General features: G+C 40.5%; 2 protein-coding genes and 1 pseudogene across 7 annotated transcripts; all 3 read left to right on the top strand.

Moving 5' to 3' along the window:
• The first annotated feature begins 10,893 nt into the window (after positions 1-10,893).
• On the top strand, positions 10,894-118,415 carry ECPAS (Ecm29 proteasome adaptor and scaffold). Of its 5 annotated transcripts, XM_080667175.1 has the most exons (50): positions 11,796-11,911; positions 22,380-22,483; positions 35,973-36,103; positions 41,557-41,673; positions 44,674-44,792; positions 45,734-45,883; positions 49,456-49,624; positions 52,234-52,373; positions 55,714-55,795; positions 58,328-58,447; positions 67,674-67,759; positions 68,640-68,718; positions 70,537-70,586; positions 71,616-71,682; positions 71,773-71,895; positions 72,994-73,097; positions 73,509-73,632; positions 74,636-74,716; positions 75,715-75,940; positions 76,346-76,437; positions 78,078-78,212; positions 78,959-79,121; positions 79,803-79,975; positions 81,483-81,584; positions 84,297-84,420; positions 86,438-86,583; positions 87,028-87,082; positions 87,752-87,866; positions 88,822-88,890; positions 90,122-90,239; positions 90,530-90,697; positions 93,245-93,324; positions 93,934-94,039; positions 94,879-94,926; positions 95,629-95,750; positions 97,230-97,380; positions 99,364-99,429; positions 100,626-100,715; positions 102,049-102,115; positions 102,658-102,749; positions 102,829-102,895; positions 103,085-103,276; positions 103,906-104,114; positions 104,852-104,895; positions 104,992-105,184; positions 106,881-107,019; positions 109,273-109,378; positions 109,582-109,670; positions 113,022-113,093; positions 115,128-118,415. In XM_080667175.1, exons 2-50 carry the CDS (start codon positions 22,462-22,464, stop codon positions 115,265-115,267), a joined length of 5,523 nt encoding a protein of 1,840 aa, XP_080523301.1. In that variant the 5' UTR covers positions 11,796-11,911; positions 22,380-22,461; the 3' UTR covers positions 115,268-118,415. The 5 variants fall into 5 exon arrangements, with proteins under 5 accessions (XP_080523300.1, XP_080523303.1, XP_080523302.1 ...); XM_080667174.1 differs by lacking the exons at positions 11,796-11,911; positions 22,380-22,483 and adding an exon at positions 10,894-11,299; XM_080667177.1 differs by lacking the exon at positions 22,380-22,483 and having other exon boundaries at positions 11,557-11,911.
• LOC308249563 (phosphatidylinositol-glycan biosynthesis class W protein-like) lies at positions 33,029-35,765 on the top strand (annotated as a pseudogene). The gene is made up of 4 exons: positions 33,029-33,581; positions 34,003-34,192; positions 34,350-34,974; positions 35,755-35,765. The product of its transcript is annotated as a phosphatidylinositol-glycan biosynthesis class W protein-like (transcript).
• A 7,760-nt stretch (positions 118,416-126,175) lies between the features above and the next one.
• Positions 126,176-127,126, top strand: OR2K2 (olfactory receptor family 2 subfamily K member 2; the record flags this gene model as incomplete). The annotated part of the gene is made up of 1 exon (XM_080669455.1): positions 126,176-127,126. One exon carries the CDS (start codon positions 126,176-126,178, stop codon positions 127,124-127,126), a length of 951 nt encoding a protein of 316 aa, XP_080525581.1.
• Between the last annotated feature and the right edge of the window lie 5,462 nt (positions 127,127-132,588).

Raw genomic sequence — 132,588 nt, 5'->3', positions numbered from 1 at the left:
CATGCTGCAACTTGAATTAAACATTAATTTTATGACTTTTAACCTGCCACCATGGTCCAAAACACCATCATGCTTCGCCTGAATTATTGCAATAGCTTCTTGATATCACTCTTCTTCACAACACAGCCAAAGAGATGCTAAAAAAAACACAAAACAAATAGGTACCTGTAGCATCCCTCCTCCCCAGTCGCGCCAACCAAAAACGTAACACAGAGTATGCCCCTCCTCTTCCTGAAACCCTGCAAAGGCTTCCCATTTCACTCAGAGTAAAAAACCATATTTTTACAGAGGCATATGAAGCCCATGGAATCCGGCCACCCATGACTTCCCTGACATCTTCCCCCACCTCCCCGCTCCAGTCACAATGGCCTCCTCACTCTCCTCTCCCTCCAACCTGGCTGGCACTCCTGGCTGACATATGTTTCACTCTGCCGATTCTTCATTTCTTCTCAGGGACGCTCTCCCACCACTATCCTTATATTGGAACCCCACCCCTTCCCACTCCTGTTTCCCCTTCTAACAGATCATGTAACTGTCTTGTTTATTACTCATTATCTGTCTTCTTCACTAGAATATCAGTTCCACAAGATAAGGATTTTTATCTGGTTTGTTCCATGGACGTACAATCCCCCAAGTCCTAGAACAGTGCCTGACACATAGTAGGTGATGAATAAATATTTGGTGACTTTCTGGGCACTTGTATGAATTACTAAGGAAATAACGCAAAGGGCTGAGGAACTCTACAGGATTATTTGGAGCGTCCTAATATTAGATGGCTTTTGGAGGGGTGGAATGAGGAGAAAACGATTGAAGGAGCAGGATGGGGCAGACAAGCTCCACTAAATGAAGCTGCTGGGTTTGTCTCAAAGGCCACAAGGCAAGCTGCCTCAGTCAAGAAGCAGCTACACCAGTCCCAGGTCTGAATGCACATTCTTCTCCGCCTACCTCTGCTTGGGTGGCTGAAAATGGAGCGATATCAACGAGTAGCTGGGGAAAGTAGAGGAACATGAAATGAAATTGACTCATTAGTTTAACTGGGCAGGTCTGACAAACATTAGTGGTTCTCAAACTTTAGTGTACCTTACAATTACATGGTATTCTTCATTTGAATACAAATTTTGAGACTCACCCCCATACAACCTGTTGCAGGTGATCCTTGACTACACTTTGAGACACTCTGCATTAATGGAAATATTCTGTAATTAAATGACGTGCTACATATGAATAAATTACCAGGAAAGAATGAACCCTTCTTGGAACTGGTGGCCAAACTGTACGTTTTTATTCAAAGCAACCATCTTGGTAAAGAGTGCTGGATTGTGCACCAGTAAAGAAAGAGCAAACGACAAACAAATTAATAAGCTGGTGGGATCTCTAACCAGGATAAATAGACTTAGGAATACTTAAAGCAAATAATTGGGCTTCTTGCTTGTTTGTTGTTGGGTGTTTTTTTGTTTTGTTTTGTTGTTTTTTTTTGTGGGTTTTTTTTTTTTTTTTTTTTTTTTAGCTGTTTTGGCTTCAGTATGGAAAATAGATTGGAAAGAGGTAAGGCTGGAGACAAAGTTGATGCACTATGTGGCAAATTATATTTTGTAAAGATAGCTGCACCGATATATACATATCCCATCTGAGTATATATTCTTACAATGTGATGTTAAAGTCCTTCCATTGAGAGGAGGTATCAATGTTTCCTCCCCCTTGATCCTGGGCTGACCTTTTTTTAAAATATATTTTATTGATTTTTTACAGAGAGGAAGGGGGAGGGATAGAGAGTTAGAAACATCGATGAGAGAGAAACATCGATCAGCTGCCTCCTGCACACCCCCTACGGGGGATGTGCCCACAACCAAGGTACATGCCCTTGACCAGAATTGAACCTGGAACCTTTCAGTCCAAAGGTCAACGCTCTATCCACTGAGCATAACCAGTTAGGACCTGGGCTGACCTTTGTAACTACCTGAGCCAATAGAATACAGTAGAAGTGACACTGCCTGGCTTCTAAGATTGGGTACATCAGTGTAACTAGCATCCAGCATCCCAGAAGCCCCACTTGCTCTTTCCTCTCTTTCAGTCACCTTCCCAAGGGTGACTGAAACAGAGTAGAATAGTTTTATTTGTTTTCATACCCTAGAATCTAGAGTCTATATAACGTGAATCATATATCTACTCTTTGTTTATAGCTTCTTTCATTCACATTATATCTGTGAGATTTAAGAGTATTGTTGCATGTGGTTATAAATCAATGAAAATAATTTTTTGTTTTCATTGCTGCATAGTATTCCCCTGTGGCCTGTTATTTATATTAAAATTTCTTATATTTCACAATCCCTTGCCCAGCCTCTGTTCCCTTATACCAGTGGTCGGCAAACTGCGGCTCTGTTGACTAATGAGTTTGCCGACCACTGCCCTATATACAGGTGGGGAGGAAGTGTGTGTGTGTGTGAGTGTGTGTGTGTGTGTGTGTGTGTGTGTGTGTGTGTGTGAGAGAGAGAGAGAGAGAGAGAGAGAGAGAGAGAGAGAGAGAGAGAAGGGGCCAATCTGTCCGGTTTTCCTGCCTTTCTTCAAGAATCACCCGCTTTAAAACAAACTGAAGAGCCAAGGTCCTGGCTGCTCCTCCTCACCCATGTTGTACAGAAATGACACTCAGGGCAGGGAAGGGTCCTGCCCAAGGTCACTCAGCTGGAAAATTGGCAGCGAACCAGCTTTGAGGAGAAGCCTTCTTGGAGGAGGAAGCACGCCTTCCCCCATAGTTGGAGGGAGGAGGACAGCCTAGGAGTTCAGGAGAGGCGTTTTAAAAGTTGTTGTTTAAATGCCAAACTCTATCCAAAGGAAATATTACAGATGAAAGAGGAGGTTTCCTGACTGAAGCCCTGTGTTTCCCACCAGGCAGCCTTGGAGAAGTCTCCTTAGGACCCTGAAGGCTTCTGAACTCCTACAGTTTGAGATGCCTCAAGGTCACCAAGTCCCCACCTCCTAGTGCCTCTGGCCCTGGCTCAGCTGAGACCACCAAGTATACAATGAGGGGGTAGGGATAGGCAAAAATGGGTGAAGGTGGTCAAAAGGCACAAACTCCCATTTATAAGATATTACAGTCCTGGGGATGTAATGGACATGGTGACGATAGTATAGTTAATACTGGATTATATGGAAGTTGCTAATGTTACTGGAAAGGGGACCTGGCCCTTAGCGGGTCTGCCTAGGGCCAGCTGGTAGTGTGTGGGTTCTGGATTTCATGCAGGGAACATTTCACAACACAAGTGCAGGTGAATTTTAGAGGACGTTTTTAAAGCTGAGACAGTAAAACAAGAAAGGGCTGGGGAAATGAGCCTCGCTGGTCTGCCTTGGCTCACTGAGTCAGAGAAAAGGGGCCTTGGGGACAGGTTCAGGGGGCTTGTCTGGAACGAACTGTCACTGCCCATTGCTGCCCTGGCTGCAAGCCTGGTTGGCAAATGGCACTAATTGAATTTCTGCAATCTGTCTCCCTGAGTAGGGCGATTTAAGCTATTACCCGTTGGATGGGGAGAAGTGCAAACCATTTACTCTGAAATGTCCCTGGTTTAGGGAAGATAGGATTTACGAGGTGGCTGCAAACTGCTTGGCATTTAGATTCTCTAGATGGCTGCAAACTGCTGTTTAACTGTGTATCTTAGTTTCTGTATTCTGCTTGTCCTGGCTTACATCACAAGAAAAAGAATTGTTAACTATGTGGTGATGGATGTTAATTAAACTTATTGTAACTATTCTGTAATATATATATATATATATATATATATATATATATATATATATATATATATATATATTATACCTAAAACTTATACAATAGTATACATCAATTATGTTTCCATAAAAACACACACACACACACACACACACACATATATATATGTGTGTGTGTGTGTGTGTGTATATATATATATATATATATATATATATATATATATATAATCTCACTGGTAAACTTTGAGAGTAACACTTGAGCTTTATCAGGATAAAGTGAGAAGCCAGAATGCAAAGAATTAAGGACTGTTTACCATAAGATTCCTTAAAGAAAATAGACTAAGGCAAGGTAAGAGGGGAAGTGACAGAATAGAGCCATTTTAAGGAGAATAAACATTTGCTATTTAGACTAGTGGGATGGGGTTGCCATTGTCTTATTGTCCAACTTTCCCTTCCCCCCATTTCTATTAATAGTCCCAAATCCCCACTGCAAGGTGAACAAGTGATCCAAAGTAAATCAATCAACTCTTCAGTCCCAGGATTTTAATCTTGACACTGTCGAAGAAATCAAACCTGGTTTTGTGTTTGGATCAGGGATTTCAGAGGTGACTTTAATTTCTACAGCTATGAGAGAGTCATTCCAAATACTCTTGATCTGACAAAGGAACTGTGGAGGAGGCGGGCGGGGGAGGGGAGGAGAACAAACTTTCCTCTACCCTTCTTCTGGCTGGTCTAATAATCATATAGATGTGAGGCAGATTAGCAAGAGAAAAGAACCAAATTTAATACCTGTACATATGGGAACCTCGAATATATGAGAGAGTCAGAGACTCCTCGTGCAGAAGAGGCTCAGAGACAGAAAGGGAACACGGGTACATAAGACGTTGTGAGCTAGGGATGAGGTGAGGTGCCTTGGGGGTTTCAAAAGGTCATTGTAATGCAGGGTGATAAGAAGAGCAGACCTTTACTCAATAGAAATTTGCCCTGCCCTATACATAGATCAAAAGAAGTTACCTCTGATAATCTCTTATGGACAAGGCCTCTAATTAAAATTCTTCTAGGTAGTTAAAGGGGTGGGCTGAGATGGACTCAGAAGCTTCTTTTGAGCCTGCAGTTAAGTTACCTTTAGCTCAAAACAATCTGCATACCACAGAGGCACATCTTGGGGTGACTCCTGGTCCCTCACAGAACCCATACACTATGTATTGTGAATTCATTTATTGTATAAATAAGATAATTTAATTACTTAAGACAGGAGTCTCTTATTCCTTATTAAAATTAAATAAGCTATAATTTTAATCACAAGAAATAGAACATGCAAACATTTGAGATTTAAGCGTGACCTTTGCCCCTTAAGAATTAATTGATTCATTATGCTCCTCTGGTCATCAGAATGTAAAATTTTTTTCATCATCTCTTTTTGTTGTTGTTGAGAATGGTAGACCAACAGAGTACTTTGGATTTCCAGAGAATTTGTGTTGACAAGATTATTTACCTCTCATCTATCATTTCAACCTATAGTTTCTTTTAATCTTAACCAAGTATAAATCAGAGTTTGGGGCTTATAATTCTTATTCTACAACATTCAGAAATGAAAGACTGTGTTGTTGCTGAATCATTTGTTGCAGTTCCCTGGGGAATCTTTAAGTTCCTGGTGCAGAGTTCTTGGAATCTGCTCGCTTCCTATCCTTCCAGAAACCCACTTGTTTCATTTTTCTTGTTTCTGTGAACTACTCCAGTACTCTTCTATAAATATTTTTGCACTTACATGAGTCGGTTTCTGTGCTAGGAACCCTAACTGATACAACTTAGTGAGTAAAAGTGAGAGAGAAAGAAGATAGAATTACAGGCTACTCCCAGGTCTCTAATTTGGTCAACTGGATGTTGGTTCACATACTCTGAGGGATGCAGGAAGTAGATTGGAGAAGGAAGATAAGTTCAGTTGGGGATACATTGAGCTTGAAGCCCATGTAGAACGTCTAGGTGGAGATATCCAAGAGACTAGACTGGAGAGAGAAATTACAGTCATTTAGTAACTGAAGATGAAGGAGTGGGATTGCAAAGCAAGAACAGGTAGAGTGAGAAGTGGTGTGAGGCTAAAAAACCCAAAGGGATTTAAAGGGGTGGCAGAAAAAGACAAAGCAGTGAAGGTAACTTAAGATAAGCAGAAAAGAATTAGGAGAAAGTGGCGTAGGGAAAACCAACGGAAAAGAGAGTTTTGAAAGGGAGGATTGAGTCAATTGTTCAAACAAGACTGAGATGAAAAAGTATTTACCAGAGTTTGCAGTTGGTTGTTCCTCAACCGATTAGTTTCAGGGAAGTCCAGTATGTTGAGGAAAGAATCAAGGTGCCCCTTAAATATGAGAGTAAAAGAGGACTTAGGAAGGTTTTTTTTGTTGTTTTTGTTTTTTTAGTGAGAGACTAGGGTACAGAATAGGATAAGGAGGAAGAACACTGAAGATGGACTGTTCTGGAGCAAGGGTCCTCTGGGATACATGGAAATTTTTTAGGATACACGGGCATGGATAGTATTATTAAGAGAATCAATCTCTAGATCATTCATATTCTTTCTTCAAATTGCTTTGGCTAAGAACACCTCCTATTTCACAATGGTCCTCTCACTTTATGAAAGCAAGCCATATCTCTCAGCCATCTCCAGTCTAACTGTGGTTGATTGCCTCCAATGGAAGAATTCCAGGACAAAGGGACAATTTGATATGTTAAATTAGGTAACAAGAAAGTGAATTTCAATTGGGTATCTTTTTTATTTTTACGAAAAAAAAAAAACCCCTGTCCTTTTCATTAGGAGATACATTGCCAATAAAATTTTACTTTTTATGTTAATACCTCTCAAAAATTGTAACATAAAAATATGCTAATCATTAATAGTTGAAGCCTTCAAAGAAGTTGTAATATATTTATGTTGTTTTGATAAATTGTGTACTTTTAATTATGATTACTCAATCATAATAATTTTAAAAGAACCATGGAAAATTTTATAAATATTCTAATATGTATACATATATTTTGAAGAAAAGAATGAAGTGAACAGTAAGACTTTCAAGGTAAAACTATATTGCACTGGTATAAAATTATTGTGGGGGATGGAAAGGTTGCCTCATCCTCTGAAATGCAAGGTGGAGTAATACATTGTACCAGGTCAGCTTTTTGCTTTTTTCCCAGTGATATCTGGGAGTAAAAAATAAAGTGAATGGTGAGGTTTGCCTAAGGTTGGGAATTGATTGGCACTGTCTGTGAGATAGAAACCAAGGAAAGAAGGTGCCAGTAAGAATTCATTGCCACCCTGGCCTGTTTGGCTCAGTGGATGGAGCATCGGCCTGCAGACTGAAGGGTCCTGGGTTTGATTCTGGCCAAGGGCACGTGCCCAGGTTGTGGGCTCAATCTCCAGTGGGGGTCATGCAGGAGGCAGCCAATCAATGATTCTCTCTCATCATTGATGTTTCTATCTCTCTCTCCCTCTCCCTTCCTCTCTGAAATCCATCCATCTATGTATCTATGTATCTATCTATCATCTATCTATATAAAGAATTCATTACCATCTTTGGGATTTCAGCTAAAAATGGAGTAAGTGGTATCAGAAGAGGACACACAGACCAGGAAGCAGTCAAATGGTTGAGGTGATGATGATGATCTAAAATGTACTCTAAATCCACAAGAATGAGAGCACAATGGAAGGATTCTATAGTATTGTGATTAGAGATTGATGTTTCTGAGTCTGATTTTTAGAATGTTTTGAGTCATAATATGATTTTACTAGAGACCCAGTGCACAGATTCGTGTACTTGTGGGGTTCCTTGGCCTGGCCTGCGGGGAATAAGGCCGAAACCAGCTCTCCAACATCACCCGAGGGGTCCGGATTGAGAGAGGGCAGCTCTCAGGTGATGCACCCCGGAATCAGGCTCCCTCTTTTCTGGTTCCTCGTACATCACCTGAGAACCACAGCTGCCAAGTCACTGCAGCTTGGTAGCTCCTGCGTTGAGCATCTGCCCCCTGGTGGTCATTGTGCATCATAGCTACGGGTTGGACAGTTGCTTAGGCTTTTATATGGATAGATATGCAGTGATATATTCTTTCATTAATAACTGACTGAAAAGAGCAAAGAGGAACCATTAGTGTTGTGAACTCTGTTGGTAGATTGGACCCAGCCCCTACTCTTTCAGCAACCAAAAGAAATACCATATGAGGCTTGTTTATATAGAATTTTGGCTTGTTTGGAACTTTTTGGGAATGGATAATTGAATCATTTGGGATAGCTGAATTTTCTAGATAGTTTAGAATTGCTTATTATAACCATTGTAGATGAAAAGCTTGGTGAAATATACTTCATACTCCCTTGTTTTCTGATACTGATATACTAAACATAATTTTACTATTTCTTGATGTCAGGACTAAAGCCATGAACATCAATTATTCAAGTGAAATAATTTCAGTGCCTATGGGGTGGACAGTGCTTTTTGTATTTTATAAATAACGCCAGCATGCTTTGCTTTTTGAATTCTTATAGCTTCTTTTCATAGTTTTCCTGTTTCTTATTTCTTAGGGTGTCTATTAGCACTTCTGTCATCCATGTACCTGCCCAGAAGAGCACTCTTTGATATTCTGCTTCTAATCTCCTTTGACTATAGAAAGGAGATTAGTTACCTTATTAGAACTGTGCATACATTTAATGTGACTAGGCCTACAAAAGGAGAGAGGGGACTTTTAAGGAGTAAGAGGCACATTTTTAGTTCTTTGATTTTGTGATATCTTACTTTCATTTCTCAGTGGTCTCTTCTCTGTCCCCTGTTCATCCCCTCCCTTCCTCCAATGCCTTCTTGTCTGTTTTTAAACGTTGAACTAAATTCTAGATAGGATCTCAAGGCCACTACTCAAAACAAAAGTGTGTAGTAAGAAGATGAAGCTATGCCCAGCTGGTGTGACTCAGTGGTTGAGTGTTGACCTATGAACCAGGAGGTCATGGTTTGATTCCCAGTCAGGGCATATCCTGGGTTGTGGGCTCAATCCCCAGGGTGGGCCATGTAGGGGGCAGCTGATCAATGATTCTCTCTCATCACTGATGTTTCTATCTCTCTCTCCCTCTCCCTTCTTCTCTGAAATCAATAAAAATAAAACAATAAAAAAAGAAGAAGCTATGTAATGGGAAAAATAAACTATAGTTTGAAGGGAGAAGCAACTATTAAAAAAAGCTAGAAGTATAATAAAGCCACTGGAATTGTAAGCACCATTGTAAGCGGCTATTAACTACTATCTGTAATAAGTTGTTTTTGCCTGACAATTTCACATATACATATAGAAATGTGTGACTTCATAAAGATATATGTATAAGAAAGTTTTACAGTAGTCTTGTTTGCAATAGTAAAAAATTGTAGACAACCTAAATACTCATTTGTAGGGGAACGATTGAATAAATGTTGTCATGTATTTAGTATGCAGCCATTTAAAAGAAGGAGGTAGTTCTGACATACAGGTCATAGTGGTTAAGAGTGGACTCTGGATCCACACTGCCAGGGTTCAAATTCTCTCTCCACCACTTTCTAGTTGTGGCACTTTTTTTAAAAAAACAGATTTCAGAGTGGAAGAGAGAGACATTAATGATGAGAATCATTAATCGGCTGCCTCCTGCAGACCCCTTACTGGGGACTAAGCAAGCAACCTGGCAACCCAGGCTTGACTGGGAATCTAAATGAACTGTGACCTTCTGGTTCATAGGTTGACACTCAACCACTGAGCCACACCAGCCGGGCATCCAGTTGTGGCACTTTCGATACATTCTTCAACCAGCTGTGTCATAAAAATCTCTACTTCATAAGATTGTTATGAAGATTAAATTAATTCATCCAAGTAAAACACTTTAAACAGCGCCTGGCTCATTATTAGCTACTGTTATCATTACTGATAGGAAAGTACAACTGTGATATATCGTTTGGTGAAAAGATAAAGTTTCATAATATGTGTAGTATGATTTCATTTTTGTCAAAACAAAAATCTGTGTACACACATATATAGTTTGCATACACATGGACTCTAGAATTTCTATGTAGGAGGAACTTATGAGTTGCTAGCTGGTTTTGTCTGGAAGTAAACTTGCCTAACTTTTTTTTAAAACTTAGGTTCTCTATTTTTTAAAAAATGACTTTAGAAGGGTCTATTTGAGGTTATGGAAAGTCAGTCTCCCCAAACCAGTCAGTCCTTGGTGCAGGCACTTTATATATTCATAGAAATAGTCAGAAAAGGTTGTGTACACCCCTTTTAATAGGAATTATTTCTAGGGATGAGGGGATGGTGGGCAGGGAGGTAGGGGACAACCTTTACTTTATACACTTCAATATTGTATTCTTTGAAAATAGTTTATTGTGTATTGACTGTGTCAACAACAAACGAAAGAGCCAAAATATCCTCCAAAAAAGGGATTGGTTAATTTAACGTAGTATGAAGTCATGACCAAAAAGTGTGGTGGTGTACAGCTCTTGGAATTAACATGGAAGAATGTTTATGGGGGAAACTATTGACCAGAACTTTATAGTGATTGTGAATCCCCTCCCCATCCAAGTCGTATTTGGAGCTGCACATACGTGTGCCCAGAGACAAGCCCTTGCAGGATGTGCACTCAACTGTACCTGTTAACTATAGTTTTCTCTGCGAAGTGGGGTGAGGGAAAGAAAGAGCTTTCACGTTTTTTTATGATATTCCAATTTTCTGGACATTAACTAGAACTTTATAGATGTCCACTTTTAGGAACAAAGGCAATTTTACCCCATTTACAATCTTGATTTCCTCCTCTTATTAAAAAAAAATGTATCTGATCTTGTACCTAATTTGTTACGACAGTACCATCACTTAAAGCACTGCAATTATGCAACCCCTTAATTTGAATTCCATTTTGCAAGCGTTTTTTTTTTCAAGTACATGACCTCACAGACAAACTGAAGGTATAGTGAAAATCGGTAGATCGAAAGTAAATCACTCGGGTCACCAAAAGGAACGTAGGTATTACAATATACACATTTTAAAACATAGCTCAGAGAAGCATATATATACTTGAATTTGAACTTTAAAAAATCGGTTCATTTAACTCTTAGTAGGGCTTAGTGATTTTCCCTCACTCGGTGGTCCTCGTTCCTAAGAGCACCAGAAACCTACACTTGAGAGCGTCTCAGTGAGAAAAGGGGCCCAGGGAGCCCGGTCCGGGACGGCTCGCGGGGCCGGGCTCGCTGGGGACTGAGTCAGCGCCCAGCGCCGGGGCCGAGAAGTTCGGCGGGAGGCGCAGGGCGGGGCTTCCTCCCGCCGACTCCGAACCCGGCTCCACTTTCCCGAGTCCACGTCTCTTCTTCGGACAGGCGTGTTTCTTCAGGTCGGGGCCAGCAACGTGACAGCCACGGCGCTTTCGAAAGGCAGCTTCGGCCCCGCTTCGAAGATCTCCCCCTGCCCGAGCACTGGGCCCGCGCTCGGAGGAGCCCCTCGCGGGTTGCAGCGAGCGGTCCTCGGGCAGAGTCCGCCGAACGCCTCGCTTCGGGGGCCGAGCGCCGCATCCCCGGCATGGAGACCGGCTCGGACTCAGGTCAGAGGCCCGCGCGTCCGGCCCGCTGCAGGCTGCGCGGGCGCGGCGGGACGGCTAGGACAGGCCGCTGTGCAGGCCGCCGCGTGCCGGGTCCGCGCGGGGAGCGCTCCCGGGCCGGCTCCGGCGCGCGGGGCGGGCGGCGGCAGGTGGGCAGGACGAGCCGCGAGCGAGCAAGCGAGGGCGGGCGGCGCGCGGCGGGCCCGGCGGGGGGGCCGCTGGGAGGATGGCTCAGCTCTTTCTAAATATAAAACCGGCGTGAGTTGGGCGAGCGCGGCGCGAGCCTCAGAGCCGCCGCGCGGGCCGGGCGCACCGAACTCGGCCGACTGACGGTGGCGGCTCCGCAGAGGCGCGAGGCTGCGAGAGCGCCCGAGTCGCGACCTCGCGGGGGACGGCGAGAGCGCCGCGCGCAGGGAGGAGGACGCAGGCGGCGGGCGGGCCTCGTGGGCGCCGCGCGGCCCGCACCGAACGACCAGAGGCGGCTCCGGGTCGCTGCAGCCCCGCGAGCCGCGAGCCCCCCGCGCCGCCCGGCCGCGCGCTCCCCCTCCGGCCCCTCCCTCCCGCCGCGGCGCAACATGGCTGCGGCCGCCGCCTCCGCCTCCCAGGACGAGCTGAGTAAGTGCCACGGCGAGCTTGCGGCCGCGAGCCGGGGCCGGGGCCGCGCGGGGCCGGAGGGCGGAGGGCGGGCGGGCTAGGGCCGGGGCTCGGGCCGGTGGGCAGGCGGCGGCCCGGCGTGCAGGGGGCTGGGGCGCCCGGGCCTGGCGGGCGGGGCGCCGGACGCGGCCGCCGGCGTTTGTAGGCCTCAGGTTTGCACCGTCACGTTGCGAAATTGAAACCGGAGCCCCAGGCGGAGCCACCTCTGCCCGCGATCCGCCCCGGCTCGGGGGTGGGGGAGCCAGCCCCCTGCCCGCGGTGCCGGGCGGGCGGACCGGCCCGAGCCCCAGGGTGACGGGTAGTGTCAGCCCGTCCCGTCTGACCCCGCTGTGCCCCGCTCCCCGACCCCAACTGTTGAGCGAGTTTTAGAAATAGCGCTTTCAGGGAGGGGGAGAAGATGCCTTTCTGTGAAACCTCAGAAACCCGCGGAGAGGCCAAGAACTGGCGGTGACCCTCAGGTGGAGCAGGAAGGACGGGAGAGCAGAGAGGGTGGCGGCGCCGGCCGCCGGAGAAACCGCGGGGTGACAGCGCTTTCAGAGGGGAGAGCCAGTGCACACTCGACCTTAAACGTTGCAATTTTCCAGGGGACGGCGATCCTGGATCCGGAGAGCGGTGGTCACCCTGAATTCCAGGCCGCCACGCCCGCCGCCCTGGCTCGCCTCGCTGCTTTGTGGGAAGTGTAGTCCCGGGGCGTGCAGGCCCACGCGGGGGTCATAAAAATTGAATTTGTCTAGGACGTGTAAGATAATTTCTGATTGCATGTGGGGCGGTGAGATGAATGCTTTCGGTTTGTTTGTTTCCTCAGTGCCGCCCTTCAGTTAATGACAAAAAGGAGGTGTTATTGAGGGGTGCCTGAGAGTTTGACGTGGAATGAAGCCTGGGTGAGGTGTCCCAAGCTTTGTGAAGTTTCTGCTCTTTTAGCCCCTTCTGAATTTTCCATATGAAAGTAGTTATAAACATAATTTCTGTTCCTCTGGTGCTTGGCAGTTTAAAGGTACTTTTATGTGCATGATCTCATTTCTGCCCTCATAACAACCTTATGAAGCAGGTAGGTAGGAATTATCCTCGTTTTAAAGAGGAGGCAGGTTTAGAGAGATTAAGTTCCTTGCTGTCTTAACACAAAACTGGTGTAGCAGGAGTAGTGTTTGCTCATTCTGAAGCTGAAATAAACGATCGGTGTGACCCTGGGCAGGACGGAGAGGTTAGAGGTAGACCAGGGGCTGAGAGCCACTGAGTTGCTTGCTTGTCTGTCAGTTCAGTTCCAAGCTGGAGCACCACCAGGCCTTCTGGGGAGACTAGTTCCCTGATTTTTTCCTTCCATTTTTTGTTATTGTGGTAAAATACACATAACAAAATTTACATTCGTAACCATTAAGTATACAATTCAGTAATATTATGTACATTCATATCGTTCTGCAATCATCACCAGACTCTTCAGAACTCTCTTTATCTTGCAAAACTGAAATTCCATATACATTGAACCCTAACTCCTCTCAGCCCCTGGCAACCACCATTCTACTTTTTGTCTCTGATTTTGACTACCCTGTGTATCTCATGTAAGTGGAGTCATACAGGATTTGCCTTTTTGTGACTTGCTTATTTCACTTAGCATCAAGTCCTCAAGGTTCATCCATGTTCTGGCATGTGACAGAATTTTCTTCCCTTTTAAGGCTGAATGATATTCCACTGTATGTATACGTCACATTCTCTCATCCATTTCATGTCAATGGAAACTTGGGTTGCTTGTATGTTTTAGTGATTATGAATAATGCTGCTATGAACATAGGTATACAAATAACTCTTGAGATCCTGTTTTCAATTCTTTTGGGTATTTCAACCCCAAAAGTGGGGTTGTTGGGTCATATGGTAATTATATTTTTATTTAAAAAAATACATATATATATATTTTATTTCAGAGAGGAATGGAGAGACAGAGACATAGAAACAGCAATGATGAGAGAGAATCATTGATCAGCTGCCTCCTGCAGGCCCCACATTGGGGAATGAACCCGCAACCTGGGCATGTGCCCTGACCTGGAATCAACGGTAACCTCCTGGTTCATCCTAGTTCGTAGGTTGATGCTCAACCACTGGGCCACAATGGCTGGCCAGGCATATTTTTAATTTTTTGAGGAACCATCATACTGTTTTCCACAGTGGCTGTACCATTTTATGTTCCCACCATCAGTACACAAGGGTTCCAGTTTTGCATGTCCTTACGAACACTTTATTTCTGTATTTTTTAAAAAAATCCTCACCTGAGGATATGTCTTTTTATTGATTTTGAGAGAGAGAGAGAGAGAGAGAAATATCTATTGGTTGCCTATCATAAGCAATCCCTGACCAGGGATCGAACCTGCATCCTGGGTATGTGCCCTGACTGGGAAACAAATCGGAGACCTTGCTGTGCATGGGACAGTGCTCAATCAGCCACCGAGCCACATAGGCCAGGGCAGGTCTCTGTATTTTTTATGGGTATGAGGTGGTCTGGCATTAAAAATTTTGATATTGCATGGTATTTATTCCTATCGTACCAATAAACACGTTAAAATCTGGAGTACTAGTTGGAATGGGGAACAAAACTAGAAGAAGTGGATATCATTTTAGTCTTTTTTAAAATTTTTTATTTTAAAGAGAAGAAGGGGGAGAAAGAGAGAGAAACATCAATGTGAGAAACATCTGCACACGCCTCGACCAGGGATCAAACCCGCAACCTGGGTATGTGCCCTGACTGGTAGTAGAAACTTCCACCTTTCGGTGTACCAGACGATGCTCTCCAACAAACTGAACCACACTGGCCAGGGCAGAAGTGGATAACATTTTAAAGTGGCTGATGTATTTGTACTTTAGGTACCCGTTAAAGTGCTGATAGTACTACTACTTCTAGTTAAGGAATTTTTTGGCTTTATCAGCAGCTACTGGAAAAGTTAAGAACAAATAGTTCCAATCTTGCTTTTCCAGTGTTTTGTTTGGTTGAATTATCAATCATCGACCACAGATGTCTGTTGACTGGATTTCTGTATTTCTTTAGGAAAGATTAAACACTTAGCAGTTGGCACCTTAGAATAATTTAACTTGAAGTCACAGACATATATACTGTTTAAGAAGTTTCAAATAAACTACTTTTAGTTCCAGAATGGCTATAATAAAAGAATAGATGGTTGGCACAAAGGTACTTTTTAAAATTCTGCCATAAAAAAGGAGCTAAATCCCTGGCCGGTTTGGCTCAGTGGATAGAGTGTCGGCCTGCGGACTGAGGGGTCCTGGGTTCGATTCTGGTCAAGGGCATGTACCTTGGGTGCGGGCACATCCCCGGTAGGGGGTGTGCAGGAGGCAGCTGATCGATGTTTCTCTATCATAGATGTTTCTAACTCTATCCCTCTCCCTTCCTCTCTGTAAAAAATCAATAAAATATATTTTTTAAAAAAAGGAGCTAAGTATCTGAATATTTACTGGCTATTGTTTCTGACTAGTAGATGATGATAAAAGCAAACTACAACATGCTAGCATTGTTTTTCCCTAATAGCTTATTGTAAAAATCTTCAAATATACAGAAAAGTTGAAAATAAGTATTTATATACCCCTACTTAGATTCTACATTTGATACTCTACTAGCCCTATCACATGTCTGTCCATCTTTCAATCTATGTTTTACAATTTTAATTATTTTTTTTATTAAAAAAGATTGTGGTAAGATACACATACCATAAAATTAATCATTTAACTATGTTTTTTAAAATATATTTTATTGATTTTTTACAGAGAGGAAGGGAGAGGGATAGTCAGAAACATCGATGAGAGAGAAACATCGATCAGCTGCCTCCTGCACACCTCCTACTGGGGATGTGCCGGCAACCAAGGTACATGCCCTTGACCGGAATCGAACCTGGGACCTTTCAGTCCGCAGGCTGACGCTCTATCCACTGAGCCAAACCGGGTAGGGCTTAACTATGTTTTTAGTGTACAGTTCAGTGGCATTATGAATCCACTTTTTGATGCAGTTCAATGTAAATTGGAGGCATCAGTACACTTCCTCCTAAATATTTCAGCACTAACATTGTTGTGCTTTGTATATATTCTATCAGTTGTCAAAATAATCCTAAGAGGTAGGTAAAAATTATCGCTGTTTTATGGAATGGAAAACAGACTTTAGGCTCCCAAGCTCCCGCAGCTAGTCAGTGGTAGAGTTGGATCCCAGGTGTCTCAGACGCCAGTGTGCGCTCATAACCAGCCTTTAGGCTGAATTACTTCTGTGCACTGCAGTTAGAGTGTTCGTGCTGATGAAAAGATCAAGTCAGATGCTTTGCTAAATTCTCTGGAAAATGTTACTTTAATTCAACTATTTGACGGCTATTTAACATTGCTGTAGGGATACAAAAGAATTATAATACTGTTGAGAAGAAAGAGGAGGAATCCATATAAATGATATAACTAAGTGCCAAAATGTATTATAATGCTAAAGCAATATTATCATCTGTAGTTCCCAGGTCTGTTATTTAGAGATGTACAGCTGTGATAACACAGTTTCCATTTTTTACCTTTACATTTGAAGTGATATACATATCATAAGTTTAAATTAAATCTATCCCTGCTTTCAAATGTATTTGCCACCACACTTTTCAGGAGCTCCTGAGAAGCAGAATTAGGGTTGTCTTATTTTATTTTTTTGGAGTAGTATCACTGATGTTATGAGGGTTAGCAAAAGGTATGATCCTGAGTTGGGATTTGTTAGAATTTGTTTTCACAAATGTCATTGTCACTTCGAGTCAGGTATTGTAATAGAATCATAGCAAAGCTGATGTTTCAAGGCTTAACCACGTGTTCTGATCACTTTGTACATGTTAACTGATAGAGCCGGGCGCAGTGTTCCCTGTGAATTTGGTGCTGCTCTTTTCTCAGTGGTGGAGCTTCCCTCGTTTTACAGAGTCATGGCTTGAACTCAGATTCTCCGATTCCTGCGTTTGTTATTTCTGCTCTACCACTGTATTTACTCTATCCAAAAGGGAAAATATACAGTTTATAACAAGGTCAACATGGCTTTCCCTTCCATATCTTGCTAGCTTCTGGAATAAATCTGTAGTGTGTAAAATGTGGCAACATTCTGATATATATTGAATAAAACATAGATTTTTGAGGTAAGATGCCAAAATAAAGAGAACAGTTAGTTCTGACAAAGGCAGTTCTGAAATCTAGTTTGTGAATTACTTAAGATTATTGTCTGTAGTTTTCTTTCTTTATATAACTATTTGGAATAAAATAAATTTCAGTGCAGGGCATGTGGGTTAGTTATTCTCACAAAATCCTCTGCCAGTTCATGGAAAAGTTAACCGTATAGTTATGTTTTAGCAGTGGGTATGGAAATTTCAGACAGAAAGAAGGAAGCACTTGAGACTTTTCACCTGGTCAGCTGTTTAGTGATTTCATATACTGGACTTTAATTATAAGGCCTCAGTATCTGATCTTCATTGGGATAAAGACAATGCATGGAGGAGTAACAACCTGTAATCTTAAGGCACACTGATACTATTCAATTTGACCATTTGACACAGCCTTGGGAAACTTCAGTTGCAAAAGTTGGTCAGATAATCAGCATGTCAAATACCTTCTGAGAGAGTCTCTCTGCCAGTGCCAGGAATCCTAGTGACTTTTAGAGGATGAGCCATGGTAAGCTGTGTAGGTGAATGGGATTCTGTGGGCATACTGAGATGGTACCTTTAATGACAGCCATACATGTAATTGCACCGATCTTTGGCAAAAAGCTAAAGCAAGCCTGTATCATTTAAATTTTGGTTATTTAATCAAATAGAAATGTTAAAATGGAAAATAATATTTCTGTGGGTTTTTTTTTTTTTTCACCAACTTCTAATCTTTAAGTTTCATCCTATTGTTTTTCATTATGCTTTCAGTAAAATGTAATCCTATATAATAAAAGGCTAATATGCAAATTATCCCCTTGACTGGGAGTTCGATCAAGGGGCAGGCTGGCCAGCCAACCACCCGCAGCTGCTCCTCCCGGCCAGCCCGGCTCGATCACCCTTATTGGGTGGGCCAGCCGGACCCCACCCATGCAGGAATTCATGCACCAGGCCTCTAGTCCTAGCTAATAAGAGTAATATGCAAATTAACCATCACTCCACCACACCTACAAGCCACACCCACCAGCCAATCAGGAGCAAGTATGCAAATTAACCCAACCAAGGTGGCTGCGGCCACGGAGTGAGCAGGAGGTTTTGGTTTCTCCAGTAATGGAGGAAGCCAAGCTTTCCACACACCCTGGCAGGCCCAGGCCTCCACTCAAGGCTACAAAGTTTCAATTATAGAAGATAAATAAATCCCAACAAAAATGGCTGCAGCCACAGAGCAAGCAGGAGGCTTGGCTCCGCTCAAGGCTACAAAGTTTCAGTTATAGAAGATAAATAAATCCCAGACACCAGGGCCTCTGCTTGGGTCGCCAGGGGCATGCCCAGCCTGCAAACCACCACAGGCCCCTCGCCCAGGCCACCCCACGCCCCAAGGGAACCCTCACCCTGATCTGGGACACCCTTTAGGGCAAACCAGCTGGCCCCCACCCATGCACTAGGCCTCTATCCTATCTAATAAAAGAGCAATATGCAAATTGACCATCACTCCAATACACAAGATGGCTGCCCCCATGTGGTCAAAGATCCTGCCCCCATGTGGACACAAGATGGCCACCACAAGATGGCCAGCAAGGGAGGGCAGTTGGGAGGGACCAGGCCTGCAAGGGAGGGCAGTTAGGGGTGACCAGGCCTGCAGGGGAGGGCAGTTAGGGGCAAACAGGTTGGCAGGGGAGCAGTTAGGCATCAGTCAGGCTGGCAGGGGAGTGGTTAGGGGGTGATCAGGCTGGCAGGCAGAAGTGGTTAAGGGCAATCAGGAAGGCAGGCAGGCGAGCATTTGGGAGCCAGCAGTCCTGGATTGTGAGAGGGATGTCCGACTGCCCGTTTAGACCCGATCCTTGAGGGGTCCCAGATTGGAGAGGGTGCAGGCTGGGCTGAGGGACACACACACCCGTGTACGAATTTTGTGCACTGGGCCTCTAGTATTTAATAAAGGCCAGTGTCTGTGAGAATTGTTGGCACTAGGGAATTCGGCTTTGTTCAGAAGATGTTAAAATTGTAGTCACTGCCAGTAGCTCAGATGGTCTGATCCATTTTGCTCCAGATTAGCGGTTACCAACCTTTCGGACCTCATGGACCACCAGTGGTCCACGGACCACTGGTTGGTGACCACTGTTCCAGATGGTCTAATCCAATCTCTGGTTTCAGGTCTGACCAGTCTTTGCCTTGATACTTGCCATCTTAAATGGCTTGTTTTTCCCACATGTTTATCAGTTCAGTAAGCAGACTTTAAAACTGAGTGACTAACTTAATGGCACTGTCCTTGGAGGCCTTAGAATTCAATGTAGAGATAGATTTAATGTAAATACTAGTGGCCCGGTGCACGAAATTCGTGCACATTAAAAGGGAATTAATTAGAGGATATATTTTAATATTGCTATTTGCCCTTTCTCTATAATAGAAATGTCAGAGATGAAAGAAAATTAGTAAAATGTATATGAAAACCTTCCTCCTGTCAGAGTCTGGGGCTTGCCGCCGGACCCAGAGTCAAGTTCCCGCCCACCTGCGCACATCTCGAAATTGCACGAGACCCAGACCCAGCCGGCCCCACCCCCATTGGGCGAGATCCAGACCCAGCCGGTCCCATCCCCATCAAGCCCTGCCAGGCGGGGGGGCGCAGCCTCAGGTCCCCTGGCCCGGTGCCAGGCACAGCCTCAGGTCCCCCGTCAAGCCCCGCCAGGCAGGGGGTACAGCCTCAGGTCCCCTGGCACACCCTCAGGTCCCCCGGCCCAGTGCCATGGCGGGGGGCACAGCCTCAGGTCCCCCATTAAGCCCTGCTGGGGCGGGGGGTGTGGCCTCAGGTCCCCTGGCCCAGTGCTGGGGTGGAGGGCGCGGCCTGAGGTCCCCTGTCAAACCCCACCAGGCGGAGGCGCGCAGCCTCAGGTCCCTGCTAATTGCCCGTTAAGGCTCATTACGGGAACTTAGCCTCCGCTGTGGGTGCAGCCATCTTGTGTTACGAAAAACCCGCCTCCACTGTGGCGCAGCCATCTTATGTTACAGTAACCCCGCCTCCACTGTGGGCTCTGCCATCTTTGTGATGGTGTGACAGTCAATTTGCATATTCCCTCTTTATTAGATTCCTTCTTTATTAGATAGGATAAATAACTAATGTGAAGTATGATATGAAAAATGCCTGACAGTTCTTTGGAAACGGCAAAAAGTGATACTAGTATTCCATCCTAAGGGAACAGTAGCTTGAGCTAAGACAGAGGTTGGAAAGTAATGTGTCTTTTCGAGAAAGTTTGAGTAAGTCTGATGTGCTGGAATGGGGGTGCTATGGCTGCATGAAGTACTAGGGAAGGAGATAAGATTTGGAATTTGAGACTTGGCCTTTTCTGCCTTTTATTATTTGGGATGTTGGGCAAATTATCTTACCTTTGTAAGTCTCAGTTTCTTTATAATAAAATTGGGATAATAAGAAATACTCATAGTGCTATTAGGATTAATGTACATGAAAATGCACTGTATAAACAATTAAGCTCTGTGTAAATTATTGCTATTTTTAGGGGGGAGCAATAGGAGATGAAGCTGGGAAGATAGGTTGAGGCCAGTTCATATAGGAATGTCAACGCAACTAGTTTGGACTTTGTTCTGTAGACAGTGGAGAACCATCAAAGGCTTTTAAGCAGGGGTTGTAACATGAGTAGATTTGTTTTATAAGGATAACAGGTGGCAGTGGTGTAACATTGATTACAAAGATCCGGAGAACATGAGCAGCAAAGACTAATTAGGAGGGTATCACAGTGGCCAGGGAAAGGAAATTTATGGTCTGAATTGGCAAGGAGGTAATATAATCTATAATCTCTAAAATAGGCAGAAATTACTGGCTAAGTAGATGAGGGTTATTCAGGAGAGGAAGGAGTTAGAGATAATTCCAAGAATCTACCTGAGAGGTGAGAGGGATGGGGAGAGTGTAGTCTCTAGACCAGCTGTGGGCAAACTACGGCCCGCGGGCCGGATCCGGCTGTTCTATCCGGTTCTCTTGCTCTCCCCTCCGCTCCTTTACTTTGAATTTATATTAGTTCACACAAACACTCCATCCATGCTTTTGTTCCGGCCCTCCGGTCCAGTTTAAGAACCCATTGTGGCCCTTGAGTCAAAAAGTTTGCCCACCCCTGCTCTAGACAGATGTAGGAAGGTGGAAGTAGAAAATAGAGAGAACAGATTTGTGTTCAACAAATAAATTATTTGTTAAATGAATGATTGAATAATTGAGGCACCCATGTTGAGTTGTTTAGGGAGACTGTTTTGGATAGAGGCTAAAACTGTCTGGCATTGAAGTCAGAGCTGGCTTTGAATTCTGGCTCTGCCACTTGTAGTTAATGTTCTAAATAAGGGACTTAACTTCTGGGTCTTGGTTTTCTCATCTGTAAAATGGGAAAATAAAACCTATTTTACAGGGTTGTTTTAAGAATGGTTAAGAGAATGCATGCTAAGAACTTGGCACAGTGCTAGGCAAGTGGGTTGTAGGTGTGTGAGAACTTCAGTTTTGAAGCTTGGGGAAGAGTAGGGATGATGGTGGAGCCATGGGAAAGGACAGATTGTCCAAAGGACAGCTGTTTGGGGGCTGTGTATATGTAGGGGTGAGAAAAAGACAAAGAAGAATCAGGGAAGGGGATTAGGAGTGCTGAGAGAGGGCAAAGGTTCCCAGAGTTACAACTGTTACGTTCTCAGTTAAAATGTGCTAATAACATGTGCCTACATACTAATATTTTTCTTATAAAATTATTGTATATTTCAGATACTTTCTTTTAATTTTAATGCAAGATTTTGTATGTTTATGATATATACATATGCACATATATGGTAAAATATATGTTGTATTGGTATTAGAGTTTTTTAGTCTTCAGTGAATAATTAACAGTGTATTTTTAAATTATTAGCATATTCTACATAGTAAATTTTATTTATAGAGTACATTTCTTATTCTTTCTCCAATTTGGTAATCACTATGGGGCATCAGTTAGGGGATCTTAGCATAGAAATGAAAAGTGCTTTAAAAAAAAATGGTATCTATGGTCCTGGTTGGGTAGCTTAGAGCATCATCCTGATATGCCAAGGTTGCCGGTTCATTCCCAGGTTAGGGCACATAAAAAAATCAACCAATGAATGCATAACATAAAAAAGTGGAACAACAAATCTGTGTTTCTCTTTCTCTCTTCCCCTCCCTCCCTTTCTCCTTTCCTCTCTCTCTAAAATCGATAAATAAAAATCAAAATAATAAAAAATATGGTAGCTGTAAGTATAAATCTTTTAATTGTTTTTTTTTTTTCCGGTGTTCTAAATAATAGATTCTTTATACAATTGCATATGTACGAGTGGATGAACATACCCTTGGTGATCCAGAGGATTTTTGTCAAGACTGGATAAACCATGTATCACATTGATTGTAGAGGTTAGTAGATTTAGTTCTTTAGGATGTATGCATTTTTTTTTGTAGCAGAATTTAAAAATGCATTGGTTATCAAGCAACAGTTACCCTTCTAGGTCTTCATGGGCTTTTCTCCTTTTCTAGCTATCCTGAGAGAATCAGTTTAGTTCATGTTAGTTTCTATGGACCTGAAGCTCTATTCTCTGTCTTCACGTAAACATAAGTTCGAAAAGTTAGTAAGAAAGAGAAAAAGATGAAACTTCAAGATGTTACTTTGTAGTGTGCACAAGGAAAAGACTGAGTGTTAAGTTTACAAGTAGCATTGTCTGCCACAACCACAAAAAATGATTTTACTTGCTCCAGGAATGTCATCATGGAATTAATTGTTTTGTTTGTGAAAAGAGGTATTGACAGAGGTATTATTCTGGTAATTGGATAGTGCTAATTCTGCCATTTTGACATGCACTGTGATGGAAAAGCCACTCGCTTCTACTTCATTCTGAGACTGAACAAGCGTATGGTGTCAGTTTCACTCTTGGATGATATTGGATGGTCCTTTGATTGAAACTCTGTAAGTTCAGATTGTAATTCTCAGATGTCATGGGCTGAATATACTATGAGTGTCTGGGATTTTGTAGCTTCAATCCAAAGGTGCATTTTGTTGCTATCTTCTAATTTAACTATTGGGTTCCTCCTCCCCCAGTGCATTCTGTTTTTCAGTATGTATATTGCTGATGGTGATGTATGATGCCTTAATTCATTTAGGTGGAATTTGAGGGATGCAACGAATGGAATATTTTATAAACCAAAGTTCAGCATTGGAACAACTTTTGTTATTTTACATATCTTCATTCCATCACAGAGAAATGGAAAATTGGGCGGTTGAAGGAATTATTTAGAATTGAATTGTTTAGAAGATAAATGAGGAGGACATTGTTTATTCACTCTTAGATTCTTCCTTTCTTAAAGGTTTTGGGCCTGTAATAGATGTGTTCATGTCATTATGATATAGTGAAGGCAAGCAGGTCAAACCACAAATGCTGGGATTTAAATAAAGAACATTCTAGAGTTTATACATCAAAATAAGCATTGTCCTAAGTAATTAGCTGGATCTTAACTATCATATTTGACTTTTATGCAGTCTGAACTCTTGTATAGTATATATTACCTCCTCTGAGCCAGCTTTCATAAGCTAATCTCTCTGCTCATCAGTTTACTAACACTGATTTCTAACTGGATATCTGCCAGCTACTGTCTCTGAGGGAAAGGGCCTCCTTGGGAGGTGGGAATGTTTGTGGACCTCAGTGCATCTGGGGTCTGGCACTTATTTATTAAATTTAGGATACAGATGTGGGTTGCTGTCTCCTCACTTGGCCCAACTCTGCCTAGCTAGCCCTCTGACTTCTTCCCTTACTCTGTGTGTGTGTGTGTGTTAGGGGAGGGGGCAGTACGGGATGGGGTGTGTGAGCAGGGAGGAGTGGCCTTGCTATGGGCTATCCTGGGTTGGTTGGAAGGGAACTTAAAGTAGCCTGACATCATATGTAGATGGCTAGGATTTCTGAAGTGGCAGGAGAAGAAAGACTCCCCTTCCTTGCTTAGAATCTAGTCACTAGTGTATCCTGATGCAGGGGTTTCCATATAGGAGTATCTGCTTGGGCCCTGGGAATATCTGCCTAAGACTGGTAGGCTAGGGCACAGGAAGATGGTCTGTCGATTGCCATATTTCTGGATGGGAGGGGTGCAAGCAGGGACTGTGTTAGTAGGAATCTCTTGCTCAGGACCTCATAGCCTGCAAGGGTTATTTGCCACCCCCTTGGACTGCCCTGGCTAGAAGGAGGCAACTCCTGCAGGAACTGTGATGGGTTGTCTCTTTCTTGGAATGGATCCTCTCCCCACCTCCAATTTAATATATTTGTTAGTGATATATTTCCTGACATTCCCCTTTTTAAGTTCATTTGCATTTACGGAGTTCCTTTTAAAAAGGTGGGGAGGGAGCAATCCTGTATTTAAAAAGGAAGGAGTAGCCCTGGCTGGTAGGGCTCAATTGCGTGCCAACTGTATACCACCAAAACGGGTAGTGGTTTCAGGGCACATACCCAGATTGTGGGTTTGATTTCTGGTTGGGGTGTGTAAAGGAGGCAACCGACAGATGTTTCTTTCTCCTCTCTCTCCCTCTAAAATCAATAAAAATATATTCCTAGTGAAGATTAAAGACAGACAAACAAACAAAAATCTTTAAAAAAACAACAACAAAACTAAGGAGTAGAGATTATAATTCTAAGCATTAATTCCTCAAGAAGTATCCTGTTGACCTCATTAGGATTTTTCCAAGTATTAGAGTGGCATTTAGTACATTGAAATGGTATAGAGCAGTGGTCGGCAAACTGCGGCTCGCGAGCCACATGCAGCTCTTTGGCCCCTTGAGTGTGGCTCTTCCGCAAAATACCACGGCCTGGGCAAGTCTGTTTTGAAGAAGTGGCGTTAGAAGAAGTTTAAGTTTAAAAAATTTGGCTCTCAAAAGAAATTTCAATCGTTGTACTGTTGGTATTTGGCTCTGTTGACTAATGAGTTTGCCGACCACTGGTATAGAGGAGTCAATAGATATGTGGATTTTAACTTTCAGTTAGTACCTAGTTAGGTTTATAATTCACAGGATTTATTTACCAGAAAAGTGTGAGTATTACATACAAAATCTAGTTGCCAGCTAGAGCTTCCTTATTCATAGTTTCAGCCTCAAACTCATAATTGCAGATTATTGTCAAAATTCAGAGGTATTTATCCTCCCTCCATCACATCTAGTTTTTATGAATTTCCTATAATTTACTTTACTTATACTTTTCTTACCTTCTGGGCTTCCTTCTAAAAATGGTGTTTTGGTTCCACCCAGGTCAGCTTGGACATGAAACTCCCTGTCTCACTGGTATGCACACACGATCCCCGTTTCCAAGCATTTCAGGAATTTAGTTAACTCTTAGAGATGCGGTGAATCATGGGGCAAGGCCTTGCTGTGGAGTCTTGATTTCCCTCCCATTGACTGATCCGTCCTCCCTTTATCTCTTTTTCTTTTCTCATCTCCGCTGTGCAGTAACTATGCACCCTTCCTGATTTGGAGCAGAACAGTTCTGCCACACAATTGAACCTTCTGGAATTTTTCTCATTATCCTCTTTCTCCTTCTCTTCATCTTCTTTCTCTAAAAAAGAATCCTAAGCACTTGTCATAGGAGTGAAAAATATACAGTCCCTTTTCTAAGAGGTTTTGATGTCAGGTATAATAAATTGTGTCAATGTAAGAAACATTCAAACCAGTAGAGAATTTTTGTGAGTTTGAGCTAAACTGATGACAATTGCCAGGAAGAAAATCTCAACAGATTGAGAAAATGCTCCAGAGAATGGCAGTTTTGCATCTTATTTTATATATTACAATTAAAAGAGAAGATGTTAGTGGGTTACATAAAATTCATTGGTGATTCGCCCAGTCCCTCCCTGCCGGCCACCTTCTAATTAATTACTTTCAATGTGCACGAATCAGTGCACCGGGTCTCTAGTGTTATGGGCAAAAAGACAATAAACAGGCTTAAATAAGGTGAAAGTTGACCTTTGTCAGGGAAGATTCTAGCCTAGGACATTAACTACCCACCATAAATTGCTTTAAGTTAAGAAGTTTTAATTTCAGATTATGCTAAGTTATTTTAGGTCTCTTGAGTTTGTAAGTCTGCCATACAGGCCTTCCCTGAGCTTTTCAGGTTTAGTATGTGGCCCCTTTTCATCCAATTGCCTTGCTGTAGATGTTAACTGTATAAACTTATTTTTTTCCTTTATGCCTGTATAAACTTCTAAGTAGCTTTTCTAATGCAGAGGAAATAAGATTTCATATATTCAATAAGTAGTTGAGCAACTACTCTCTGCAAGGCACTGAGTTAAATGCTGGGATACCAAGAGATTTAGGTCACTGTTTCTCAACCTGGGGAGATGGATGGAGGGAGTCAGGTGGAGTCAGATTCAAGTCATACCTCAAAGAGTTGTTATGGCTAGTGAAGGGAAAATTGGGCAGTTACATAATGTACACGTAAGTGGCAGGAGAGATGTAGAAAGGTCTGTGGGAGTTTATAGTGCCAGAATAGGATGTGTAAGTGTGGAGCATTTTGGATTTGAGATGGACTTTGAATAGGGAGGATTTGGATGTGTGGAGATGAAGAGATGGTTGGGAGAGTATTCCCGGTAGAGGGACTGGTTAACAAAAATAATTGGGCTGGGAGAACATACAATACACTTAATAAGCTGTTGCAATTTGGATGGCAGTTGGGGAATGAATGGGATGAATGGTTGAGAAAGTCCCTTGAAGCTAGAATCTTAGAAAGGACTTCCTCTCTGATCTGATATTCATCCTAGGCATGTGTTGACTGCTTAATTTTTAATGTATTTTTATAGAAGTACATTTCTTGCCTAGCTGATGTGGATCAGTGGTTGGTCCACGAACCAGGAGGTCATGGTTAGATTCCTATACAGGGCACATGCCCAGGTTGCGGGCTCCATCCCTAGTAGGGGGTGTGCAGGAGGCAGGTGATTGATGATTCTCGCTCATCATTGATGTTTCTATCTATCTCTCCCTCTCCCTTCCTCTCTCTGAAATCAATTTTTTAAAAAATTTGTTTTTCTTCCTGTCAAGACTGTCCATTTGTACTTGGACCCAGTTGTGAGCTAGCTTAAGCAAAAATGGGGCACTTACTATAAAGGAATCAAGGAGTCTATGGAAACAGAGGGGCCTGTTCCAAACAAAAGGTTTGGAACGAAGGACTGGAAGTCATCTGGTTCTGCCAACTTCTCTCTGCGCCTCCATGCTATTATTTCTGCAGACCAGCTTCTCCGATTTTGTGCTCCATAGGGTAGGCTGCAGATGCCCATGTCATTTCTCTCCTGGCATACTCTTATTAAGTACAGGCACTCAGGGAGGCTTGACTCTTTGGTCTCAATTCTGAACCTGAGGAATGGATGAATTGAGTGGCCACATTGGCTGTGGCCAGGGTACAAAGTCATGTGGTACATACTTGTCTAGTAAAGCTTAGAATCTCTCCCATATTCTCTGCCTCAACCTTACTATAATCAGCCTACCAGAAAGAACATTGGGTTTGGAGTTGGACTGCCTGAAGTTTGTATCCTAGCCCTGCACTTACTACCTTTGTAATCTTGGTCAACATTCTTAACGAATCCTAAGCTCTCTTTCCTCAAGTGTTAAGTTGGAGCTAGTATTACCTACTTTAAAAAATAATACTTTAGAGGTAGGTAGGTACTGTGTATTTGGAGGGTAAAGACCTTTCTAAGTTGAACTTACAAGTCTGTGTCTTGTTAGCTTGGACACCTTTGCCAAGTCAGATCCAGAGCCCCAGTTTTTCATGCATAAATACAGACAATAGCTGCCCACCTCACAACGTTTTTTTTGAGACTTAAAAGGCCATGTGAAACTGCCTTGTGAGCATAATGTATTTACATATATGTGTGAATCAGAGGAAAGTAAATACCATTGGGGAGAATATTTCTTTGTGAAATTGTTCTATTATAGTTTAGTGTATTTCTGTGGTAACTTGACAGATCTTTCTCAAAATAACCCTGTAGCTTTAGGCTATTAATTGCTTTATGATGCATTATGCAGTGCTCTAGGCATTTTCAGCTTTCCCTTTTAATCTCAGCTTACAGTTAAGGCTTCTAACTTGATTTGTAATTTAAAATTTATTTTCATAATTCAGAAAAAATATTCTTTGTAGAAGATTTAAAAAAAAATCTGAAACCTGTTGTTATCAGTGGAAGTGGAGTTCTTGGGGTGCTGTGAGGATAAGAATTTCCTGAGGCCCCCACGAGAGGATGGGGTTTCATGGAAAGCTTTATTGATGATGTAAAATTAAAGGGGTTCCCCTAAGGTCCTGTCTCTGTCCATCTTGCCATGGAAGAAGTCCAATCCTGTCTTCAGCAGGGCCAGAATTAAGGCCACTGCCATAGTTTCTGCTCCATGTTCAAGTCTAATCGAGTTCAGCATCCTGTGTATGAAGTTCCCATGTCCCATGGTCCATGGCCATGCGACTGCTTAAGGCCACATGACTATACGCCTGTGTGCTTGCCTCTTCTCTCTCCATAGCCATGTGGCCTTAAGCAGCAAGAGAGAGCAAGAACAAGAGTGCAAACAAGAGCAAGAGAGAGCACAGGAAAGATGTAACTCTTGGGGGTTTTTAACCAGGAGTTTAGATTTTGTGCCCTTCTGATGGATCCACCCTCTAGCCAATTCATTGTTTCCGAGACTAGACTGACAGACAAGCACCTACCCTACATCACCTTGACTTCACTGCACATGCATCCACCTCCCCTTTTGTTCAATCCCTTCTTCCAGTGATTTGCAGGGAATGGACCAGTGGTTGGTTCCCTGGGGAGTGTGAAGCTGTAGCTTTCTGATGAAACTTCTGAGATGACCATCTATATCCTATCTAATAAAAGAGTAATATGCAAATTGACTGTACCTCCGCTACACCCACCAGCCATGCCCACCAGCCAATCAGGAGCGAATATGCAAATAAATCAAACCAAGATGGCTGCGGCCACAGAGAGAAGAAGGGAGGCTTGGGTTTCCCTGGCAATGGAGGAAGCCAAGCTTTCTGCCTGCCCTTGCCGGCCCAGGCCTCCACTCAAGGCTACAAAGTTTCAATGATAGAAGATAAATAAATCCCAACAAAAATGGCGACAGCCACGGAGCTGGAGAGAGCAGGAGGCTAGGGTTGCCCCCGGCGATGGAGGAAGCCAAGCTTCTGCAGCCCTGGCCTGCCTTGGCCACTGCTTAAAGCTACAAAGTTTCAAATATAGAAGATAAATAAATCCCAACAGAAATGGCTGCTGCCACGGAGCGAGCAGGAGCCTTGGCTCTACTCAAGGCTACAAAGTTTCAGATGTAGAAGATAAATAAATCCCAGATACCAGGGCCTCCACTTGGGTCGCTGGGGGGTGTGGTCGGCCTGCAAACCACCATAGGCCCCTTGCCCAGGCCGCCCCACGCCCCAAGGGAACCCCCACCCTGATCTAGGACACCCTTCAGGGCAAACCAGTTGGCCCCCACCCGTGCACCAGACCTCTATCCTCCTATCTAATAAAAGAGTAATTTGCAGATTGACCATCACTCCAACACACAAGATGGCTGCCCCCATGTGGTCAAAGATCCTGCCCCCATGTGGACACAAGATGGCCACCACAAGATGGCCAGCAGGGGAGGGCAGTTGGGAGGGACCAGGCCTGCAGGGGAGGGCAGTTAGGGGTGACCAGGCTGGCAGAGGAGGGAAGTTGGTGGAGACCAGGCCTGCAGGGAAGGGCAGTTGGGGGGGACCCAGGCCTGCAGGGGAGAGCAGTTGGGGGGGACCAGGCCTGCAGGGGAGGGCAGTTAGGGGTGACCAGGCCTGCAGGGAGGGCAGTTAGGGGTGATCAGGCCTGCAGGGGAGGGCAGTTAGGGGCAAACAGGCTGGCAGGGGAGCAATGAGGCATCAATCAGGCTGGCAGGGGAGTGGTTAGGGGGTGATCAGGCTGGCAGGCAGAAGCGGTTAGGGGCAATCAGGAAGGCAGGGAGGTGAGCAGTTGGGAGCCAGCAGTCCTGGATTGTGAGAGGGATCCCAGATTGGAGAGGGTGCAGGCTGGGCTGAGGGACCTCCCCCCCCCCATGCACGAATTTCGTGCACCGGGCCTCTAGTGTATATAAAAGCCTAAGTGACCATTATGACTGGAACAACTGGTCAAACAGTCACTATGACGCACACTGACCAACAGGGGGCAGATGCTCACGCAGGAACTGCCCCCTGATGGTCAGGGCACTCCCACAGCCAACCTCCCACGGCCCCTCCCCCAGGGCCCTGATCGGGGACAGCGGCAGGCCCACCTCCCGCAGTCCCTCTCCCTGGCCAGCTGCCCCTCCTCCCCCCATGGCCCCGATCACCAGCCAGGCTGAGGGACCCCACCCGTGCATGAATTCGTGCACCGGGCCTCTAGTGCTTATAATGTTTGGCTTCCCCTTTGCTCTCTTTCTATTATTAATATTTACTGGCTAATTAGGACAATAACACTGTCACCTTGAAATATAACTGTTTTCTCTTTTTAAATTACACAAGTTATTTATGTTCATGAAGTAAATTAGTGATGACATAGAATAAAACAAATAAGCAAAAGAAAAAAAATAAGAATTCTGAAATTCCTCCATATGGGGATATTCAATACCTGATAGTCCTTTTCCTATTCTTTTTGACAGTCTATGCTTTTCTTGCATACTTCCCAAGGAGTGTTTTGATGTTCTAGTTGTCATGAAAAGGTGACATCTCTTAAGGAAACTGATTTATTGCTTTTATTTTATGGGTGTGTTTTTTTTCCTTAAGTGATGATGTGAGTGAAATACTAGTATTTGCCTTTTATAATCCTGTGAGAAAATAGCCTTTCCTCCTTAACTTGGAAGTCAAAGTTATATGTTTTTTGGAGAGATCTGGAGAGAGAGCGATTTCTGTGGATAGTTTTAATTATCAGGAATGATTACATATTTTCAGAAAAATCAGTGGCTAATCCTTAACCTTGGTTGGTTGGTTGTTTCTTCCTCGGGAGGGTAGAAGGAGGAAGGTTTCTTCTTTCACTTTAGATAGAGAAACTAAAGAGGTGAACAATATGAGTTAGAGAATTATGTAATGAAATTAAATGAGTATATTTATTTTTAGTTTTTTTGCTACATGAATGTAATAGTTGACATAATCTAATCTAGACTTTGTTGTTTTGGAATTTAAGAATCTCAGTGGTTTAAAAAAATTTTTTTTTAATTGACTTTGGAGAGAGAGGGAGAGAGAGAAACATAAATGATGAGAGAGAATCATTGATTGGCTGCCTCCTGCATGCCCCCCATAGGGGATTGAGCCCGCCACCCGAGGCATGTGCCCTGACTGAGAATAGAACTGTGATCTCCTGGTTCATGGGTTGATGCTCAATCACTGGGCTGAACTGGCCGGGTAGAAATCTTTTTTTTGTACAAGTTTCAAAATAAATGTTTTTACTTGAGTTGGGTGATAGTTACATAGTAGGTGTTTATAATAATTCATTAAACTATATGTTTTGTACATTTTTCTAAATTTTTAATTTCACAATGAAAAGGATTAGAAAACCCCCACAAAAAGAATAGGTTTCGGCCGAAACCGGTTTGGCTCAGTGGATAGAGCGTCGGCCTGTGGACTGAAGGGTCCCAGGTTCGATTCCGGTCAAGGGCATGTACCTTGGTTGCGGGCACATCCCCAGTAGGGGGTGTGCAGGAGGCAGCTGACCGATGTCTCTCTCTCATCGATATTTCTAACTCTCTATCCTTCTCCCTTCTTCTCTGTAAAAAATCAATAAAATATATTAAAAAAAATAATAGGTTTCCTATATCCCTCCATGTGCCTCCTCCCAATAAAAAATTCCAGCTGGATTAAGAGTTTGAATGCAGAAAGGAAAATCCTAAGAGCTAGAAGAAAAACATAGATAAATAAATGTATGTGTCAGAGTCTCCAAGACCACCCCAAGGCTCAGTGATTTGCTAGGAGGATTCACGGCACTCACCATATAGTTGTACTCCTGGCTAAGATTTATTATAGGGAAAGGACACAAAGCAAAGGAAGAGGTACATGGGGGTGAAGTCCAGAGGAAACCAGGTGCAAGCTTTTCAGAGTCCTCTCCCAGTGGAGTCACACAGGCCACACATTAATTCCTCTAGCAACGAGTCATGACAACGCGTTTGAAATGTCTGCAGACACTCAGTAGAGACTCAGTGCTGAGGGGTTTATTCGGTGCTCGTCACATTGGCACTTTCTGCCTAACACATACCAAAATTCCAGTTTCCCAAAAGGAAAGCAGGTGTTCAGCATAAACCATATTGTTTGTATAAACAGTTTAGACACAGTGAGTCACTCTTATCAGTTCTGGAAATGATCAGAACCGTTCTGAAATCCAAGTTTCCAGATGCCAGCTGAGGGCCAGCCTTGGCAAGCGAAGACTTCAATAGCAGTCTCATGCTTGCTATGTTAATTCCTTTCTGCAGAATATAACATTTTTTATAATCCTGGAGTGAAAAGGGCATTAAATTTTTTTAAAAATATGTTTTTATTGATTTTTAGAGTGGGGAGGAGATAGATAGAAACATTGATAAAAGAGAAACATCAAGGATCAACTGCCTCCTGCATGTCCTGCACTGGGAATCAAGGCCACACAACCTGGGCATGTGCCCTGAATGGGAATCAAACTGGTGGCCTCCTGGTTCATGGGTTGACACTCAATCACAGCCACACCGTCCAGGCGAAAAAGACATTTTTAAGCATGACTAGAAACTCAGAAGCCATAAAAGGAAGGAGTGGTAAATTTGTATTTTAAGAACTTAGATATGAAAAGAAAGTGCTGTGGAGTCAAAAGGCATTGTAGGAGAAAAGAATTTGTAATGTATGGGATAAAAGGGGGAGATTTTCCAATATACAGTGCAGTGGGATCTGGGAGGCCTGATCAATGTAGTCAGCTCTCTGCTGGTGGGGGCACTGAGGCCAGCCAGACATGGCAGGAAGAAGAAAAAAAAAGTCTCAAAAGCAGATGAAGGAAGCTTTTGTCAGTAACCACAATGGAACCAGCATGCTGGAAGCTGCCCTGGGCTTGTGCTTGCCTGTGCTCTGTATCCTGTGCAGAGGGCTCCTGCTCTTTCTCTCACAGCACTGTGGTCTTCTTCGCTTACCTGGAGAGCTCGGTTCTTCAGTGACTTTGTTTTCCTAATAGTTTCCCAGTGACAACTTTGACCATTTGTCTCCATTTATCTTCCTTGAGCACCTTGCTGTAATTATCTTTGGGATAGAGCTATTCTATCAAATATACTGCTGGAGAACTTGCTATGCCAGAATGCCTGTCCAGAAAAATCTTTAAAAAATTCTTAAAAATTAGTCTAGAAGCAGAATACATTTCAGCCACCACTTATTTCTGCGTAATTAACAGTGCATTTACTGCTGTTGCCATTTTGGTTGTGGACTTTCCACTTTTTCCCAGAAGATTTGCCAAAACTGAGCTCTCTGGGACAGGAACAATGGATTTTAGAGTAGGAGGCTTTGTTTTGGGGACTGCAATGGATTTTCCAGAGATTAGGAGAAAATGTATGGAAGGATCCAGATTTTCTTTATTTACAAAGTGATTGTACTCTAGTCACTAGTCTTCCTAGGAATATAAAATCTACTAGGGGCCTGGTGCATGATATTCATGCACTGGGCGGGGGTCCCTCAGCCTGGCCTGCGCCCTCTCACAGTCTGGGACCCCTCGCTCCTTACTGCCCACCAGCTCGCTGCTCCTTACTGCTAAGTTCACTGCTCCTTAGTGCTGCCATGGAGGCAGGAGTCAGACAGTGGTGCTCCCCCTGTGGGAGCACACTGACCACCAGGGGGCAGCTCCTGCATTGAGCGTCTGCCCCCTGGTGGTCAGTGCACATCATAGCAACCTGTTGTTCTGGTCATTCTGCCATAACGGTCACTTAGGCTTTTATTATATAGAAGAAGATAGGCTACCAGGAACATTTAACTGAGTATGGAGTTCACTGGAACTTTTTCTTTACCTTATTAGTTGTGAAATTGATAACATCACTGCTTTTGATCCTGCCCCCCCAAAAAATAAATCTTGGAGTGTGGACATCAACATTACTGTATTACATCAGCTAGCCCTTGAGTGTGCCCCATTGAAAAGGTTAATTAAAAAAAATCTTTATTGTTGAAAGTATTGCATGTGTCCCATTTTTTTCCCAGTGACCTCTTCTAACCTGCCTCCACCTCCCACCCCAGGCCTTCACCACCTTATAGTCTGTGTCCATGGGTTATGCATATATGCATACAAGTTCAAAAAGGTTAATTTTGTATGAAACTGATGGCAGTGGCACAAGAGTTGGTTTATTAAATGCCAACCGAGAGTGAATAATGTTTACCTTGGGATGTGACAGTACACATAGCTGGTGTGCAAACAGGGTCATGTGTGCTTAAAAAAGATCACATGTCAAAAACTGGATAAAAGTAGCATACTTTATTCTACTGACAGCTGTTGACCTTTTTGTATCTCTTTAAAATTTTCAGGTATATATATAAAAGTAGCATCTTGAAGAATGGCCTTTTGTATTTTGATAGTTGCTTCTAGCCTGGTCCTTCTTAGTAGTTTATTACTGGGTGATATAATTTTGAGTTTTGTCAAATTTTAATTCAAGGGGCTCTAGTACGGTGTGATTAGAAATATATTTAGTCTCCTGCTACAAATATAAAGCTTTTAGAATCTCTACTCTCTGAAGCTGAAAGAAACAAACCCAGTCTTTAATTACAATTATAAACAGAAACCAGTTGATTTTTTTTTTTTTGCTATCGAATATAACAACTGGCCAAATTAACCTGTTGGTAGATACATTGCACAGCAGTACCTCTGGGCCTTATTTGTGCTCAATCTCTGTGTGTTTACCAACTGTTTAATCATATATATATATATATGTATATATATATATACACACACACACACACACACACACACACACACATATATATATGCATACATATATATATACACACACACACACATATACACACATACACATATACACATACACACACACACACATACACACTACATTTGCAAGGTAAGTCTAAAATGGTGGTGATCAGTAGGAGTTGAATGTGTGTGTTTGAACTATTAATGAGGAAGAATAAACATTAAATGTGAAGAAAATGGGCTTTTGGCAATCCAGTGTTAACTCTATTTTATTATAAAATTAAGAGTTTCAACTTTTCTATAACTAGTGGGGCTTCATATTTTAATGTATCTCTGCACTTTGTAAAACAAAGCAATGGAAAAGAAACAAAGCCTTGTGACTTGTTAGAATATTAAATTTCAGTATTTTAAAGAAACTTGTGTTTATAGTTGTGACACTGGAAGATCGGAGGGTGGGGAGGAGGTTTTTTACTTTCTATTTTATATCACCTTATACCATTCTCTATTTTTTATTGTATATATTTTATAATATTACATTAAAACATAATGTGAATTGTAGGGAAAAAAATGTTATCACCCAATATATATTGTGCCTGGTATCTGATTAAAGTTCTGCCTTGCCTGCTAGATTTCTTTAAAAATTTTCAAAATTTTGATTAGGCCAGTTATTATATTTGATGGCAAAAAAATTCTTTCTATATTGAAATTCTTTAGGAAAATGGAATAACTTTGTATGTAGGAGAGAATTTTGTTATTCCTGGCTTTGCTTTCCTTTCTTCTAGATGTTAAATGACTGGGATAGTTGTAAGAGTGTAACTAGCTAGTATCCCTTTTCAGTGTCATTCCATAGCTGTGTCAAAATCATCTACTTATAAGGCTAGCTATGTTAAAGTTCTGACTGAAGGATCTGCAGTACAATAAGTGATTGAGCCATAAAAACAATTATTCTTGGTTGTGTTTGACTTGCTAAATTCTCCTTTTTTTACTTTTTATATTATAGATCAGCTTGAACGGGTCTTTTTACGACTTGGCCATGCTGAAACAGATGAACAGTTACAGAATATTATATCTAAATTCCTTCCTCCTGTTTTGCTCAAGCTGTCTAGCACCCAAGAAGGAGTACGCAAAAAGGTAAGCATGTTGGGACAGTTGGGGGAATTAAATGGTGAATAAATGGATATATATTATGAAGTAAATTTTCTTTTCCCATTATTGAAATCTAGGTTCATGATCCTGATTATGGTCTTTCAAAATGGAGACCACCTTACATGATTTAAAAATAGCTTTTGTATGCTTAGCACAGCTGCATTTAGCACCAACTATATACAGTTGGCATCAGTGCCAGATGATATAATTGAGATAATTATTCTGAAATGTATGGAGGCTTAATTTAAAATTCATGCCTTTTTTTTTTAAATCCTTACCCGAGGATATTTTTCCATTGATTTTTAGAGAGAGTGGAGGCGAGAGGGAAAGACAGAAATATTGATGTGAGAGAAACACATTGATTGGTTGCCTCCTGCATGAGCTGCACTCAGGGCCCAGCTGGGAGGAGCCTGCAACTGAGGTACGAGGTATGTGCCCTTGACCAGAATCAAACCTGGGACCCTTCCAACTGCAGGCCGATGCTTTATCCACTAAGCCAAACTAGCTAGGGCTCATGCCTTTGATTCCAATATGAAAGTTGGTGGTCGCAGGGCAAAAATATTTTTTAATCATTGGCTGACTATGAATATAATCTTAATTAAAAATTAGCAAAATAAAAATTTTTGAAAGCACAATGTTGTATAGCTCCTGTTTTAAGATTCTGTAAAGTCCTGTTACCAAAAGTTGGATAACTGTCACACCAAGATTTTCTTTTTTTTAAAAAATACTTGCCTGAGGATATGTTTATTTGTTTTGAGAGAGAGAGAGAGAGAGAGAGAGAGAGAGAGAAAACAATCTGTTGCCACCTGTACATGCCCTGACAGGGAATTGAATCTTCAACTTTTTGATGTAGGACGACACTTCAATCAACTGAGCCACCTGGCCAGGGCCAGAATTTTCTTTTTTAACCTAAATGTTTTCATGGAACATTTACCCACTTGGTTTTTAAATAGTTCATTAGTCTTCTGATTGTACTAGATCTTTGAGCCTTTGATCTGGTTTCATCTTGGGCTAGTCTGATTGATTGGCAATGGCAATTGGCAATGCCTGCCCTGAGAGGGAATCTGAGATCTGTCCTGACTTGGGTTCATTGGAGAAAGAGTATCTTTAAGAATGTCTGTTATGTTTGCAGGAAGGAGTAGGGCATTCTTGTTATATATTTGACATGCCTGTTGTTAATAGGGCCTTGCTGAGATAAATATGTATTTGATAATGTCACTATTCTATTTAAAACTCTTCTATGGCATTCTATTACACTCAGGATAGCAAAGTATAAAAAGACCTACCTGAATTGGTTTGTGCTTATTTATTTAGCCTTATTAGTTTTGTCATTCATTTGGCAGATATTTACTGAGTGCCTTCTGTATGCCAGGTGGTAAGGATATATTAGTGAGTGAAAGAAACATCTAATTGGGGGATACTGGTATTAAATATCAGGCATAGAGGATCTAGTTGTAAACTGTCGTAAATGTTAAGATGGAATAGGTTTTTGTGCTAGAAAATATTTGGGGCATAAGGTACACCTCTGTAGGTGTGAATGTGGGCAGTAGCCAGGCAGAGAGATGAGGGAGACCATTAAAGACAGAGATGGCCCTGTGCAGAGGCTCTGAGCTGAAGCAGAGTGTGAAGCCTTCAGGGAGCTGAAGAAGGCCACACCGATGCACCCAGTGCACAAGAGGGCAGGCACCAGGGAAAGGAAACAGGGATTCCAGTGGGCAGCGATTTGAAAGGTCATGGATAAATAATTTTAATATGTGAAATTTTGAAATCAGTGAAACTAAGAATTTGTATTGCCTCTCAATTATGTAATTTTGGGGTTGTTATCAATTGCATAATGCATATTAGATTTAACCAGGATATCCTGTAAGGTAGCTGGGAATGTGGATAAATTGAGTGAAAGAGAAATAGAAGTTTTAGATTTCTACTGACATATCATTAGAGTACATTTCCTATTTTAAGGAAAATGAAGTTTGTTATGTAGAATTCTACTTTACACCTGACTTTGTATATTCAGACTCATCGGAATAGCTAAAAATTAAAGACTGACTATAGCAAGTATTGACAAGAATGTGAGCAACTGGGAATCTTAGACTGTTGGTAGGAGTGTAAATTAATATTATTACCACTTCGGAAAATTGTTTGGAGTATTCTAAAGTTTATCATATGCATATTCCATGACCAAACATTTTCAAGCCTGAAACATGTGTGTACATATGTGTACCAAAAGGCATATGTAACAATGTTCATAGCAGCATTATTCATGATAGGCCAAACTGGAAAATAATCTAATGTCAATCAATAGGAGAATAGATAAATATTTTTCCACTAGAGTGAACTAATGATATAAGCAACATCATGGATGAATCTCAAATACAAGGTAGAATGAAAAATGTTCAGACATGTGAGTTCATCTTATATGTTTCATTTATATATAGTAAATTAAGAAATGGTGGTAGAATGGTGTTGTGGTTCTGGTAGTTACATAGGTGTGTTTATTTTGTGAAAATTTATTGAGCCATATATTGGCAGTTGTGTACTTTAGCTATATGTTATACTTCAATTAAAAAGTTGGCCCCTGGCCCTGGTTGGGTGGCTCAGTTGCTGGGAGCATTGTCCGTACACCAAGTGTTGCAGGTTCAATTCCTGGTCAGGGCACATACCTATGCTGAGGGTTTGATCACTGGTCGGGGAGTGTGTGGAAGGCAACTGATTGACATTTCTCTCCCTCTCTTCTTTCCTCTCTCTCAAAAAAAAAAAAAAATCAATAAAAACAAGTTGGCCTTGGCAGAATAGTTCAGTGGGTAGTTAGAGCTTCGTCCTGATACGCCAAAATTATGGGTTCGATCCCCCAATCAGGGCATTTACAGAAATCAACCAATGAATGCATAAATCAGTGTAACATCAAATCGATGTCCCTCCCTCCCTCCCTTCCTCCCCCCTCCCTCCCTCCCCACAGCCCCCTCCTTCCCTCCTTCCCTCCCTCCCTCTCTTCCCACTGCCCCCTCCTCAAAAAAACAAGTTCATTAATAAATAAAAAAATAAAAATTAATGTGTAGTAAGGAGAACTGATATGGCCAAAATAATATATACTTGAGGTTGGTAATTTTATAGGCTTACTGCAGAAGTTAATTTTTATCTATTTAGCCCAAACTGGTTCAGCTGATTCCTTGATTTTTTTATGGGTTTATAGAGAACTCTAGACTGTAGACAACCAAATTATGAAATTAATATTTAAGGTGATAAAATTGGTTGAAGAAAAATAAGTAGTTAATTCATTTAAAACAAAAAGTCCTGCCCCAGCTGGTTTGGCTCAGTGGATAGAACTGAAGGGTCCCAGGTTAGATTCCAGTCAAGGGCACATGCCCGGGTTGTGGGCTCGATCCCCAGTAGGGGACTTGCAGGAGGCAGCCAATCCATGATTCTCTCTCATCATGGATGTTTCTATCTCTCTCTCCCTCTTCCTTCCTCTCTGAAATCAATAAAAATATATTTTAAAAAAGTCCTTAAAAATAAAGCATGTAATTGTGCACACAATTGTTTATCACTATCAATAATAATTTTCCAGTCTTTCTAGGAATCAACTTAGATTCATTAGATTGTCAGAAGAGGGCTATTTCCTTTGTATGCTTCCTTATGATTCTTTTCCCTGTCATCAGCTGTATCCATAGATCTGGACTAGGTAAGAAGTTTGGAGGAAGTGTGCATGGTAATGCAAACTTCTGGGTTTCTTTAAGGTATCAGCAGTCCTAAGGATGTTTCATCCTGACAGGCTCTTTAGTTTAGATGTATTGAACTCAGCTATCAGCATTTGAAGAAGTTAAATATATGGACCTTGGAGTCAAATCTTGACTATTCCACTTGCTGGTTCATATCCTTGGATAAGTTACTTCTTCCCTGAGCTTCTGTTTCCTCACCTGTAAAATGGAAATGACAGTATCACATCTCTGGTTATTGTAAGAATCAGATGAGAACAAAGAATGCAAAATGCTTTGCACGAGTTTTTCTGTGCTCCTCTCTTAGCAAGATAGTCTCACTTTTATGGTAAGGTTGGGGCCATTTGACATGAGCCTCTGTTATCTTTCTTTCTCTCTCTGGGAATTGACAAACTCTTTTTCTGCTGTCTTTCCCACTTAAGAGAGAGGAAGCTGGTCATTACTTAAAACTCTTTAGTAGAATCAGATGGTCTTCAGAATAGAGTAAAAATTCCTCAGTATTTTACCCAATACCTTACATAATTTGGGCCCTTATCTTACCACTCTGTGTTTCAGTCAGATGCAGTGTGTAATATCATTTTCAACCTGTGTGCCTCCTAATAACTGATTCTGTGCTTGGAAATTTATCTGATCTTTAGGAGTGGTGTTCTTGTCCTTTTTCTCTGAAGTCCTTGATCTGGCAGGTACTTTCTCTTCTGGAAACCCAATGTGTATTTCTCTTGTACATTTCTCTCTCTTTTTTTTTGTGTAGTATTCATGGTATGTCTTAGTCAGTTTGGGTAACAAAATACCATAGGCTAGGTGACTTACACAACAAACATTAGTTTTTCACAATTCTGGAGGATAGAAGTCTGAGATCAGGATGCCAGTATGGTCAGTTTCTTCGTGTATGAACTCTTCATGGTTTATAGAAGGTGGCCTTCTTTCTGTATCCTCACGTGGCAAAGAGAGAGGACTCTAATTTCTTTATATGTTTATTAGGATATCAACCCCATCATGGAGGCTCAAGCCCCATGATTCCATCCAAACCTAATTACCTCTCCAGATCATCGCACTGGGGTTTAGTCTTCAATATACGAATTTTGTGGAGACAGACATTCAGTCCATAGCATTTTGTGTCTCACTCATTTGTTCACAGGTGTTCTGGGGGACTGTGCCTCAGTAGAGGCCCATCTCAACTTTGATTAACCAAAGGGCAGTGTAAAAATAAATTCATTAGTAAAATTCTGGTGCAAGGAGCCCTGGCTTGTGTGGCTCAGTTGGTTGGAGCATCATCCTGTACACTAAACGGTGTGGGTTTGGTTCTTGGTCAGGGCACATACTCAGGTTTCGGGTTTGATCCCCAGTCAGGGCAGATGTGGGAGGTGGCCAATCGATGTTTCTCTCTCACATCGATGTTTCTCTCTTTCTCTTTCTTTCTTTCTCTCCTACTCTCTCTCTCTTGCTCTCTGCCTCTGTCCCCCTTCCTCTCTCTAGAATCAAGAAAAAGAAAAAAAATAAAGCTAATGAAACTACTATTGTAAAAAATTCTGATGCATGGATTCTTGGGGGATATTTTATACTCCCTTTCTGGGATGTAAAATTTAATTTTAAAGACAACAAAGTAGCCACTTTATCAAATAAGTACTATCTGAGAAATTAATTTGTTTTGTATTTCTCAGATAAGTAATGCCTGAGAAATGAATTATGATCAGTAATTTCAATTTATATCTCTCTGTATTTTAGGTAATGGAACTGTTGGTCCATTTGAATAAGCGTATAAAAAGCCGCCCCAAAATACAACTCCCCATAGAGACACTGTTGGTTCAATACCAGGACCCTGCTGCAGTTTCCTTTGTCACAGTGAGTGTTATCTTGGAATATTTTCTGATTTACTGTAATTTTCTTTCATAACTTTTACTAGATGTCATCAGTATATTGGCAACTTAGACTTTTACCATAGACTATTTCTAAATGAAGTATGGGATGTTTTCTTTAAATGACACACTGTTTTACCACTGAGTATTGATCTAGGGGAACTGTTACCATTAAGAAAATGGTAGGAACAGGATCGTACATGGGCTTTTACATAGGGCAAAAGAATGTTGGTGAAATGACTTGTCAGATATTTTGATCTATAAAAGAATGATTTGATTCCTAGTAAAAAATTATATGAGGTCAATCGGAATAGGGAGAAGAGAAGGGTTATGTAGCATAGGCATGAATAAAAGATAATATAAGAAGAAAAAAGGGTAAAATGGCAAGAAGAGATACAGATCCAGGCAGCCACCGTGGTTGCGAGAAAGAGATGGAGGCAGCCGCGGCGGCTGCGAGGGAGGGATCGAGGCAGCTGCGTGGCTGTGAAGGCGTACTCTTGCACAAATTTCATGCATCTAGCCTCTAGTCTATATATATATAAAGAGGTAATGTGCTAATTGGTCCTAACGGTGTCCCAGTCACGACCATTCAACAGGCTGCATGCACACAGGAACTGGTGGGCAGGGACTTGCGCCACCGGGACATGAGGCTGCTGCCAAGGGCGGCCCCCCCCGTGGTGGTGCGTGCAGGCCTGCCGCGCCGCCCGGCCCGGAGGGGGGCATCAGGACGGGGGCGGGACCTTGGCAGAGAGCTGTCAGCACTCCTGTGCCAGGGTCTGAAGGCACAGAGAGGAAGGGAGAGCAGATGGGCAGTTACGGGGTTTAGGCCAGGAGGAGAGAGCAGATAGGCAGTTAGGGGGAGCAGGCCAGGAGGGAAGAGCAGTTAGGGCCATCAGGCTGGTAGAGGAGCAGTTAGGGGCATCAGGCAGGCAGGAGAGCAATTAGGGGCATCAGGCAGGCAGGCAGGTGAGTGCTTAGGAGCCAGTGGTTCTGGATTGTGAGAGGGATCCAGATTGGAGAGGGTACAGGCCAGGCTGAGGACCGCCCCCCCCACCCCCATACATTAATTTCATGCACCGGGCCTCTAGTATATATATAAAAGCCTAAGCAACCATTACAACCGAACGACCAGAACGACTGGTCGACCCACACGCACTGACCACCAGGGCACAGACACTCAACACTGGAGCTGCCCCCTGGTGGTCAGTGCGCTCCCACAGGGGAGCGCTGTTCAGCCAGAAGCCAGGCTCACGGCTGGTGAGCGTACCTGTGGCAGCGGGAGCCTCTCCCACCTCCGTGGCAGTGCTACCAAGCGGTGGCAGTGCTACCGAGCGGCGGCAGGTGCAGTGGGGCTGGGATGAGTGGCAGAGGAGCTGCGCCCGGCCCTGGCTGGGGCTCCTTCCCAGCCGCCTGTCACTGCGGCACTGCTACATCTCTCAGGGGGATGTCGGACTGCTGGTTTTGGCCTGAAACCGGCAGTCCGACATCCCCCCGAGGGGTCCTGGATTGTGAGAGGGTGCAGGCCAGGCTGAGGGACCACACCCATGCACGAATCCTTGCACTGGGCCTCTAGTATGATATATTCAGAAAGGTATCCTTTTAAAATGATTAAATTGAGGTTGGTAAGAAATATTCCTCTTGAATTGTTGTCTTCATGAAAATTAAACATAAAACAATGTTGTGTGATGACAGGTAATGTTTTTTCACAGGCCCTGTAGTTTCTAGCATTGAGGCAGAATCTAACATCTGGATTTCAGACCTTTGGAGCCACCTACTGGTCCAGACTTCTTGTCTGTGCCTGCTCTGGACATACAGCTCCATTACAGATGTTCCTGTTTCTAAGCACAGAGGAACATTTTGAGCCAGTAAAATTGCCAAATAGGAAGGGCTTTAAAGGAAAGGGATAACCTTATTGAAGGGATTAAGAACTAGAAGTTGGCAGTTATACAATAGTCACAGGGATGTAAAGTATAGCAGAGGGAATATAGTCAATAATATTGTAATTACTGTGTATGGTGCCAAGTGGGTGCTTTAAATATTAGGGGGACCACTTTGTAAAGTATATGATTGTCTAGCCACTATGCTGTACACCGGAAACTAATACAGAAATCTTGATTGTAAACTAAAATTGAAAAAAATAAAGGGATGACCTTAAGAAATCAGTTTTAAAGTGAAGAATCCTTCATTAAAGCAGATCTTTATATTATGTGTAAATCCAGATATGCATTTATGGGTTTGCTTAAAATGAGGCATTCACATGGATTATAGTGATGCAAGCATGCTGTCAGCACTCAGCTTCCCTTGGTTCATCACCATTGGTCAGTTGTGAATGAGGAACTAGAGTACTGTAATATACTAAGGTTGGTTTAGTAATAGAGCAGTTGAGAAAGGGCAGCCTAGTTTAACACGTGGTCTCTTCTTAGCTTGAAGGGAATGCAACAAACTGGTAGATCTGATGCTAATGTGTAATATGTAGGTTTAGATAGGTCAAATGTTACTTTATTATTTTCAGTGAAAGTAATTGCATATATGAGTACTTCCCCTCCAGCTTTATTGAGTCATACTTAACAAATAAAATAGTATATATTTAAAATATACCAGGTGATAATTTAATATATATATGTGTGTGTGTGTATATATATGTGTGTGTGTGTGTGTGTGTGTGTGTGTATGTATATATATATATATATATATATATACACACACACACACATACACACACACATATATATATGTAAAAACATATATATATATGTGTATTGGTTGGGTGTTGCTCCCTCACATGAGGCCCATCTTAAAGCAAGCATTTTGAATATGTGGGGCTGCCATCATCCTGAAATATAATAGTTGGTTAAGCTGAAATAAACATGTGATAACATATGGAAGGAGGATGCGATTTCTTTGTTATAACTTCCTATCAATATGTTTATGTTGAAATCCTAGATTATTTCCTTCGCACTCACTTGCTTTTCTTGCGTTGCTTTAGAATTTTACTATAATTTATGTTAAGATGGGCTATCCTCGCCTACCAGTGGAAAAACAATGTGAACTGGCCCCTACGCTTCTTACTGCAATGGAAGGGAAGCCTCAGCCACAACAGGATAGGTATGCTTTCCTCAATTATGTTACCTCAACTCACCATTAATGTTCTGTTGATACTATTATAAAACTTCTTAATAGCATATTGAAAAATGTGCAGAGCAAACAACATTTTTCTCAATCTAAATACATTTTTTTTGGTCAGTGATTTTGAAGCAACTAATTTTCTGTGACTGTAAAAATTAGTTATAAAATACTTTTCTTCAAAACATGTCTGTCTTGGATGATATAAAGTTTGAGAGCAGTTTTCTTAAGGGACAGATCACTTGTTTGTATTAATACAGGAATTGGAGAGGTAAAAAGGTTTAGACAACATCCTTCATTTCTAGGCTTAGCCCAGAGTTCTGTATTGTAGATATGTAGTGGTGAGAATCATCACGAAATTGTGGAGGGAAGAGGGAGTTAAATAATGTTTTCAGCTCATTTTTCATGTGTTTTAAGAATAGCAAAAGGTATTGTGAAAGAAGGAATTATTGAAGCTGTGTTACTTAAATTCCCACTGGAAATTTTATTATATTTCAAATATTGACATGATGGATTTTTAATTGCTTTACCTTTAGCATAACTTTATTTTAATTAACCGTGGAAAGGAAAAAAAATTATCAAAAGGACATGTTATAAGTTAAACTTTACCTAAGATTTAATATAAAATCTCTTGTGCTGACAGATATTAACACTGAGCCCATATTATGTACATTTTTTTTCTGGTGCTTCTGGTGATGAGCCAGATGGGCTAAATGCCAATAAACACTCAATATACTGAACTTTCAATAAGAAGGAAATCTAGGCCAGTCCCTAGATTAGGACTTCGTACATTAGTGGTATTGAAATGAGTGGCTCTTGCTACTATTGCCACTTTTTGTTATGGGATATTTGTTTTGTCTATTATTTCATGTATAAAAACCATGTTTTTTAAGTAGTTGCATTAAATGTGATTGTTTTTTCAGCTTAATGCATCTTTTAATACCAACCCTTTTTCACATGAAATACCCTGTTGAATCATCAAAATCAGCTTCTCCGTTTAATCTTGCTGAGAAACCAAAGACTGTGCAGCTGCTTTTGGACTTCATGCTAGATGTCCTTCTGATGCCTTATGGGTAAGTTAAAGAAATGAAAACAAAACAAAGCAACCTTGCTAATGACTGCTTTTACCTGTGTGGAGTTAACTATTCGCCTTTCACTTGAAAATGGATGAGTCTCAGTGTTTTGCTGTAGCCCTGACCTCTTCTGAACTCCAGCCCCACTGCTTATTGACCTTATAGGTGTGGAGTTGCTGTTTGATTTCATATTCAACCTGTTCAAGCTAAAATCAGTCTTTTCCCATAAAAATAGTCCCTCTTCTTTACTGCCTGTGATGACTATGTGACATGCTGTGATGGTTCTCTTAGCCATGTACGCATACAATTATAAATTGCCTCCAGCTCTTCTCTTCCTGGTTGCTACAATGTCAGTTCCACAGTACCTCCTCCCTCTCCTTGATGTATCCTGGGACTATTCCCCCTTGCAGCCGTCTAGTATTGGCTCTTTCCAACTCTTGTCTCACTTTCTCACCAGCCACTCTTCAAAACTTTCTACACTGCCATAGTTTCCTGATGTTTAAAACACACCTTAAAATCCTTGGGCTGTGTTTTCCAGTCATACATGCACTCATGTATTCGTACACTCTTTTCTTTTTTTAATTCTCACCTGTGGATATGTTTTTATTTATTTTAGAGAGAGGGAGAGAGAAACATCGATGTGAGAGAGAAACATTGATTGCTTCCCTTACAAGCCCCGACCAGGGATTGAACCCCCATCCTTTTGGTGTACGGGGTGACACTGTAATCAGCTAAGCCACCCAGCCAAGGCTTCATGCACTCTTATGTGTCCAGGCCTTTCTGTGATTTAAGAGAATACGGTTCTTTGCTTAGAATGCTTCCCCATGAACAAAGGAAGAAAAGAAGGAATACTGAAAGAAACAACAGCCAAAAATCCACTTTGAAAAAGCATCTCAAAGTAGCTGAGATGTCAACTATGTTTATCAGTAATCACCCATCTATACGCATTGCCATTTTGTGTTTTTATTGCATAGGTGACATGTCCATTTTCTCTAGTAGATTGGGAGCTCCTCGAGGTCAAGAGTGGTCCCTGGCCTGGTCTGATCCCTGGCTTGGTGCCCTAGTTATGATCTGCTTTAGCTTATTTTCTAGGTTGCCCTGCTGCCAGATATTTTTCTCAAATACTGGTTACATTATGTTTCTTTCCTGATTAAAACTACAATATACACACCAAACTTGACATGTGGGCCTCCATATTAGTCTGGACATAAGAGTTCATGCTGTATGGCTTCTTTCCTCTCCAGTTTGCTCTCTTCCTACCCCTCTAGTTTAGTTGGCTTTATTTTATGGACCTTCAGACACTTCTACTAACCTCTACCTGTCACTTCCATTACCTCTGTCATATCATTTCTAATGTCATCTGACAACATGTCAGATTGTGACATGTGTTGTCTTATTGTCTCAACTTGCTACAGATGGCAGAGACTCAATCTTACCTCCTGGTGTTCCTCTCTCTTGTATTTAGGATGATGTTTTGTACAGTGTTAGCTGTTCAGTAATTATTGATTGATTTACTTATTGCCACCAGTCTTGCTATAATTTAGAAGTAAATGAAAATTTCCTTTTATATTTGTTATATCAGGAGGCAGTCAGATTTGGCAGGTGATGATGGCTTTGGTAAATAAACTGTGAAATCCAAATTTGACTTAGTTACATAAGCCAGTGATTCTTCACATTTTTCTTACCATGGAGAGTTTGCATAGTTTATATAAAAATAGTGATTCCTTAACAATTTTTTTTTTAATTTAAAAAGATGAACTTAGAAATTGAATGAATATGGCATGTAAGTAATCCTCCTATATAATAAAGAGGTAATATGTAAAGTAACCCTCACACCCTCACAAGATGGCTGCCTACCACCAGGCCGGCAGGGTGGTTAGTGAGGGACAACCAAACGACTGAACAGCAGGCTGTGTGGGGCGACCAGGCCGGCAGGGGGGTTAGTGAGGGATGACCAAATGACTGAACAGCAGGCTGCGTGGGGCGACCAGGCCAGCAGGGGGGGCAGTTGGGGGCGACCAGGGTGGCGGGGGGGCCAGTTAGGGGTGACCAGGCTGGCAGAGGGGGGCAGTTGGGGGCGACCAGTCTGGCAGGGGGGGCAGTAAGAGGCGACCAGGCTGGCAGGGGGGTGCAGTTGGGAGCGACCAGGCCGGCAGGGGGGGCAGTTGGGGGCGATTAAGCTGGCAGGGGGGGCAGTTGGGGGCGATTAGGCTGGCAGGAGGGGTAGTGAGGGGTGACTAGGCCAGCAGGGGGGAGCAGTTGGGGGTGACCAGGCCAGCAGGGGGGGCAGTTAGGGGCGACCAAGCTGGCAGAGGGGGGCAGTTGGCGGCGACCAGGTCGGCAGGGGGGGCAGTAGGGGTGACCAGGCCAGTGGGGGGGGCAGTTACGAGCAACTAGGCCGGCAGGGAGGGGGCAGTTGGGGGCAATCAGGCCAGCATGCAGAGGCAGTGAGGCGCGATCAGGCCGGCAAGGGGGGGAGCAGTTAGGGGCGACCAGGCAGGCAGGCAAGTGAGCAATTAGGAGCCAGCGGTCTAGGATTGTGAGAGGGATGTCTGACTGCCAGTTTAGGCCCAATCCCAGGGATCGGACCTAAACCGGCAGTCGGACATCCCCCAAGGGGTCTCGAATTGGAGAGGGTGCAGGCTGGGCTGAGGGGACTGCCCCCCCCCCCCCCCCCCCCCCGCCGCACGAATTTTGTGCACCGGGCAGCTAGTATAGTATAATTTACTATGCTATCAAGCTCTGAATGTTTTCTTTAGTTATTGTAATAGGTATTTTATTTAGTATTCGGTCTGATGATTTGTTAGCATATACTTTTAGAGTCTGAAGGAACTTGAATTAATTTTCACATAGAAATTTTGTAGATGAGGTATACCAATTCAATTGGATCGAAATGAATTTACCAGAAATCTCATTTTTAATCTATAGAAGCTAAAAATGAAATAGGATGATAAATTAAATAAATAATAGCTGTGAAGGGCTTTGAATATACAATGGGAAAGCTGATTCTTCTTTCTTTGAGCTTTTTGATCTTTTTTATTTTGGGAACATTATGTGCTTGTGTGCTAAGTGGTTTTAGTAGGATTTGTAATGCAGGGACATAAGGAGTTCAAGGAGAATTGAAGGTGAATTGCAACTTAACAGCAATAGAAATGACTGTTAAAATATTCTCTGCTTTGAGTATAGAGCAATATTTTTTTATCCCCCCCCCCAAAGTCAACAAACATTTCTCTGTATTTTTCAACTAAAAACTCAAAATGCAGTGGGTCCACAGTGGCTCTTAGAACAATAGTTTATAGATTGAGAATGAACAAAATATATTTATTGTTGGTAACTACTATAGTTTATTTGTAACCAAGTTGAACAGATGTACTCTTATGGTCAGTTTGCTGAAGATGTAGTACCTTTTTTAGATACCTTTAACATTTTTCTTTATGATGAAATTTTACTTTTAAGTGTTTATTCTTCTAGCAGAATTCTGTGAGAGGAAGGTATATAAGTGAGTGTATTATATATGCATGTGTTTGTATGTGTTTTTATAGAGAGGGGTAAAATTTCTGTTTCCTTTCCAGATACGTGTTAAATGAATCCCAGAGTCGCCAAAATTCATCTTCAGCACAGGGTTCTTCTTCAAATAGTGGGGGAAGTTCTGGCATACCACAGCCTCCCCCAGGAATGAGCTTTTATGCAGCTAAACGAGTTATTGGTGATAACCCATGGACACCTGAACAGTTGGAACAGGTATCACATACTGTCTATTCATAAAGCAACTTACCCCTGAACATGCGCCCCTGTGAAGTCCATGAAGGCATGTGCCACACAGTGTGTTCAGGCTTTCTATTGAAACGTGTTTGAAGGAGCAGTTGATGTGATGTGTACTCCTCATCATGTCAGTTACTTGTTAAAGCCCCAGGGAAAGGGAGGAGTGGGATTTTTTCAGTGTTTCTAATATTGCTTACATATTTCAACTATGAAATATAGCCCACTTTTGAATTGAGTATATTTAACTTACTTTAGTTTTAAATTATGGGTTTAATAATTATTTAGCTGCTTTGCTGCAGTTAAAATACAAATTATCCTACATTATTTAGTGTTTTTAGGGCTGTACATTTTGTGTATAGTGAGGAACCTGTACTCAGAAGTGACAATATGGGAGAAAGCATGACTCCCTTTTATATTTCTTCCTGGGAATTTAAAAAATGGCATTAAGAATTTTATTCTGGATTTAAACAGGACACAGATGTTCTCTGAGCAGCTTTTTAAAAAGACTGGTGCTCTACAGAGAAGGTGCCTCACTGTGTCTGTGTCATCAGGCACCTCAGGGAAGAACAGATGAGATCAGTATGTAATTATTTTGGAATTCAAGCAACCTGGGTTCGTCTTCCAATCCTTTCTTTATCTCCATGGCAGTCTAAGTGATTTGATCCTTTTCTTTTTTGGGGATGTGAGTGACCACTGGTCAAAACAGTGTTCCAATGAGAGGGGAAAAGGCAAGTGGGACATTCTTGCCACTCAAATTTATAGAATGATTTGTTCAGTGAGGGCTATGTTAAATTAGATTTACTTCTTCATGTTTTATGGATTTTTTTTTGTTCTCCTTCAGCCATGATGTAAGTAAGAAATAAAGGTAAATAGTAACAGAAGCTACTCTTTATTGAGTGTGAACTATGTGACAGGCACTATACTGATGAGTACTTTGAATTCATTATCTCATTTAATCCTCACAGCAACCCGATGAGGTATAAAAATTATTTCCATTGGTAAAAGGTTTTGGGATTCACCATGGTCTCACTTCTACTACTAGGCTTTGAATCTAGGTCTGTGTGAGGGCTAAAGCTGTAAGTGGTGGAGAACAATTGTTAACATTAAGTTGCAGTCTGATGTTGGTCATTCTTTGCTCATTTCTAAGGTTTTCTGTATGCCTTTGGTCAGCTTCATAATCTAGGGTTGAAAGGAACAGGATGAAAGCTGTTTTCCTCTAATTTTTAAATCTCTTTTGTTTTACATGTTTTCTGCCAGATAAACAGCTTTTATTTTGATAAAAATAATGATAATTTAAAGATTCAGTTAGTCCAAAACATTATAAAGAGAAATGAAAAATTACCTGGAATCCTGCCACCTACTTTGTCATGCTCTGTGTGTGTATGTGAGTGTGTACACACAAATACAATTTTACACTATACATTTTTACTTATAATACATTATTTGTAGTTCATATTTTTTATTTCACAGTATATCAAGTTTAAAAAAAATGCCATCCCTTTTATTCTCTGTATATAATTTAATTACATATAAGCCACATGGTCTTCTATTGATGGACATTAGTATTGTTTTTAGTTTTCTTTGAACATTTTTTGTGTGCTTGACTCTCATACCTGTCCTTTTAATGGCTTAAGTAAATGTTTGACTCTTCTCTGTTGTAGCTCTTATTACAAGTAAGTTATATTGAAAGGAGGAGGGAAGGCAGGCATTTTTATGATATTTATATAACTTTTTAAATTGCATCCTTTGTCATTTAATACTTTCAAGTTGTATCAGTCTTATTTCATATGCATAAGAACTATTATGTAACTGATTTCTTCAGGTAAAGATAAAGTTTTACTTACCACGTATATTTATTTTTAGTGAGACTCATAGCTGTTTTACATTACATGAAGTGCTAAGCAGAATGTCTCTTTAGTCTGGGTTTCATTTTAGCCAGTTATTTACATTGAATGCTGTTTGAATAGAAATTCACTTGCATTGACTAGAGTACATTTCAAATCAGATTGTTTTCAGAATGTCAGTATATTGAGGACAAGAATTAATATTTTTAACAATACAGTGGAACTCAAGGAATGTGAGTTTAGTTCCTTTTGAAATGTCATATCCATGAAGAACTTTATTTCTAATAAACCACCATTCTTACCTGGAGGCTCAGAATTTGGACTTCAGTTCAAGGTTTTGTGATTTTAGAGAGGCTGGGTAGCCTAATTGTCTTCAAGGTTTTGTCATTCTAGAGAGGCTGTGTATCCTAGTAGGAAGGCTGTGTATCATAATTGTCTTGGAATCTGAGAGACTTGGGTTTGAATCCTGCCTTCATCACTTGCTAACTATGTGTCTTAATCTCTTAAGCCTTGCCTCACTTTCCTCATCTGAAAAACGGGTATAATAATGCCTCTTTCATTGTGGGGATTAAATGAAATCATGTCTATATATGGTTTAGTACAGTCCCTGGCTAAATAGGAGCTGCTACTGTTGTTACTATTAATCCTTGGTTTAGGGCCATACTGATAATGTTAAACAGTATTTTTGGTTGGTGTTCTTTGTTTCTCTGATCACTGTTTCTCCTTCCCTCCATTTATCCACAGTGCAAATTGGGTATCGTGAAATTCATAGAAGCTGAGCAGGTGCCTGAACTCGAGGCTGTTCTCCACCTGGTGATTGCTTCGAGTGACACTCGCCACAGTGTGGCAACAGCAGCAGACCTAGAATTGAAAAGCAAGCAAAGGTAAACTACATCTCTTTTATTTTTTAATTTAATTTTTATTTTTTAAAATATATTTTTACTGATTTCAGAGAGGAAGGGAGAGGGAGAGAGAGAAACATCAATGATGAGAAAGAATCATTGATCGACTGCTTCCTGCATGCTCTTTACTGGGGACTGAGCCCGCAATCCAGGCATATGCCCTTGATCAGAATTGAACCCAGGACCCTTCAGTCTGCAGGCTGATAATCTATCCACTGAGCAAAACGGGCCAGGGCTAAACTACATTTCTTTTAAACTCTCAGAATTGGAAAGAGGCTAGATTTCTAAATTGCTCAGCACGTATTTGTTCTTTTATGATTTTATGTAATGAAACATTCAGCTTATGAGATTATGAAATATAACTAATTTGTAATAAGGACAGCTTGCTTACAAGCAGAATTCTGTATCAGACAAAGAAGAAAAGCTGTTTGGAGAAGCAGTTTAAAACTGGAAGGGGTTAGGAATATTACAATAAGAAGTGAGACCTTTGGCTAGGTAATGAATTTAAAGTACTGGTGTGTATCTATATGGAATATTATATATCTGCCAGGTAATTATCTATAACTAGAGGCCAGGTGCACGAACTTCATGTGCACGGCGCGGGGGGGGGCGGGGGTGGGCGGGTGGGAGGGAGGGTCCCTCAGCCTGGCATGCACCCTCTCGCAATCCGGAATACCCTTTCAGACAAAGCCATGGCGGCTGTGAGGGCCGAGGTCAGGCAGCCGTGGTGGCCAGCAGCAGCAGCAGTGGCAGGGTGATGGGGGTGGCGCCTTCCCCTGATTGGCCGGGTCGCCTCCTGCAGAGGGGAGGCCTGCTCCGAGGAGCAGGCCTAAGCTGTCAGTAGGTCATGCCCTGAGGGCTCCCAGACTGTGAGAGAGGGCAGGCTGGGCTGACGGACACCCCCCGGCCCCCCGCTGAGTGCATGAATTTTCATGCTCCGGGCCTCTATAAAAATAAAGCAGCATGGAAATTGCCTCCAAATACTGGCTAATTAATAAAGCAGAATACAAAATGTTATGTGCACTGATTTTAAAAATGACATGTGCAAAGAAAAAAATTGAAGATGGTTGAAAAAAATCAAATTATGGAATAGTTCTTTTCTAAATTTATTTTAATGCTTAGTATAATAACATGCTAAAAGACAGTTGAATGTGGATAAGGAAATAAAGCTTTATAAAAAGGTTCCATGCATTGTAGTTTTCTCTTTCCTAAGAAACCATACAAGTAGGTATAACAGAATAAGGAAATTAACTTCATTGTATCTATAGTTTGTTTGTTGAAATATAAGCTAACTATATCTGTGTGTGGTGGTGGTTGGGAATGGCTTACCACTAAGGGGCATGCGAAGTAGCATACAGGAGGAGTGCCTCTTGCTGATTCTCTGAATTTGGAATACTCACTTAACCTTGCCAGGCCTTGGACTCTGTGAAATAAGACAGTTGGACTAGAATGTTCTTAACCTTCTCCCCAAGTCTAAAATTCCTTCATGCTGCTTATAACTATATCTTCCTGATACCTCTTTCAAGAAGTTTATTTTGTTTCAAAGTATCAAAATACTTTCCTTTAAAACTTTTCATTGTGTTTGAACAGGCTCCATTTTTTACACAATATGGTAGATTGGATTGTTGGAAATACAGATGTATTAAAGATTAGTTTTGGTTTTGTCTTTTAAGTGTATGCATTTTTCCATAAAATAATATAACATTGTTGAGAGGTAAAAAGTAAGTTGAGAACATTATGTAGATATTATTTCATTTTGTTTAACAAATATCCCAAAGTATCTCTTCAAGTGATGCATCTATTGACCTATTTTTTAAAATCTACCCTCGTGCTATACCCACCCACCTATTTTACATGCATAGTAAAGAAGTCTAGAAAAAGATACATAGCAAAGTTAGTGGTTACTGAAAAGGAGTAGAGGAGGGATGTGGTGCAGATTGTAAGGAATTTTTTTTTCTATTTTTCTGAATTTTTACAACAAACATTTACTCAGGAAACTAAAGCTAGAAAGATGCCAAGAGGAAAAGTAAAAGAAACAGTGAAAATTATCCCTAATAGTTAACCACTGTTAAGTTTTCACTTTTATTTTTCTAAAGTGTTTTGTCAAAAATCTCTAAACCTACAGTATTATAAAAGGGAAACAATAGTGGAGCTTGAGGATTAGTTAGTAGTCATCAGCTGAGGAAAGATGTAGGTGAATAATAACTAAGCTATAATTACAGAATGAGTTTGGAGAAGTGGAATTGTGGATATCCAAAGAAGAGGCAGATTGACAAACTAGGAAAGAAGAGATGGATTAGAAAAGCATTCAAATCAGCAGGATAATTTGTGTTTGCACAAATAGAGCATACTTTGAAAGCAGAACCAATATCCATAGGCGGAAGATAGTGTAGTTAAATCTTGCTAATCAAGTGGAATTCAAGATTGCATTATTAACTAGGTTTATAAAATAACTGGGCGCTGCTGCAGAGGGTGGGTGCCAATTACCAATCACATGACATTCTAATTGACCTTATTGTGGGGCCCAAGTCGGAATTTGTCTTAGTGACTAAAGGATTAGATGCTAAACCTGCAAGTGTGTGCTGGTAAATAAGGAAGAAGATGCTGGGAATTATAGTGGCACAATATTTGAGAAATGTAATGGGCTGCAAGCTTCCTAGGGTTGTGTCTTGAATAGGTAAAATTTTCTTGGTCACCCTCTTCATTACTTTAGAATTTCCTTGTGAGGAATTTTCAAGTGGTTAAACAGAAATCCATGCCCCAGTGCTCTCTGAACAAGGGTAGTATAGCTGTGCTCTGTTGGACCTGCTCCATGGCATGGGCCCTGAGAATGAATACAGTTTAGTGTTTTGTGCTGCGGTACCAAATCGAACTATTGCAGTGGTCAGCAAACCGTGGCTCGCGAGCCACATGCGGCTCTTTGGCCCTTTGAGTATGGCTCTTCCACAAAATACCACGGCCTGGGCGAGTCTGTTTTGAAGAAGTGGCGTTAGAAGAAGTTTAAGTTTAAAAAATTTGGCTCTCAAAAGAAATTTCAATCGTACTGTTGATATTTGGCTCTGTTGACTAATGAGTTTGCCGACCACTGAACTATTGGAACCAATCTACTGAAAAAAGTGGAAAAAGTAACTTTTTTCTTCCGTTTAAAAACTTTGATGAAGTTAATCCCCTTCCTTTTCTTCTCTTTTATAACGTCAGTTGCCCATTTCATTTGAGTGTTTTTAACTTTTTGTTTTTGGTAACAAATATTGGGGCTATCATTTTTGAAATCATTGAAGTAGGAGAAAAATAATTTAACAAGTTGTGTTGAAACTTTCTGTAGCTTGATTGACTGGAATAATCCTGCCATCATTAATAAGATGTACAAAGTATACCTTGGCGATATACCACTGAAGACAAAAGAGGTGGGTTGTTTTTGTGTTTTCTCACATCCTCATAAAAAGTACTTTGTTACATGAGCTCTATGTAGTTGAACATTTTTTCCTATTTATTTTTATTTAAGCTGAACCTGTGCTGTAGGAAATAATAGTTTTAAGCAATGCTAGTCTAGGTAGAGTAAAATCTCCTAGTGACTTAGTTTACCTTATCTGGTGTTCTCAATTCAGGTGCTTAAATAATGTCTGGATTAGGAGTCAGTAAACTTTTTTCTGTCAGTATTTAAGGCTTTGCTGGCCATGAGGTTGTGAGGCTGCCATTACTCAACTCTGACATAGGTGAAAGCAGTCGTAGGCCACACACAACTTACTGAGCATGACTGTGTACCAGTAAAACTTTAGGGACACTGAAATTGGATTTCATGTAATTTTTACATATTATGAAATACTAGAGGCCTGGTGCACGAAATTTGTGCATGGCGGCGGGGGGTGGGGTGGGGGGCGCTGTCCCTTAGCCCAGCCTGCACCCTCTCCAATCTGGGAACCCTCGGGGGATGTCCGACTGCCGGTTTAGACCCGATCCCTGGGACTGCTGGCTCCTAACCGCTTGCCTGCCTGCCAGCCTGATCACCCCCTAACTACCCCCATGCCAGCCTGATCAATGCCTAACTGCTCCCCTTCCAGCCCGATTCCCCCCAACTGCCCTCCCCTGCAGGCCTGGTTGCCCACAACTACCCTCCCCGGCCGGCCATCTTGTGGTGGCATCTTTGACCACACGGGGGCAGCCATCTTGTGCGAGGGTATGAGGGTCAATTTGCATATTACCTCTTTATTATATAGGATTATTTTGATTTTTGAAAAATCATTTGAAAATGTAAAAACTACTCTGAACTCACAGGCCTTATTAAGACAGATGGTGGGCCAGATTTGGCCCATGGACTGTACTTTGTTGACCCCTGGTCTAAAATCTAGAGCAATAGGTAGGTTCTTCTGAAGCCTAAAGTAAAATGTTTGCTTAATAACATAAGTTATGTTTGAAAGTGTTCCAAGTCCAAACCCAGACAGGGATTATTTGTTTGCTTATTTTTAAACTATAAAGAGTTGTTTCAAAAATTAGCTCTAGTTAGATTCAGTTGCATGTGATATCGCAGAAAGAACAATTAATTGTGAATTGGGATGTGTCCCCCTACCCCCAGTGGCTGCCATAATAAATGTACTGTGGAGGAGGGATTTGACTAATCACAGAACTTCTCTGGGCCTCATGTTCTTTGTGTAAAAATGAAGGGGTTGAATTAGATCAGTGATTCTCAGAGTGTGGTCCATGCACCCTTATTGGGTCACAGAGAGATTTTTAGGGGTCCATGAAGGCAAGCAATTACTGCTTCTTAAAAATTTGACTGTGTTGATATTTGAACTGATGCTGCAAAAGCAACAGTAGGTGCAGTAGGTAGCTGGGGTCCTGGCATGAATCAAAGCTGTGTCACTAAATGATATTAGCAGACATTCTATTTTTCACATATAAAAAGAAAATGCATATAAAAAAAGAAAAAGAATAAAACTCAGCTATACTTAAGAATATCTTGATGAAGCAGTAAATATTTTATCTGAAGAGTAGATGGGAGAACTGGGTGTTGAGACACATGCTTGTCAGATATTTCTCTAAAATGAAAAAAAAATGAGACTTCAAGAAAAACAACATGATTTATTGGCACTGATAAAAATTGAGCTTTTAAGCAAAAACCAAATTTTGGAAAATGTGTATTCATTAGAATGAGCTTGACAGCTTGTCAGAACTTCCTGACTTTTCTGATGAGATTGATGGTTGTGTTTTCCTTTCTGGAAGTCTTATAATGCAACATACGCTTACAGTAAGTGAGTCAGTATTTTCCAGATGACCTCTGATGTTACAGAAGCACACAAGGATACTTAGATAGACCAGAGGGATTTAGTATAACAGAGTATGCAGAAGTTCAAGGATTTCAAGTCCAAATGGCAGCTCACCTTTAACAACTGATTGCTTATCAGGTTTTGGTGTAGTATCAGAGTATCCACAATTACCTGAAAAGTCTAAAATTATCCCCACTTTTCCATCCACATTTGTGTGAAGCTGTTTTTTAAAAAATATTATTTAACTGAAACAGCATATCACAACAGATTTAATGCAGAAGATAAAAGAATCCAGCCCTCTACTGTTAAGGTAGACAGTGAAGAGATTTACAGAAAATATTAAATAATGCCACTCTGTCAGTACAGTCTTTTGTTTTGAAAAATACATTTTTCTTAAAAATGTTATTTATGAAAAATATATACTAATAATAGATTTATTAATACTATTTTTAAGTGAATAAGTATTTAAAATATCTGTTTTAACTTAATTTATTAAATATTGATAGGCATTCCACTATAAACAAAAGCTCTTTGAAGTCTTCAGTAATTTTTTAAGAGTGTAAAAGGGATTTTGAAACAAGATTGAGATCACTAATTTAGATGCTCTCTCATGACTTTTTTTCAGTTCACAGTAATTTTGAAATGGTAAGTTATAATCCAAAATATTTTTGACAGGGAGCAGTTCTGAAGCCAGAGCTGAAAAGGGACCCCGTCAGTACGAGAGTCAAGTTAAAGATTGTCCCCCATCTTCTTCGTTCCAGACAAGCTGCAGAAACGTTCCCAGCTAACATTCAGGTAATTTGTTCTTTCCAGAGAAAACGGCCTGTTTACAACTTTCATGTCTCTTTACTTAGAGAAAGAAGTGCATTAATGAATCTTCAGGAGGTAGGTTGATGTAGACTTCATAGCGTCTCTCCTTCGGAAGGCTTATTTGTTTAAGTGGCTACTTCTTCCTTCTAGATGATAAAACTTTTGTTCCCAGTATCTGGTACCCTAATATTTTACTAATTTCAAGTACCTGTTGTATGTCTCCAGAGAAACATAAAATTACCAGAGCTGCTTCCATTTTACTTTCCAAGTACTGTTTCCCAGACAGTGTCTTGATAATTTTGGTTTCAGAAAATTTGGTTGTGGTAACACTGCATTGTATAATAAGCAGCAAGAATTTTGTGCCAAAATATTCATAGCCATCCTGTAGGTATACACTTTATTTGTAGTTTTTTATGTCTTTAAAATAGGTCCTAAATTTTTATACATTCGAAGACAAACTCACTGTCCATCACCTGTAAACATTCTTCCTTTTTAATATTCCCATTTCTAATGATGGATTACTATTCTCCTACATAGTTGGCCCTACCCTTTCTTCTCCATCTGTCAATCACAGAATCCTTTAAAGGTAGCTTCTTACCAGACACCAATAGTTTTAACTAGACACGTTACCTCTTGATTTTGAACATATGAAAGAAACTTGAATAATTCTTTGCATATGTGTGCAGCATGAATTTTATTTCCCCCACAAAACCTTAGTGCTCTAATTAATCCTTTGCTTCTATTATCTGACTATATTATTCTATATAATATAGCATTATCACATTAATTTTCTTAAAAATGTCTTTCAAATGTAGCACTTGGTTATATATTGTTCTATGTCATTTTATTTATTTTTAAATATATTTTTATTGATTTCAGAGAGGAAGGGAGGGAGGGAGAACGAGATATAAACATCGATGATGAGAGAGAATCATTGATCAGATGCCTCCTGCACACCCAACACTGGGGATCAAGCCCATATCCTGGGCATGTGCCGTGACCTCCTAGTTCATAGATTGATGCTCAACCACTGAGACACACTGCCTGGGCTGTTCTGTCATTTTAAATGTATGTACTTGACTCCTTAACAAGGTTGAGTGCCCTGATAGCAATGCTTGTCTTTTTTATATCTCACAGAACCTTGTGGAGTGTTGATTATACTGCAGATGCTCAATAGTATGTCCAGTCACTTGTTATTGTTTTTTTTTTTTTTTTTTTTTTTTTTTTTTTTTTTTTTCAAATTTTTATTAAGGTATTATATGTGTACATATCTTATCATTGCCCCCGACCCCCACCCCACTCCCATATATGCCCTCACCCCCCAATGTTTTGCATCCGTTGGTTACTCTTATATACATGCATATAAGTCCTTCAGTTGATCTCTTATTTCCCCCACCTCTCCCTAACCTTACCACTGTAATTTGACAGTCTGTTTGATGCTTTACTGCCTCTGTAACTATCTTTTTGTTCATCAGTTTATAATGTTTTTCATTATCCCCAAATGAGTGGGATCATGTGGTATTTTTCTTTCATTGACTGGCTTATTTCACTTAGCATAATGTTCTCTAATTCCATCCAAGTGCCTACAAATGGTAGTAATTCCTTCTTTTTTACGGCAGCATAGTATTCCATTGTGTAGATGTACCATAGTTTTCTGATCCAGTCATCTGCTGATGGGCATTTAGGCTGTTTCCAAGTCTTAGCTATTGTAAATTGTGCTGCTATGAACATAGGGGTGCATATATCCTTTCTGATTGGTGTTTCTGGTTTCTTAGGATATATTCCTAGGAGTGGGATTACTGGGTCAAATGGGAGTTCCATTTTCAGTTTTTTGAGGAAACTCCATACTGTTCTCCACAGTGGCTGCACCAGTCTGCATTCCCACCAGCAGTGCACGAGGGTTCCTTTTTCTCCGCATCCTCGCCAACACTTGTCGTTTGTTGATTTGTTGATGATAGCCATTCTGACAGGTGTGAGATGGTATCGCATTGTTGTTTTGATTTGCATCTCTCGGATAATTAGTGACTTTGAGCATGTTTTCATGTGTCTCTTGGCCTTCCTTCTGTCTTCTTTCGAAAAGCTTCTATTTAGGTCCATTGCCCATTTTTTTATTGGATCATTTATCTTCCTTTTATTAAGTTGTATAAGCTGCCTGTAGATGTTGGAAATTAAACCTTTATCAGTGATACCATTTGCAAATATGTTCTCCCATACAGTGGGGTTTCTTGTTGTTTTGTTGATGGTTTCTTTTGCTGTGCAAAAGCTTTTTATTTTGATGTAGTCCCATTTGTTTATTTTCTGTTTGGCTTCCATTACCCTAGGGGCAGTATCACTGAAAAAGTTCTTTTGGCATATGTCTGAGATTTTGCTGCCTGTGGATTCCTCTAGTATTTTTATGGTTTCCCGTCTTATATTTAAGTCCTGTACCCATTTTGAGTTTATTTTTGTGTATGGTGTAAGTTGGTGATCTAGTTTCATTTTTTTGCATGTATCTGTCCAATTTTCCCAACACCATTTATTAAAGAGACTGTCTTGACTCCATTGTATGCTCATGCCTCCTTTGTCAAATATTAAATGCGCATATTGGTTTGGGTCGATATCTGGATTCTCTATTCTGTTCCATTGATCTATATGTCTGTTCTTGTGCCAGTACCAGGCTGTTTTGAGGACAGTGGCTTTGTAATACAGCTTGAAATCTGGTATTGAGATCCCTCCTACTTTATTCTTCTTTCTCAGGATTGCTGTGGCTATTCGGGGTCTTTTTTTATTCCAGATGAATTTTTGGAGAGTTCTTTCTAGGTCTGTGAAATACGCCGTTGGTATTTTAATGGGGAGTGCATTGAATCTGTAGATTGCTTTAGGTAGTATGGACATTTTAATGATGTTGATTCTACCAATCCATGAACATGGTATGTTCTTCCATCTGTTTACATCTTCCTCTATCTCTTTTTTCAGTGTCCTGTAGTTTTCCGCATATAGGTCTTTTACCTCCTTGGTTAGGTTTATTCCTAAGTATCTTAATTTTTTTGGTGCGATGGAAAATGGGATTGCTTTTTTAGTCTCTCTTTCTGTAAGTTCATTGTTGGTGTATAGAAATGCCATAGATTTCTTGGTGTTAATTTTGTATCCTGCTACATTGCCGAATTCATTTATTAAGTCTGTTAGTTTTTTGATGGAGTCTTTCGGGTTTTTTATGTACAATATCATGTCATCTGCAAATAAGGACAGCTTTACTTCTTCTTTTCCAATTTGGATGCCTTTTATTTCTTCTTCTTGTCTAATTGCAGTGGCTAATACTTCCAGTACTATGTCAAACAGGAGTGGTGAGAGTGGGCATCCCTGTCTTGTTCCTGTTCTTAGGGGAAATGGTTTTAGTTTTTGCCCATTGAGTATGATGTTAGCTGTGGGTTTATCATATATAGCTTTTATGATGTTGAGGTATGATCCTTCTATTCCCACCTTGTTGAGAGTTTTTATCAAGAAAGGGTGTTGGATTTTGTCAAATGCTTTTTCTGCATCAATTGATATGACTATGTGATTTTTATCTCTCAATTTGTTTATGTGATGTATCACATTTATTGATTTGCGGATATTGAACCATCCTTGCATTCCTGGGATAAATCCTACTTGGTCATGGTGTATGATCTTTCTGATGTACTGCTGGATCCTATTTGCTAGAATTTTATTGAGGATTTTGGCATCTACATTCATGAGGGATATTGGCCTGTAATTCTCCTTCATTGTGTTGTCTTTATCTGGTTTTTGTATTAGGGTGATGCTGGCTTCATAGAAGGAGCTGGGAAGTGTTCCTTCCTCTTGAATTTTTTGGAATAGTCTGAGGAGGATAGGTTTTAGTTCTTCCTTGAATGTTTGGTAGAACTCTCCTGTGAAGCCGTCTGGCCCCGGGCTTTTGTTTGCCGGAAGCTCTTTGATGACTGCTTCAATTTCTTCCATAGTTACTGGCATGTTGAGCTGTTTAGATTCTTCCTGATTGAGTTTTGGAAGGTTATATTTTTCTAGGAATATGTCCATTTCCTCCAGGTTGTCCAGTTTGTTGGAATAGAGTTGTTCGTAGTATTTTTTAACGATCCTTTGTATTTCGGCGGGATCTGTTGTTATTTCACCTCTTTCATTTCTGATCTTGTTTATTTGGGTCCTCTCCCTTTGCTTCTTGGTGAGCCTGGCTAGAGGTTCATCAATCTTGTTTATCCTTTCAAAGAACCAGCTCTTGGTTTTGTTGATCTTTTGTATTGTTTCTTTGGTCTCTATGTCGTTTATCTGTGCTCTGATCTTTATTATTTCCTTCCTTCTGCTTACACTGGGCTTTTCTTGTTGCTCTTTTTCTAACTCTTTGAGTTGTTGGGTTAGGTAATTTATTACCCCTGTTTCTTGTTTTTTGCAGTAGGCTTGTAGAGCTATGAACTTCCCTCTCAAGACTGCTTTCGCTGTGTCCCATAGATTTTGGATTGTAGTGTTTTCATTGTCATTTGTTGTCATGATGTTTTTTATTTCTTCTTTGATCTCTCTGGTAACCCAGTCATGGTTTAATAGCATGCTGTTTAGTCTCCATGTGTTTGATTTCTTTGGGTTGTTTTTATTGTAGTTGATTTCCAGTTTTATGCCACTGTGGTCTGAGAAGATGCTTGATATGATTTCTATCTTCTTGAATTTGAAGAGACTTTGCCTATGTCCCAACATATGGTCTATCTTTGAAAATGACCCATGTGCGCTTGAGAAGAATGTATATTCTGTGGCTTTGGGGTGAAATGTTCTGAAGATGTCAATTAATTCCATCTGGTCTAGTGAGTCATTTAGGATTGATGTTTCTTTGCTGATGTTTTGTTTAGAGGATTTGTCCAATGGTGATAGTGGGGTATTAAAGTCTCCTACTATGATTGTATTGCTGTCAATGTCTCCCTTAATATCCTCCAGGAGTTTTTTTATGTATTTGGGTGCTCCTGTATTGGGTGCATATATGTTTACCAGAGTTATTTCTTCTTGTTGGATTGCTCCCTTTAGTATTATGAAATGGCCTTCCTTATCTCTTGTTATGTCCTTCAGTTTGAGATCTAATTTGTCAGAAATAAGTATTGCTACCCCAGCTTTTTTTTCAGTTCCATTTGCCTGGAAAACCTTTTTCCATCCCTTCACCCTCAGTCTGTGTGCGTCTTTTTTTCTGAGGTGGGTTTCTTGTAGACAGCAGATATATGGGTCGTGTTTTCTTATCCAATCTGTTACCCTATGTCTTTTGATTGGGGCATTTAATCCATTTACATTTAAAGTTATTATTGATAGGTACTTATTTGTCGCCATTCCTATTCTTTACCCCTGTGTTACTTCTTCGCTTCCTGTTTCTTTCTTTCTTTTTTTTTTTTTTTTTTTACAGTAGACCCTTTAGCATTTCTTGCATTGCTGGTTTGGTGGTAATAAATTCCCTTAGTCCTTTTTTGTCTGTGAAGCTCCTGATTTCACCTTCAATTTTGATTGACAGCCTTGCTGGGTACAGTATTCTTGGATTCAGCCCCTTCCTTTGCATGACTTTGTATATTTCATTCCATTCCCTTCTGGCCTGATGAGTTTCTGTTGAGAAATCAGTTGCTAGTCTGATGGGGGTTCCTTTGTATGTAACTTTCTGTCTCTCTCTTGCTGCTTTTAAGATTCTTACTTTGTCGTTGGTGTTTGCCAATTTAATTATAATGTGCCTTGGCGTCGGTCTTTTGGGGTTCATTTTGCTTGGGACTCTGTGAGCTTCTTGGATTTGTGTGGGTTTTTTCTTCCCTATATCTGGGAAATTTTCTGTCATTATTTCTTCAAAGAGGTTTTCTATTCCTTGCTCAGCTTCCTTTCCTTCTGGAACCCCTATTATGCGGATGTTGTTTTGTTTCGTGTTGTCCCAAAGTTCCCTTAGACTCTCCTCCTGCCTTTTAATTTTTTTTTCTAGAAGTTGCTTTTCTTGGGTATTTTTTTCCATCTTGTCCTCTAGCTCACTGATGCGGTCCTCTGCTTCTTCTAGTCTACTCTTGATGCTTTCTATTGAGTTCTTTACAGCAGCGATGTCATTTTTCATTTCTTCTTGGTTCTTCTTCATTTCCTCTTGGTTCTTGCTCATATTGTCGAATTTGTCTTCCATTCTTTTCAGCCACCTTATGACCATTTCTCTGAATTCTTTTTCTGGAAGGTTGCTTGCCTCCATTTCGTTTACTTCCTTTTCTGGTGATGCCTGCTTTTCTTTCATATGCGGGCTGCTTCTTTGTCTCCCCATGGTCTCTCTTCTCTGGGTGTCTGGTTATGTAGTTCTCTCTCTCCTGGGTTGATTTAAAGGCACAAAATACAGCACTACCAGGTACAACTCACAAGGCACTGAACAGAAATGTATTCACGATATTAATAACCTCCAATAAAGGTGACCACCAGAGAGAGGCAAATTAGGTGATAGGAGAGAAAGAAGAAGAGGAAAAAAGAAAGAAAGAAAGAAAAAAAGAAAAAAGGAGTGTGAAAATGAAATTGGGAAAAGGGAAAGTAAAGAGAAAAAAAAAAAGTAAGAGAGACAAGAAAGTGACTAAGAGAGAAAGGGGAACAGACTATATATATTGGGGATAAAACTCCAATAGAACAATCACTAATCCCAGCAAATGCCAGCAACAAGTGCCTGGGGATTAATACAAACTACAACACCAACTAATATGGATTGAGGCAAGGGAAAGCTGAAGCACAAAACAAACAAAAAAATAAACAAAAGAAGAATAAGCAAAACAATCTCACAAAAACAGCATAAAAATTGGATATAATCTACATTCAAGCAAACAACAACAAAAGGACAGAGAGAAGGACAAGTTTATGGATAGCTCAGACAGCGAAGGGAGAGGTGTATGTGGACTTGGAGCAGGGGATTAGAGATTAGATATGTAAGTAGGGTGAAATTTTAACAAGGGGTAAACAGAAAGAATAGGGAAAATCTAAAGCAGTAAAAGGGTAAGACAAACAGGACACTGAAAAGGGGGAGGTTAGGAAGAGAGTGATGGCCTAAAGGTAGAGTTGAGATAGAGTAAAACGATGCTAAAGGAAAGATAAAAAATAGAATGTAGAACCCTAATCCCAAAATAAAATGAAGAGAAAATAAAATGACACTTTAAAAAAAAAAAGATAAAATAGCAGTAGTAATAATACGGATTGAAAATAAAAATGTAATCATTAAAAAGGTAAAATCAAGTGATGAAAAAAGAAAAAAAAGTTTCTTGATTAAAGGATGCAAAAAATGAAAATAAAAAAAAATAAAAAAATAAAAAAATAAAAGGTAAAAATAAAATGTGAAGTAGTGAAGGTCATTCACTTCCTCTGTTTTTCTGTTTGGCACGCCTGTTTCTCAGTCCAGACAGTATTGCAGTTCCCTGCGATCCACTGCTCTTCGGTGTTGTAAGCCAGTCCTGATTTTAAGCAGGCGGTGTGTCTTAATTTCTCGTATTCCTTTATTTTTGATTACGCAAGAGTCAATTTGTGATTCAGCCCCTGGGTGGCAGTGTTTCTGGATTGACTTCCGGGTCTATCTATGGCCTCTCTAGGCAGTGTTAGAGCCTTCTTTCCCTGTGGCACTGCCACTGGCCTGTGGGCGTGGTCTGCCTCAGAGCTGACTCTCTGATGGTCACTCCCCGCTCCGATCCCCAGGTTCCAGAAAAACAACTTTCCCCTGCAGTCTCCCAGGGTGTCCCCAACTGGGTGATCCTATGTATTGGGCTTAGTAATCAGAAGCAAGGATTTGAAGAGGAAAAAGCCCAAGTGTGCGAACTCCAGGACTGCGAGTAAACCCAGGCACAAAGGGAGCGCACGGGCTGCGCGTAAGTCTGGACTGCCTGAAATTCTTAGGGTGTCCCTGCACTTCAGATCAAAATGGGTTGCTTTTTAGAGTGCCCTTCTCTTAGCAGCTCTGAGGACCCCTTTCCACAATCACAGATCACGCCAGCCCCTACAGCCACGGATTTTTCTAGGCACAGACTTCCCTGGTCCTCCAGCTCCCGCAAAACGCGCGTTCCTCTCTCCCGCCGGGACCAGAGACCTCACCTTATCCCAGGCGAAATCTGACCTTTCCGTGGTGGAGTGTAGAGCTCCTCTGAACCCGTGTGCTTGCGCCAGTTGGGGAGCGTTGTTCTGGGGCTCGCAGCTGTTCCTGGGGTGCCGCAGTTGTGGATTCTCAGGCTTCAGATAAGCTCCACTTTCCGGATCAAGATGGCGCAGACTCCGCGTCCAAGCCCGCAGCTCCGGGAGGGGACCCAGCCGCAGTTGGTGCTGCCAGGTCAGGGGAACCCCGTTCAGCAGTCCCCCACCTCCTTCTGGAATTCAGCTGTCTCCCAACCAGCCAACAAACACTCCTTGTGCGTCCCTCAGCTGTTCTTTCTTTCTGCTCCGGGACAAGGCTCGGAACACGTCTGTCTATTCCGCCGCCATTATTCCTGTCTCGGGACCCACGCTCTTGCGGGGGGAATCTGGACTCTCGGGCGGAGACTCAGGAGCCGGGGAAGGCAGAGGTCTGAAGGCCTCTTGTTATTGTTAAATAAGGTCAGAATACTGTTAGTAGTTTCAGGAAATAGTATGAAGGATTTTTTCTTTTGAAGTGTAAGACTATCTTTCCCATAAAAAGTAGGAATTTGAGGAGTTTAGATTTCTTTGATATTGATGTTTAATGTCAACCCTCTGGATATTCTACTGTCCTCATCTACTATATATTTTTGCTGTCTAGACATGACTACATAATACATGGAGCATCTATACCCTGTCTGTACACTTTAGAATGCTTTAATTTCGATATTTTCCACGAAGCTTTTTGTATAACTTGTTCTGAATGACTATATGTAATTAAGAAACCTAATTCCCCCAAAATGATCTTATCTGCTAGTGTCCTCTGTGCGGTGTGGAGTGGCAGGGTGGTGGCCCACGGCAGCATGAACTCTATATGACTTCCTAGTGGTAGACCCCAAAGTTTTGCAGACTTGTCAGATCAGCCATTGTGTTTGTCACTCCACAGACTATTGATTGGGATTACTGATTGGCTTCCTAAGTTTATCAGCTAAAACGTATACATATATTTAAAAAAAGTACATTAATTTTGGAAGAGTGAGGTGTAGTGCAAAAGATGTGCTGTTTGAATCCTAATAGTTGAGAATAGTCAATTACTATTCTTATTAATTGTTGTTCTTGACCACTAGTTTCTTTTTCATAGGTGGTGTATGATGGACTTTTTGGTACAAATACAAATTCCAAATTAAGAACGTTATCTCTGCAATTTGTGCATCACATTTGTATAACGTAAGTTTTTCAAACTATCCTATCTAATAAAAGAGTAATATGCAAATTGACCATCACTCCAACACACAAGATGGCTGCCCCCATGTGGACACAAGATGGCCACCACAAGATGGCCAGCAGGGGAGGGCAGTTGGTAGGGACCAGGCCTGCAAGGGAGGGTAGTTGGGGGGCGATCAAGCCTGCAGGGGAGGGCAGCTAGGGGTGACCAGGCCGGCAGAGGAGGGAAGTTGGGGGTGACCAGGCCTGCAGGGAAGGGCAGTTGGGGGGGACCCAGGCTTGCAGGGGAGAGCAGTTGTGGGGGACCATGCCTGCAGGGGAGGACAGTTGGGGGGGACCAGGCCTGCAGGGGAGGGCAGTTAGGGGTGACCAGGCCTGCAGGGGAGGGCAGTTAGGGGCAATCAGGCTGGCAGGGGAGCAGTTAGGCATCAATCAGGCTGGCAGGGGAATGGATAGGGGGTTATCAGGCTGGCAGGCAGAAGCGGTTAGGGGCAGTCAGGAAGGCAGGCAGGCGAGCAGTTGGGAGCCAGTAGTCTTGGATTGTGAGAGGGATCGGGCCTAAACAGGCAGTCAGACTTCCCTCAAGGGGTCCCAGATTGGAGAGGGTGCAGGCTGGGCTGAGGGACACACCCCTCTGTGCACGAATTTCGTGCACTGGGCCTCTAGTTTGACTATAAAGTTTTCAAACTGTTGGAGTGATCAAATGATTAAAGTATATCTTATCTAGAAAGAAATCATGTTTGCTAATCTTTTAAAAATTTCAGATTTTATTAGATTAATTTATTTCAGTTGTTTCTAATTATTTTAAGTATCTGAAAAGATATGTAATTATGAGAGTCTTATCTTGCTTTGTGTTTGTGTGTGGTTTTTTTTTTCTTCCAAGTTGTCCAGAAATCAAGATTAAGCCATTAGGTCCAATGCTATTGAATGGCCTCACCAAGCTAATCAATGAGTATAAAGAAGTAAGTAACTTAACTCAAATTTTGTTAACATTTTATATTTTAAAGTATTTTCTGGTATAAACTTTCCTGGTCTTCTACATGTTGATTTAGTTAGTTACAGTTTGATACTGTTCCATCGTTTTTTAACATTTTTGCTTGAAGTGGTGCAAATTGCAGAAATTACTGGAATGTTTTTTTTTTTCTTTTGGAAATAAGTGTTAAAACTGATATGAGACTTGAGGGGTCTTACCACTTTTTTAAATAACATTTTAAAAAACAAATACATTTTATTCTATTTTTAGGCACTGTGTAAAAATTGAGTAAAAAGAATTAAATTTTATTTTATAATTTATTTCTATATGGGTCTTTTGGATTTGCTTATATATTGAGAAACAGTGTTAATTCTTAGGGTCTGAGATATTACTGATTCAGAATTCTGTCAAAACATGCATTCAGTAAATTTTTGATTCCTTAAGATAAGCCAGATGAGGACTCTTTGGATTGTAGCATTTCGAATCCCATTGTTAGTCCATGCAATATCACTCTTACCATCTCCAGTATTTCAGGGGAATTTACTTAAAAAAATAAAGTCTCAAGAACTCTAGTTAGCATTATCTTCCTAAGTCTTAGTTAAATGTGAATGCATGTTTGCAATAGTATAGTGATTAAGATTTTGCCACTTGGAGTTAGAATTGAGTTCAAATCCTAGTTTTGTTTTTTGGTGAGTTACTTGCTTTTTTGGACCTTTGATTTTTATTAGAAAAATGAAAATAATACCATTTAGTTGGTTGAGTTATTGTGAACATTAAATGAAATATGCACATAAATTCAGCACAATGAAGGCACCTTAGTAGATATTATTATTAGTCAAAAGCTGTTAATTAGTTGTGCAGTTATGCAGTTGAGCTTTGGGGGCAGTGTTGGGCCTGGCTGTCCTGTCTTCTATTGAATAGTGCTTGTGTGGTTTTTAAGGCCTAGGAACCAGATTATTTTTTGGCATACATAGTCAGATGCTTTGGATGGTTGGTAGATAGAAAAATGCTTTGGGGCTTTTTAGGAGAATTTATATATTTAAAAATAGATTAGAGAGGCCAGATAAACCACAGGGTCCTAATCCCCTTACTTGCAGGTGACACCTGCATGTCTTCCCAATGATGAATCCATGAAGTTGAATCCATAAGAGTGGTCATCTAGGTGTGGGAGAGTGAATCTTATGTTAAGTGTACAAACTTCAACTCACACAAATGTTATTTTTTTCTTAGTAATCAGACAGACAATTGGTTTCCATTAAACCATGTAACATTTTTTTGAGGAGGCAATCTCACTAACTTACTTGGTGACTGTGATCCCTTTAATTTTTTATAGTGGAAGACATGAGAAGTGCAGATTTTAAAGGAATCGCTCACTGCAATTTTGGGTGAAAAAGGGAGGATCTTAGCTTGTTAGATGAGTGGTGAATTTTCTAATAAGTTAATAAACGTTTCCTAATGTGTTGAAGATGAATTTTGGTGTTTGCAGGTTACATAGTGTTGAAAAGATCCTGAACTTAGCACCAGCTAAGAAACCTTTTCATATATGACCACTGCATTTTCTTTTGGGAGTGAGTTGGGATAAAAGGTTTTATTTGTTTTTCCCTTTAATTAGTATGATGAATTCTGGGTTTAGACTTGTTCTGTTTGTTTTGTTCGGATGCTAATATCATGCAGTTAGGTAGAGTGAGACCAGGTTTATCAAGGAGTAAAGTAATGCATGTAACTGCAGCAAAAGGTTTTGCCGTTTACTGTGCTTTTGTTTTTTGTTTTTTGTCTGTTTTCTTTTTTTTTTCTTCTTAATTTCAAGGACCCTAAGCTACTGTCAATGGCATATTCAGCTGTTGGAAAACTCTCCAGGTGAGTAAACTCTTTTTCAGTGAGAGATACCCTGTTGTATACTAAGAAAAGTTATGTGGCATTTAATAATGGATGGAGAATAAGCTTGTTTGATTCTGAAAGGAAATGCATTTAATGGCCATAGGTTGTTTAGAAATGTCTTCCTTGTAGCAGGAAAATTATATGAGAAATTTTAATTTGCACTTAAAGATATGTTACCATGTTAAATAGTAGTCTTGAAATGAATTTTGAACTGGACTGTGCCATGATGGGCTACATTTTCCTGTATGCTAGAAACATTTGACCTCAGGTGTTCTTGTTGCTATTTATTATTAGTCTTTATAATCCCCATAATCAAGGTTTGCTAGTGATTCTCTTTTCTGATAGTATTATATTAGGATTCTGAGTAGCCCGGTTTCCAAAGATGGATTTTTTTCTTCTGCTTAGTATGCTTTCCTCCTTCCAGTTCCTCCTGGTTTCCTTTCCTTCACTATATTTCAAAGCAGGGAGGTAGAGGTCAGCATCCTCAGTGGCACCAGGTGCTACTTTTAGTCCTGATGCATGTTCTGCTTTGGCCTGTGTAGACTAGGTCTTGCTCTTCTTTCTATGTAGGGATGGAAACTTATAGGGTTCAGAAAACCGCCCGAGATCAGCTGATACAGCGCAGACTTATCTGCACACCTTGTCCATTGTCTGTTGGCATGAAGTAACAAAGCCCCTTAACACACTAGCCTTTAGTTTAAATAGCAATTTAGTCTTAATTATCTGTTTTCTTTATATTAAAATCAGAAATATTAACTGAATGCATGGAATATAATGAAGAAAATATCTGGATAATGTGTCTATTAATCAAGGGTTACTTGGATTAGACAGCTGAAGTATTAAATTTTTATTTATAAAAATATTTGGCTCTTTGGGTAAGGAACCTAATGATGATGACATAATGTCCAGAGATGAAATTGCAGGTTCAGGAAAATTGGTATTTAATTTCATTTTCTTCCATGTCATGGAAATTTATGATAGTAAAGGTAGTCTTGTATTCTCTTACAGTCGAATGCCCCATTTGTTCACTAAGGATATAGCTCTCGTGCAGCAGCTCTTTGAAGCCCTGTGCAAGGTAGGGAAATACCTGGCCAGTTTATGCTTTCTGCTTGGATGCTCACCTGGAAACCCAATAAGGAGGGAAACACTTTTTATTCTCTTTTAGGAAGAGCCTGAGACTCGACTTGCTATTCAAGAAGCATTATCTATGATGGTTGGAGCTTATAGTACTTTGGAAGGAGCACAGCGAACTCTCATGGAGGCACTTGTGGCTTCATACTTGATAAAGGTAGGTCCAAACCAACTATGTGAACTCTAATGGCTAGTAGTATATGCATCTTTCTTCTTAAAAAATATATATATGTTTATTGATTTCAGAGAGTAAGGGAGAGGGAGAGATAGAAACATCAATGATGAGAGAGATTCATTGACTGACTGCCTCCCCTATTCTCTACACTGGGGATTGAGCCAGCGTCCCGGGCATGTGCCCTGACCAGGAATCAAACCATGACTTCCCGTTTCATAGGTCGATGTTCAACTACTGAGCCACACCAGCTGAGCTAGATTCTGCTTTTCTGGTTGAACTTTGTATTCATAGATTATTAGTCTATTTAAGTTAACTTAATATACTTATGTAATTGAAACTTTGCTTTGGAGTCAGTTTTAACTTTAGAACTAATCTGAAAAAGCATGAGATATTTTGCTTCAAATTTGTAGAAATTCCAAGTAAACTGTATATTCCCTGCAAAATATCTAAATTTGACTCATGTGACTTTGAGTTTGAGAGTTGGGGAAAAACAGGTTGTGGCCAGAAACTGTCACGGTGACCTTGGTCCCAAGGTTGGGCTGAGGATATGCATGAAGAGAGAAAGTCTCTGGCTGTGGTCTTTGTGGGTTTTCCTGCTTTACTTGGAAGGTCCTCTTAGATCAGGGGTCCTCAAACTTTTTAAACAGGGGGCCAGTTCACTGTCCCTCAGACCGTTGGAGGGCCGGACTATAGTTTAAAAAAAGAAAACTATGAACAAATTCCTATGTGACTGCAGGCCCAGGACAAGTCGGCTGCTAAGCAGGACAGGCAGCGGCACCTGGCGGGCCGGATAAATGTCCTCGGCGGGCCGCATGTGGCCCGCGGGCCGTAGTTTGAGGACGCCTGTCTTAGATCATAGAAGTACTTTTTTAAGTAATATCACTATCTAAAGACTTTTAAGCAACATGGTCAAAGATCTTGCACAATTGCTTTGTCTTGATTGTTTTAGACATATTTATTGAAATAGCAAATTAACTTTTGATTGTATATAATTAATATGACTTATCCTGACTAGAATGAGTTGTTGGTAATTATTTTTAATCTGTGAGTGTTTTTTGTGTGTGTTTGTGTGTCATATAGCCTGAAGTTCAAGTTCGACAGGTGGCTGTGAAATTTGCCAGCACAGTGTTTCCCTCAGATCATATACCTTCCAGATATTTGCTCTTACTAGCTGCAGGAGATCCGTAAGTTTTAAAAGGTGTTAATTTTGAATTTGGGCTCATTTTAAATTTGTTCAAGCATTACTAAAATTATGTTTGAAATGTTGGTCTATGGAATTTAGAAGCAACTTACTAAAGAGTTAAAAAGTATGTCCCTTGTTATGATATAAATCTGTAGTCATAACCTGTCTTCATTTTTTTTTTTTACTTGTGGGTAAAATTCAAAGATGCAAGCCACATGACTTCAAATCTCAAGAAATTGCCAAAAAGAAGTAATTTTTTAAAATGTATCTTATGACCCTGTTTAGATAGCCAAGAATATATTTGAGGCATTTTCTCAAAACCTCAACTGCCAAATAAAATTGCTATTCTTTGTCTTCAAATTATTATTCTGCAATTGGTGAAATTGATTTTTTATTCTTATTTGTCTGAAAGACGGGAAGAAGTCCATGGAGAAGCACAGCGAGTATTAAGGTGTTTTCCTGGTAAAAACAGAAAAGAAAGTGCTTCTAAGCAGATGCCTTCTTTCCCAGAAATGGTATATTATATCCAAGAAAAGGTAAGGCATTGGACTTCAGATAATTAGTTTGAGTTATATAATGGATGATGAAATTAAACGTACATATTTTAGGTGACACCTTTAAAATGTTATCATCATTAAGTATTGAATAGTAGTAACAGTTCTAACAGTGTCAATATTTACAATAAGAGGAAGGTACAAAATGAAGAGAAAAAATTTATTTTCAAATGTAATTGATCTCTTTTGACCAAATCTAAATTGGTTGTAATTTCTTTTATCTTCAACACTTCGGCTGTATTTTGAAATTTGTTCCCTTGGTATGACATGCTTAAAAATACATCTCCTTTTTATTTTTAATGACATTACCTAAGGCACCTTAAGTTTAAGAATGATGCAGGGAGCAGTTTAGATTTTTTCCACTGTGATCATAAGAGAATATCACATCTGCTTTTGCAAGTCACCTGTTTTGGCAGTGTTCTCTGTTGATAGATCAGAGAGTATTGACAGTCCTGACCCCCAGCCCTGATTCTGTTCCACTGTTTATATCAGTGTTTCTTTGATTATTATGAGGAGGGGTGAGTGAGGGGGTACTCCAGCATATTTTGCCTCTACTGGTGGTCCTAGCTTTTTGCTCAGATAGTCACACCTGAAGGGAGTTGGAGGGTCAGTACTAAGCAGCCATGATTCTTTTCTCCATCGCACAGTCCTGTTTGTGGTCAGAAGATGCTCTTGTGCGCATATTTTCTTCCTGCTTCAATTGTTAATAAAGAGCTGGCATGCAGTGGCCTGGGGTGGCTGTGTCCATAGATGCCTGGAGTAGGTTTATTCTTTTTAAAACAAACCAGTAAAAACATGAGGAAGAAAATGCAACACCTGTCATTCAGAGTGAGGAACATGGTAGCATGATTAATGGAAAATGTTTTGAGTAGAAAGAACCCATTTCAAACAGTAATGCAGCTTGAAGTACAGTTATTTTCAAACTGAGGAAGGACATTTGCTCCATTTTTCAGTAATGGTGTTTGTTTTGGGCTTATTTTGTTAGGCTTCCCATCGAATGAAAACTCCAGCCAAGTACATGACTGGAACCACTGTCCTTCCATTTAATCCAGCAGCCTTTGGGGAGGTAGGATTGGCATATATTTCTATTTTGCATTCTATAAAGATTCTAAAAGATAATGTCACACCCAGAGAAATGCCTGCAAATATTTTGTGTTCTAGATAAATTCATATTGTAGTGTCATTGTTCTTTATAGTGGTTTATTAGAAAAACATTAATGGTAATTGGTATTATTTTAATTCATAGTGGGGTAGATAAATACATTTATCTCAGCTGAGATTCTCTTTGTGAAAGAACTGGATGCTCCACATTGATTACTATTGAGATTTTACAGCAAATTAGATTTGAACTTTAAAGCCAACAATATGTTAAAGTTGTTTGGATTATCTAGTTTTGGAGATTGGAGACTGAGATTCACTTGTCACATTTACTAAGGGAAATTCTGTTGTTTAGGTCACTGACTTGCATTAAATGACGAGAGTAAGATTCCTCACAATGAAATTGCTCCCTGTCCTATCTTAGCTGTCAAGGAACGAGCTTTCAGAGGACTCCTTAGAGCCAGTTTATATCAGAGGTTTTTATGGTGTCATATTTGCTCTTCTGTAGATTATTGGAACCCATTTTCTCAAATTCTTGTGTCAGTGGAGATTAAATACAACTGGACTTTCACAGGAGTAGGTTATTTGCCCCAGGTTTCTGCTCATTCTCTCCCTCCCTCCCTCCCTCCCTTCTTCCCTTCCTCCTTTCCTCCCTCCCTCTCGCAAGCACACACAAACACATACACAGAGTATTGTAATTTTTTTAGACTTTAGGAGTTGAGTTTGCATTTTAACTATGTTAAATGCCACTGAAGAACACTCTGGATTTGTGAAAGCTTATTAGGTAAATTTTACTCCATTATGGTAATTTCAGTTAACATATTGGGTCATGTTTTTCAGTTTCTGTGGGGATTGTTGAATAGCTTTATGAAGAAGGTAGAGGAGTCCAAGCTGTCACTTGAAGAATATCCTCCCATGTTGATTTTTGGAGAAACTTACCTGGTATTCTCCTTCCTTCTGTTTTAGATAGTTCTGTACTTACGAATGTGCCTGGCTCACAGTGCGGGAGTGGTGCCCACCTCTCAGAGTTTGGCAGATATGCAAGATCATGCCCCAGCCATTGGACGCTATATAAGGACTTTAATGTCAGGCAACCAGGCAACATCCTCGTCATCTTCTTCCAAGAGTGGAGAAACCAACCCTGTTCAGATCTACATTGGCCTGCTTCAGCAGCTGTTAGCAGGTGTTGGAGGTAGGAGGTTGTGATGCTGAGGACAGATATTACAGCACTGGAGAAAAAAATTAATTTTAAGCTCAGCCAAGAATTTATAGCAAAATTACTTTTTCTCTTCACTACTGTGATTGAACATTAGTCTTTGTTTCTTTTTCTAAACTTATCTGATTCATCCTTGATGCACTGTTTCTCTTTTCAGAAATAATGGTGATAATAGATAATATTTTTACTTTGGAAGTGGGTGTGAAGAACAGGCCAGCTTAGTATAAATAACCAGTCTGTAAATATGCTCTATGGTCACACGCTATTTAGGTCCATTTTTCCTTTGTAGAACTAGGGACTGCCTCCTAAAGGAATTTAGTGATCCCTGATGTTTATCACTTCTCTTGAAATTACAATGGTTCTGAATTCTTTCTTATTTAGGTTTGCCAGTCATGTACTGTCTCTTGGAAGCTGTCTCAGTGTATCCAGAAAAGCTGGCTACCAAGTTTGTAGACAAAACAGAATGGATAAAGGTATACCCTGTGCATGTATCTTTCTTTTTGAGTCTGCATATTTTAAGTCTCATGATTTTATCTTCATGTCAGTGTTCCTATGACCTGTTCTGTCTTTAGGTCATTTTGAAAACTCTCTCATCATCAAACGCTTACTGAGAAACATGTAGGCTATTGTATCTCAATGATCCATCTGGTGAGAGTGGGAGATGAATTGAGAGTCATATGAGTACAAAATAATTATTTTTCTGTCTTTTAAAGTTTAACAGATTTATCTAGCTTAAGAAAAAATATGTAAAATGTCTCCCACCTACCCAAATCCCCCAGCTTCCTGTCCCTTCCTCTCACACTGACAAATATACATGGTCATCACTTATTTATAGGTGGTGTACCTTCTAGAGTTTACTTATGCATATATACACCAATAAAAATAAGCATTTTTTATTTTTATTTCTTCTTTTACACAAGGTAGCACAGTTGTCACTTAGTTTTATACCTTACTTGTTTTACTTACCACTGAAACATGGAGGTATTCCTATGTAACTACAGAGAGAGCATCCTCTTTAACAGCTTCATTCTTTTCCCCTCTGTGAATGTACCATAATTTATATAAATCCTTACTGATGGCCATTTAGGGTACTTCCAGTCTGCTGCAATGGACAATTGTCATTTTGAAAATGTGGAAGTATGTTTTTTAATGGGTCCCGCAGAAGTGGAGTTGAGTACATGCATTTTAGCAATTTTGACAGTGCACATCCTTATGAGTGGTACCAATTTACACTCTCACCAGCTATGTTGGAGAATGTTTTCATCCATGGTCACACTAAAAGAATTGCCAGGTTTAGAAATAAATACAAGATGCTCAGGTAAATTTGAATTTCAGTTAAACAATGAATAATTTTCTTAGTATGGGTATGGCCCATATACTTTTTGTGCTACATAATTGCACCTTGAGTTATGGTTAAATGTACAGATTATCTCTTTCTGTGTGAAAGCATGAATGAAATTGACCAAGAGGTGTGAGTTTTACACTTCTGGAAAATCTGCTCTCATGAAATTTCTTCTAGTTTTAAGGGTTTTTATTCTTTGTGAATATTTGCTGATTTTAAAATGATGTTAGAGATTTTGATGTTTGATCTTGTAGATCAGGGGTCATCAAGCTCCAGTCCATGTGCCAAACCTGGTGTGTTTTTATATGGCCTGCAGGCTAAGAATGGTTTTTACGTTTTTAAATGGTTGAAAAAACACACACAAAAACGAATAACACTTCCTGACATGAGACTTGGAGTGTCCATAAAGCTGATTTGGAACAAAGAGACACCTGTTTATTGTCTGTGGCTGCTTTTGCACTGCAGGGGCAGGATGGGGTTATGACAGAGACCATATGGCCCACAAAGCCTATTTGGCCCTTTGCAGAAAACATTTATTAACCTCTGTTTTCGATCATATGTGTATTAATTCCACCTGTTTATACTTTCTATCTTTGATGAAAATGCACAGATTTTGGTATATAATTCAACTTTTATTTCACTTTGAAGTACCTTGTGTTTTTATGCCCAATATATTGAACAATATAATGTATCATTTATTTTAATCTTAAATGTTAGATGTTATCAGCAGGAAGATATATACATATATACATATTTTTCTATACCACTCAGACTCTGATGAACAGCAGTAAAGAAGAGATGCGTGAACTGGCTGCGTTATTTTATTCTGTGGTGGTATCCACAGTGTCGGGAAACGAGTTGAAGTCGATGATAGAACAGCTTATAAAGACTACAAAAAATAATCATGTATGTTACCAGTATGGTCTTCATTTTTTTTTGTGGGAGATAGTAGAATTTTACAAAAAATATCTAGTATATTTTTAGTTCTTGCATTCTCATTTGTAAAATGAACTTTTATGATTGTAAAGTTTAAATGAGATAATTGAATCAGTTCATTGGACAAATTTGAGTGCCTTGTGTCTGGTAGGCACTGTTTTTAGGTGCTAGGAATGTAATGGGGAGTAAATACATATGCTGCTGCCTATCATTGTGCCTGTCCTATCAGTAAATACCACATGCTTTCAAATATTTTATTGCTTACTTACCTTGTGTTTGGAGGTTTGAGCAATTAGAAGTAGGATCTGCTTATTGTATTTGGTTGGCAATAGAGAGAAATTATGCTGGAAAATTATGATAGTGTAGTTGCATAAGTTACCTAAGTGCTATAAGCTAGAAGAAAGTTTGGGTGCTATAGGAACATGCAAGAGAGTCACCTCTCCCAGAGTTGGAGTGGGAGTGGGATTAGGGAATCTAAATCTTGAAGTTAATCAAGACTCAGCTTAACTTCTTGGAATTACCTGTGTTAGAAACTCAAAGTTTCTCTTGTTCCCTAAACCTAATTCATTAGCATCCAGTAGAACCTCAGAGATCACTTTATTCTTTGGCCTTATGTTTTGTTAGAGAGATGACTAATAAACACACAGTTATTTCAGTGTATTCTTGCACATGTGAGAGAGACACAGAGACATATGCTGTTGTGTTGTTAAACTCAGAGCCCAGAGATACAGCACGGATCCGTGCTCGCTTTGGGATTCACCATAGGAAGATATTTGGCTAAGAAGAAAATGAGAATGGCAGAGCAACAAGATCTGGAGACAAATGCTGGTTTCCTGCCTGAACAAGAGGAACTCATTCAGAGCGCCACAGAGACAATAGGTAATTAATGTGTTCATGCTAGTTTGGATATCACAATTTTTGCATTAGGTTAAAATTAATTATAGCATTTTTCTTTTTTAAAAAATATATTTTTATTGATTTCAGAGAGAGGAAGGGAGAGAGAGAGATTGAAACATCAATGGTGAGAGAGAATCATTGATTGGCTGCCTCCTGTACGCCCCCTACTGGGGATCAAGCCCACAACCCAGGCATGTGCCCCCTGTTGGAATCAAACCCGGGACCCGTCAGTCTGCAGGTGGACATTCTATTCATTGAGCCAAACCGGATAGGGCCATTTTTATTTCTTTTTACAGCAGTGAACTTTAAAGACACAAGCCTTTGTGTAAACCTAACTCGACGCTAAATAAATTCTGTGTTTTAATAACAAAACTACCTTCTTCTGTCTTACTGTATGTTTTACAACATGATTCTATTATGGGAAAAACTTCAGACATTAAAAAAAGACACTACTTTATGCCCTGTTCCCACTGTTTTTATCTGTTTATATACTTATATGTATAGCCCCTTTTTATGTTTATTAAGTAAACATTAATGAATTAACTAGAAGACACTATAGATGTTGATTTTGTTTTGCTGTCTTTAAAAAAATCTTGAATACATTTCTTTGGCTTACAAGGATAATAGTATTTTCTTCTCAGTTTTGTCTAAATGTGTTTACAGGATCATTTTTGGACAGTACATCGCCCCTCCTGGCAATTGCTGCTTGTACAGCCCTGGGTGAAATTGGCAGAAATGGTCCTCTCCCAATCCCCAGTGAGGGATCTGGCTTTACCAAGCAACATCTTGTGGAAAGCCTACTAAATAGAATACCCTCCAGTAAAGAAACAAATAAGGTAAGTCTCTTCCTTTTTTCCTTCCTTTCTGAAATTCATATATGAATTGTAATTAGGATGGCATTGCAGCTGGAAGAGGATTTAATGTGAAAAGGAATGAGAGGAAAGTCTAGGTGAGTTAGGGATGATTTGTGCATAACCTTTGTGTGTGCACCATTTGACCCAGTTACTCCAATGTAGGCAATAACTATTAAGATTTAGATAAAGTGTTAATTAAGTGCATCAGTTCTTTTGTCATACAAAAGGTGGATAATAAAGTGTTAAATAATTTGATGATTTTTGTTATTTCAGACCAAATCTAAGTCTTAACCTCCTGTGGTGAGTTTGGTTTTAAGAAGACTGGGCATTAGTAAGCAGTGTGAGTAATCTGTGAGGGAAAGGACATTTATAGTTTTTTAGTTTTAGGTAAAAATTTTCATGGACTTTAAAACATTTTTTTTGTGGTCAAAGCACCTCAGTGTTGAAGTATGAGATGATTTAACGGGCAGAAGAATCAGTTTACTATAAGTTTAATAAATATGTAATCTTATTCTTGGTGTAGCTACTGTTTAAATCTTTGGGAAGATCACACAGTGTAGTTTTTCTTTTAAATATATTTTTATTGATTTCAGAGAGGAAGGGAGAGGAATAGAGAGATAGAAACATCAATGATGAGAGAGAATCATTGATCAGCTGCCTCCTGCACCTATTAGAGATCAAGCCCGCAACCCAGGCATGTGCCCTTGACCGGAATCGAACCCGGGATCCTTCAGTCCTCAGGCCGATGCTCTATCCACTGAGCCAAACTGGCTAGGGCCACAGTGTAGTTTTTAACTAATTACCAACCACTGTTGAGCACTTGTAATGTGCCAGGTATGTGCTAAGTGCTTTGCATACATTAATTAATTGAATCCTCCAAAAGGTCTAGTGAAGTAGATACAGTTATCATCTGTGTTTTCCAGATGAAGAAAGTCATAGAGAGGTGCAGTGACTTGCCTAAGGTCACATACCTGTAAAGGCTACAGAAATATTCAGGATGTGTGATTTGATCTTAGTTTTTTTTTAGTTTTTTTTTAAACTTTCTATTTTTGAAAGTATTACAGATATCTCTCCCCCCCACTTTACCCCACTCCTCCCACTCCCTACTCACTCCCCCATGTCTTCACTACCCTATTGCCTGTGTCCATGGGCTATGCATGTAAGTATATATAAGTTCTTTGGTTTATCTCTTTGGGCCCAGAACCTACATTTATAACTGTTACGGTTTGAAGGATAATAATCCTAGTTAAAGGCTTTCTTTTTTCTTCTTTTGCACCTATGGACCCTTAATGGACTCAGTTTGGTGTTTTCCTCCCTCCAATGTCTTACAGATATAATTCTGTAAAACTGGAGACTATAAAAACACCCATGTGTGCACTGCTGCGTTATTAGTTAGATAGACTGCCCCCTTCCTGCCATCTCATTTTGGAAGCATTCTTCTGGGATAAAGCTGTTATATGCTTTAAAAAATAAATCTCTTTTATTCTAGATGAAAGAACGAGCAATCCAAACACTGGGATATTTCCCAGTTGGGGATGGAGATTTTCCTCATCAGAAACTCCTCTTGCAAGGTCTGATGGATTCTGTGGAGGTATTTATATTGCTTTCTGATTACTAGTCATTCAAACAAAAGGCATGCCGTGAGATTTTAAATTAAGCTTTTTTTAATTTATTCACCAAGTACTTACTGAGTGCCAACCTTGGGCTCATTACGATGGTTGGCATAGCATTGACTAAGTCACTTATGTGGGAAAGTCCTTTTCTCATAATTTTTAAGTAAAGCATGGTGCAGTGTGGGTAGGAGAGGAAACCTACCCAGTCACTTAGATGTGGGGAGTGGATGCTACTATTCCAGTTGCTCTTGCGTCTGATGACTTAGCTCTGTCCTCCAGTGTAGTGAGGACCTGCCATTTGACAGCTGCTGGCCCAGTGTGATGAGGGTCTAAGTGCAGCCCTATCTGGCCCCTGATCCAGCCTCGATTCTTGTCACTCACTCACATTTTTGTACACTAGCCTCTGTGTCCTTTGCTCTTAGCTTTTTAAAGACCCATACTTCCCTCTTTCTTGGGTTGTTGCTGTGCCCCTTGAAAAGCCTGCCCTGACCCTTTAAGCTAGAGTACATAGGTTCTTCAGTTATCTGTGCTGTCATGACCCTCCATTCTTCTTCTTCATAGCATTTATCACAGTGTCTAATTGTCCACTAGACTGAAGGCAAAGTCTGTTTTGCTCCTCATTATAAAACAGCACAAAAATAAAGAGATAATATAATGAGTCCCCGTGTGCCTATTTTTATTTCTTTTATTTATTTCTTTATTTCTGGACTATTTAAGGCATTATAGATAGCATATCATTCATAAATGGAATTAAGGGGTTTTTTTTTGTTTGTAATGCCAACTTCGTTGTTATTAACCATCGGAATCATGTAGAAAATAGGCACATTAAACGAACCTCTAATATAGGATTCTCTGTGTTGAAATATCTTTTTCTCAGTTTAGAGTTGCCAAGTGAAGCTTTTGACTAGGGAAGCTGGGATGGAAGCCCTTAAATCCCTTTTTCTCAGAATAGGAAGCATGTGATACCAGCATTTGACATCTCATTTGGTTGATTGAGCTTAGGAATGGCTAAATTCTTGTTGTAGGTATGCCTTGTAAAGCTCTCCACAGAGGTCAACATTCCCAGAGGTCAACATTCCCATATCCCTCTTACTTTCTCTTCTTTATTATCTTATTTCTTCATTTTTCCATTTCTCTCAATTCATGGTACACAATGCCAAAGGGAACTGAGGTCCAGTTCTGTGCTAAGTCAGTGACTTATAATCATGCCAAAATTTCAAAATAAAATTTAAAAAATTTGACAATTCCTGAAAAGAATTTTTCTAACAGTGTATTTTTGAAATAATTTCAAACTAACAGTGTATTTGTAAGGATAGTTTGAGCAACTTCTTTATACCCTTTATCCAGGGTTACCAATTTTAACATTTTGCCACATATATTTTATTACTCTCTATTTTTTTAATGAACCATTTAGAATAACTTATATATATATAATTTATGATTGAAAAGAGGAGTTGTTAGTAAATTATAGTGATTGCTATTTTAGTGCAGTTATTACAAATCAGTTATCCACTAGAAGTTTTCTGTACATTCATCTCATTTAATCTTTCCAGCCTGCTGAGGTGGGTGTTATGCTCATCTATATATATAAAAGCCTAAGCGACCGAATGACCTGTCAACCATTCGCTATGACGCACACTGACCACCAGGGGGCAGATGCTCAATGCAGGAGCTGCCCCCTGGTGGTCAGTGCGCTCCAACAGCAGGAGTGCTGCTCAGCTGACCCACCCGTCCTGGCGGCCCACCAGCCTGGCGGCAGCCACTCACTCCCTCAGTAGTCCTGCAGGTCCAATCTCTAGAGAATGGGCCAGGCACCGATGGACCGGCGCCACTGGCATGATCCCGACAGCGCCGCTGGCTTCCTGGAAGTCGGCCTCGGGAATCGCGGTTGCTTCCCCTCCCTAGACACTCAGCAAGGAAAAAATGATATAAAAGCAGCCATCAGGTGGCTCCCAACAATTGGTGCGAATGTCAGCAGGACGGATCCAGATCTCATGCCGGCAAGGGCATCCCACCACCTGCTTGGAGGGCTGATCTGGCCAATCGTGTCCCAGCCCCCGTCCCCCCCCCCCCCCCCCGGGGGTTGGGAACCAGATGCAGGGCTCACGGCTGGTGAGCGCTGCTTCTCTCAATCAGGACTGACTGGGCGTGAGCCCATGGTAGATGCAGGGGTCGGGGGCAGGATGAGTGGGAGCTGCAGGCAGGAGTGGCAGGCAGCGTTGGACTGCCAGTTTCGGCCCAATCCCTGCAGGCCATGCCGAGGGACCCCACCCATGCACGAATTCGTGCACCGGGCCTCTAGTATTACATATAAGGCAGTTGAGGCTCAGTTTAAATAAGAGTAGGAAGCAGGTGAGAGACAGAGCTAGAATTTGCACTGAGATCTGTGTGGCTTCTAAGTCCATGCCCTTCCCCCCAGGTTAAGGGTATCATGCTTCCGAAGATTAAAAATCACTGAGTCATGGTTCCCTATGGAGGGTGAGGAGAGGAGTGCAACAGGGACTTGGTAAAAGATCTCCAAGTCATCTTACCTTCTCCATTCCTTCACTATACCTCACTTTTGAACCACCTGGGTTAGCTGAAAGCAGTCCAGGCAAAAGAGAGAAACAGTATTCAGTAGCCTTTCCATAAAATGAATGTTATTGGGAAATGTTTTCTCTGATTCATGGCATTTGTTTCCTTCTTTGCAGGCCAAGCAGATTGAACTTCAATTCACTATCGGTGAGGCCATTACCAGTGCTGCGATAGGAACCAGCTCCGTGGCTGCCCGGGATGCCTGGCTGGTGACCGAAGAAGAGTACTCCCCTCCTGCTGGTACCAAATCTTCAGCTAATTGATCTGTAATCCCCAAGTAACCCTTTTCTGTTCTCTTTATCCACATTTGAAGCAAAAGAAAAATTTATATATTCAATCTTAATTCTTCTTTACATACTTATATCTGTCTTAGTTTGGTTCAGTCAAGAGAAATAGTTGGTTAAAGGAGAGTGAGCATGTCATGAATGAGAACTTCCCTTTTTAGTCCTTTGGCAAGCAAGCAGGAGTTAGCTATGGGTACCTTCAAATTTGTACTCTTTTCATGAGGATTGGTGTATTACGCCAATTTTACAAGTGTAGGCATAATAGTTTCCTAATGATGTATCCCCTAGGGCAGTGGTCGGCAAACTCATTAGTCAACAGAGCCAAATATCAACAGTACAATGATTGAAATTTCTTTTGAGAGCCAAATTTTTTAAACTTAAACTTCTTCTAACACCACTTCTTCAAAATAGACTCGCCCAGGCCGTGGTATTTTGTGGAAGAGCCACACTCAAGGGGCCAAAGAGCCGCATATGGCTCGCGAGCCGCAGTTTGCCGACCACGGCCCTAGGGCCTAACCCTTTATCACATAATGAGGCTTCAGTGTCTTCTGCTCACCCTCCAGCTGCCTCTGTGCTAGAAGAATGGAATTATTACTTATGCTGGGGAAGGCTGTGGGAGATACATTTTTGTAGAGTGGTGGTGGGAGGGAGCAGGGAAAATTGCCTCACTGGCTCTTGTTCTTCCACACTCCTCCTGGTCTGTGTTGGAATGTCCCAACTCACCTGAAGGACAGATCTAGAAGACATTTGGATGTATGAGTATGGAATGTTGAAGAGTTCCAGGTTGGAAATCTGGGAGGATCATGTAGAGATAGTAGTTAAGGCCATGAACTTTGACGTGATCACCAACGGAGTGAGTAGAAAAGAGAAGTTCAACAAATGAGCTCTGGGTTCCCCAGAGTTTCAGGTTTTGGTAGTTTAGAATAAACCAGGGAAGGACAGGTGAAAAGGAGCACTCTGAAAAGGCATCCTGGAAGTGAAGTGAAGAAAATCTGTGAACAGGTGTGTGGTGGGGTGGGATGGGGATCAACTGGGGCATATATACTGCTGATAGAGCAGTTCAGATGAGAAGCAAGAAGTCATCATTGAAGTTAGCAACAGGATGGTAATGGTTGACTTTTATGAGTAATTTCTATGGAGTGGGGAAGGTAAAAGACTGATTTTTGAGTGGGTTCAGGGAAGAAATAAGAGGAGAGAAATATAGAGCATGAGTATAGATAACTATTTTGAAATGTGTTAATGTAAAGCAGTGGTTCTCGACTAGGAGAGGGAGCTTTTGCCATTTGGAAATGTCCGGGCACCTGAGAGGGTCAGTGCGGCTGGTCTCCAGTAGGTGGAGGCCCCGGATGCTGCTAAACCTTACAGTGCCCAGGACCGTGCCCACAACAAACTATCCAGCCCCCGTGCCCACAACAAACTATCCATCCCCCAGTGGCAGTAGTGTAGGGGTTGAGGGACCCTGAGAAAAAGGAAAGGAGAAAAGTAGCAGAATAGCTGGAGAGGAAAGTGAAGTCAAAAGAGGTTGGTTTGTGTGTTAGTTTTTAGATGGGGGATGGGAAAGATACAATAGAGAAAGAAAAAGTGCTGAGACTAGGGAGACTGGGGATACCTTTTTTCTAAATATTTACTTGTTTTAAAGAGAAGTTTTAGGTTCACAACAAAATTAATAGGAAGGTACAGAGGTTTCCCATATACCCTCTGCATCTACACATACAGAGCTTCCTCTATTATGAGGATACTTTTTCATTCTAAGGGACTAAACCTGAGTACCTTTGAACGGTTATTTAGCTTATGCTAGTTTTGACATGAATGATTATCAGTTTCTTCAGCAATTTATTTAAACACTTTAGTCATGTAAATTTTAATATTACAGGATTGCTATATTGAGTAAATGTTGATTAAAATTTAATTTTTTTCAGGAAACTCTGTTTGGTTCTTTTAACTTCTTTTCATCATTCTTTGTTTTCCCCCAGGAGCCAAAGTGAATGATGTGGTTCCCTGGGTGTTGGATGTGATTTTAAATAAACATATCACCAGCCCCAATCCACACGTGAGACAGGCAGCCTGCATCTGGCTCCTTTCCCTTGTGAGGAAGCTGAGTACCCATAAAGAAGTGAAGGTAAGCCATGCTCTAAATGCGATCAGCTCTACTGGTGAAACCGCTATGAAATCTTAATAATTGAAGGGTGGTAGGAAGGAAAGTGTATGAAGGTGAGGCAATCTGAGGTAAGGACCATTAACCGATAACAGATATTTTGAAATAAACTGTACATGAAGGAATGAAGGATGGCAGCTGATGCATATTGGCTGGAAGATGATTCTAAATGGGAAGGCATACAACCAGAGTGGTGAGGATGCGGAGGCTCAGACTGTGTGCATTAGACTACCTGTAGGCGGTCCCACTTTCCGTAGTTTGGCCACCTTCCTAGATGAGAGCATTGCAGGGCTCGTGACTGCCTTGGGTCCTCAGATCTTACAGGTGTTGTGTATCCTGAGAGGAAGATTCTTGTTCTCCTATAGAGGAGGAGTTTCACTTTTCTCAGTGCCTCTTTTCTTCTTTCAGTCTCATCTTAAAGAAATTCAGAGCGCATTTGTGTCCGTTTTGTCAGAAAATGATGGTAGGTTATTGGTAAATATTTGATTTCCAAACATCATTAAACTTACATTTCAAATTTTGAAAAAAAATCTATTAATGAAATAGGGGTACAGGAAACTTGATTCTTATTTACTTATTTTCTAATTAAATCATGTTCTTCAGTTTTGCATTTAAAAATGGAGCTGAGGCTGTCTTAACATTAGCCCTTCTACTAAATAATAGTTTTTTTCTACTTCTGATTCCTTTCCTCTTTATGATCTAGGCCAGGAGAAAGCGAATAGTAGCTTCACTTTATAACTTGTTTTAAACATATGGTCTTGTTTTGACTTTTCATTGAAAACAATTGGATGTGGGTGTGTTGGAATTCCGCAAGGTGTCAGCCTCTCACATGTGTGACTTGGGTCCATTGATCTTCTGTCACTCTGCGCTGTACACTGAGGCCCAGCAATCTAGACTTGGTTTGTGGGTTGGATCTACTGTGAATGTAGTCCTCAGTACAGGGACTTTTTGGGGCCATGTCCACTGAGATGATTTAGTACATGTTTAATAAAATAGGCAGATTGATTTTAGTCTCATATCTTTACTTTGATATCCCTTTGGATTAATGCTACAAGTTTTTAAAAATTTCAACTTGATGGCCAGTAGACAAATTTTTCTTAAAGCAATATTATTTTGTCTGACTTTTGTGTAGAACTTAGCCAAGATGTTGCTTCAAAAGGCCTTGGGTTGGTGTATGAACTGGGCAATGAACAAGATCAACAGGAATTGGTTTCTACACTAGTAGAAACACTTATGACTGGCAAAAGGTACAGTGAACTTGAAAATTTCAGGTTTGAACACATAAGACAAGTTTTGCACATACTAAGAATATGCAGTGGAAGAAGGAAAATTCAACTTTTTATATTGCTGTTTATTAAGTCTTTTCTAAATTGAAAGTCAGTGATTGCTATGCTGTGGATAGCAGCGTAATTACTATCTAGAAAGTAAACTTAACTACTATTTGGAAGCATGCCAGTAGGTCAGGTTTTGAAAACTGAATGATCTCAGGATAGTTAAAGCATTGGGTTACAAAAACACTGTAATTACTGTTGGCTAAATGAAAATGAAGACATGCAAGGAAGCTTGCACATCGCTCAGAGTCTGATCTATGAAGAGTATGAGAGAGGATATCCTCGTAATTTAATTGGATGCTGCTTTATGTTGTCTTCCTTGTAGGAAGGGTAGTTTTTATTTTTATTATTTATTTATTTATTTATTTATTTATTTATTTATTTATTTTTAAACATATTTTTATTAATTTTTTACAGAGAGGAAGGGAAAAGGATAGAGAGTTAGAAACATTGATGAGAGAGAAACATTGACCAGCTGCCTCCTGCACACCCCCTACTGGGGATGTGCCCGCAACCAAGTTACATGCCTTTGACCGGAATCGAACCTGGGACCCTTCAGTCCGCAGGCTGACGCTCTATCCACTGAGCCAAACCGGTTAGGGCAGGAAGGGTAGTTTTTAATGTAGGACAGCATTTAATTCAGTGTATTTATATGGGATGCTTTTTTATATTGGGGTTTGTTTATTTATTCTAGACTTTATTTTATAAAATTCTCAGGCTGATGGAAAGGAGTAGTTGACTGTTACATCTTGTACTTGATAGCTACTTGACAGGGAATTTTATCAGTTTGGGAATGAAATGTATCAATTAGTTGAATGCTGGTATGAAAAATTTGAGTCTAATTTAAATTTTTAATGTTGTTTTGGTTTAGAATTAAACATGAAGTTTCTGGAGAGACAGTGGTATTTCAAGGGGGAGGTCTTGGCAAAACACCTGATGGGTAAGTGTGTCCAATCCGTGGATCAGTCCTGTAGACATCTTTAGTTTGGTAAATAGAGCTCTCATGAAATTTGTTTCCACCCTCCTAGACAATGTTGTGTTAGTGGAAGGAGAAAACTTTTATGGAAAAAGCCTGATGTTGTAGGTTGGGTTTCCTGGGAAACCACCTCTGTGATGGAGATTTGTATGCTGGAGGTTTATTGAAGAATGTCTGGGGTCATCACCCGGGAGGGGGAGAGTGAGGAAGCCGGATAGGGCCAGCACTGAAGCAGATACTGACCTCACCAGGAGCTCTGGAGCTGGCGTTGGGTGGCCCTTTAGACTTTTCCTGCTTTGAGGAGCCAGGCCTTCACGACCCTTCATTGAGCCTGACCTTGGATCCAGGGAAGTTCTGTCAGCTCCCAGCCAGTGAATCCTGGAGGGGGAGGGAAATCTGGCTGCATAGTTGGGGATCCACTGCACCTGGTTTGTGGGGGGGCATGGGACTGGGATGACTCGACTTGGTTGGTGTCTTAAGTCTACCAATTTAGCATTTCAAATAATTCCTAGAGCCCTCCCTCTTTTATCTTATATTATTCCAATGTGGTTACACTGTTGCTTTTCCTCTAAAAATGCTCAGGGAAGATTGCAGATTTGGCTGTGTGCTGCCTGCAGCTTTAGAAAGCAGCATTGTCTCTTCCTGAGGTGCTCCCTTAGCTCATTGTTTTCACGTGGAGAGTTGTTTCCATTTACTTACTCTCCCTGGGTTATTAAAAAGCACTTGCTTTTCACAAAGTAACTAACCCAAGTGATCAGGTATTTGAGCAAATATTATTTGTTCAGAGGAAAATTAACAGGACTCAAGATGTTATTACCAAAGGTGTGTGCTCTAGCTAGAAAAGACTCCGGGGAAGACAGAAGTTATCTTCAAGTCAGTCTCATGGTGGTGAGAGAGATTCATGCACAATATAATGGAGGGTCACCGAGCTGCCTCCAGAGCTGGTGAGAGCTCTACCTCCATGAGAGTTGCAGGGGTGTTGAGGTCATTTACCAGGCATTGGTGATATTGGATTAGGTGACTCTTTATATTCTTTTTAGTCTGGTTCTCTGCCCTCTGCAGTGATGAGGTAATCCAATATTGGAAATTTAGTAAAAACATAATTTTACGATGTCCTAGTAATATTGGTAATGTAATTTTCATTAGGTCAGAGATAGAGCAATACGTTATTACATACTTTCTGTTTATTTTCAAGCCAGGGCCTCTCTACTTACAAGGAGCTTTGTTCTCTGGCCAGTGATCTTAGTCAGCCAGACCTGGTGTATAAATTTATGAATTTGGCAAACCATCATGCAATGTGGAACTCAAGGAAGGTAAGTTACTATCACTGGACAGTTTTTAGTTTTTATTTTCCTCCAGTGCCAAATCTGTTACATTGGTGGGCAGTGGCAATTGATATGCAGGGTGTTTTGTAAAAGTCTGTGATTAGAGCCAGACCACCACATGGCTGCTCTTATTGATTGGTACAGCTGGAACACCCAATAAAGTCAGGCTCAATTCAGGGGCAAGTTTGGGAGGGAGAATTCTGTGATCTTCATATATTGACTATGTTAATATTTTACTGCAGCAGATGTATCTGACCCACTTCATCATATTTTTTCAGGGTGCTGCTTTTGGTTTTAATGTAATTGCTACCAAAGCTGGAGAGCAGCTGGCTCCTTTTCTGCCTCAGCTAGTTCCTCGTCTCTATCGTTACCAGTTTGATCCCAACCTTGGCATCAGACAGGCCATGACAAGTATTTGGAACGCATTGGTCACTGACAAAACGACAGCAAGTATCTCTGACCTCTTGTCTAAGATTATGTACAGGATTTGAACCCAGTGCCCATCTCCCTTTCTTACTTTGTATACTTATTTGTTGAAACAAATACAAATTCTTTTATTTCTTGCTTGCTTTCTTCTTTCAGAGTATTGAATATACTCATGGCAACATTTATTGAAGTTTCAAAAATGGAAATAATCTAAGTGTCCACTGTGGGTGGCTGGGTAAAGAAATGACAGAATATTCACACAAGTGGAATACTATATGTCCATAGGTTCTGTTGATGCAATGGAGAACAGGCCATGGTTCCCACGTTCAGGGAGTTGACTTAGTTGAGGAGATAGACAAGGAAGCAGGCAATTACTGTGTGTGGTCTTTCTCTCTTAGTTTTCTATCATCTGGCTGCTTCTCATATTCTATTCCACTCCTAGATATTAGGACTTCTCCACTCCAGGCTTGCTTCTGAGTACCTTTTACTCTCTCAGCTTTATCATTCTAGATGAGCTCATCAGTTCAAGGGCATTTATTGTGATGGTTCCCAATCTTATATTTTTGGCCCAGACAAGACTTGGGCTCCTGACTTTCATATCTAACTGCTGCTTGACATCTTAACTTGGGTGTTATTTCACAATACCTTAGACATAGCAAGTCTGGAATAGGGCTTGGAAAAAAACAATGTTTCACCCTGGCTGATGTGGCTCAGTTGGGAAAGGTTGCCTGTTTGATTTCCTGTCAGGGCACATACCCAGGTTTCAGGTTTGATCCCTGGTTAGGGTGCTAATGGGAGGCAACCAATATATTTTTTTCTTTCTCTCTCTTCCTCCCTCTCCCTTCCTCTCTTTATAAAAATCAATAAAAACATATTTTAAAACAACAACAACATAGAAAAACAACCTTCCCTATCTGTTTTCAGTGTTCATCCATTTACCCAAGCCAGGAAACTTGCTGTCATCCTTAATTTTGTCTGTCTTACCCCATCCTCATTTGAATCCAATGGCACATTCTATTGATTTTGCTTCTAGAGTGTTCCTTGAATCCATTCTCTTCTTTATTTTTCCTTTTGAACAGGTTGTCATCTTTCTCTTTGCCTTCCTTCATTTAATTATCATTAGTAAAAGTGATTTTTAAAAAAATGCAAATTGGATTGTGCCCTTTTGGGTTAAAATCCTTTAGTGGCTTCATAGTTCACTTTAAATAAATTCCATGATCCTTATTACAGTCCCTGCACATGATGTGGCCCTTTCCTCTCCCTTCAGTCTGATAATAGGTTGAGTGTGTTCCTTTTTATGGTGGTAGGTACTTAGGGGTTAGCTCGAAGGATTGATGAGTTTCATTTGCTCTATGAGATTATTTGGTACCGTTGGGTCAGTCAAGATCTAATAGGCCAGATGGCTTTATAGATCTGAGTTCAGGGCATGAGGCCTAAGCTCTGAGTCAGTATCATCTTAGTATGAGTGAAAGTGAAGCCACAAGTGTGGATGAGATCCCTGTGGAAGATGTTTAGAGAAGTGGACATTGAAAGACATATTTTTGTTAAATCTTGGGTAAGCTATTTACTTCTCTTGGTTTTCTTACATATAAGTGAAGATAACAAAACTTCTACAAGAGTGGAGATGGAGAAGCTGTAAGTTTTGAGGTTCTCTGGATCAGCACAGAATCAGTCTGCCATCAGTTTGTATTACCACATTGATTGTGTATATCAAAACAAAACAGGCTTAAGAAATTAAATTCATCTTTGATTCTGAGTATTTATAACACTTCTTTATGTGCTAGATTCTGTGCAAAGTACCAGGGACGCAAAAACAACTGAGACATTCTCCTTGCCCTCAAGGTCTCAGTGTGATGGAGCAATACAGTTAGGAGGACTGATTTGTGCTTGAGAAGGTACTGTGGGAACACAGAGGTAGGGTAGGCCAGTCTTTTCTGTGAAGGTGATGCCTGATTTGAATCTTGAAGGACAAGTTGTGAGTTAGTTAAGCAAGTATGGGATGGAAGGTAGAGTAGTATGTGCCAAGAACTGGAGATGAGTCTGGATATGAGATGGTTGGCATATCATATCAGAGGGTTTTATATTCATGTCCACGTGATTAGACTTTATTCTCATGCACTAAGGAAATGAGAGGATCAAGTTTGCATTTTAAAATGCTCAGTCCAACAGCTTTTAGTAACTGAAGTGGGGAAAGAATTGTAGGCTGAGAGGCCTAGAGACATACTTAGGCTGTTACATACAGAAACATGGTCAGGCCTGGCAGGTCTGGTTCAGTGGTTGAGCGTCGACCTTTGAATCTGGAGGTCATGGTTCCTTTTCCAGTCACGGTACATACCTGGGTTGCAGGCTTGATCTCCAGTGGAGGGGGGTGGGGTGCAGGAGGCAGCTGATCCGTTATTCTCTCTCGTCATTGATGTTTCTCTCTCTCTCTCTCTCCCTTTCTCTCCCCCCGCCCCGAAATAAAAAATAGATGTATTTTTAAAAAACCATGGTAGGTGGTTTAGAGATGAATAATTTGATTATTGATAGATTTCACATTTTTTATTTTATCCTTTTGCTTTCCTTAGGTGGATAAGTATTTGAAGGAAATTCTTCAAGATTTGATAAAGAACCTTACTAGCAGTATGTGGCGAGTTCGAGAATCCAGGTACAATTTTTAGAAATAACAAGACTAGTTAAATGCAACTGAATTTTTCTCTTGATGTTTCCAAGTTTTATACTTTGGGCCAAAGGAGTAAATTAAAGCTTCTTAAAAAATATATTTCTGGTTGGGTTAGGCAGTTATTGTTATTTAACTATTTAACTCTAGTCAGTGGTTTTCCTAAGATATCTTAGTTTTTATAAGTATGAAATTAAAGAAGTAGTAGATCACTTGTTAAATTGGTAGACATCAAGATATACTTATATACTCTCATGACTTTGTTAGGGGAGGATTTATGTACACATGTTAATTTATATTAAGTGCCTGCTATATGCTTGGCAGAGTGCTAAGTACACTGGTAAGTAAAAAATGATGTATCATCTCAAAGAGATTATATTGTAGTTGTGGGAAACAGACATTGGATGACTGTAAATGCCATATGTCTGTGGTATATTTGAGTCATCAAAGAGAAACTAGTCATTGCTGTCTTGAGGTGGGGTAGAGTGAGGACTAGAAATATAGGCAGAATGCATATTCTTTTTTGATATGAATGTTTCAGAGTAAAATATTGAGCTTTCTTGATCATGTATTTGAAACCAAATTGTTTATTTTCAGCTGTTTAGCTCTGAATGACTTACTAAGAGGAAGACCCCTAGATGACATCATTGATAAACTTCCAGAAATTTGGGAAACTCTTTTTAGAGTACAAGATGACATAAAGGTAAAATCTGCATTTATTTATAGAATAGCTTAAACTGAAATTGTTAAAATATGTATAATTATATATTTAAAAATTCAATATCCAGAAAATCTTTAAAGACTGCAAGTTCTTCCCAAAGTTTCAGTCTTGATGTGTCTATGAATTTGCAAGGTTGGGTATCTTTAAATTGAATTGACTTTTTAAAAAAGATGGCCATTGCTTGAGCTTCTTTTAATAGAGATCTCATGATGCTATTGATTAGGGACAAATAAGAATTTAGAAGTGACCCAGAATAACTCTACTTTGATAAGTTTCATAAATTGGATCAGCCATTCCCAAATAGCATGACCAGTTCCTCTGCATTTTTCCTGAGAAATCTAAATTTTAGATATTTTGATATTTTGCCATTAAAATTAGGCATTTCAGCCTGGCTTGTGTGGCTCATTGGTGGAGCATCGACTCATGACCCAGGAGGTCACTGTTCGATTCCTGGTCACATGCCTGGGTTGTGGGCTCAATCCCCAGTAGAGAGCATGCAGGAGGCAGGAGATATTTTAAAAGTCTCTTAGAATCCTCATAGAGATCTTCACGTTTGTTTTTATAATATATTTAGTTTCTAAACTGTTATATTTAATAGCTATATTATTGTAAGGTCAAAATAGGTCATACTTAATTTAAAAAAAAAAGTATATATGGCATGGAAATACGTTTCTTGATGGGCAAAGAGCCTAAAGAGGCACTGTTTTTTGCCTAGAATTGAAGTGGGACTTTTAACACTAACCCGTGTAGACCTAGAGGCAGTCATTATGCATTGTGGAAGGAAACTAACTTTCATGATGCCAAACTTTCCTCTTTTTTAGGAATCTGTACGAAAAGCAGCAGAACTAGCTCTGAAAACTCTGAGCAAGGTGCGAAATCTTACTTACATGGGGGTGAAGTGGGCAGGGTTCCAGTGACGTAGGAGAACCATGATAATGACTTATTTTAATCATACAAAATGAGTTAGTTGCAATGTAATTGGCATCATGTTATAGTTCACTGTTCTTACAATGAATGTGAAGCTTGGTGCTATTACACTAGAACACCTATTATTATATCTCTCTGGTCTTTTCAAATGGTGAGCATTTTTGGTCTTTATATAAAGTCTGACTTTTATTTGACCGTGAAGAGCACGTTACTCATTTAGATTAAGCAACATCTGTCTTTTCTCTTCATTATTGCTGTGTTTATATGTTAATCTGCCTTTCATTTTTTTGAGGTTGGCAAGCTCTTTGAAACTAGTTTCCCACTTGAACTTGATTTTGTGGCATATCAGAGATTAATACATTCTAGGTCATGTTGTTAAATATTTTCGTATAAAATTTCTCATTTTATCTTTAGTAGTTTTCTATTTCACAAATTGGAAGACCAAAGCTTAGAAAATAAAGTACATTACCAAATTTTCCATTTAGTTATTGCAGACATAGGACTCAATCCCAGTTCTCATTCTTTTGTTTCTTTCTGTAGTGTCATAGACAGTGGATTCACTCATCCTTTTCTATGGATGTGGGAAGTAGGAAGTGTTGGGTGAGAGGTCAGTTTCACTAATTTTCATACTCTTTGTGTGTGAGGTTTGTGTGAAAATGTGTGACCCTGCCAAAGGAGCAGCTGGCCAGAGAACCATCGCTGCCCTTCTGCCTTGCCTTCTGGACAAAGGAATGATGAGTCCTGTGACAGAAGTTCGAGCCCTCAGGTGTGAATCAGCTGATGAAATGAATATACTGGATTTACTTAGTTCTTTGAATGTTTTGATTTGAAAGTGTGGAAAGTGAGACGAGGAAAACCCAAGGTAACCCAAGAAAGAGCATTTTTTAAAAAGCCTAGAATATATTTGCAAAATATATTCTTGGGAACCTTGCTTTTGACCAGCATTTTGCCATTTGGCCTCAACCTTGAAAGAGTGTTTTTAAAAAAATTTTCATTGGCCTCTGTGCCCAGCAAGCACATTTTCCTGTTAGGCCATCAGTCCTTGGGAGCTTGCTTGCTGGTAGTACTATATAGTAATATTGCAGAGCTTACTAGTTTTAAAATAAACTTTACCACTTACAATAATGAAATATTAAAAGAATACACACAGTTCGATACGTATGGCCATTTTAAGTTGAAATTAACAGAAATTTCTAGTTTGTATTTTTTTGGTTTGTTTTTAAACTAGAATACTATTTAGGACCTTTATTCCATTTTTATTTCACTCTTAAAATTGGACCAAATTGATAATACCAACAGTATTTCATAGTTGATGAGGCAAAGTTCTTTTAGGAGTGATAAAATTAGGACGTCTTCATTTTGCTGTCCTCAGTAAAATAATCTAGGAATTGATTTTTCGTGGCTTCTAAATCCACTGATAAAAGGCTGATGGGGAACTTTATAATGGATGGTTCAGTCTAACCAAACTGGAATCCACCGTCACTCTTAACAGCACAAGCAAGGAGCAGACGTGTGCCTTCTGATGTGCTGGGACAGGACACATACATCACCACCCATGAAAGATTCTGTTTTTAAAAAATTGAACCTGAACTTGACTGAGCCTGCAGATCTGTGTAAGAGACAGAGGAACATGATTAGTGACACTATCAGGATACAGTCAATGAGGACAAATAAATTATTAGAAACAGAGAAGGGAGGTCACTGTTAAAAAGATTCAAGAACTGTAGCAAAATTGCCATGTGTGGATGGGCCCTGGATTCAGTTTCAACAAACTTAAACACAGTTGTGAAACAGGGGAGTTTGGACATTAGGTGATATGAAAAAAAAACACTAATATTTTTGAGTGTGAATTGCTGTTTTGATTATGATAAAGTGTCCTTGCCTGTTTGTGATACATACTGAAGTTTAGTTAGAGAATATGCTTCAAATTAATACAATGGCAAGGGTAAGAGTATGTCTGTGTGTATTATGGTAGAGGTGTAAATGAAGTAAAGTTGGCTAAAGATTGCCAATTGTTGAACTGTGTGGAGAATACATAGAATTTAACTTACAATTTTCTCTACTTTCATATATGTGTGAAAATGTGTGTAATACAAAGTAAAAACAAAAAATAGTGCTAAGACCAGGCTCTATAACCAACTGAGTATATTCTTAAATATAATACACTGCAAACATCCCCATGATTAAATTTGTAGGGCTTATTATTAGTATTGTAAAAAGGACTGTGTCTTCTGTGTGTCTGTAGCATTAACACTCTTGTGAAGATCAGCAAAAGTGCAGGAGCCATGTTGAAACCACATGCACCAAAACTCATCCCAGCTCTGCTAGAATCCTTAAGTGTATTGGAACCCCAGGTTCTCAATTATTTGAGTCTCCGGGCTACAGACCAAGAAAAGGTGAGTTGACAACACAGGCGTTTAGGTAAGTGTCATGAAAGAAGAGCCCTGTGAAGGTACTGGGGTCCATTATCCTTAGACACACTGCATGCCTTGAATGGTACTTGGACCACTCTTTTTTTTAATTTTATTTCTTATTTTTTTAAATATATTTTATTGATTTTTTACAGAGAAGAAGGGAGAGGGATAGAGAGTCAGAAACATCGATGAGAGAGAAACATCGATCAGCTGCCTCCTGCATGCCCCCCACTAGGGATGTGCCTGCAACCAAGGTACATGCCCTTGACCGGAATTGAACCTGGGACCCTTCAGTCCGCAGGCCGATGCTCTGTCCACTGAGCCAAACCGGTTAGGGCTGGACCACTCTTGATACAGCTCAATTACTCTAACCACAGGGATGCCCTTTTACAGGGTGGGTAGGGAAGGGGCTCATATACTGTTCTATGAGTCAGATGAAAATGACACTTCCAACCAAAAAATGCATTAACATTTATATAACACAGTTTTTGTCCGTTTGTTTATTTTTTTAGGGGTTGGGTCTATACTCTCAGAATCCTTTTATGGATCACTCACTCCTACCCTACAAGTAAAGAGAATTTGTATCTAGACTTTGGCATAGTCTAAAATTACTCTGCTTTTTAGATATACTGAGATTTTTAAAAATTAGCATTTTTAAATATTACAGATGAAACATATTTATTATAAAAAATGAAAACTATACAAAGCGTATAAAGTAATTCCCTGGGAGTCCTCTTTCCCCTACGAGCACAATATTATTTCCTGAGGAGTACCCACTGTCAACAGTTTCCTGTGTCTTAAAATTCTTTTGTAGTCAGAGGCTATAAAACCAAACAAACATACTAATCTTAAAATAGACTCAGACTATGAATGTTCTGCAGCTTGCTTTTTGTAATTAACAAAATATCATGTTTATATATATAGATCTATTACATTCTTTTTAATTCATGCCTAGTATTCCACAATGAGATGATTTTGAATTTTTGTAGGAGAGATTTTGTGGCATCAAACATTATGAATGTTCTCTTTCCTCCATATCTTAAAGCCAACATTGAGTGATATCAACCTGATAAGCAAGAATCATTGTTCTAATTTACACTTTCTTATTATTAGTGTTGTCCATTTTCTTTTCATACTATATTAGCTATTTTTATTTTTTTCTATGAATTGTGTGTTTCTATTCCATGCCTATTTTTGTACTTGACTTATTTATTTTTTACATTTGTCTTTATTTATTAGGACAGAGTGCCATGTAGATTGTAAATGTTTTTCTCAGTTGACTGTTTGATTGTTAACTTGCCTATGCTGTGTAATAACTTACTGTCTTTTCCCTGGGTCTCTCATATTGCTGTTTCTTCTCCATTCTTTAGCAGTAGTCTTGCCCCTTCCCAACTTTATAGGTGTTGAGAATTAGGAAATGTAAATTCTATTCCAGACTTGGCAGCTCTGGGCAAGTCACTGCCTTATTTTTCTTATTTATTATGTCTGGATAGTGTTAACCTCTCTTACAGCATAGCTCTCAGACTAAAATGCCATTGTAAATGAGAAGGCCCTTTATAAAGTTCAAGCAATTAAATGTATGAATTTTCTTATTGCTTAGACACATTTTTTAAAAACCTTATTTGGGAATTCACTTAGTCTATTCCTTTATTTAGTGGATGGAGAACTTGAGGCTCAAGAAGGCTGGATGACTTGCTCAGAGCCTTGCTATGTTAATTTCTGAGGGCAGTTAATGTCTAAATATTGTCTGAATTTCTCACCTGTAGTGAGATGCTGCCTCTACAGGTAAATGGTTGAATGTAGGTCAAAAGGAATTAGAATTGGACTTATGTTTGACTTTGTTATATATATATATTATTTTTTTCAAAAGATTCTTCAATTTGGCATAAAGCCCTTCTATGGGAGTGTATAGAGGTTCTTCTTAGTTAATTGAATGTGCTTAGTGACTTCAGTTTCTGTTCTCAGGCTGCGATGGATAGTGCTCGACTCAGTGCTGCCAAATCCTCTCCCATGATGGAAACAATCAACATGGTCAGTGCCTAATGTAATGAGAAAGTTTAAGTGTGTTTGCTTACCTTAGAGTGTAATTGTTCAAAGTTTCTAGGTTACATTAAATGAAATAGAAATTTAAGGGAGAGTCAAACAGCTATTGTGACTTAAGTTTTTTCTTAGTATAGTTCTTTCTTCTTTTGTATTACTAAATGGAATAAATGATTTTTCAAATACTAGAATCCATTAGTCCAGAGTTGTGTTATAGGAGAACAATATATTAAAATATTTCTGTATAGATCTAAGTATCCTTTGGCCTACTTAGCAAGATTCAGATTTTTGTCTCTGCCTGAGCATTGTCTTTGGGAAGTCCTGGGCGGTGTAGGTGGGACATATTCAGTGAAGCAGGCAGCATAAAGGCAGGGGAAGAGACCTGAGCAGTATTGATAGGTTTGTGGTTTTTTTTTTTTTCAGTCATAGGAAGGGATTTACAAAAAAGAACTGCTTAGCACCGAAGTTCTGAGTTCTTGGACTCGTAGATTAGAAGTCGCTGAAGTCACTAAAGTTGTCTCTGTTGTGCATACCCTGGAGTGTTAACCCAGAGCTCATGAGCAACTGGAAATAATTTTGCTAAGCAGATCACAAGCCTGGACAGAAGGAGATATTTTTTTACGGTTTACTGGGCGACTGACCAAAGTTTGGTTAAGGATGTTATTTCTTAGTTGGATTATTGGGTGGAAAAGAAAACTTAGAGAAATAGGAATGGTTAGCAAACACCTTATAGATGTGCTTATTAATAATAGAATATACTTCATTGCATTTAAAAAATATAGTGTAGCAAATCTGCTAAGAAATCAACTTTAATAAGATGGATTGGTAGGGCAGACCCACTGAAGACCAGTTTTAATGTAGGTCCTTACACTGAACATGGACTGATAGAGGAAGTAGGTCCAGCAAGATCCTTTTTTGTTGGATAATCATTATTAATTTTCTCCTTTAGAAAATCAGTGTTTTTCATTGTTTCTGTTTCGTTTGTAATGTTGAACCACCGATGGTTTTTGTTTATAGTGCATTGATGGTTTTAACATTGAAATTGGAGCAAAATCAAACTAGCAATTTTTCAACTTCATGTCAAATCCAGTGGGTACATATTTGATTGACATGGGCAATTTTTAACTGAAGGTTTGATATGGGCTTTATTTTCTAAGGTTAACTTTATATCTATTCTTTTCCAAAAGTGCCTGCAATATCTTGATGTGTCGGTGCTGGGTGAGCTCGTTCCTAGATTATGTGAACTGATCAGAAGTGGTGTAGGTCTTGGAACTAAGGTACGTAAGTGTATTTTTCACAAGAGTAATTCTCATTTGTTTAGGCCACAAAAATATAATAGCCACATGTTTGAAATTCATATTTTTTATAAAACCCAATATTTTAGGTTAACCAGTTTGTTTTTATGGTTGCATTAATAAATTAAGACATGTGACTAATTTAGGAAATGACATGTGACTTAATATTGTCCTTTTTAGTGGCGTCATTTCTGTCCCCTGGTTGCTGTGTACATGCCCTCTGGGTTCTTATTCATTATCACTTATTAATGGAAGTGCTCATCCATTAATAAGGTATCAGGCATGGTTGTTTTTAGGTGGTGATTGGCACTTTCCACAGCACTCAGCAGGTGTTTGGATAGGAAAATGTCTTTCCAAGATTTTTCAAGGATCAGAGACCCTACCCCACACTCTTAAAAACAAACAAGTCACATTTTTTTTCCTCCTGACAAAATTAACACTTGCTTGCCTTTTAAAAACTTTAGCATTTATAGATCAGGGGCAAGTTAAAATTTGTCCTAAGGTTATACCACCCAGAGATCATCGCTGTTAATATTTCCAAGTGTTTCCTTCCAGCCGCTTATTCGTGCATGTGTCTTCCACAGCGTCTTCTTTAATGGCCATATGATATTCTGCTGTGTGGCTGTCACATTATTTATTTATTTATTTATTTGTACATTATTTATTTTAATCCATCAAGGAACATCTGGTTTGTTTTCAGCTTTTTTGATATTAAACAAAGCATGTTATGAATGTCTTGGGACACATGTGAAGCTATTTCTTTTGGTTAAATTTCTAGAACTGGAAATGTTAGAACAAGGATGGACAAGATGACATACATTGCCCTACCAAAATATTGAATCAGTTTTCTTTCTTTTTTGAAAAAAAAAATGTTTTTTATTGATTTTTAGAGAGAGAGGAAGGGAGAGGGGAAGAGAGATAGAGACATCAATGAGAGAGAAACATCTATTGGCTACCTCCTGCACACCTCCTGCGGAGATCGAGCCCGCAACCTGGGCATATGCCTTGATCGGGAATTGAACTGGCGACCTCTTGGTGCATGGGATGATGCTCATCCAACTGAGCCACACTGGCCAGGGCCAGTTTTCTTTCTTAATTGCAGTGTGTGAGAGCACCCATTTTCCTCCTGGAGGTTTTGAAAAAAATCTCTGCATGGCTAATTTAAAGTAAGAGTTTTCCTCTTTCCAGATTGATTCATGGAGGGGCTGTTAGACTTGGTATACTTTATTTTTAAATCTTCGACACCCACCTAAAACAAAGGGTTTCAGAGCGCTGTGACCATCGAATTTAGACCTTTGCCTTTGTAACCCTGTAGGGAGGCTGTGCCAGTGTCATTGTGTCATTAACTACTCAGTGTCCCCAGGACCTAACACCTTACTCAGGTGAGTTTGTCAAAACTGTGCGTAGTGATATTTTTCTATGGCCATGTCTTGTGTGACAAGATTTAAAAAAAATAATAATTATCATTCCGACATGCTTGTGATCCTGTATACTTTTTCTCCCTCTTCCTTTATCTCTTTGTTTGCAGGAGTAAAGGATGATCAATTTTAGCAAGCTTTATAAGTGTTTGATTATTTTCCAGTGGTACAAGAAGGTGAAAGTATCTGTCATCCTGAAGGATTTGTTTACTGTATAGCTCATTTTACATCAGCAATTTTCTCTTTTTACATTGGCCCCTAGGTGGGCCTAATGAACTTTTTGTACCTAGCTTTCATTTTTTCAACTTTCTTCACAATATTCTAGACAGATTAATTTTAAATTTTATAGCAGGCAAATGGACAGTACAAATATAATATACAGGGGCTCTAAACTACCCTGGAATAAATCAGGTATTAATGGCAGGGTTAAGTTTGTTTTGGTTTTGGGGACAGAGCAAACCATTTGGTCAACCAAGTGCCAGATTTTTCTCCTTTATTTCTGATAGGTAAACTTATGAGTGCTCTGCTTAGTGGCCTGACAGATCGGAACAGTGTAATTCAGAAATCCTGTGCATTTGCCATGGGCCATTTAGTTCGGGTGAGTTAAATTTCTTACTTAGTTAAGTGATTATACTTAGATAATTATACAGCAATGACAGTATTGTTCCTTTTTTCAGACCTCAAGGGATAGCAGCACTGAGAAACTCCTGCAGAAGCTCAATAGCTGGTACATGGAGAAAGATGGTACCTTTTAAATATTTATATTATTTTAAATTTAGATGTAAACAACCTAATCTGGTTTTATGTGTTTTGCTAGGAACATTTCTTACTGATTTTACTGTGGTCCAGATTGAGCAATAGTCTGTTTAGATTAGTTACCCTTAAAAACAATAAGTATCATAAGGATTGTGTTTTTTTTCTGCTTCTCTTCAGAACCCATCTACAAGACCTCTTGTGCTTTGACTATTCATGCTATTGGACGCTACAGCCCTGATGTATTGAAGAACCATGCCAAAGAAGTTCTGCCTTTGGCATTTCTAGGCATGCATGAGATTTCTGACGAGGAGAAATCAGAAAAGGAAGAATGTAACTTATGGACTGAAGTGTGGCAGGAGAATGTACCTGGTTAGTAAACAGTACCTAAGAATTAAACCTATTTCTTAAGAATCACAGCTGGAGTTTTCACTCACATTTTTTTATTCATAAACTCCTGTAGCTACTTTCCCAGGACCTTAATAGCACGTGTCCCGTTTGCTTTGGAGTCTATATCCCAATGGCTGAGTTCTCAAGGTTGGCGCTCAGAGCTCTACTCTTTCCTCTCTCATTGCTGCCCCCGTGTGAGAGTAGAAATGTTGCCCCACCAGAGTAGTTTTACTTATTTGAATTGAGAGTGAAGAGTGAGTTTATGTCACCTTAGAGCATTATTTAGAGTAGTGCTTCTCAAACCACCCTCCCTTTTTTTTTTTTTTTTTTAACCTGGATGCATGCATCTCAATGGAATGAGGACTATTGGCATGATTCCTCATGGGCATACCCAAGTACATGAAGTCCAAGTACATGAAGTTGTAGCGATATATCACAACACCACCTGCTTTCTCTCCCTATTACAGAGTGGCATAATGTAACCATTGAGAATCACTGCTTTAGACTGTTGTCACTGACTTTTTTTTCAGACTTAGGAAAGAAAAAGCAGTAATTTTTTTTTTTTTTTTGGTCACTTAAAAGTTGCTTTAATTTTGCTGTTTGTAACCTAGGTTCCTTTGGTGGCATTCGGTTATACCTGCAGGAGTTGATTGCTATTACCCAGAAGGCTTTACAGTCTCAGTCCTGGAAAATGAAAGCCCAGGGTGCAATTGCCATGGCATCAATTGCAAAACAGACCAGCTCCCTAGTACCTCCATATCTGGGAATGATACTGACCGCATTGCTGCAAGGCCTCGCTGGAAGAACATGGGCAGGAAAGGTAAAGGAACCGCTCACGCCCTGTTAAACCTGAAGTATCCTTAAAGGATGATGACTTCGTCTTTCATTTCTTACAAAAATTAGAATCTGGTTTTGTGAGACATCAGATGGATTGTTTTTGTGAACCAGATTTTCAAAGTGCAACCCATGTGTCCTGAATACTGCATAGTAATGCTGGAGATTGATTTTTACTTACCATGTTCAGCTTTTTAAGATAAGTCTTAAACCAGTGACCTCATGCACAGATCAGGATTGGGCATATGTGAAATTGAGTAGCAAGGCAGGCTGTACAAACCTCGACCTGAGGATACTCATCTCTGGGCCTATGGATTAGTAACAGTCATTTTTTACACAGGGGTGGTGGTAGGGTACAGTGAACACTCAGCAGGGAAAATGAGATTGTGGCAGCATGAAACAATCTACTTGGTGCTGTAAACATCAGTGGCGGCCAGTGCACCACCGCAGAGGAAGAGCTGGGCTAAGAGCAGATTAGTTCCAACTCCATGGTCCACACTGCCGCCTGTGTGACCTTGGGCAAGTCAGCTCTCTAGGCTTAATGAAATGGAGAGAAAGGCAGTTATTCTGCAGCTATGGGTGTACTTATTAAACAGTAAGAGCCTAAAGATAAGATGACTCTGGTTAATTTTTGTTGACATAGTTATGAAATTGTAGTCATAGTGCGAAGAATGTAAATGACACATATGTGCTTAATAGCATTCTCATTTTTCAACCCCTTAGGAAGAACTGCTGAAAGCCATTGCCTGTGTGGTGACAGCTTGCAGGTAAATGTTCTGTTAGTGAAGATGCCATTTCTTAAACTGAGCCCGAGAGTGGCGGCCTTTATTAACTGTTGTGATGCTTTTGTATGGGTCCTGTAGTGAAGAGCTGGAAAAGCCTGTGCCCAATCAGCCCAGCACAAATGAAATTATCCAAGCAGTTCTCAAGGAGTGCTGCAAAGAGAACCCCAAATACAAACTTGTAGCAATCAGCTGTGCAGCGGATGTCTTGAAGGCCACCAAAGAAGACAGATTCCAGGAGTTTTCTGACATTGTCATACCTCTCATCAAGAAGGTAATGACCCTGTATCTTCTCAGGTCTGGTTTCTACTTCAGAAATTAAAAAGAAAAGATTTTTCTGTGTTCTGTTTGCATATTTTATTTTAGGATTAGTGTAGCTGCAATTCGCAGAAAATCATTGCCCTCATGGTCCACGGTGTAGCTACATTCCAGACGGTGATGCCAAAGCTGAAGAAAGAATGAAGGATCAGAGTAGGCATGTCAGTGCCTTCTTAAGGAGAGCTCCTGGAAATGCTGCCTGGCATTTTCACTTCGATCCTGTTGGCCAGTACTTAGCTGGAATCTGGCTGCAGATGCATTCTCGGTGTCCATTAGTCCTCCATGGGAGGAGGGGACAGTGGTTAGCTTTATTTAATTTATTTTTTTAAAATATAGTTTTATTTATTTCAGAGAGAAACATCAATGATGAGAGAGAATCATTGATTGGCTGCCTCCTGAATGCCCCCCACTGGGGACTGAGCCAGCAACCCAGGCATATGCCCTTGCCTGGAATCGAACCCGGGACCCTTCAGTCCACAGGCCGACACTCTATCCACTGAGCCAAACCAGCCAGGGCTGGTTAGCTTTATTTTTAAAACAAAGCAGAAAGATGAGTTTATTGCAGGGGTTTCGACCTGCAAGCCAAGAAACTCCAGGCTGCAGGAGTGGATATTGGAATGAATGGTCTCTGTCAGACAGGGTGAGGCAGAACTGGATTTACAGTTGTTCATATGGAAAATAACACAATAATTAATAAGTGCTAATATAAGAATAACCTCTATGCTTTGTGCACTCACAGCTGTAAACATACTTCTGCCCCACCCTGTAGTTAAAATAAGCTTTGCCTTTGAGCTTGTGTAGAAGCACCCCAGCTATCCTAGAGTGAAGATAGGGAGCTCAGTATGTCACTGTTAATGGCCTCTGGGGGGCACAGAGTTTGATCCAGAACAGACTTTAGTTTCATTTAGAAAATGAAATACTTGTTTTTAAAGAAATAAGGGTATAGTTTCACTATTTTTTGTGAAACATGAAATAGTTTAAATAGCATTCTTATTTCTTGTGTTGCTGCTAATTTGTAGTTTTCTTTGAGTAAAAAGGCTATTTAAATAATATTACCTACATAATGGATTTGGAAGACTTACATTTTGAATTGATGATATTTCGAGCTAGCTGGATGAGTCACTTCCCAACCTGTTTCCTTCTTATTATAGGAGTTTGGATTTAGGTCATTACCAAGTTCTTTCATCTTTAATTTCATGATTCTAATGCAAGTATTTTTCTTTGGTGCTCAAAATACTACATATACAGTGTTTATTTTCCATTTTGCTTCAGATTTCCTTTAAACGATTTCCCATATTTATTAGAAGATGTAGTATCCTGTTACAAATTCTCTTTAGAAATAGGAAAACTCAGGCTAGAGAATTTAGCATTTAATTCTTGGTTAACATCTCCTACTTTGGTACCCTGATTGTTTTAATAGTAAACCTGTAACTTTGAAAAAAAATTACATTATGCTTTTCTTTCTTTCTTTCTTTCTTTCTTTCTTTCTTTCTTTCTTTCTTTCTTTCTTTCTTTCTTTCTCTCTCTCTTTCTCTCTTTCTCTCTCTCTCTCTCTCTCTCTCTCTCTCTCTCTCTCTTTCTCTCTCTCTCTCTCTCTTTCCTTTCTTTCCTTTCTTTCCTTTCTTTCCTTTCTTTCCTTTCTTGTGTCCTAGAACTCGCCTGAAAGCATTGGAGTCCGGACAACCAAAAATGAAGACGAGAATGAGAAGGAAAAGGAGCTGCAGCTGGAATCCCTGCTAGGAGCCTTTGAGAGCCTGGGCAAAGCCTGGCCCCGAAATATGGAGACTCAGCGTAAGCACCAGAACCTGCACTCGAAGAAGTGCTGTAACCAGAGGCTACTTAATGAGAGCAGAGATGTTCTGAGTGACAAGTTACTGTTTCTTGTACCTTCTGACTGATTAATAGAGTTATCCAACACAAATTTTACTCCTACATTGGCACATAATCCTATTGTATTAGTTTGCTAGGGTTGCTATAACAAAGTACAGCAGACAGGTGGCTTAACCAACAGAAATTCATTTTCTCACAATTCTATTTGAGATCAGGGTGTCAACAGTGTTGGTTTCTTCTGAAACCTCTCTCCTTGGCTTGTAAAGAACCATCTATGTCTGCGTCCTAATCTCTTCTTATGAGGACACCAGCAACATCAGGTTAGGGCCCACCCTAATGACCTCTTTAAAGATGCTGTCTCTTAAGTACAGTCATTCTGAGGTTCTTAGGGTTAGGACTTAGTTATGAATTTGGGGGAACGCAATTCAGCCCTTAACACCCACGATATATTATATAGATAGTTTGACTGTAAAAACAATTCTTTTACTCTTCTTTGTGATACTATTTGCTGAGCAATCCACAGAATATATTAGTGGGGTCTCTTCATCTTGGAAATTAATGGCCTTGTAAGTAAACAAATCTTTAATAAGCAAGTGAAATCTCTGTTTCACTGAGAACCTTGAAACTCTTTGAGAGATTTTCAGAATTGGACATGTATTTCCAAAGGGTTAAGAAGATGAACAAACAGTAAACCTTTTTAGTTGGATTAGGTTGCAGTTAGGAGTCTTTTGACTGGGCCTTGAACTTGGGAACTAGGCTCCTTTGAAGTTTGCCTTCTGTTAGTTTCTGCAGTGTTTTACCCCTGGACACCTTAATATGCTTGAGTGTTAATAAAGAAGTATGTTGATTATTTGTGATTGGATATGTCTGAAATCAGATTTAAGATTGTCTCTGAGCCTTGCCATTTTTTTTGTGAACTTTAAAAAATATATTTGCCATGTATAGGAAGGATTTTCCAAAAGATACGTATTTATAAATGGTCTTATGTCTTGGCATTATGTTCTGGACTGCAGTGGAAGTCTCCTTTTTTTGACGCCATTAGGGCTACTGACTTTTCCTTGAATGAGGTATAAAAAGTAGGGAATTTATATAAAAACTAGTGGCCCGGTGCACAGATTCGTGCACATTGAAAGGAAATTAATTAGAAGAAACATTCATGCGGTAATTATGTTACTGCAAAAAATTACATGTCAAAATAGTATGTATAATATAGTATTATAAAATTAAAACACATGTGCGATAGGCACCAGTGAGAGCTTTACATGTATTGTGCATGCACGAGTCAACGTTTATTTTTAAATTGCCTGTGCACATCAGTCGGACAGACTGACAGTCGGTCACTTAGCCTTTTATATATATATAGAAGATGATACATACCCAAAGCAGTTTATTTTAGTGTAAGGCATAGAAATGTATATTCATTTGCCTGTTATTGAGGGGAAGGCCAAGCCTTTGAGAATTGAACTGTTATGCATTGACTTCTTGTACATCTTACTCACAGGGTATCATCTACAATTTCTGAGTTCTGTTTCTTTATTGTAGAAAAAGAAGCTAAAATCTCTTATGCAGCAATTACAGTGCAGAATTCTTATAGATTTTTACTGCCATCTTTCTTTACATATGTGAATCTAACTAAAAATAATGACTTTGTTGAGTTTTATACACCTATTTCATCAGTTAGTATACTATTAATTATATGATTGTAATTGCAAGTGCAGTTGGCGTGACTGGTTTGGGATAGAGCTGATGTCTGTTGGTAAGCCCACAACATGTGGAAGCTCTTGCGTGTCCCAGGAGCTCCCGCCTCCAGAGTTCTGCTTTCTTGTCATTCAGGGTGTTCTACAGGGAAAGGGAGTGTGGTTAAGATTCAGTGTCAGTTCCTTGGAGAAGGATACTGCTTTGAAAATGAACATTTATAAACAGTTATACAGGACCTTCATGGGGGAAGTTCTGATCAGGGAAATTTGTTTGGACACAAAGTCAGCCTGAAGTTCTGTTTGTTTTTTGAAATTTCATGGCTTTAACTAAAGGCATTTGTTGTTTTATTTTTTCCTCCCTCCCCCTCTTTTTTCTGTCTCCCTACCTCCCACCCATCTCTGCCCCTCTGTCCCTCTCTGTTTCTGTCTCTGTCCTTCCATCTGTCCCTCACTCGCTCTGTCCTTTGCTCCTTCACACTCCCTGTCCTACTCTGTCCCATTCTGTCTTTCTTCCCAGGTTGTTATCGGCAGGAGATATGCAAATTGATGTGTGACCGGCTAAAACTCAGCACATGGAAAGTGCAGCTAGGAGTCCTACAGTCAATGAATGCCTTTTTTCAGGGGTAATTTGCTTCATAGTTCATTTATTTTGTCCTTTTCCCCCTTAGCATTTTATATGTAATCAATGAAATTCTTTTAAATTTTTAAACTAAATGCTAGAATGACATCATAAAGTGGTACATGCAGATAGAAATTATTTGTGCCAGAAAGGTTTTGGAATATTTCTTAAAACTGGTATTTGTGTCTTGCCTTCTGATTTTTATAGATTAATGCTTTTGGAAGAAGAACATGCAGATCCTGAGGCTTTGACTGAAATTCTTCTTGAAACTTGTAAATCAATCACATATTCTTTAGGTGAGTGTGATAAACTGACATTGATAAGGGGTCCTGATTTTAAAGGTCAGGGAGCTAAGTTTCAAATATTTCCTACCTTGTGCTAGGAACTAAGTTTATGGAACTACTGAACTATCCTATTTAATATACTCTGTATGCCCAGACTGAAATATGTTAACCTGGAACTGTAATTTAGGATTTTAACTCCTAGGTTAGAAAAACCCTTGTGATAAGTATTTTTAAAAAACTTTTACTTGGAAATAATTTTAAACTTACAGAAAAGTTGCAATAATAGTACATATATCCTACATATGAGTGAAATCACATGGTTCTTGACTTTTTCTGTAGGACTTATTTCGCTAGCATTATATTCTCCAAGATCCATCCATGTTGTCGAAATGGCAGTATTTCATCTTTTCTTATGGCTGAGTAGTATTCCATTGTAATATGTACATCTTCTTTATCCAGTCATCTGTCGAGGGACATTTCGATTATTTCCATGTATTCACCACTATGAATAATGTTGCAATGAACATAAGGATACACATATCTTTGCGAATAAAAGTTCTCAAATTTTTCAAGTACATACCCAGAAGAGGGGTTGCTGGGTCATATGGTAATTCTCTTCTTAATTTTTTGAGGAACCTCCATTAGTGGCTGTACCATCAGCAGTGAATGAGGGTTTCATTTTCTCCACAACCTTTCCAACACTTATTTTACTTGTCTTGTTGATAATAGCCATTCTAACAGGTGTGACATGTAGTTAATGAAGCTAAGCATATTTTCATATATCTGTAGGCCATTTGCATGTCTTCTTGGGAGAAGTGTCTTTGGATTGTTTGTTTTGTTGTTGAGTTGTATGATATACAACTGAAAGCAACTAATGAACAAACAAGACAAGCAAAAAACTCATAGCCCCAGCCAGATGGGTCATTTCGATAGAGCAGTGGATGGCAAACATGCGGCTCGCGAGCCACAGTTTGCCGCTCTGTTGACTAATGAGTTTGCTGACCACTGAGATAGAGCATCATTTCCATATGCCAAGGTTGTGGGTTTGATCCTTGGTCAGGGCACATGCAAGAATCAGCCAATGAATGTATATGTGGAACAACATATTGATGTTCCCCCACCCCCTCTAAATCAATGCAAAAAAAAAAAAATAATAAGCACACCAAAAACCCTTATAGACACAGACAATAGGATGGTGGTTACCAGAGGGAAAGGAGTGTGGGGGAGGGATAGTAAAGAGTAAAGGGGGTCCAATATATGGTGACTGAAGGAGATTTTACTTTGGGTGGTAAATATAATACAATATACAGGTGGTGTATTATAGAATTGTATACTTGAAAACTATATAGTTTTGTTAACCAAAGCCACCCCAATGAATTTAATTTTAAAAAGCTAGCAAAAACAAACAGAAACCTGAGCTCAATGACTTGCCAGGCTGAGCTCTCAGACATGGACGACACCACCCCTGGGGCGGGAAGGTTGGGCTGCCATGAAGAGGGGTGACTTTCCCATAAGCCTGTGTCTCGGTTTCCCTCCTGTCCCATGCTGAGGGGCCCAGTCAAGACATTAAGTAAAAATAGTACATGTAATACCTATATATCTTTTAACCAAAGTTACCTGTTAACATTTTGCCCCATTTGCTTAATCATTACTTCTATATACATATTTTTCTTGAACCATTTGAAAGTATATTGTTTACTTCACACCCCGTTACCTCTAAATTTTTCAGTGTGCATTCTCTTACATCAGCTCAGTACAATTACCAACTTTAGGCAGTATAACAATGATGCAGTTTTAAAAATCAAATTCTTTACTGTTCATGTTCTAGGTTTTCCGTTGACTCAATGTTTTTTATAGAATTTCTCCCCTCCCCTCCATTAAAGAATTTCAGTCCAGGATCATTTATTGAATTTAGTTGTTATATCTTCTTATTCTTCTTTAATCTGGAACACTTCTCTCAGCTTTTCTCTGCCCTATATGACATTGACAATTTTGAAGAAAGTCTCCCCCCCGTATTTTTTTAATTGGAGGGTTTCTCATGGTGTTTGTCTCATGTTTCCTCCTGATTAGATGCAGGTCATGACTTCCCAGTTGGGATACTCCCTCCATAAGTGACGTGCCTCACATCAAGAGGCACACAGTGTCCATCTGCCCTCACTGGCGATGTTAATTTTGATTACCTGGTCAAGGTATATTCAGTTTTCTCTACCTTCTAATTATTTCCCCCCCACGCCCCCCTTGTGTCTAATAAGCAGCCTGTGGGAAATACTTTAAGACCATTTAGATGACCTGCTCTTCTTCACAACTGTCTGGGGAAGACACTTGAAGCCATGCAGGCATGCTGCTCCTCTCCAGAAGGCCTTCTAGACCTAGCACATGTCAAGGCTTCTTCCTGAACCTGTTTTTACTGAGATGGCTTTCTAACTCCAGCCTCCCTCACATTTACCTTTTGACAGTTGGCATCCTCATAAGCAAGATCCCACCCTCTCCCTACCGCTATTATCAATACTGATTCATCGATTCCTTTTCCCCCAGTTGGTTAATAATTAATTATTTTTCTTAATTTGTTGCTCATATGGTCACAGATTTGGCCAGTGGAGGCTCCTTCAAGCTGACTCCTGTGTCCTATTGACAGGCCACCATCATTCTTACAGGCCCTTCTGTACTTTGTAACAGAACAGGATGTTATAAGCTCATCTTGTGCTTTCCTTGCTGTGAGTTTGGTTGTGTTAATTTTTTCGGTAGACACTTTCACCATGAACTAGATGCTGTATCTAGAGCAGTGGTCGCCAACTGGTGGTCCGCGACCACTGGTGGTCCGTGAGGTCTGAAAGGTTGGCGACAGCTGATCTAGAGTAGACACTAAGGAAGTATGTTTCAGTTGTAATTCTTGGAGGTAGCATGCTTTTGGATAAAGAACTGGCAGTTAAGAAACTGGTCTTTACAGGGTCTCAGGCAGGTGTCTCTGATTTTGTCTTCACCCTGGTTGTGTAATGTTCTTTGTTAATTTGAGGTCATGCAACCTAAAGACCCTTCTTAGGTATTATGAGAAGATGAGTATGTGTTTAAGTAGTGTCTTTTGAATTCCCACTTCTAAAATGGGTCCTTTTAAATATTGCCATTTGGTGTGGTGATTGATATATTCGGCTGACTTTTTTTTTTTAAAGTAAGGAATGTGGCACATAGCACATTTCAAGTATTTAATGATAGATAACCCGGAAAGGAAGCTTACTTCAGAAAAGGTGTGTCTTTCCCTGAATTTGTCATTTCTTAACATCTTTCAGTAACATTAACTTAATCTTGGAGCTTTTGTTTCAAAGGCATATAAAACAAGTAACGTGTATTATGTGTTTTTTTTCTTAGAAAATAAGACGTACTCGTCTGTGAGAACAGAAGCTTTATCTGTGATAGAATTACTGCTTAAAAAGCTTGAAGGTGAGTTCCTGATAGTTCTGATTGGAAAACCGGAAAGCCAGATATTTTATGGCATATGTTTTAGAAATTGTTTTATTTTCTGTTTTTGTTTTTAATAAGCATATGCTTTAAATTACAAATTAACACACACACACACACACACACACATGCACATCTAAGTGGGATAGACAAAGCTAAAACCCTTAAATTTTATTAAAGTCTTTAAATTTTATGAAGCTGTAGTTATCTTAGAATGATAGTTTTGTTTCCAGTGTGAATCCTGATTTAATCTTGGTTATCATGGCACATGGTTGACAGTGCAGAGGATAGCTCTCTGTCCTCATGTAAATAAACAGAATGACACACTGAAAAGTGGAGTTGGGAAAGCATTTTAACAATTATCCACCCGAGTCATCTACTTTGATAGCATTTTCTTAATCCTATTTTTCCCTGTTTTTCTTTTTTTAACCTTCTTATAAAGAAGATTTCTCCTTTTTAAAAAAAAGTATATTTTATTGATTTTTTACAGAGAGAAAGGGAGAGGGATAGAGAGTTAGAAACATCTATCAGCTGCCTCCTGCACACCCGCCACTGGGGATGTGCCCTCAACCAAGGTACATGCCCTTGACCGGAATCGAACCTGGGACCCTTTAGTCCGCAGGCCGACGCTCTATCCACTGAGCCAAACCAGTCAGGGCAAGAAGATTTCTTCTAATGGCTGTGGTAAAAGAAAACATTTTCTTCAGTGGTGTATCTGTTACTAATTTTAAAAGGAGGCCTCTTTTTTCCCCTTCTCTTTTTTTTATTATTTTAACCCCAGGGAATGGGGAAGAAGGAGCAGTTTTCTCCAGGTCCTGTATATTTGCAATTTTTACTTCTTTATTTCTGCTTAGCATATAAAGCACCTCTCCTAGGGCTCCATAAAACAGGCTTTTTAGACTCAGTAACACTACACACCTTGTAATTCCTTTTTTCTTTGTGGAAATGAAAGAGCAAGGCTCCTCATCAGATCGCTGAATTTGCACTGTTTGCCAAATATGCATGAATATATTCTAGGTGAGTAAAATGAGACTAACTGGTGAGGTAACATGCCAAAACCACATCACTAGAAAGTGGCAGAACCTCACAAATAAAACTTAGGATCTTTACTTTGAGTTTCTCTGATGCTCCCCTTAAAGAAAGGATTAATAAATTGTCATCTGTTGAAACTGTGCAATTTTGAAATTTGTTCAAGATTTTTTTAACTGAACAAACATCTATACTACTAATAAAATACTAATAAAAAGGTAATATGCTAATTAGACCTGACGTCTTCCGGACATCCTTCCGGACAAAGCCACTGTGGCAGGGGCCGAGGCAGAGGTGGTTAGGGGTGATCAGGCTGGCAGGGGAGGGCAGTTAGGGGGTGATCAGGCCAGTAGGGGAGGGCAATTAGGGGGTGATCAGGCCAGCAAGGGAGGGCAATTAGGGGGTGATCAGGCTGGCAGGGGAGCAGTTAGGGAGTGATCAGGCTGGCAGGGGAGCAGTTAGGGGTGATCAGGTCGGCAGGCAGAGGTGGTTAGGAGCAATCAGGCAGGCAGGCAGGTGAGCGGTTAGGAGCCAGCGGACCCGATTGCAAGAGGGATAGTCCCGGATTGGAGAGGGTGCCGGCTGGTTGAGGGACCCCTCCCCACCCCCATGCACGAATTTCATGCATTGGGCCTCTAGTATCTTATAAAGAGGCTTTTTATGTTGTTGATGGTCTTTTGGTCATTTTGTGCTTTGCCTTGATACTTCCTACTTATCACTTTGCTTCAGCATCCCTAGATGCTTTTCAACCCACTAATACTGGGGGCAGAGGATGGGAATCCCTGATATGCTCTCAGGTTATTGTCAGTAATTAGGCTTTGAGACAACTGTTGAACCTGTGATCATTATATCCTAAGTTGTTATCAAGTGGTTGCTTTGCATTTATTTGGGGGATATGATATATGGAGGAAAAGCAGAATGACTAGTTTGTTTTTTTGTGCTTGCTTGTTCTATGAGGAATCTTTTTTTTCTTCTATTTCCATTCAGAGTCTAAACAGTGGGAAAGTTTGACATCTGAGTGCAGAACGCTCCTGATTGAATCTTTAGCAACTATGGAGACAGACAGCCGACCTGAGCTGAAGGAGAAAGCATCATTGCTGAAGAAAACACTTGAAAATCTGGAATAATTTGGAAGTGGAAGAAACAAACAAGTGCCATGTTCATTGTGATGAAAACGGTGGTATTCTTTGAAAAACCAAGTGGGAAAAGTGAAGATTAATCTGTAGCATGCATCATTCCTTGGCTGAAATAAAAACAAAAAATGCCTTAAATTTTGTTCCTTATTAGCTTTATTTTATTTGATGTTTTAAAAGTATCTGGGCTGAGTGAGCTTAATGAAACATGGATGTTTGAGAGGTGGTTGTTGGTAAAACTGATGGAAGTAGTTATTAGAAGATTAAAGCTGTTATTAAAGGGATAAACAATGTTGTAGAGAAGCTGGATAAAACAATCTTAGAACTGCATTTAAACTGAATGAAGTTATTTCAGGAAGGGGCTCTATAATCACTTAGTTGAACCCCCTTGCTTTACACCTGAAGAAATAGGCTATGTGCTGACAGAGCTTCCTTTCTGAGGCCTGTGCTAAGGCCAGAACCCAGGTGTTGGATGACCTGCCCAGGAAATTTTCTTTTACAACCTTCTGCCAATCAGTGCTAACCCTGACTGACGAGAGAAATAAGAACTGAACTGATATCATTGGATTCTTGAAATTCATAAGTTGAATGTTATCATTTGTTAGGTGATTGGTTTTTAGAAAGTAATTGTTTAGCATCGTTCTTTCTGGGTTGAGAGGGAGAATTTGGTCTCCATGTGATAGTTCTGATTGTCTTTTTTTTTTTTAATCCTTTCCTGAGGACATGTTTTTTATTGATTTTAGAGAGAGAGAGGAAGGAAGAGAGAGAGAAACATCAATAGGTTGCCTCCTGTACACATTCTAACCGAGTATTGAACCCCAAACCTTGGTATGTAACCTGACTGGGAATTGAACCCAGGACCTTTCGGTGTACAGGACGATCCTCCTACCCAGCCGTACTGGCCAGGGCTGATTGTCCTCCTTTCACAGGCAGATGCAGGTAGGTTAGGACAAGATTGATCATTCTGTCCGTCTATGGTTGCTTATTTTGTAAAACCCAAACCAGCAACGAAATCATGACTGTTGATTTAGACCATTTATAATCTCAGAACCATAAAAGCACCTTAAAATTTTATACTCACTTTTATGCTAACAGTATGACTTTAGGATAGAAAGGAAAGCATTTTAATTTGCCATCTGGGAATAACTTGGTACTGTTCAAAATAAATATTTACAGCTAGGGTTTCTTCCTTTCCTTCTGCTGCTCATGCCCCTGCCTAAGGATGTAGGGTAAGGGGAAAAACAAGTTTAATGAAGGTGTTTAAGGTAAACTGAACACTAGCTCACCTTGGATTCCAAGCACAAAATTGGTTTATACTCAGTATTGCCCTTTACTGACATTAACACCAGGGTTAAAATTTCATGCTTATTTTTTGTGTGGTTTCTATTGAGCAATGAATGTATTTCAAACTTTCTTGACTGTGACCAAGAGTAAAAATAACTTTTCACATTTGACCCAGAACAGACTGTGTGTGTGTGTGTGTGTGTGTGTGTGTGTGTGTGTGTGTGTGTGTGAGAGAGAGAGAGAATATAAAATCGTTAATTGAAATAAATATTTTGTGAAATAATTCAGACTCTTACTATGTGTGATATACTTTGATCCCTCCTTCACCTCTACTGTTTTATATGCTCACTAAATTTATTTCCTGACTCATAAATGGGTTGCTATTCACAGTTTGAAAAACAGTGCATAGGTAGTACCTAACCTTGGCTGTATATGCTGTGTTCTGGGGTTGCTTCTGATTTGGAAAGGGGTTTACAAAGAAAATTTAAGTGTTTATTTCTGAAACATGTTCTTAGCTGATACTGAATATAATTGTGAGCTTTAGTAGCATTGTGAGTTTTAAGGAACCTATCGTGGACTGCCACTTGAGAAGGCTTTTGCTTTAGGGAAAATCAACTTTGGATGTTTTTCAGAAAGCTTATGGCCTTACAGTGTTTTCCTGATCAGTATTCTCCACCAAGTGCCCTCTGACTTTCATTTTCAGTCCCTGGGACGTTGTTCCTAGGCAAGAATGCCGGGGAGGCCAGGTGTTATCAGAAACAGTGTTAAGGCCCATACGAAATGTTAAAGCCTCATCAAATTTTATGCTTTTAAACATTTTGTTATTTAATATTGGGAATTTCCCATGGTGCTGAGAGCGGTGCTAAGATACTTGAACCTATTGCTTAGTGCTAGTGAATTAATTTCTTTTAGCTTTCTAAGCACATTTCTAATTTATATACTTAATGCCTTCATCTTAACCAGCCAAGTCATCTGCACAACGAGTAATGCTGAATCATGGTCTCCCAGTGCAGCTCGTGTGTACGTGTGTGTATGTATTTATGTAAAAGGGTGAAGAACAGAGTGTGTGACTGTGGAGTGTTGATACTGGTGAACAAATGGAAGAAGGACCCGTGCGTGTTTGTCTTCTGCCTTCATTTTCCAAAGCTATCTGGAACAGGTTTTTATAATTCTCGCCTAGGAAAATTGTGCCACTTGTCATACAAGCGACTGATTGAGATAGTCTAATTACTAAATTCCTTATTCCTGGAATAAGTACACTAGATATATCTTCATAAATCTATCGATACATGGAAAGGAGGTACCTGAAGTCTGGCAGTTGGTCAAAACAATGGAAGTAGTATAACATTGTCTTTTTGGTGATAAAAGATCAGCAGTTTCTTTAATGTTTGTGTCCAATTTCTAATTGCCGGTGTGTCTGCCTGTGATCCAGTTTACCTGCACAATAACGCGGACTGCCACCAAACCCCCATGGCTTCCCCCCTGCCATCTTTTCCTTGTGTATTTACTAAGAAGAAAAAGAGAAGAAAAAAGACGTGACCGTGTTGTTCTAGTAGCAATTGCACTGTGTGAACACTGTCTGCCCCTTGGGGGAGTTTCTGCCGGCCCAGCTGCTGCCACAATGTATCCATGCTGCTTGTGAAGTACAGGGACTTAACTTTGACCTTGGCACTCATTGTAATGTACAAACTGTTGTTAATGGATGTATATGTAACAGATTTTTGTATTTTATATGCAAAGTCTTCATAGAATCCTCTGCAATATGTACTGGGCTAGCTAAGCATGTGATAGTCTTATTTGAGAGGAAAACCCTACCCATGCCCAAGAAGGTATGAAGTAAATAAAAGCTGCATGACCAGTTCTTCCCAAGTCGTGTATTGATTTCTACTGGTTCTCTAGGAAAAGAGTTTAGCTTCTGAGGTATTTGGCTAGTTATACTTGAAAAACCAAAAAGGGCCGACTGCCTGCCTCTGCTTAGCTACCTCTGCTGATTCACCATTAATTCCAGAGTGTGCTTGGAGTCTTTTTTGAGTCATCTTGGGAGAAGCCTTTATGGGCCCCTCTATATGTTTGTGCTCACTTAATTCTATCCTAAAATGTATAAAATCTGAGGGCTTTTTAAAAAAACATTTAAAATTTATATTTTTATAGATTGCAGAGAGGAAGGGAGAGGGAGAGAGAGAAACATCAATAATGAGAGAGAATCACTGATCGGCAGCCTCCTACATGCTCCACACTGGGGATTGAGCTCACAACCCAGGCATGTGCCCTGACCAGGAATCAAAGCGTGACTTCTTGGTTCATAGGTTGATGCTCCACCATCTGAGCCACACCAACGGGCGACCCTTCTATCATTAAATATGGGCCATACTTTACTGTTTAATGTGTGACAAATCTAGAAATCATATTCCCCTCCCATTCCAGAATGGCTGCTTTCTTTTTTTACTTCCTGAACTAATTCTGTAAAGTCTCAATTCTTTATATGCCCACTGAAGCCGCTGCTCAGCTTAGTGATCAAGTAATGATTCGACAGATTTCCTTAAATCCCCTGTACCCATAGTTCTCCATTCTGATAACTACTGTTCCTCTAAGATTCAAAGCTCCGTTACCCAAGATGGTTGTGTTTATGATTTTAATTGCATTTTGGGGAGTAATAGTGGGAGTAGAGAATAGCTAAGACCAGCCAACAACCTAAAATTCCATGAGATAACACTATTTTTATAGACCCTTAGCCTTCCCTGCTATTAGGTATTTCTCATTGGCTAGTTTCTCTGTATTCTTTTTAGTCCTCAAGATTTCTAGGCCTTCTCCTGTCTTCCTAATACCTTTACTCTCCTCTCTCCCAGTGTCCCAAGCCCTTCTAAAGAAGCCAGAAGTGAACTTTAAAATTTTATAACTTCATTAGTAAATAGAATAATTGCATTATCTCTGTTACAATCTTTTCCCATTTGAATGAGCCCAGGCCCTGCTTTCACAATAGAACAGACCTCCTGAGGTGTTTTTCTAAATAAAAGCCACATAACCAGGAGATGAGATGCCACTCTTTTGAAAGGTGAAGTGGCTGAGGTTAGGTTATTTTGCTTGGTTTGGGGAGAAATGATTCTGAAGGGCAGCCTCCTGCACACCCCACCCTTCATCTCTACCATCTTTACAAGAATTACAAATTTTTGTTTATTGATCAAAATAATACGTGTTTAGAGTTGCACTCTAAATTTTACATTAGGATTCATTTAGTTTATTGGTTATAACATTGCTGCTATAACATTTTATTGTTCCCTTCATATCTGCACTATGTTAGAGTCATTCTACTACCTCAAAATTTTCATGTAATGGATAATGGAATCTTTCAGGTCACTATGTTTCAACTAGCTGTTAGAAAATTATTGAATTTTATTCATCTTTTTATTAGGCAACTTTACTAAACTCTTGCTGTGAAACAGTTTTAATTTATTCCCTTTGGATGTAAAATCATATAGTTTGCAAGTGATAATTTTATTTCCTTTTCTTCCATATCACTGCCTGTTATTTCTATTTAATGTCTTAGTATCAATCTTCTAGCAACATTCTTGTTGCCTAGTGATGGGAGGGATTTATTGTGAGCACTGAGCTTTAGGACGACTGCACTGGAATGGCGAGAAGAGGGCTGTGCGGGCTGGTCTGGAGGCGCCCGGGTGTCTGTCTTCCACACTTTGCTGAGCAGCTTCCCCACCTCATCGTAGATGAGGAACATGATGGCTACGTCCCAGGGGACCGGCCGGGCTGGGGAAAGTGCCATGCAGAAAGCCTGGAGGCCCTCATTCCTCAGGGTCTGCCAGACAGCCCACGTGTTCCCTATTGGAGCACCGCCAGGCCCCCGCATCCGGTCCAGACCACGTGAGGAGTTGATTCCTGCAGCTGCGCCCTCGATAGTTCCCAACATCGTGATCAGCGGTGGCGGCGGCGAGTTGGGCCGGTCCCCTCGGTACCAGCTATACAGGGAGGTCATGACAAAGAAGCGTGAGGCCCTCGTACATCCGCTTCAATCCTGTTCCCGCACAATCGCCCCGACTCCGTGGAAGCCTCACTCAGTACTCTGAGCTGGGAGGTCCGGTGGTGGGTGAGTTTCCCCTTGAGGGTCTGCTTGGGGCGCACCAGCACCGCGGCCTCGGCGCCCAGCAGCCCTTGGACACGTTGCTGCTGGAAACCGGACGATCACCTGGGGGACAGAGCGGAGGGGCAGGAGGCTGAGGCCTCGCACAGGCCCGGGACGCACAGGTACCGCGGCGGGTGCGTGCTCACGTGCTCGGTGGGGAAGGTGGTGCCCATTGCACAGCCGCCCCTGGACGCCTGGGGGACCGGGCCCGGGTCCCCGTGCCTCACTCGGCGAGTCCTGGAGAGGCGCGAAGGGGCGACCCACAGGGCGAGCCCCCACGTGCAAGTCTGCTGCCCTCTCCCCTCCGGGAGGTTTTATTGAACTTTGGAGGGTAAGCTGGGGACATTTTGCCCGTTAACACTAAGTACTTGGGTGTTTAAGAACAAGGACATTGTCTGACATAACACGGCAGCACAGTTCTGAAGCTCAGGAAATGTCGTGGTGCAGTGTTATCGCCTAATCCACAGCCCATACTCAGGCTTGGTCTACTTTCCTGAAGTATCTGATTTTTGTCTTTTGTCCTAATGTCCTCTCTGGAGCTCATGTTTTCCTGGCTTAATAATACCCAGTGCTGGGTCTTCAGTCTCCTGGAACATTTCCTTAGCTTGTTTGTTCGTTTGTTTCCTGATTTTGATTTTTGGGGGTACGAGTTAGGGAGAGCTATAGGTTGGTTATTGTGCACAAAATTCCTCAATTTAATTTTGTCTGGTTTCCCTCATGATCAGATTCAGATAATATGGTTTTGTTGCTGTTGTTTCTTTCTTTTCTTTTTTTGTTTGATTGTTTTGTTTTTAATTAATCCTCACCTGAGGATTTTTTTTTTTTTTCACAGACAGTGCGAGGAAGGGAAGGGGGGAGAGGGAGAGAGAAAGAGAGAGAGAGAAACATCATGTGAGAGAGAGACATGGATCGGTTGCCTCCGCACACACCCCCACTGGGGTCAGGGATAGAACCCACCCTTGGGGGCGGGGCTCTAACCACAGAGCCAGGCGGGCCAGGGCAGGCAATGTCCTTTGATAGGAATACCGCAGAAGTGAGGTTGTGTCCTCAGGGCATCTGATCAGAAGGCAGCTGCAGTCAACTTGTGCCTTTATCGGTAATGTGGAGGTGGTTATCCCCCAGGTTTCTCCGCTTAAAGCTGCTATCCTGTTTTGGAAATTAGTAAGTAGTTTGGGGTGAGATACTTGGACACCATGGAAATATCCTGTTTCCCATTCAGCTTTTACCTATGATAACGGTGATACTTAAATTTGTCTACTATAACATTTCACCTATGAAAAGCTAGTACTGCAACAACCTTTAACCTCGAATGATGCTTTTCTACACCAATTTCTGTATTTTTTGGCATCCTACTGTAAGGAAGAACCTTCCTTCTCCCTTCCCTCCTTCCAAGAACTCATGCATTCTTACTTTATTTAATGGATTGTAATCCACTTTTACCATTATTCATTTTGATACTCAAAGTAATCAGTCTCAGATTTGGCCAATGGGAGCCTCATCCAGGGGCATCTATGGCTTCTGAAGTACCCCTATCATTCTTTGCATACTTCTTACGTTCTAGTGTGGTAAGGTGCTCTAAGCCTTAGTAATGGCCATTTCTCGAAGGAACTGGATTTTCTTTTATTTTTCTTTTCTTTTATTTAATTTATTAAGTTATTGCATATGTGTCCTTATCCCCCCCATTGCCCCCCCCACTCATGCCCTAACCCCCCTGGTGTCTGTGTCCACTGGTTAGGCTTATATGCATGCATACAAGTCCTTTGGTTGATCTCTCCCCCTTACCCCCACCCTCCCCTACCTTCCCTCTGAGGTATGACGTTCTAACTGATGCTTCTCTGTCTCTGGATCTGTTTTTGTTCATCAGTTTATCTTGTTCATTATATTCCACAAATGGGTGAGATCATGTGATATTTATCTTTCTCTGACTGGCTTATTTCGCTTAGTATAATGCTCTCCAATTCCATCCATGCTGTTGCAAATGGTAAGAATTCCTTTTTTACTGCAGCGGTAATGGTAAGAATTCCTTTTTTACTTCCATTATGTAGATGTACCACAGTTTTTTAATCCACTCATCTGCTGATGGGCATTTAGGCTGTTTCCAAATCTTAGCTATTGTAAATTGTGCTGCTATGAACATAGGGGTGCATATATCCTTTCTGATTCATGTTTCTAGTTTCTTGGGATATATTCCTAGAAGTGGGATCACTGGGTCAATGGGAGTTCCATTTTCAGTTTTTTGAGGAAACTCCATACTGTTCTCCCCAGTGGCTGCACCAGTCTGCATTCCCACCAGCAGTGCACGAGGGTTCCTTTTTCTCCGCATCCTCACCAGCACTTGTCATTTGTTGATTTGTTGATGATAGCCATTCTGACAGGTGTGAGATGGTACCGCATTGTCGTTTTGATTTGCATCTCTCGGATGATTAGTGACTTTGATCATGTTTTCATATGTCTCTTGCCCTTCCTTATGTCCTCTTTTGAAAAGTATATATTTAGGTCCATTGCCCATTTTTTTGATTGGGTTGTTTATCTCTGGGTTTTCTTTTACTTGAGAATTGTATTAGAAACCAGTATGCGACCCTAGCCGATTAGCTCAGTGGATAGAGCCTTGGCCTGTGGACTGAAGAGTCCCAGGTTTGATTCTGGTCAAGGGCACATGCCCAGGTTGCGGGCTCAATCCCCAGTAGGGGGCGTGCAGGAGGCAGCTATCAATGATTCTCTGTCATCATTGATGTTTCTATCTGTCTCTCCCTCTCCCTTCCTCTCTGAAATCAATAAAAATATATTAATAAAAAAACACACCCCAGTATCTGGATATTAGGTGTCCGTTGCTACTGAGGGTTCATTGCTTTAAGGCCCTCTCCATAGGTGCATATTGGATAAAATTTCTGGTTACTTGTTGGGGCAAGTAGTTTAAAGAGTAAATTTTCTTTCTGTGATCTCTGAAAACTAGGGAGTCAGTTTCAAAAATAAAACAATATATATCTTAGAATTCTAGGGATATCTATTCTCTATATACTGTTAAATATTCTATAGTGCAATCATTGAAGGAAAACAATCTTGATATAGCTGGGATGGATAGGAAGGAAAGAAGACTTTATTTTTATGCGTTCTTTGAAATTCTTTTGGGGTAATTCATTCCCTCTCCATCTTAACTTTTAAAAGTTTGATATAATTGGATCTTTGGGACATTATCCCTGAAGGATCTGAAGTTTCAAACTGCTGTAATATATAGCTGCTGAACTTTAAATTGTTCAGGGACAGTCGGTATTCCCCAAAACAACAGAGGATTTAAATTTACATAGTATTTCAGTTGCTATCCTTTGATATTTTTAGTTAGGAAGGCAACAGTCAATACTTTTGAAAGAAATGAATTGCACTGTTGATTTTTACGTAATACGTTTAACATTTTTAACGTGGATGCATTTATCCTTTCTTGTACTTAGCTAACTTTATGAAGTGCATCTTAAAACAAGATTTGGAGTGGGTGACAGGGAATTTAGGTCAGAGGACCAATTTTTCTTGGCTACTATTTTTAAACAATAAAAAAGATCAAGTCCCAGACAACTGGGCTGATTTCTCATTCTAAAAAAAAATAAATTGTGTTTTCTTTTTTAAAAATCCTCACCCAAGGATATGTTTTTATTGATTTTTAGAGAGAGAAAAAGGAAGGAGAAAGAGAGTGTTGCCTCTCATACACATTCAACGGGGGATCGAACCTACACCTTTTGGTGTATGGGACACTGCTTCCACTAACTGAGCCACCTGGCCAGTGCAAATTGTGTTTCCTTTGCTAGTTTTAAGAGCAGCACAAAAATTTTTTTTAAAGTTTCTTTAAAATAATCTCTTACAATAATATATTAAGATTTTTATAGAGAATTTGTTAAGTAGAAAATTTGACAGAGAAATCCCTAAAAATAATCTAACAGATGAATAAGAAGTAACTACTGTGATGTAGAAAAATGAAACTTTTAGCAAGAAAAGCAAACACTCTGCTGCCTAAGTACCACAGAGGGAACTAACACGGACAAGTATTCCCTGGACCACTAAACAAGGTATCCGTGTTACTGATAGTGTTTGGACCTACAGTGTAAGCTGCTCAGGGACTGATGACTACAGCAAACACACAAACAGAAATGAAAGGACCGGCTAATAGGCTAGATGAGAGACTGTGGAACAGAAGTCAAAGATAATAATGTAAGTCACAAGAATCCTGTAATATATGAAAACTGTGTGAAGAATATTGTGCCCCATCTACGGTACTTTTAAAATCTGGAGAACGGGGAGACAAATGATAACATTGATTGAAATGGAGAAACGGGGGAAAACGTCAGTGGTGAGAAAGTGAAGACTGAAGTATTAAGATAAACCATGTAATTGAGGAGTTTGTCTATGAAAGGGAGAGCAAAAATAGGGTGGCAGTTAACACATGTAGCATGACAGTGAACAAGTGTATTTTGTAAGAACAAGTGTGTTTGAAAATAGCAAGGAAAGAACTAGTGGGGAAAGGAAAAAGATAGAAGGTGATAAAGAGCAACATCCTTGCAAAAGCAAGGGAGGCTTAGTAATTTTTTTGGTTAGTATTGTGAAATGTCAAAATAAATAAAACCTCAAGTGTTGTGTTTATAATCTGGTGATCTATAATCTTTTCAAAGAGATTTTTAAGATAATTTAAGCAGGGAGTTTAATTTCTGCATTCCCTGGATCTTCCTGAGTGTTAATACGAGCATTGCCTGGGTGTAATTTTTAGATCTGTTTGCATACTCACAAAAGTATAGGTCTTAATAAGGAATGAACTGTACAGGGGCTGTATCAGTTTTTAAACGAGGTGGGTTATTTTGTGTGACTTGGGAACTGGCTCTTAAATATAATCAAGACAAGTATCTGCAATGCTTCAAACAGGGCCATCATTTTTGGAACAAGTATATAGACCTCCAAACTGTTAGTTGGAAAGGACAGAGTTAACTTAGACCTGGAACTTCATAGGTGTTAGTTTAAAATTCATTTGTTTCTCTCAACATTCCTCCCATCCAGTGAAGATCATTACCGGTGTTTATTGTACAAATGTGCTTTATTTGCCTCATTTTCTGGCTTACTTTCCTAATTTGTGCTCAATAACTTATTCAGTGTTGATTCATATTTCCATCAAAACTTTACTGAAAACCTACAGTGGGTCAAGGATAGGATTATGAGTTGAGGTTAAATAGTAAATATGTTGATTCTTGTTTTCAAATTCACTCTTTTCTAAATTTCATTGTGGAACCATCAACTTTTTATGTAGATCACATTGTTCTTCCTTTAGAACAGTAGATCCAGTATCCTGTGATTTCTCTGTGGTAAAATTGTGTTTATTATAGTGAAGATAAGTTTGAAAGTGTTTTCCTAACTAAAAGAACCTTATACTTTATCCATCTCTTTATGTTCTCAGATGAAATGAAGAGAATAATCCTAGGGTAGCTACAGGTGGAAAAAAAAAAAATAAGGAAATGCAAGCAGTAAACCTCACCATTTGGAGCTTTTTTTTCCTGGAGGGTTTTTCTAGATACCCAACGTTAGAGATCGTTCTCTTCGCCTTCAGCCTTGTGATGTATTTGATCACCCTGTTGGGAAACAGCACTCTTATTTTAATCACCATCCTAGATTCACGCCTTCAAACCCCCATGTACTTTTTCCTTGGAAACCTCTCTTTCATGGATATCTGTTACACATCTGCTTCTATTCCCACTTTACTGGTGAACCTGCTGTCATCCCAGAAAACCATCACCTTTTCTGGGTGTGCTGTACAGATGTACCTGTCCCTGGCCATGGGCTCCACGGAGTGTGTGCTCCTGGCCGTGATGGCGTATGACCGCTGTGTGGCCATCTGCAACCCACTGAGATACCCCCTCCTCATGAACAGGCAGGTCTGTGTGCAGTTGGCCACTGTGTCCTGGGCGACAGGCTGCCTGACTGCCCTGCTGGAAACCACTTTTGCTCTGCGGATGCCCCTGTGCGGGAATCTCATCGACCACTTCACCTGTGAGATCCTGGCGGTGCTGAAGCTGGCCTGCACCAGCTCCCTGCTCATGGACGTGACCATGCTGGTGGTCAGCGTGCTCCTCCTGCCCATCCCAATGCTCCTCATCTGCATCTCTTACGTCTCCATCCTGTCCACGATTCTGAGAATCAGCTCCGCGGAGGGGAGAAACAAGGCTTTCTCTACCTGTGGGGCCCACTTGGCTGTGGTGGTCTTGTATTACGGGGCCGCCCTCTCCATGTACCTCAAGCCTTCTTCATCAGGCTCCCAACAGACCGATAAAATCATCTCTTTGCTTTATGGTGTGCTGACCCCTATGTTGAACCCCATAATTTACAGTTTAAGAAACAAGGAAGTCAAAGATGCTATGAAAAAACTGCAGGACAAAATATCATCACATCAAACCCATGAAAGTCTCTGACTGGGTTCCTTCCATTTTTACCAGGAGCTCACCCCTGGCAGGGCTCACAGGGAAATGCTGGACCATACACTCACCCTTAGAACACTGACTGGATGGCTCGCTCCATCATCCTACAGCTGTGAGATACGGGTGCAGAGTCCTTGCCTGTGGGCAACAGTAGACTCCAGTTTGCATCTAGTGCTATTTTCTGTACGTGTGTTTTATGGCTGTGAGAAGTGTTGGGCTGCAGTCATCACACATTCGTTCCAGGAGGAAACTTGAATAAACTTAGAATCAGTGAATGTTAGAGCTGGAAGAAACGTGGACGTCTTCTCTGCCCTTAAATCCTCTCTCAGACGAGGTGGGAGCGTAAGGAAACAAAGAAATAACGGAGGATGCAAGGGAGAAAACAGAAGCAAAGAGAAGTTAAGAGGCTTGCTCCGTGTCACACAGGTGCCCTGGAAGCGCACCCCTCCTCCTCCTGTCTTCTTCCCTGGAGCTTGTTCTGCCACATGGTGGTGGCTCCCCGATTCGCCTGTCTTCTCCCAAACTCCTGGTTAAATCTCCCTGACTTCCTGAGTAAGGCATCCACCGCCTGCTTGATTCACCCACCGCCAACCTTGCTTTTCTAAGTACACAGACACTATGCCAGTGTACCAGCCATACATCAGTGGAGACTTTATGTGTTTGTGGTGTTTTTCTTCATTGGATGATTGACTTCACAAGGGCAAAGATTCCTATAATTTTGTATTTTGGGGGTTTATAATAGTGATTCAGTGACCTAATAAATCTATCAGCTTTACACTAATCATTTTATTTGAGAAGTACCACTTGTGAAAATTATGAAGAAGAAACAACATGAGCAATGAGGTATATTGCTTTATAAATATCTAACAATTACGGAGACAATTTATACTAGTTGTTTTACATCTTTAACTTGTATAAAAATACTGCTTGTTTAAAATGCAGAGTGGGGCCTCCATTCCCAGATCCAGTAGCTCTGGGTGAGGTCCTGATAATGCATTTGTGATAGATCCCCAAGAAATTCTGAAAAAGGTTGTAGGATGACCATACTTTGGGAGACATTGTTTTCAGTGAAAATCAAATCCCACAAGAAAAGTAGGATTAGTTCTTATTTCTCCTTTTTTTTCTTTTAATTTATTTTTTCTTCCTTTCTTCCTGCCTCTGTTTGTACCTCCTCACTTGCCTATCTCCACTTCCAGAGCAGGGAAGAGAGGATTTTGAATAGAGAAGGTTAACCCACTTGACAAATTTCAAAATATGAAAAACCTGCCCAGCCGGTGTGGCTCAGTGGTTGAGCATCAACCTATGAACCAGGAGGTCATGGTTGGATTCCCAGTCAGGGCACATGCCCGGGTTGCGGGCTCGATCCCCAGTGTGGGGCATGCAGGAGGCAGCCGATCAGTGATTCTCTCTCATCACTGACGTTTCTTTCTCTCCCTCTTCCTTGATCTTTGAAATAAATAAAAATACATTTAGAAACAACCACAAAATCAAAAACAAAATATGAAAGTCCTAAGAAGGTTTAGTATTGGATGTTGAATTCTAGATGCTTTAACTCTTAAACTGTTTGTTCCCTTAGAATTCAGTGGTTCCCAACCTTCCTAATGCCACAACCCTTTAATACAGTTCCTCGTGTTGTGGTGACCCCCAACCATAAAATCATTTTCGTTGCTACTTCATAACTGTAATTTTGCTACTGTTAATGAATCGTAATGTAAATATCTGTGTTTTCCGATGGTCTTAGGCTCTACAGCAGCGGTTCTCAACCTGTGGGTCAACCAAGACGATCGGAAAACACAGATATTTACATTACGATTCATAACAGTAGCAAAATTACAGTTATGAAGTAGCAACGAAAATGATTTTATGGTTGGGGGTCACCACAACACGAGGAACTGTATTAAAGGGTCGCGGCATTAGGAAGGTTGGGAACCACTGCCTTAGATTGTGGGCTCCTTATGTGCTCCTGGATGTGTAACCTACATTTAAAGAGACTAGCAGTAACCACACACCAAAATTCTGGTGATGGAGCAAGGGGACAATTTGATGCCAGGTGTTGCTGCCAAGAGGTGTTTGATAGTGGGGGATGGAGACAAGCCCTGAGTTTTGGGGGAGCAGGGGAGAGCTGACCAGGAAGCTTTCTTAGCAGCTAGAAGTAATTATTTTTCTATTTCGATACCTCAACCTTCCCAACCCAAATACCACATTCATTTCCTGGTGATTTCAGAGTCATTTTGAAGTGACATTTTATAGTAGGCTTTTATTAGAGAAGAGCTGGATTTTGTGTGAGAGTAGTGCTAATTATCTGCCTCTTGACTTAGCTATGATATGTGTGATACCAAATATAAACAGGAATAACCAGAGTTATGGAAATAGCTGAGATCTTTTCTTCAAAGAGTGAACTAGGAGGGCTTGCAGGGTCTGAACACACTCTGTAATTAGCATATCAGCTTTGACACAAGGAACTGAGCAAATTGTTTCAGAATGAGACATGGACCAGACAGGGGCACTGAAAAAGATTAGAAATGACCCAGATGTCAGGAAAAGGCCCAAGATGGGACCTGGGCAGGAATCTCACTAGCAGCAGAATAAGAGTTACAATAGTTACAGCGATATTATAATAATAAAAGCGTAATATGCTAATTAGACCAAACAGCTGAATGATCTTCTGGATGTCCTTCCGGACGTCCTTCTGGATGACCTTCCAGACGAAGCCGGAGCTGCGAGGGCTGAGCCCCTTGCACGAATTTCTAATGTTATATAAAGGTGCTGTGAAAAACAATGAGCAAATGTAAATATAAGTGTGTTTTATATAGAATAGGCAATACTAAAGTTAGTTATTTGTGAATGGAATATTCTTCCATGTGGATTAGCTTCTACCTCGGCCAGCACTAATTACAATCATTACTTTGATAGAGTCTCGGGCAAGGGACCCTTTTCTGGTATTGTTAAAAAGAGGAATATATTAGCCCAGCCAGCATCGACCTATGAAGTAGGAGGTCCTGGTTCGATTCCCAGTCAGGGCACATGCCTGGGTTGTAGGTTCAATTCCCAGTGTGGGGTGTGCAGGAGGCAGTCGATCAATGATTCTCTCTCATCATGGATGTTCCTATCTCTTTCTTCCTCTCCCTTCCTCTCTGAAATCAATAAAAAAATATATTTTTTTTAAAAAAAGAGGAATATATTTGAGAGAGGGTAAAACCACCTCTGACACAGCCAATTCCTGAATGGATGATTACATGACCAGATTTGTGCTTTAGGAAAATCTGATCATGTTAAAATCCCTTAGTGGCTTTTTATTACCCTGAAGTCCAAGTCTTTAAGATAACATGCAAGGACTTTTATAATCTTACTAGTGGCCTGGTGCACGAAATTTGTGCACATTAAAAGGGGATTAATTAGAGGAAGTAATTTAATATTGCTCTTTGCCCTTTCTCTATAATAGAAGTGTCAGAGATGAAAGAAAATTAATAAAATGTATATGAAAACCTTCCTCCTGTCAGAGTCTGGGGTGCACACGGGACCCAGAGTCAAGTCCCCGCCTACCCACATGCACCTCAAAATCATGTGAGACCCAGACCCAGCCGGCCCTTGCCCCCATTGGGCTAGATCCAGACCTGGCCAGTCCCACCCTTGTCAAGCCCCACCAGGCAGGGGATGTAGCCTCAGGTCCCCTGGCCCAGCGCCAGGATGGGGGGCATGGCCTGAGGTCCCCCAGCCCAGACCAGGGCAGGGGGCATGCCTTGAGGTCCCCTGTCAAGCCCTGCCAGGTGGGGGAAATAGCCTGAGATCCCCTGTCAAGCCCTGCTGGGTGGGGGGCATGGCCTGAGGTCCCCCGTCAAACCCCACTGGCGGGGGGCGGGGGGAGGCGCAGCCTCAGGTCCCCTGGCCTGGCACTGGGAAGGGGGCACAGCCTCAGGTCCCCCGTCAAGCCCCACTGGCAGGGGGGTGCAGCCTCAGGTCTCCCATCAAGCCCCCCTGGGCAGGGGGCATGGCCTGAGTTCCCCCGACCCAGCACTGGGGGTGTACCTTGAGGTCCCCTGTCAAGCCCCACCAGGCAGTGGGGCGCAGCCTCAGGTCCCCTGGCCTGGTGCTGGGGCAGAGGGTGTGCCTGAGGTTCCCCGGCCTGGTGCTGGGGTGGGGGGCGTGGCCTGAAGTCCCCTGTCAAGCCCCACCTGGTGGGGGTGTGGCCTGAGGTCCCCAGGCCTGGCGCTGGGGCGGGGGGAGCAGCCTGAGGTCCCCTAGCCCAGCACCAGGACGGGAAGCGCACCTTGAGGTCTCCCATCAAGCCCCACCGGGTGGGGGGCATGGCTTCAGGTCCCCTGGCCTGATGCCAGGGTGGGGGGCGCAACCTGAAGTCCCCTGTCAAGCCCTACGGGGGCGGGGGAGGGTATAGCCTCAGGTCCCTGCTGATTGCTCATTAAGGCTCCTTATGGGAACTTGGCTTCAGCTGTGGGTGCAGCCATCTTTGTGACGGAGTGATGGTCAATTAGCATACTCCCTCTTTATTAGATAGGATTGCTCACCCTTTATATTTTTTTACTCTAGGAACACAAGATTTCTTTTAGTTCCATGAAGATGTTGTGCTCTGTCTTGCTGGTTCTTTTATTAAGAGCATATATCACAATTTGTAATCATAGTCATTTGTGGGTTTACTTGTTTAATGTTGCTCACTAGTCTGTGGGCTCATTGAGGCCAGGACTGGATCAATTTCATTTACCACTGTCTCCCCACGGCTTAGCTCAAGGTCTGGCACAGAGAAGACATTGGGCGCATACTGTTGTGAAGGACCAAGTGCTCATCAATCATTTGCTGAATAAAAATACTCATAATAAACTTTTGATGGCTATTCAATTAGTACTTGACCATTCCTTTCGTGAGAGAGATGAAGATGTCAAAGGTGACTGTTAAATGCCAAAGAAGGCTGATAGTGTCATCAATTGACACAGGTATTACTTGAAAAGGACCAAGTTTGGGGGTTGAAGGGTAAATCATGAGTTGTGTTTAGACATGTTGAAATTATCATGCCTTTGAGATATATAAGAAGAGATACCAAGGAGTCAGTTGGATATGCTAGTTTGTAATTAATGAGAAAGATCAGGCTGGAGATAGAAACTTGTGACATACTTGCATATATTGAATAATTTAAGTAATGAACATGGTTGGCATTAAGTAGAGAGTGAGAATAGAGTGAGGGAATTACCCAAGATGAAACCAGAGGAACACTAATATTTAAAGTCCATCAAACAGGAAAAGCCAATAAAGGGGTATCGAAAAGGAGCAACCTCTAAAGAAGGGAGAGAGCAAAAGTCAGGAGACAGATTCCAGTCGAGGTCAAGATGAAGTAAACACATACCTTCCTGTTTCTCCCTCTGAATGCAATTCGGGACTCTAGCTTAGAAGGCAAGGAGCAGTTCTCTGAGGATCCTGAAACTAAATGGTAGCAGGTAGATGGGGGA

Source organism: Plecotus auritus, assembly GCF_963455305.1.
Source record: "Plecotus auritus genome assembly, chromosome: 5".
Taxonomy (NCBI): Eukaryota; Metazoa; Chordata; class Mammalia; order Chiroptera; family Vespertilionidae; genus Plecotus; species Plecotus auritus.
This window is presented reverse-complemented; position numbering and strand designations above follow the sequence as displayed.

Excerpts from the sequence above, each read along its gene's own strand:
- ECPAS (XM_080667177.1), top strand. The coding sequence starts at position 11,872 with ATGGCTGCGGCCGCCGCCTCCGCCTCCCAGGACGAGCTGA. Across the intron at positions 36,104-41,556 it reads AAGAAGGAGTACGCAAAAAG|GTAATGGAACTGTTGGTCCA; the intron begins GTAAGCATGTTG and ends TCTGTATTTTAG. Across the intron at positions 87,083-87,751 it reads CGTTTTGTCAGAAAATGATG|AACTTAGCCAAGATGTTGCT; the intron begins GTAGGTTATTGG and ends ACTTTTGTGTAG.